The sequence below is a fragment of the Centropristis striata genome, chromosome 18 (genome assembly GCF_030273125.1).
Source record: "Centropristis striata isolate RG_2023a ecotype Rhode Island chromosome 18, C.striata_1.0, whole genome shotgun sequence".
Lineage (NCBI taxonomy): Eukaryota > Metazoa > Chordata > Actinopteri > Perciformes > Serranidae > Centropristis > Centropristis striata.
This window is the reverse complement of record NC_081534.1, coordinates 25,424,918-25,569,096: the sequence shown is the minus strand read 5'-3', so window position 1 is coordinate 25,569,096 and position 144,179 is coordinate 25,424,918. Positions and strand designations below refer to the sequence as shown.

Sequence of the window (144,179 nt, the reverse complement as noted above, 5' to 3'; positions counted from 1 at the left end):
TTTAGAATTGACATGAAAATACTGTAGAAAATAAAGATTTTGTTTTCGCATGAAGTCTGGTAGACTCGGTGCGATTCAGTGGTGAAGTTGCAATATTGTTTGCATCCACAATACAAATGTCAAATCAGTGCTTTTGTATGGTGCAGAAACATGGAAAACAACAGTGGTGCTAGACAGAAAAATTCAAAGTATCATTAATGGATGCCTTAGGAAAATGCTGGACGTATGGTGGCCAAACAAAATCAGTAATGAAGAGCTATGGGAGTGTACAAGCCGACTACCACCAAAGATGGAGACAAGGAAAAGGAACTGGAACTGGATCGGACACATCCTACGCAAGGAATCAACAAACATCACCAGACAAGCACTCAGGTGGAACCGCCAAGGCAAAAGAAAAAGAGGGAGCCCACGTAACACCTGGCGAAGGACCTGGGAGGATGAAATGAAGAAAGGAGGACATAGTTGGCACACCCTTGTTGAAGCAGCACAGAACAGACCCAGATACACTGCAAAAACCAACAAAAAATAAGAAATAAATAACTAGAATTAAGCAAATACAGGCTCGAAATAAGTTAAATTATCTGCCAGTGCAGTAAGTACTTTCTTTATAAGAATTCTTTAAATAAGTCAAAAAAATATCTAGGTACTGGAAAAACCAAAGATGTCTTGAAATAAATCCAGATATACTTATTTTGAGCAATTGAAAAGGCCAACTGTAGTAACATTAAAATAAACCAGCAATACTTGAAATGACATTTTGGTGGATAGAAAATGCTTTTGAAATATCATTCAAACTACATGCAACTAAAACTCTCAATTGGAGCCAATATTTTAGGTAAAAACTCACCATATTCAACAGCTGAATAGCTTGAAAAGCATGAAAAAGCAAACAATGTCAATCCTAAAGAGGTAGGTAAATTATACCCAAAACAATATTATTAAGAAGTCGTTGCAACAACGTGTTTCATCAAGCGCACCAAGCATTGTGGACAAACGTCTATTTTGATCCTGAAACGTTTTATCTAGCTGTTGTGCTAATTAGCAAACAGTAGCATGCTAACACACTAAACCAAAATGGTGAACATGTAAACATTACGCCTGCTAAGCACCGGCATTGTGAGCTCGTTAGCGCGCTGATGTTAGCATGCTGATGCTAGCATTCAGCACAAAGTAGAGGGTTGATCCATCTTTTTGGAAGGCAGACATAAAATAATTTTAAAAAATTTGGTGTAAGTGACATAAATTAACTGTTAAGTTGAAAAACACAGGAACTTACAAAACATATTAAACACTGAAATATTTAACAATTTGAATCAGCTTTATAATAATACTGGAAAATATCTTATGGAGTAGAAAAGGTTGACTTACATTTGTGATAGTAGTCTGGACTGGTAACAAATTGTTTCAGTGTGAACAGTCTGCTTGTGATGATGTAGTTAACAGTTAATTTAATAGACAGTGTGCAGTACATGCCTTTTGAGTATATAGTATGCAATGTTAGTGTACAATTACAACATTTTGCCTCAAACATAGGTTTTCATAACCAATATATTGTGCTGAAACTGTAATAATTTAACTTTTTTTTATTTTCATGGCTTTACAATTTAAAAAAAATGAGTGTTCACCCCAGAACAGCTTCTTGTTAAAGAGGAAATGCCTCTGTAAAAGCATTTACCTTAATGATTCACTAATATGAGCCTCACCATTGAAACCGTGACTAATGAAATTTGTCAGCGTCTCTTTAAGCCCCAATGATTCACCAGAAGACCCTCCATACATTCTGCCTTTACATTGAAAATATATCTACAAAAAAGCCTAAAATTCTAAAAGAAATCTGCAAAATAACAACTATAGATGATGCATTTAGATTTGTTTTAGCTGTGTTTTTGCCCTCTAATATTAGTCCGATATGATAAATGATGGTGCCTCCTGACTACTAACGCCTACCAAAGGGCCTCGGGTGGTGTGTGCCTACCTTGTCCTCCTGTTTGCATACATGTGTGTGAGGCGCAGAGCGAGGAGTGTGTGTGTGCAGGAGGAGAAGGGATTATGAGTGGGAGCGCTGTGGGGGGTTTGCCAGCCTCCAGGGGGGAGGTGAAGTGGATTTCTTCTCTCATCCATTTTTCATGGCTTTTCTCCTTTCAGATCTCCGGTCTCTGTACATACGGCTGACGGGTCGATTCTCTTTTATCTTTAAGCATCTTTTGGGGACTCGGTGTGTGTGCGTCTGGTGGCGTTCGGAGGAAGAAGAGGAGAGGGGGTCGACGGTGGCGGGATGGGTCAAGGTTGAAACATGCTGTTTTTCATCAGGCTCTAATGACGAGCTCAACACACTGGCTGCTGCTCATTTAGGATGTTTTAATTGTGCTCTCTTTCTCTAATGGTAAAGTAAAAAAATACTGAATTTAATAACAGTAAGTGTCGATGATCTGTACGTTTTCTACACTATACATGATCAAGTGCAGATGATCTGTACGTTTTCTACACTTCATATGATCATCTCATAGGAATATATGGCCGGATACATAAACAGCACTGTTCAATGGCAGTTTATTTCCCTTGTGGATTAATTCAAACACATATGTCTTTTAAAAGGGGCGTTGAATAATTAATATCCTCTTTTTGTGACCTCTATAGGTCATTGTGATTGACCAGACTTGTTTCCTGTCCTCCACCCTTCCCCTTGAAGCACAATCCACTTCAACTGGCACCAATAATTACCATCATTTTTATGTTACAGGGGAAGTTATTTCGTGCAAAGCTCCAAAGGAAATATCTGTATTTTTGGCCTTTAGAGGCTTTATCTAGACTGAAAGCTGTATCTTACATTACATTACATTATTACAATTACGAAGAAAAGTGTGGTTGGAAAAGTTCTGGTTTGGTATATACTGCTGGACGATCTCAAGCAATATATTGCCTTTTATGTGGTGAATGCATTGTTTGTTGTACAATACTGATTGATTAGAAATCTGCGGAAATTCCCCTCCATAGTTAGGAGTAAAGAATGGGGAAACTACAGTAAAAACACTGGCAGAGGAATGTAGCTTTTCCAGCAGACTGACAGTCAAAAATCCAAAACATGATAACATGGTTATGTTAATGCTATACTGAGGCTTGAAAGTGTGACAGAAAAAATAAACACATTTAAGTGAATCTTAGAAGATGGAGAATTACAGTTCAGATATGTTTTTTCCTAAACTTAACCAAGTAGTTTTTGTCCCTAAACCTGAACTAATAGTCTCAACCTAACCTAAGTGTTTGCTCCTGAACTGAAGCAAATTGTGACCGTTTGAACGACGTGTCATGTAGCACTGTGAACCTGCAAACAGACCTACTAAAATAATTACAACAATAATACAATTTATATATTCCATATACATATTGAAATAAAATAAAGACATGCCAGGAAAACCCAAAAAACCCTCATGGGGCTTGAATAGTGGGTTTTAGGAACATCACGGCAGTGTTAGCCCCGCGAGCTGGCCGGCTGCTATCTGTCCTAGTGTAGCATGTAGCCTAGCTTGTTAGCCTCGGTAGCGTCCACTAGCTCGGTAGCTTCTAGCTAGGTGGCCGTGTTTCGGCCGCCTCAGCTGCAGCTCTCTGCCCATTTTTGGATTATCCTGGGAGTTGGGCGGAGTCAGCTTTGCAAAGATGGCGACTCTGGGAACGCCCACAAAGCTTAATTTGCGCTCTTCAGAAGCCTATGGGTGACGTTACAGAGACTACGTCCATATTTTATACAGTCTATGGTTTATGCATTTGGGAGAGTGAGATGACAGAAAAGCTCATTGGCATAAAAATAATTATAAATGACTAGTTATGAACCTCATATCTGCTTACAAAGACACTCTAGGGTGTTTTTACACTAATAAATGTTTGCACGCTGCCGGGGAACTTTAATAATATTTGCATGAAATGGTGAAACAATTAACTTCACCTACATTTAAAGCTAAAGCAGCAGAGATCAGACAGTATTCTCTGACTTGAAACGCACAGCACTTTAAATGAATCTGTCAGCAGCCTGTTCAACAAACACTTCCTGATCAGAGATAATAAAGTAATGTAAAGCTGCAGATCTGATCTTGATGGGCATCTTGATTGATGGTTTCCCAGAAATGAAAGCAAGTTTCACATTTAGTCATTTAGAGAGAGAAGAAAAGCTGTTACACTGAGATGTTTTTATCTGAAAAGGTGTGTGTGCATGAGTGTAAGGAAGCAGGAAGAACATTTTTATTTCTTTCAACAACTGAATCAGTAAAACATGTCGTCCAAGCGTGATTATTTCCATATCACTTTCACTTGATATCCTTTCTTTTCTTATCTTCAAATGCCAACACCACACATCTGCTGCACTCTTAAAAGCTCTGGATGCTTGGGAACAAAAAGGCAACAGGTCATGCTTATATACTGCCTCCTCTTTTAGTATCAAACCACTTTCCTCTGGTCATGTCACTGATGCAAAGAAGCACATTATAGACACATCAGACAGGTTTGTATTTCATTTTCATCCATAGCTTTTAGCATCAACACTGAAAGAGAATCCTCTGCTTTCTCGGCTCTGTGGTTAAAATGTGAGTCAGCTGTTGGATTATTACTGAAAATTAGGTTGTTGTTTAGTTAAATGCAGCTCAAAATATCTTCAGTTGTATGTTTACATGATTATTATGGTCTTTTTTCTGACACTGAGCAACATCATTAAGTGTATAGTGATCAAGATGAATGTTTTTGTTATTTTAAGTTTCAAGCCATAAAGTTCAACATTTTGGGAAATTCAAATGGGGACAGCTACTTTTTCCGACACCCCATTGATACGACCCACAGATATATGAGTCCGGCAGCCCAATGGATATCTAGTTTAAATGAAAATTAAGATACAAAGCTAAACACAAGATGGAAAAAAATCACAAATGAATGTTTTCAGCTCAGTTTTCCGTGATCACATCCCTAAACATGTCAAATCAAGCTTATTCCTACAACCTCAATTCCCAAAAAGTTGGGGAAAATGTAATAAAATGTAATAAAAACTGAATGCAATAATTTGCAAATCATTTGCGACCTACATTCAGTTGAATACAGACAAGACAATATATCTAATCCTCAAACTTGCTTTTTTTGCAAGTTTTTCAATGTTTTTTCAGTATGTTTTTTTCACTATCACCCTCCTTCACAGACACAGCTGCTGCCCGCCTTGCACTGTCCCACAATGCCCCTAGCGCTGCCACTTTCATGCAACATATAATGTGCAATACAAATGGAAATGCAATAATAACAGCACTTTAGAAATATCTTTTTACTTGCATGTATCGGTGGAAATCTTTTTACATGCACTGCCAGTTATTGGAAATTTTCCCGGTTTTGCACTATGACCATACTACTCATGTATTACTTTACTCAATTTAATTCTTGTTTAGTTTAATTTCTTGTATTTTCTTTCTTTCTGTCTGTATTTTTCTTTTATCGCTGCTGAACGCTGAGAAGCTACAATGCAAATTTCGTTGTATTTTTTGGTACTATAACAATAAAGCCTCTTAATCTTAATCTTAATGTACACTCATTCTGAATTTTTATTCACATTTTACACAGCATCCCAACCATTTTTGGACTCAGGGTTGTACAGAGACAATGTATATAGGAACCCAAAAATTCTGTAAATTTATCCTCCCGTTGCCGTCCATCTTTAAAAGGGCTGTGGGGATGCATGGGGGCTTAAATTGCGTCCCTGTTGCTTTCATGTTGTAACTGGACACATGGGACGTCTCTGTTCTCCAGAGACCATCTGGATGTGTGTGTGTGTGTGTGTGTCTGTGTGTGTGCATGTGTGAGACAACAGCAGATGGATTACCACCCTTCTCCCTGAATGCAGTCCATTCACAGGTGGGACTAAAACCTGCTCCTTTGAAGGACAGACAAGATCCAGCTCTGCAGTGAGAGGAGACACTGATGTGCACGACACCAGAGTGATTCCAGCACTCGGACACACTCTCCATCTGTATGCTAATGAGATCCTACACACGTGGGAGGATCAGGAGGTGTGCTTTTTAACCTCTCTGCACATATCTGTCTGAACAAGTCTACTGTGTGGCATCAGTAGACTTCTGAAGGGTTCATGTACTGTAGATTTTGTGGATCAAATATCTCCCTTGATGGGACATTTATAGTCCCTGCTGAGGAGGTACGCTGGTTTCTAGTAGTGGAAAGTAATTTAGCACTCTTGCTTAAGTTCTAGTCTTTAGGTACCTGTAATTTACTTTAGCATTCCCATTTCTGATACTTCTAATCCACTACAATGGGACCAATCAACCAACCGACCCAGGACGTTAAATTAGGAGACCACTGTTCGTATCAGAAGTTTTGTCCAGAATTCATGAGGGGCCGTTTGTGCCATAATTCATTCTTCCCTCTCATATACACAAAAAATACCTCTCACATACACAGTTTTATCTCTAACATACACAGTTTTACCTCTCATTTTCACAATTTTACCTCTCACATTCACAGTTTTACCTCTCACATACACAGTTGTACCTCTCACATTCAGTTTTACCTCTCACAGAGACAGTTGTACCTCTCACATACACACTTTTACATCTCACATACACAGTTTTACCTCTCACATTCACAATTTTACCTCTCACATACACAGTTTTACCTCTCACATTCACAATTTTACCTCTCACATACACAGTTTTACCTCTCACATTCAGTTTTACCTCTCACATTCACAATTTTACCTCTTACATACAAAGTTTTACCTCCCACATACACAATTTTACCTCTCACATTCACAAAGAATATCTCTCACAATCACTAAAAGTGTGTGTATGTGAGATGTAAACTGTAAATGTGAGATGGAAGAATGAATTATGGCTCATACGAATTTGTATTTTTTCAAGAGATTCACTGATCCGTAACATTTATTCTGGCGATGGGGTCATGCGACACTATGATGACATCACACAACTTTTGTGGGCATTTGCTGAAACAGCTAACACTCTTTTTTCTTCTTGGACATCCCTTAAAAGTGAAGTTATATCTACTTGCAACCCTTCTAGTCACAGGTTGCCTACAGTATGTTGAAAACAAGTTAAACCAAAGAGTGATTCATAATAAATAACCAAAGATTAGAAGAAAATGTGTAATTGATGCCTTATTACTATTATTAGTAATCTCACATACCTCCAGATTCCTCTTACAGCCCCCTAAACATGAGCATGTATAAGTGAATCTCCTTATCAGATCAAGAAATCCAGTTGATCTACTTTTTCTCCAAACATACACTTGAAATAACTACAACATGTGTTTCTCCTCTGCCCTCAGCTCCTAAACAGTTAGGTCATAACCTTGGATTACCATTTGTGCTTTGAGGAGGGGACTGGTTCAAACTGATAAACAGTCTTTGACAGGAACCAGGTGAATACCCACAACCTGCTTCTGTTATAAAGGGCTCACATCAAGCTGGCCATAAAGGTTTTGCTGCTTTTTCTGCAGCGTTGCCAGACCTTATCAGTGACGTAAATTTACGAGGTCCTCAGCTGAGCGTGCTGGGATGGATCGGAGGGTTTAGAGAAAGTCTTTCCTTAGGGATCTCCATATGTGGACGGAGTCTTATCTGCCATGTTAACACTGACAAGAAAGGAAATGTGAACAACATACCACAAATCTTCTTTAATCAGTGAGTCATAGGAGGAAGCATGACAGGCAGCATTTAGGTAATCTGAGCATCATATCTCATCTCTTTTGGTTTGGTGATAGTGGAGATGAGGAAGCAAAAATAAGTAATCATTTAGGTTTAGAGGGTTTTAGGACGCTTCCTGGAGAGTTTTTAACAACAGAATAGAATCAGTAGATTATTTAGTGTTGCCAGGTCTTCACAGAAAACATATATAACTAGAAAAGTGCAACAAAAGTGCAGCAGGCATAAAAAAAACTGAAAAAAAGCTTTTTAAAAGTTGTTTGCTTGTCGTCTTGTGGGCCGACTTGAGATAACATGAATTCAGACTTTTTACACATTGGCATCATCTTGTAGTTATGTCAGCACACTTTTTATCTGCTTATTGCAATTAAATCACAGCAAAATCAGTTGTTTTGGGTACATAGTGCTGTAGTGGGCAGTAAGCAGAGCACTAAACTTTCTGAACTCCCTTCAGAAAACAAGCATTTTAAAAGTTGACTTCACAGACTTGACAGAGTTTCTAAAAAAAGTTATGAAATTCACTGAGCGTTGTGCACTTTCAATTGATATTAATAATCAAGAGCTGATGATGTTTTGTTTTCAGACATATCTGGGACTTCCACAACAAGTTCAAAGCAGCAGTAGTGGTTAGTTCTGCTATGGTTGATGATTGAAAGTATCCTGTGGTCAAATTCGGAGGGGGAGAAATGAAATGCATGAGATTTTGTGATGCACATGCGTTGTACAGGCCAGAATGTGACCTGCAACAGAAAGGGTGAGGCTTGTTTTTAGCTGAGTCCATTGCCTGAAATGCCTTTATTATGTAACTGAAGCAGTTGTTGATGACTTGTAAGAACTACTGGCTACATTAGTGCAAAGTCAACAGTCAACAACGATATAAAACAATCAATAAAACAGGTTTATCAAAAACCATGACAGGTCTTTGAGCAGATGATTATAAATATGCAAAACAAGTTTTAGGGTCCACGCCAGCACTCATACATGCAGACAAAGGCATGATTGTCTTTAAATCTGGCGAAGATAATAAAAGGGTGTTCTGACTGAGCGACAGTTTATTTTATTGTCAAACGTCTAAAAGGTTAAATGGGGACTGCCTCTGTTACAATCAGTTCCAAAGCGTGAACAGGAAAAGCAAGACGTACAGTTTGTAAATGTCATTAAACTCACCCAACTGGTTAACATTGTAACTGTGGGTTTTTTTTCATTTAAAAAAATGTTTTTGTGGTTTGAGTGCATTGACTTCGTTTCCCTGTTCACCACAGTGTTATTGAAACCCAACTATGCATTTCCAGTTAGTTTGGAAACGTCTGTCACTGCAGCCTCCTCCCTGAACGGCAACATGTCACACAGGCTGGCATGAATGAAACGTGAGCTCTCCACATGAGGAAACACAAATGCATACAGTACTATCAGCCGAGCAGAACATGAGGGCATGATGGAGGTACGGCGGGTTGACTAACGTGTCTCATCTTATCGCAGCGGAAATGCCCTCTCTACACACTCGATAGCTCAGTCAACCGTGAGAACTGCAGGGAAGAAATGGGTTAACTAAAGTCACTGAAACACCAGGAACTCATACATAGAAATAATTGATGCCTTTACTGTAATTTCAGCTGCTGTACCTGACATTTGTAGTTAATTATGCACTAGTATTAGTCGTTTTTGTAGAGTTTTGGTAGAAGGCGGCATGTAAAATTATAACAACTGGTTAAGTATGTGAAAAATGTCATCAGGTATGCAATAGGCTCTGTGTTCAGGTCCTTTGGGTCATGAGAACACTTCGAAGCAATTTCAACATATCCAGGTTATCTTCGTTATCTGGCTTTACTTAATCTAGCAATCACAGCCACGATAATCGGTCACAACCTCACAACCCCAAGTTACCCAGGGTTTCCCAATCTACAAATACACTACCACTCACTTAGAAATGTCCTTATTTTTGAAAGAAAATCATTTTTTTAATATTAAAATAACATTTAATTGACGATGAATACAGTCCTTGACATTGTTAATGTGGTAAATGACTATAAAAGCTAGAAACGGCTGATTTTCTTATAAAATATCTATTATATATTGTCAGCAACCATCACTCCTGTGTTCCAGTGGCACATTGTGTTAATTTACGTTTATAGTGTTTAAAGGCTCATTGATCATTAAAACAGCTGAGCATTATGTTAGCACAGCTGAAAACTGTTCTGTGCTGATTTGAGAAGCAGTTAAATGATCCATCCTCAGGCTGGTTGAGTATCTAGAGGTACAGTTGGAGATTTGTACAGGTTAAAATTATTATTTCTACCCTTGTCAATGTCTTTACTATATTTTTGCTTCATTTTGTAACTCATTTCATGAATAAAACGGTTTGTTTTCATGGAAAACAACACAGATATTTTCTGGGCGAGCCCAAACTTTTGAGCGCTAGTATAAGCATCGTCTCATAAAAGGGGAGGAGTTTGCAGCATATGACCAATCGCAAACATGGACAAGTCTGCTATATATAAAGAATTTAAACACCTAATTCAGGCTAAAAGCAACACAGTTGCAGCTGATAAATGCACAAAGGACATCTTGCAAAATATCAGACTTTCTGTATTAACACATTTATAGGCTAATATATAGGGTTTATTGTAAAAAATAGTTAAAGGAGAGGATGCTGAACAGAAAAACATGTAAAAGGAAAACATCTTTAAAGCTTGACGCTCGAAACGTTACTGTGTGGTTGTAAAGACTAATTTTTAAGTGTAACAGGTAAGTTTGGATTCACTTAAGTCACTAAATACCACAGAAAAACTAAGTGATCATGGAAGCGACAGAGCAGCAACTCTTGTGTTCTGCAGTTAAAAAATTTGCTGATATTGTATGGAGACCTATCCTGGAGCCCTTGAAACTATAGTTAACCCCCCTAAAGTGTACCTTGTCTGACATATTTGACTCACTCAAGTGGACACTCACTTTTGACATTAAATTGTGCCTCTGTTTGTAATTTGTTTTGGTATGTTATGGTATGTGTCGAGATTTTTTTGTTTATTTATTAATCTATATTTTTATTTTATTTATTTATTATTATTATTATCGTGTGTTCTTGAAGAGTACCTATTGTGACATTTGATACATTTAAGTGGAGATTCAATTCTGATGCACTCAAGTGGACATTGGACTTTATATTGTGTTTACTCTGTTTTGACATGTCATAGTTTGTGTCTAGTTTTAATTTATTTGCCTTTTATTATTGTCTTTATTATTATTTGTGTATGTATGTTATTTCTTACTCTTCTTCTTACTGAAAAAAAAAAATTGCTGATTTTGTCAATGAAGTCTGGTGGCTTTGAAGAGAGCATAAAAAACAGCTTCACTTACCCCCCTGTAAACTTAACAGGGCTGTGTGTGACGGCAAGGTAAAGCAGTAAAAACACTTTGATTATAGAGCCACTTATATATATTATATTACACACCTATACTATCATATATTATATAAACTTAAACTGATTCATTTTGATTAATACTGCAACTATTCAGTATTAAAGCACTAACCTTGTTCTGTAGTGATTGGGACATTCTTCTAAAATAAAAAAAGGTAAAACAATAGAATGTAAGTAAATAATAACAGGATAAAAAAAGGTGACATTTCGGGCATCCAACCCATTTTATTTCAACGTAATGCAGTTTAATCCAACACAGTTAGTGCACATGCAAAGTATCATATTTAAATATATACTGTATGTTTGTACCAAGTGTCATGTTTTAAAAGTTTTAATATTTGAACATTTAGGTAATAAATTAACAAAACATTACTGAAAACACTGCCCACAATGATTATACACATTTTTTTATAAAGCAAAAAATACATGATAAATTCGTTAAAACTGCAATGTTCGTGTTTGTACTTTTTTTTTTCTTCCAGAAAATATTTTTTTAAAAACACAAATTCAGTGAAAGAAAGACACCAGAAAGAAAGAAAAGAAAAAAAAATCACAATTGGACAAATTTCTTTATGTCTTTACGATGAAAAAAATCATAATACTTCTTTCACTTAAAGGTATTATGTGTAGGATTTTCACTGAATATTACACTACCTAACAGAATAACATGTGCTACACTTTTTAGTCACAATAAACAGCTTAATAGCAGCAAATCTGATTATCTTCCCCCCTGTTTCTTCTGAATATTCAGCTACCGGTCTGCCAATAAAAGGAGCAAACGTGAGCGACTTCACCTAAAAAATCAAAAGTGCCTTTTTTCCAACAAACAAAAGAATATCGAGCTGATCACCAGAGGTAATGTTTGAACTGTCACATCCATGGTCCGAGTTATAATTTAACAGTAATTAGAGAATACTACACATAGCACCTTTAAAAACATGTTCATGATTGACTGCTGCTCAGCTCATGATCATTGAAAATACAGTAAGAAATTGTCAAACGGTGCACAAACCATTAACAGAAGAAAACAGAAGAAACGATCACAGTTGAAGAAGCAACTACAGCATAGCCATGGGGGTACAACTATAAAAGTCTGGTGCCGATGATTTAAGTATTCTGTCACCGAGGGTTGACATTTCTGACATGTTGCTGAGAATTTGATATGTCAGCGCCTTCGAAGCAAGCAAACGGACACTAAATATTTATGTGCCTGAGTGATGGAGGTAGAAATGTCCAATGCTGGGCTTAATGGTTCATATCCAGCAGAGGCAAGAATGAATAATACAACCATTTACTTACCTCATATATTAGTGTTTTATTCAATAGAAGTGGTTTATGGCTTACCAGCGGCACAGTCTGCAACCTCACTCCGGACTGTCAAAAGTGCATTTGCTTTTGTCGTAGAGGGGACGGTTCGGCTTGTCGCGGTGGGAGACTTAAAGGAATAATTCAATATTTTGGGGAAATATGCTTTTTCCCTTTCTTACTGAGAGTTAGATGACAAGATTGATAGCACTTTCATTGGCTTATTACTGATATACTGATCCATGAAAAGACCATGTGGCTGCAGGTTTTTGTTCAAACCAAACAGGAACAACTGATCAATCAACTGACAGCCCTTTTCGACCAACGGCAACCTAGTTCTGGTGCTGGGCTGGTACTGGTTCGCAAGTTGAACCAACTGTGAACTCAGAACCTGTTAGCTTTTTCACAGGCTAGAGAGTCTGGAAACGTCTCGGCTCGCTGCAAGCATAATAACAACACTAGCAGATGATTGTCTCTCTACAAATGTTGCTCCTGGCTTTGCGAGGCTAAACATTAGCATTCAAATATGACATGTACAACGCATTTGTGCTGCTCCTCTTGATCGATTCACATCGATTATGCTCTAATTAACACTGATTGTTAGATGATAATGTTCGACTTTGTTGTAAGCGAACGCTAACCCATATTGATCATACTGTAATTGAACAAATCGAAAAGTAATGATACATGTTTTAGTTGGTCTTGTTGGTCCTGATAATCCCGCCCCCAGCCCCTGGTGTAAGCGGTTCGTGGTTCTAGCCCAGCAAAGATTTAGCGCCGCTCTGGAACCAGTTTTCCAGGCCGAGAGTCGGTTCTTTCACAAAGAACTAGTTCGGGACTAGCATCGGCTCCAAACAAACCTGCAGCCACACCGAAAAAGGGCAGGAACTTTCAAAAATGACTTGGCAGGTGATAGGATCAGACACCACCATTGTCATTGTTGTTTTGAACGAACGGTCACCTCTGTGCCTCGTTACCCAACTAAACCACACCTAAAGTTTCCAGTAGCTCCTCACAAGACTCCTCACACATTGGGTCGGGACACAAACACGTTATTTAAAGATGGATTTTCTCGTGCTCGTAATCCCGCATTTATCATGTCATCTCTTAATTTCAGTGGAAGAACTAAAGTTCCCCCCCATTGTACATTGTACACGGGCTGCAGATTCTATTTTGTGGTGGTATCAATCTTCTCATCTAACTCTGGAACGAATAAGGGTATTTTCTAAAAGTCTTTTCCTTTAATTCCGCCAAGAAAACAGCTAGTTTAACCAAGCTTTTTCACGACTTCCACTCAATGTGTTGACTTTATTGTAATGGGAGTGCAGACTTTGGCTCAAATTTGAGCATTTCACGCAAAAGAACACAAGTTTCAAACTAATAAAAACATAGTCAGTCACATCTGAATAGCATATAAAACTAATAAAAAAAGTATAAAATAGACAGCAGATCCGATAACAGATCAGCTTGTGAGTTTTGACTCCACAGGTTGAACAAAAATACAATACAGGCCTCACATTAATCTAAATAACCTTCATATATTTAACTGCCTTTATAAAGAAGCTGGCTGCACCGGCTGAACCTGAAGTGCTGTCACGCTTTTGTCAACCGACTTCTCTGCAACAATCAAGCTCAAATCACAACATCTTTAGACGTTGGGACCTGATCCCTCCCGCTGGCAGCTGCTATCTATTTGTGTGGATTCTATGTTTGTCTTGTCATTCATAGAGGCTGCCGTTTGTCCTCAGAGATGTTCACTAAATGAACTTGACTTCCAGATAATAAATGGCCGGAAGGTGTGCAGGAATATGTTCCGGTGTTGGCTCGCTGGCTGATGTATCAAGCCAGGGAAAATGGCAAAGAAAAGCCTTTGTGTTTTTGCTCTAACTTTCCTCAAAAAGAAAAATAATCTGAGCCAAAAGAGAAATCACACTGCAATTATCCACATTTGACAGGCACATAAAGTTACAGACTGGCCTTCAAAGTTTAAATGGCTTTGTTTGTCCCATTTTACATCAAGCCAAATCAGAGAGAGTTTTTTTGTTTGTTTAAAATACACAGAGGATTATATTATTTTGGAATGATTATGGCTAACCCATTTTCAAACGTGGGCGACGATAATTTTCTAATGAGTAATTCCAAGACAAAACGTGATTAGCATCTTCATTATCTTTCATGACGGGTTCATCTCATACTAGACAAGACGACGGGAAACTGTAAGCACCATTGGGAATCTTTCAGTGTTGAGATCGTCTTGGACCTTATTCAGCGAAAAAAAGATCAAATGGAGGAAATAAAGGGGTTAAGGGATCTCATGAGGATAAGGTGCCAAATAAACAACTTTCTGAAAGCTTCAAAGATATCATGGTGGCTGGCTATCATGAAGTATAGTTAAGAAAATATTATCTAAAAGGCCTGTAAGGACCTGATCAGACAGAGAGCTTTTTAGCAGTCTGAGGCGGCTTTTTGTAATAGTTTTCTAAGAGAATGAAGCTTTTTACATTGCTGAGTACCTTGTGTTTTTAGGATCGCCCTGAGAACCTTGAGTTGAACAACACAATGTCATAAAAATGCATTTCTAATTTACAATCATTGCCTTTTTTGTCCCTAGAATAGTTTGTCAAATAAAAGCTTTCTTCAACTTCAAACTCAGAGCAGAGAAAAAGTGTCCAATCTACGGAAAAAAAGGGGTGGATTTATAAGAAAAAAGTGGCATAGATATAATCAGTGATATTCTTGCATCTGTTCATTGCAGTAGTTGTAGTTCCTGATGCAGAAAAGCTCTCACCTCATCCAAATTAGCACTGTGTTTTCTTCTGAATAGGCCCAATTCACAGCAATGTCTCTTCAAAATCCGGATACTTATGATAATATGGTGATTCTGGTTTAAACCACCAGTATTTCCTTATTGCTAAATCCGATTGCAAAGTATAATTTGATTAAGTCACTCACTCAGACATAGAACACAGCATGCCACATCCGTATTTTTATTTTTTTGATACTTGGCCCTAATACGCTGTTGTAGAAAGTCTCCAATGTCATTTACATTTTTATTAATAAAGAGGACAGGCAATTCAATGGTTGCTTTGCAAAGACTTACAATTAACATTTTTTTGTGTATGCTTTTACAACCTGCATAAAGCACTGTGTCTGATCAGGGTTACAGTAAGGGTTGGAAATTAGCACAAGCTAAATACTGGCTGGTGAATTTAAAAAAAGATAATTTCCAACCCTGGTTATGATGTTTATCCTTAACATAGCGCACACAAGTTGTCTGATGGTCATTTCATGGTTTTCCAAAGGTGATTTACACATTTTTCCAAACTTGTTAAAGTAGAAAATTTAGTTTGTATTTGAACCTGATTTAGTTTTGCACATCAGGTTTGGGTGTTAGAGAATATGATTCACTTTAGCAAAATGAGAGTCATCTTTCCTTTTCCAAAGAAAATCAACTAAATAAAAATATATTCAAGCAGTTCCAGCAAACTATACAATCCTACATCAAGGAATGATCTTCTATGGAGAATGGTTGGGGCGTAGGGGAAGATAAATATGGCTTAAGGGTTCTGCATATATTCCTACACAGTCCGGGTGGAAATATTTAACTCAGCGTGTGAAACATATTTAGTTTGGTCGTTTCAAAATCTCTTCACTTCGTTTGTGCAGATAGAAATGTGTTGAGAACTCAAGCGGCACCAGATGACTGAAATTGATGCTCAGTCCTCTTCTAAGAGAACTGCTGTGAGATTCAGTACATACATCTAATAAATCAATGACGAAAAAAATAACCAAAGACACAAGGTGTTATGGGTAAAAGACGACAAATGTTCACATTTGATTGTCAGCTGTCCCTCGGGCTCAAAAAGCCCCGAAGAACAAAATAAATCCTGGACTGATGCTCATATTGTTTTTTTTTTCATTTTCACACCAGAGTTCAGACAATTACATAGACAGTAAGTTGTTTTATGGTGAAGGGGTTTTGTTTAATAAAATAGGTTTATGATTTCACTTATGATTTCACCTCCAATGTGTTCAAAATTAACACTCTTACATACAGCACATTTCCTTTTTTTTCGTAGTCAAAAAAACGCAAAGTTCATTCCAGGCAGGTCTTTAAATAACCTTTAAATTTCACTCACTATATTTTGTCATACAACTTCCTTCTGCAGGTGCTCTCTCGATTTCTAACTAAAGTCATGTCTAAATATTGAGATGTGTCATTTTTAGGTGAGTGGAAATTTTCCAAAAGCAATACTGTCTTTGCTTCAGAACTTGCATATTTTTTGAAGGAAACTACGAGGTGGGGGAATTTCTTCCTTTTTACATATTGATTAATAAATGAAGTACCAGCCCTTGTTGAATAAAGAAAAAACCTAACATATAGTAAGAAGAGTAAGAACTTTGTTGCCTTTAAGCTGCAAGTGATTCTGATATATAATAATAATAATATCTAACATGCTGGTCATCATCACATTCAGAGATCCACCCTGAATATGACCAAAAGTTTGACTATTTGGACCTGAGATTTTGGCAAACTGCTGTTGAGATTTGTGAGATTAGGTTCGCGTGTTAATGAGAATAATACATCTGAGATTTACTACACAGAATGTCTGAAATGAATTATGAGCAGAGGCGATGTTTCAGATGTTTAACTACTTTTGAATATGCTCCTACGCCTGCTTTAATGTGTTCAAAATGTAACCTTTACATGTCTGGTTTAGTGAAGTCTCTAGAAATGACTTTGATTGTAATGAGAAGATAATTTTACCTTAATACAGAGTCTTCCCTACTGTATTTCCAGTCTGTCTTGATCTCAGAAAAGAAAATGCAACAGAGAGTAAAAATCAAAAATCAAACTATTCTCTGACATGTTGCAGGCAAAATATCAGTACTTCCTTGCAGGATTGTGCTTGAGAACACTTAAAACGGAGTTCAGGCCCTCTGTGCAGGGGTTCTATGCATTTTCTGTGATGTTTAACAATACCTGACTTACTTTTCCCATGTTTCTCGTAGAAAATAAGTCTGCTAATATGTCCACTGGTTTGACTTTATGAAGATTTTCTACCAGAGTTGATTGGAGTGATTGTTTATCCCGGGGTGCTGTGATAAGTATTGCTTAAAGGCTGTGGATCAGAGAAATTAATTGAGGCATGCTTGAACAAGTGGTGGTTAAAACACACCTGACACCTCAATCGTCACAAGGCCCCACCATTGACTAGCATAGTTTTTGCATTACTGGATCATGGATTAAAGGAACGCTCCACTGTTTTGTTTCTTTACCTTGTTTTTGTAGCTTTAATGGTTCAAGTAACGACCAGTACAAAAAGGAGCCACTGCTCATATGATGTGTGTTGTTATACTAGGTGCTAAATTCCTTTAGCAGGAGTAGAAATGTTTGCGTGAAATCCGATGCAAAAATTAGCATGCTAACATGTTAGCAACCAAGGCTAACCAGGGGCCACATGGCTAGTTAGCATTTTGCAATGAATGCTGGCTGTTGTAGGAATGCTTCAAACAAGTTGACTGTAACTCAGTCAATATCAGGTCCTTTTAAAACACGTTTCTGCTTCTATAAATGCAGCTAATGTTCACTAAAAGCAGTGGAGCATTCCTTTAATCGAGGGCAGGCAAATGAAATCAGTGATATGCAGCCATTTATATCAGATGGCACAGTAAATAAAATGATTAACAGGCTAGAAAAAAATATCAAGAAAAGAAAAAAAACGTGCCAGTGACAACCAGCTATGGCAAATTTGTTTTTAGGAAAAATATTAAGACCACATGGAACTCAAATAGGACAAACTTAGAGATACCTGTTGGCAACAAGACAAGGGGCCCACCTTTCATCATGTACCAATAAGCAAAAAGGCAATACAGGATGAAGAGCCATGAGGGGAGGTGTGGATGTGCTGGGCCAGTGTTTGACTTAATTTGGAATAAACGGTATAAAGAGGGTTTGTTAATACTAGTTACACATTGGTGGAGATCTTGTACTTGGGAGACATGTTATTATGGAACCAGATGAAACTAAAAATGACACCCATGGTCTTGGGTATACGCTCGTCGTAGGCAAACGTCATGGCCTCGTGCAGCGGGACTTTGACCACCTCGATAAGCTCCCCCTCCCGCGGCTCACCTCCGCCTGCGCTCACACAGTTGTCGTCAGACACCTCGGCGTAGAACATGGTCTGCTTGGCGCCCGTTACCCCTACGCCTGACCTGTGAGGGGAAAAAAATGTTCTGTTATGTACACGTTCTACAATTGTTCCTTAAAAACTCCCTCCAATCACAACTGCTGTGAAATTTAAGCTACTAGAAGAGAGTGGACACTACAAAGGATGATCGAAATATGATCCATGATCCACGACTATAGTCTCTTTGTACTCGTATGCCTGGATGGTTGGTGATGTGTTCTTTCTTGGACTCAAAACAAACAAAACCGGAAGGACATTTGCTTTTATTTCTACTAATGTTGTTATGCTGGTGTATTTACATGTCCACTCCAAATAAAGAAAAATTAAAATTGTTTTTTGTTTTTTTTAAAAGACCCCCTCCAGGTACCTTTTAGAATTTGTAAAAAAACTCTACTATGATTTATTTTAGATTTAACACAGATTCCCAAATAAAAAGTAAAGAAAAACTCTCAAAAGGGGCTGGAAACACATGTCTTCTTCCTTTGTCATTGAGAAATTCTGTATGTGGCATCACCTTACTATCCGTTTAGATCGAAGCAAATTTTGAAGACATTTTTTTTTTAATTTCGCATTAACGAAAATCAGAATTAGGGACATTTCCATCAATTGGTTAGGGTGAATAAACAAAGCGGCTTTGATCGGAAGATGTAATGTTTTGCTGTAGGCTAATCTTTCAGTAAACAGTAGAAGAAGTAGAGAAATAACAACACCAAAAAAGAGGTTGCTAATTGGACAACTTTGGCCACCAACAAGAGAAACTTGATTGAACTGGATTCAATTGGGCAACTTATAACTGTTCATGTCAGCTGGTCTTGACCGTCAGAGCGGAAACAGCTGACGTCAAAACGTATTCAGAGAAAGCATTTCCATCTCCTGTTTGGTGCATTAACTATTTTATCAAAAAAGACAAAAACCACCTCAAGCGAGCGTAAAACTTTTATTTGCACTTCCAAAATTTCATCGAATTTTGGTGTTTCCATCAAGCTTTTCTCATGCAAATCTTCAAAATGTGCAGAGTAACTAATTGATGGAAACAGGACGAATGTCTGTTTTCTCCGTTAACTGGCAGTGGCTAAAAAGAGTTTTAACTGTCTGTAACTGTTTTATTACTCTTAGTTGTTGTTGATGAAACCAACATCACACTGCTGTGCCCAAACTTGATAAGGAGATTTACAAAAACGCTATAAAGTTCTGTCTTTTAATGCTGGTAATAAGCAACAGACATGAACATCAGTATTCTCTGGTAACTTCTTTGCCATTTAAACCAAACTGACCTCAGGCTGCCTGCTATTATCATAGAAATTCACCACTCTATGCACTTCTGTCAAAAGCCCCCTCATAGGGGTCCTGAGGGTTAAGACGATACCCATCTATTTAATGGAAGCAGCCCACACAAAACAATGGCCATAGACAACACCAACAGAGCCGGAGGAGGTGTTCGAGTCAAATCAAAAGCACAGTCCTGAGAGCTGTCAGTCAGAGCTGTCCAGGTGGCTGCTGTTAAATGTGAGACTGTTCATCATGTCATGCCAAGATACAGTGAGCTAATAATATGTTGACACAGATGGATGCTTCTAACGATGCTTCGTGATAGCTCACTTATATAACCTCTACACTTGTAGTTTCTCTTCTTCATGCCACTTCCTCTAAAATTCACTAAGTGCAGGTCACATTTTTTAATCTTGACATGTTTCCAAAAAAGTTATTTTTTTATACTCTTTCTGGGTGTCAACCTTTGTTCACAGAGCTAAAAAAAAAAAAAAGTGGTAGAAACAGCACCAAAGAAACGCAAATAAAGCATGACGTAGCTTGTTTCGTGACTGAATCTGGGGTTTGCTTTCATTTTTGTCGAGCCGGGGAGGAGGTGTGTTTTTAAAGGCGTCTTTAATGATGCCTTGAATTTAATTTTAGAACAGCAAGTCAAACTAAGGAAACAAAGATGAAAATGTGGGTTATTTCTGAGTGAACATAGCTCAAGGAGGTTCAGAAATAATAAATGAAAATGAGACAAAATAGGACAACAGGATATTAATTGTTAAGGGAGAAGAAATCCAGTGGGACTGAAGCAGACATTAAAAAAAGACAATGAAAAGCTTCGTCTTAAAAGGTGTTTGTGTTGGGAATGGAGAGGCCATAAGTTAAAGGCCTCTATCAATCAGCTAACCTGTAAGAAGTAATCCTCTTCAGTTTAGCGGCAGGCACATCGTAGCCACACTCCTCCAGCACCTCCTGCCGGGCGATCTCCTCCAGAGACAGGTTGGGTTTGTCCACCAGCCCGGCGCAGAGCTCGTAGGTGACCCCCGCAGTCGCGGGGGGCTGAGAGGAGCTCTCCCCCTCTGAGGCCGACTGGCCCTCCTGAGACTCAGGAGCGGGGGCCGCCGCTTCGGAGGCGCCCTCCTCAGATTTTTCAGCAGACTGAGGCGGCGCCGTCTTGTTCCTTTCCCACTCACACATGTATACCGCTGGAGGTGGAAGAGACAGAGAATATTATTAAAACTTTTTTTTTTTTGCTTAGGAAAATTGTGATGTGATTTGTGATCGCTATTTTTAGAAATGCTACAAGGTAACATATGTACAATATATACATATTTTCTGCATATGTACTGTATATGACAGACTATATTTACTACTTTTTAATATATTTACATAGGCTGCTAAGTGCATGCAATGAAATTAAAGCATCTTATTAAAAAAATAACTGACAAATTGTTATAGCAGTTGCAGCCCCACAACTGTGAGCATTTACTGCTTTTTTTCCTTTACTAATATTGTAAATTAAATATTTTTGGGTTGCATATTGTTGGTCAAATGACAAAAGCTCATTTAAAGATGATGAAGCTTGAGATCTGAAAATGTTTATGGGCTTTTTTCCACTGTTTTGTGTCATTTTATAGACTATGACAAATCAATTAAATGAAAAGCTCACTGACAAATATAACAGAAAAACAATATTATATTCAGATATAATGATCGAGATATGAAATGAGTACAATATCAAGGTTTTCAGCAGCGTTTATAGTGGAGGCTAAACATTTATTGTGAAATACCAATAAGCCAACCAACACTCCCTGTTAAAAAAACAAATGTTATTCTAGGTTGTAGACAAACTCAGAGATTTCTTTCAGATAAAGGATTTTTTTCCCAACAGCAATACGAGAAAGGAGGAAAAAAGAATATCAATGCCCAGACTTCCTTGAATTTAGCACACTGTGGTGTGGGACAGTCCCTGGCGACTCCTAACAAAGGAGGTTAGGCTGCTTTGTAACGGGGCCTCTTGCGGTCTATTTATGAGTGTACATTGTTAGTGAGATCCAGTAGAATAAACAGGGATTGTAATGTACTGCTTTTTTAGTGAAAGTGCCCATAGGATATACAACAATCAAGATCTAGCTGGGTGACAAGACGTCATGAATTAAGTAAATTGTAGATTACAGTTAATCTCCAGTTTTGAGCGGTAAAAACGTACCTGGACGGAACTGCTTGACGAGGACAAAACAGTGTGAGCTGGTATTGAAGATCAGCACTGATACACTGCAGGAAAAGAGGGAAAAAAAGGTCAAGTTTACATAAAATAAGTCAACTTTTTCTGGCAGTAAATGTCTTTGCATGCATGATATATCAGTGGTCTGGTAATCTCTCCCATCATATAGGAGAATGTGGCTCCAGGACAACAGCCAGTTGGTCCAATTTTTTTTAAATCCACCAGTTATCAAAGAGGAAGGGAGAGGGGGTCAGGGGTTATTGGATTAGTATGAATGTCCCGGAACATCCAGCATTTCCGATGGGTTCACAAGTATTCCAGGAATTTGAAGAAACACAAAAATCACTCCGACAAACAGCAAGAACAAGCCCCTTAAACAAAAATGATAGTGAATTATTAGGATGAATGGACATGCTAATCACCAACTTGCATAGTTCCTACTTGCAAGTTATCTGCACAGCACTAGAGAATGGTTTGGCTGCACCCAGTATTATTCTGAGATAAGAGAAAAAATTATTGTGTTATTTGTATTTCTTTAAAACCAATGACAATCAATTCTAAAACTAGATAGCAGCGATAGTGGAAGGAAAGGAGAATTTCATCTGAAATAATCAGCCAATGGCAGGCTTATCCCAACGGTCTCCATCCAGTGATTCAGGCTTAACACTAACCAACTGATTTCTCATCCAATCAGAATCTTTCTATTGGAGAGTTGCTATTGGACAATAAGTAAAAGGCCAGTTATTGTCCAAAAGCTGCATGCATGGTTTTAAACATACTACATTGGGTTGAGGGGCATACATGGAGGCACTTGGGACCATTGGATGGGGGGCATGGCAGTGTTGATTGCAAGCTCAGAAAAATCCTGCTATTCATACAAGTACTCACGTTCAACGAAAAAAACATGGCAATATGCTATATATGCAATTAAAAAGGAAAACCCATCTCCAGCATGGATTCCTTTCATTTTGTAAAATCAATCTATAACAACATAGGTGTGATGTATGACGCATGTCAAAACACCAATGCCTGTTGTTTTTCATGCTAACCTATACTCCATCCACATCCTGTATCAAGATACACCACTATCCTATTTCCCAGCGACGCTTCACAATAGCAGCAACCATACCGACAGCAGCTGTCTGCGTGGCACTTCCGGTGCACTATGGAAATTAAAACTAAAACTCATTTTGTCAACAAATTCTATGCAGAACTACTGATTACAGTATGTGATGACTAAATTTAATTTTGAAACTAAAACCAAAATGAAAGTAAAAATGATACTGAAACTAAAATCCCTGCAAAACTAAAAAGTCTGAAACAAGAAGATGACAATATTACAGGCTTAAAGGATGATTTCCAAAAAGCAGGATGGAGAGATAAAATAAGAAGGAAGGTCAGAGTGATATGCTCCACCACTGTCACCCACTGAACTGTACACAGGTGGTTCACTGCTGTGCGTGTGTGTCAGTGTGTGAGCGTGACTGTCGCTGCCAGTGGAGACTTGAGTCCTGGGGTTGGTGTTGGGAAAGCGGATGTGTCTGAGGCGGCAGGAAGCCCTGCCCTGTCTTTCCCATGGTGAAAGGGAACCAGGACATTGCTATTACAACTCGTTCCTAGCTGCAGCGCCTGGGTTGATGCTGATTTAATATCCGTTTGCAATACAGATATTTAGAGTCCAATGTCTATTATCAACAAAAGGAGTGTCAGCTGACCTGAGCGCCAAGCATTTTAAAGCTAAAATGATCATGAGCCCAGAGACTCGTCCTCAAACCCTTCAGCAGGTATATACCCAACCAACATCTGAGAAAGAAAAAACCAGTACTGATATATGTGACAGCCTACAGCTGTAAAATAGAGTCGTGTGGGAGGATATCGCCACTGTAGAGAACAAGTATGGATGAGATAATGTGGTAGATTTGGGCTTAAAGTGGGACACACAGGCCTGAGGCATGGAAGCTGTCCCCTGAGGCTGGCCTGGGTCGTGTAGAGCTGTTCCACACCATTACTGCTGTTCCACAGTTTCCCGCAGAAGAAAAATGCTCTAATGGTTAAACCAAGAAGCAGGCTAAACGGACACTCAGGACTTTTCATGCACCGTTAAGCTTTCTCTGCGGGGCTTCTAGCTGGACAGCGGGAAAACTGGGTTATGGCAGACATATGAGAAGCAAGTCTAAGGTGACGAGCAGATGCGATGCAGAGCTTATGGTATCAAGACACTATCACAAGGTCTTTTTCATACAAGGAAAAATCTGGGTTACGAGCTAAATAATCAATTTTCTAGGGCTAGAACTGTGGCAATGGCGGCAACAACTGTGACCAACAACTCTAGAGACAAATGTTCTTTTATTTCTTTAAACGTTTGCTAATTAAGACTTACTCGTACAGTACATTTACACCCATTTAACGACTCAACTGCTTATTTCTTCTTTATCTCCAAATCACCAATGGTGCATCCACCATGTTTCTGTTGGTCAGCCAAACGCTTGAGGAGCTTCCTCAATCTTATAACATGACGATAATCTTCAAGAGCTTCTTGAAATTGGCCCAACAGTCCAAAACATACCAAAAAATATTTGAAAAAAAAAACCAGACCAACGGTTATTTTGATCCCCTCATTTGATTGGATTAAAGGTCCAACTGTTGGGACCAGAAAGTAAGTTAAAGGCGTGGAAGCAATCATTTCTTGCACTGACTGAAAACACTGGCTGTCATTAAAGTAACTTCCAGTAATAAATAAGCAGTAGTATGCAAACACTCCCATAAACATGTAGGTGTCAAAATAACAAAGCACTGGGAGCTTGTTCATCCAGCCTGTATGTGTTTTTGTAGATCTGGAGACAGCTTATGGCCTTCCCTCACTGGACGTTTTCAACGCTTTGCATTCATGGCAGTTAGTGAGGTAATATTTGGTGGTTGGAGACGTCAATATTGTATCTCCCAATGATGCAGTTCTGTTGGCTTCATTAGGTGGAAAACATTGGATTTAAGAAACTAATCTTGATTTAGACATTCACTTAATTGGATATTTTAAAGTTTGTTAACCACATATCTGTCTTTCACATTCTCTGACTAGTGTCCTGCTGAGAAGAAAATGTTATGCACACTTAAACAAAAATGCAAAACAACCCTGGATCCTTTCAATACACGACGAAGGGGGAATAACACTTAAGCAGAATTTGCACCCTGGGGAAAGCTGGATGTTCCCATGGGCTACTTTCTTTAGGAAGTACAGGTTTGAGGTTTACTGCTTTTGTCTCAGTGGGACTATTTTTCACAGGGACCTCTCTTTGGGGTCAGGAGTGGAGGAAAGAGGGCTTAAATGACCTGAGACTTACCTCAGGGCATTATGGTACACTGGGCAGAACGGTGAGTAGGGACCGGGGTTTTGACACAAATGTGTGATATTTCTCTTACAGTGCCCCCTGTGAAGCTCAAGACATTTATAGCTTTTGCCAAGTAGAATAACAGGGCGCCAGTTTCAGAAAAACAAGGTCTGTTTTGGTTCGACTGTTCTCCCAGTATTTGGCATTTTTTAGAGATGCTCGTGAATAAATGTACACAAATACCATGAGTGAAAGGTGCCAATTATGGCTACTAGTGGAAGGGCACAAGCCAAGAAAACAAGCAGAAACTCACACAAATTATGTATTTTACTTTATATACAACTAGAACTGCAAATGATTAGTTGACTTATTGAGTGTTTTGATAATTGACTAGTCATTTCCATGAAAAAATGGCAAGAAATGCTATTTTCTGACTCAAATATGGACACTTCCCTCGTTTCTCTATTTTATATCTCATTAAAATGAGTAACTTTGGGTTTTGGACTGAGAAAACAAGACATTTAAAGACATTACCTTTTCACTATTTTTTGACATTTTATTGACCACAGGATTAATCAAGAAAATAATGGGCAGATCCGTCGATTTGATAACTAAAGTAATCCTTAATCCACCCCCTAAATACAACTTTATCATTTCATTTACAAGCTCAAAAGTCCATGAAAAAGTTAAAGAATTCAGCATGTTTTGAGTCTATTTCTATCGGTTTATTTAGAGAGACACCACTTCTCTTGAAAATTGGAAACGGCTGAATTGGATAAATATCCTGCAAGTAAAATGATGGATGGTATGGGTCAAGATTGGTGCAACTCAAGCTCCTTTGCTCTCAGATCACCAAATTCATCCTTGTTTGCTGATCCCTAAGAGAGAGATCAGATTCAAATACTTTATAAGCTCTCCAGATTGCAAAATGTCTGCTGACATGGACATGAAGCATCTTTTTTTTTTTTTTTTTTACATTTCAAAGCTATCTCATTGGCAGAAATCCATTAGAGGTGAAGTCTTGTCCATGCAAACCAAACGTCACTCAGTTTTAGGCCTATTCTATATCACTTTTTCTAGCCCAGACTGAGTGAGCTGGTTTTATTTGTGAGAATGGTTTGACAGCTCACCAGCAAGCTGTGCCCTCTTTTCATACATGTGTGTTTGTTTATGACAGCATAGACTGCCTCCATCAAACAACAGAGAATAAATGTTTTTTTTTTACCTATCATGGGTTCGCATGAAGTCCCAGGATTTCTTTGTGCCATTCTGTGAAGGAAAAAGACAAAATAAACAACATTACTTAATAGAATAAAAATGAAAAACCAAGACTAATTTAATCATCAAACACTCTGGTTTGACAAGTGAGTTACAATCAGTGAGCACACAGTGTACTTCAACTTCAAACTCCCTTTGGTGTATGTGACTTGTGTGCCAGGATGTCAAATCACCGCTGATTTATTCAATATGATTTACTGTCGAGGCAATCAGCTGCCCGATAACTGATGCTTGCTTGGGCATGTTGAAGTAATATCACAATCCACACCCAACAAAAACATCTGCAGATGCAAATCAAAGGCACTGGGCCCGCACCAAATACAACAATATTCAACTTTATCAACTGTAGTTCAGCAAAAAGTCATAATAATTTATTAAAATTTTAAACAGTAGCCAAAACTTTGCTTAAGATCTAGCATTGTACTGTAAATGGGTCAATGACGTATAAGGATTTTCAACAGGCCAAATTTAAAACACAAAAAAATAGCATATCAATTGCAATTGTTCAAACATTCTGAATGTTGTGCACACAGAAATTAAAATAAAAAATGAAATGAAGCGTTTTTAGTGTTTTTTTCACCTATATGAATCGGCCATGGCCTTAAAAAACGTCATGTGGTGTGACCGCGATTTATCTTAAAATTAGTTATTTTCCATAATGTGCTTAACTTTTTTTTTACAAGTTCTCAGTAATTTAAAGTGTTAAGAAACAAGTATTTAAATTTCTTTTGATATTTTGTCAATAATGATTTCATATTTTTGTTCCATAATGTTACAATCCCGTTCTTCATTGTGCTGACACAACTATATTTCTTCTAAATTTCATTACACTGATTTAAAAAAATAAAATCTACCAGTCACCTAAGTATACTGTATCAGTGATTAATATTCCAGCTACAGAAACTAGATATTAAATTTTGAATTCAATACAGTTACTGCTTTTATTGGTCGCACCACATGATGAGTGGTCGCACCAAATGACATGAAGATATTATATAATAAATATAGGTCAATAAACAGGTCAATAAACAATACTTTTAATACAAAACATAGAATTACATCCAATAATAATGAAATTACAATAATAACAATACAAATAAAACAATTTAATTACATTTTCAGAAACATGAAAAATCTCAAACATAAACGCACTTTGTTTTGAACAAACATTTCATACTTTACAATAAAGATCTGAATGTGCACCACACTGCTTTGGTGTCCTGAAATGTTTTTTTAATAACATTTTTAAAAGTAAAACAATCTCAAACACAAGTGCACAAAAATTGGATGTGTTTTAAACAAAGACTTCATAACCATTTTAATTTTTTTTATAAATCCATCAAACATACAGTAACTGCAGTAACTTGACAAACTAATTAATCAATTATGTTTATCATACTGTTTTCATCAGAACCTTGTATTATAGTAAACCATGTAATCATTCACAAAGCCACAAATGTGTGCTTCTATTAAAACAGTTTGTGATGATGCATAATGATTTCATCACACTTGAAAATCATAACATTACTTCTGGGTATTTTAATGCATATGTCAAAGTGGGGGATATATTGTTAACTGCAGGCAGTTTTTAGCCCCAGGCATTCATTCCTTTCTCTGTAAGCACAAGATGCAGCCCTCCATTTCTCTCTTTGTTTAGTTTTCTCTCTCTCTGTGGCAGATCATCTGACTTTACATGTAGAATCTTTCCCTGTTGTTTTCTTCTCTGATAGCTTTCTTTTCTTCTAGCAAGGTACTCCTGTCTTGCCACTGGGTCAGTTTTTGTTTTACTTGACAGTGGCATCTGGTAATAGATTAAAACAGTAAATAAATGACAAATGACTAATGAAAACATAATTACCACAGTGAAATTGCATGCTCCATCTTTTTTTACATTTTTCTCATGATATTGTACAAAAAACTAAATGTTAAATTTCATTTCTGAAATACTGAGAAAACAATACTCAAATTGTACAAAAAACTGTTAGTCTTAAATTAAATATAAAAGCACAATAACTGCCTATCTAGGACATATATCTATTATCAGAAACACTCTACAATGGTCGCACCACATGATACCTGGTCGCACCAAATGATATTTTCATGTTCAGTCAACATTTACAGGCAAATAATTAGCATCCTTAACAAAACAATCTAGCTTTACACAAAAGGCAAGTTTACATTTTCTAATCAAAATATATATTTTTAGAAATAGTTTAATATTCATAATTTTTTTGAGGTCATACCACATGACATCCAGATATGGCAACTACATACCAACCGTTAAAACCGATATGTTTTATCAAATTTGAGAAAGATTAACAAACCTGCTTGCTGTCTCCAAGGGTTCTTGGCAAACTATTGGATGATGCAACTTCCTGTCTTGGTCTGGATTTCAAAGTTAACGTCCCAAAGTGGTAATTTCTTGATGGTCGCACCACATGATATTTCATAAAATGGACATCCTCGGACAAAGTTTGCTTGTATGTTACAATGGAACTATAACTACAAATGCCTTGAAAATTTGTACAGGACGAAAAAACACTTTGAAAATCATGCCAAATGGGAAAGAAAATATATTTGAACAGATTTAGGGTAATTTTATAGACGTTTTCGAAACAAAAATTAAGGCCGGACAATCGCACCACATGATATTTTGACACTTTAAAGAGCACAAAAATTGCCAACAACTAACTGTTTTTGAAAGGTTAAAGTAGGTTTATATGTGAGAGATATACTGCATACCTGTGGTTTCTTTTTACGAGTTTAAACCTTTTTTTAACTGTAAAAAATACAGTCGGACAAAAAATTTGGGCGTCACGTCATTGACCCAAATACAGTTAATATGACTGTAACTGCCAAATTAAATACAAAACTAAAGCCTGATCAATATGTTGGCCAATAGAGTGAATTTTTAATGAAAGTAGACATCTTTATGTGGATTGTGCACCAATTTTTCACCAATATGACGATGGAAAGGTACTGAAGAGGTTGCTTCGTATACAGATACATTTATTAAAGAACATAATACAACATTATTATACATTGTATTGCATTGTCAACCACTTCTAGAAATAAAAACAGAGAAAATAAAGGATAAATAAATATCTCAATAAACATCAGTATTATAAGTTCAGTATCAGTCATTTGCTGTACATTTATAATAAATACAAACTAAAATGAATTGCTAAGAGCTATCCAAGTCTCCTTATGTGTTTTCTGCAATAAAAAAGCTTTCATATTGGTGCATATGGGACAACATACACCTATATATATATATATATATATATGCTGGTATGTCTGTAATAGGCTAATATGGTCCAAAAGGTTAATTGGTTGGGCTCTATTAACTTACAGCAAACACTGGTAACAGCCATAGACTGTATAAATAAGCTAACAACAGCGTAGGGCAAAATATCATCAACTTCCTGTGAAATAAACTGTGAAAAAGTGTCTTTTTGTCTTGTTGACACCCTTAGATTTATTGATTTATATTAACCGACTCTCAGGAACTACTGTGAGTGATTTCTAGGAGTCTAACGCAGTGATTGTTTCTGTATCCACAATCCACACTGCTGGACTTGGCTGTAGGAAGAGATTCCTGATGACTAACTATTAAAACATGTCCGGTAGTTATTCGACTTATGTGACAGAGGTTGTGGTAGCTAAGTGTTTATATGTCCTGTGGTCACATCAACAGGACGTGCAGCTGAACACTCCAACAGCGCAATTACAATCAAACCGCGAGGCAGGTGTGTGACCAGCACAAAGAGACACAATCACAATCAGCACAAAACACTCTAAATATGTGGTCTGATTGTCGGCTCATTACTTTGCAGAAAGCAGAACGGGACAATGAGGTAACCACACTGGAAGTTCATTTTGAGGTTATTTTCATTCATACCAGGTGAAGAAAATATGAGAAAAGGTGTTAGAAGTTCAGGGTGAAAAACTGTATAAAGTGAAATCCAAATTAAATGGAATTCATCACTTCATTTTAAGTGTGAAGTCAACAAATAGTTGACATCTACTGATGTTCAAGTGCCTGCAGCTGTTGCTCAGTATGCACAAAGGACTGACTTCGGCCCACTGATTTTTAGTTTAAAACATTAGCATATAAATATTATCGGGTCAATCTCGTAAAGCAGAGTTCGAAAACGTGATCATATGAAGAAGTCATCAAGCTAAGTAAGACCTTTAACCCATTTAATAAACTATAATTTGACTTACATTTTTGTAACCATTCACATTAAATCAGCAAAACGTGTGAATTAAGCTGAAAACTTAGCATTCATTTCTCTCCTCACATTGAAGGATGTATAAATATGGTAAAGTCGGCCTACATTTTCTATGCCTGAGGAAATATGGCCTTGTTTCAAATTTAGGCTACACCTCCTCTCCACCCACAAGCTCTTTCAAACGCAGAGATGACAGCTTCACTAGAACAGGCTTATTTCAGCCACAATGGATGTGCCTTCTTGTGTGCGAGCGTGGTGGTGCAGTTTCAGTACCGCCCAAGAAAAGGGAGGAGGTGAGATGGCAAGCTAATTGCACTGATAGAATCAGAAATAATAAAGCGTGTGTTGTGGCAACAGGGTTTGCGTTCAGAGGTACCACTGTGCCAAATGTACTCAAGGTTACAATGTGCAACTTTAAGATTTCTATCAAAAAGAGAATAAACTGCTTTCAAGTGCAACAATGACTGAGTGTGGGGGCTTGTGTCCTTTCTGACAAGACTCAAGACATTTCTAAATATTCTCTGATTAATTCTCATAAAACGATATAAATAGGGCTTGCCAAACATGACTGGAGAAGTTGTGCATTTTGTGATTAACAGCTGTAATATTGTTCAACTTAAGTACAACAAATTGAGAATTTAAGACACTTAGTTTAGGTTTCAAAATTTCAAGTTTATTTATTTAAGGGCTACTGCCTTGTGTAAACTCAAAACTTTGCCCATTTTCAACCGTTTCTATGTCGTTGCAGCGCAGGCAGTACATGCAGATCAATGGCTCTGTTCATCTGCATGTACTGCCCCATTGCAGTGGCAAAACGTCGGTTAGTAAATTTGCAAAATGTCCCTTTAACATCAAATGCATTTGATAAGACAAAATTATGACGATTTCCTTCAATCAAAACCAGGCTAATCTGCACTCCATTCAATTGATTGTTCCATTCGTGGCATTTTCAACTGGATATTATGATTAATATACCCCCATTTAACAGAGATGACGATAGCATAATACTGAATAATGCCCCACAAAGCTGTTACTTTCAGCCCAGCTTCTACCGTGCAATACAGTTTAGGTAATGCTCATAGAAAGTCCTCAAAATCATCTCAACAATCGCTCAAACAGTCGACCGGTACATGACCTCACAGGTCACGGCCACAGGGCCTCAATGTGAAGCCAAGCTAGCATAATGCCATTCATGCATCATTAACTATCAAGTTGTGGTGTGAAATGAGAGCATGAAGCCAGAGTTTGTGTACTGTAGGTTCAGTTATGGTACTGCTATCATATCACCTCTACTGTATCTAATGTCACATATAAGCACATTATAGCACATATTTATCAATGCAGCAAGTTCCACTTTCTGCTACGCACATGCTGCATAACTAATTTCTTGATAGTGAATTAGTATCATTTTAAGAGCTTTAAAAATTCAGTTTTTGAATCTTTTAAAATAGTAAAAAGATTGATTACTGCTCACAGCTGCAATATACCTTTCAATGTGCAACAATAATTAGTTAATCAACAACTTTCTGATGGATCGTAAAACTCAAACCAAAATACAAAATATCAACTAAATTTAACTTTACCAATCTGATGATCTGAGGACGAATCTTTCCTCTGCCATTTATAATAAAAGTTGTATAGCATTTTTAACAAAAAAATAAAAATGTAATCTATCATATTTTGTCTTAAAACAACACTGCAGGTTCATGCTGCAGGAAGTTACACACTGGAAAAAAGACAGAAAGGATGCAGTGACACCAGGCATCTTTCCTCTGGCTGTCAGCCATTAGTAAGGTGTTGACATCATCAAAACTCCTCGCTGTGGAGTCCTGTCATGAAAGATGCTCTGCTTGGCGCTGCAGACAGTCTACTAGAGTAATTACTCTCACAAAAACCTGTCATGTCAACAAAGTGTGCCGAGTGTCTTACACGCCATCATTCCTCCTTGAGGCCAAGCCAGCCGCACCCCTCTCGATTTTCCTCGCTGGAAGCATAACTGGTGTGTAAGCGTGTGTGTGTGTGATAAATCACTTGTCGTGACTGAGGTGGAGACGCACTTCTCGTGGCTTGTTGCTCTGTAAAGCGTGCTTATTGAATAATTTATAAGACTGAGCACTTTTCCTGTCAATGAACCTTTTACAGGTAACTGTGGGGTATTTTCATGTAGATTTTAAACGAAGATGTACACTGGAAATGTCCTGCATACATGTCAAGTGATATTTTTATTTATAACATTATAAAGCTGCAAATCGCACTCTTACTGTTCTTACTACATTATACTTTGCACTGAAGCTAGAATAACTACTTTGGGAACCTATATTAATAATGATTAAATGGGAAACTTTGTTGACATTCTTTAAGTAAGTGTTTTAATCAATCTTTAGCAAACTCAGCACACAGTTCCAATATTTTAAAAAACAAATATATGGTTTGTGGTTATGAGCAATTCAAGACAAACCAATTAGTGAGCAGCTACTGACAACTCCCATAACTCATTGAAAGGCCTATTGAGTCTTGCCTGATCACTATAAATGACTTAATATAATAGATTAAATAATCTGTGGTTTGGAGGCATTTACTGACTGTCAAAAGTTGTCTTAGCTCTGGGTGACACCCAAATGTTCAACTATTTGATACCTTTGGGTAGATCTTAGGTTTCCTATTTTAGTATTCCGATATTTTTTTCAACACTGAAAACCACACAATCCTTACACATTAATGCATGATGACTAACTAGCAGCTCTTCTAACACTATTAGCTGCCCTGTTTAAAAAAATGTTAGGCTGAAATTCAACCATGGCAAATGTCCAAATTAAAGGTTAACTCAGCCCCGGTCTCCCTTCATGCCGCAGCACTTGAGTATTCTAATATTGGCTGTTGATTGGTATTGAAGCTCTGGAGCCCAAAAAATGGTTTCCAGGACAGCCCTACTCTAAACAAAATCATCTTTTTAGCTAAGTGAGTAGGTAAGACAACTGTGACATTCCTGGGAGTTGCATTTCTCCTGTTTTGGTAAAGGATAACTACCTCCCAAAATCTCCAGCCCCAAGCCAAAACATCCAGGACCAGCCAATTAGAACAGAGAAACCAAACAAATGTCAACCTTCCACCCAGTGAGGAAGACAGTGAGGTAGTTGACCCCCAGAAAGTCAAATTAACACAGTTTTACTGGGATTGGTTACTGCCCAACATTGGCTGTAACTTGCTTTTGGATTTTGTGTTTTGACATGTAAAATTAGTTTTAAGCTGAAACAGAAAGTTGACTGGTCTAAACTTTACTTTCACGCAGTCTGCGACAGCTATAGTCAATGGTTTGGTTTCCTTGATGCAGGCAAAACAGAGAAAAACATCAAACTTTGCGACATTTGAGTAGACAAAGTGTGTGATTGCTTGAGTGGGCCGTCCTTTCAGCGTAAATGGGAGCAACATCTTTCAGAGATTTCTGGTAACAGCAGATGGTAAGAGGTGTGAAAAGCTGATGATAAAAAAAATGTCACTTCCAGGAAGGTCAATCTTTGCAAAAAAACAAAAACAATTTCAGTAAATCAATTCAAAGACGAGAAAAGGCTGAACAACCATCCTTATTACGGTCTACTTTGTTTACAGCAATCAGGTCAAAATATCATTAAAAATTTGGAAATGATACAAGACCGCAAAAGATGATTTCTTTCCCTGCCACCACATACTGTACGAGGTACAGCTACTCACATACACACACATGCACACACACAAATTTCCTCTCTAGTATCCTGTCCTGTCACCACTCACAGATGGTGGGGTTCCCCTCATTACTCGGGCCACTTGCTGAGAGAAGGGGGGCGGGGACGGCTTCAATGGCCCAGGGGAGACGGAGAATCATGGCCGACATGGATTACGACAGAGAGATTAGCCCGTGGGGAGAGAGAGAGAGGGACATAGACGGAGACAGAAAGAGAGAGAGGGGAAAGGAAGCAGGAACAGGCTACACAGGACCTTGAAATTAATGTGGTCCCTCTGGCTTTGGGCATCAGAAATGACAGACTCCTGTGTGAATGGCTATTGTAGGGAGGGATGTATGGTCTTTTAGGTGCTTAAAGTCTAATAACCATCACACACACACACAGACACACACACCTCCATACACTATAAAGCCGGCAGCTGCAGCAGAAAGGGGAGGGGGGGGGAAATCAACTACCGTCCTTACATACAATAGCACTCTTTGAATCTCAACATGTGCTCTCCAGTTTTTTTTTCTGGTTTCAGCTTCAGTCTCTTGTCTTCTCGCCAGAACAAAGGCAGCAGGGATATCATACCCACATTACGACCAGTGAACTAATGATTATCAGAGTTTAAAAATGACAAAAAGCATCTGCACCTGCAACGAACTGATCGGTCAGTGATGATGAAGCTACAGCTATGCAGCATTAAAAACAGCCTAGTAAGTGGTTCCTATCCATGAGTGTTAAATCCAAAGTCAAGGGCACACTCCTCAAGTACACACCCATGTGACTGTGTCCTCGAGTGAAATCCACAGAAAGCATGTAGACCTCAAATCACATCAAGTCAGTTTACATGTTAGCGTCCCTCCAATGAAAACTGACTGAGATACTACTCAGAGAAGAAGACAAGAATTGACCACAGCCTATTTGTGGTTTAACCTCGGTTTGCTAAAGTGGTTTGCATGCTTGGCATCCAACATGTTAGGGCTGGAATAGCACTGAAGTAGTAGTAAATTTGTCATCAACAGATAATAGATCAATCATTAAAGTAATTTGTCAAGGAATGAAACTGAGACTCTGGAGCCAAACTAGCAGCTCTGTGAAGCTGATGTGTAGCTGGTAATATGATTACCCAAGCAGCAACCTCAGGACCTGAAGCCAATACGGAAGTGTCTTAAGTCTGCATTCTCTCTAATGACCAGAAGGGTCCTTTTTGCGGGTTGTAAAAAGAAGTCTGACTGTATTGAAGCCAATGAGAAAATTACACTAGTTCTCATTTGATTTATTACATCAGTGAACACTTTCCCAAAGAGTTTATGATCCCAATTACTAATTTCAAGTCTTCTTCAAAACAGCATGATGTTCTTTTTGTAAATAATAGTCTCATTTAGAGTAAAACAGATGATAAAGCTAGGTATGCTTTAGGGTTTGGCTTCCTTGTCATTGAAAAGTTGCTATTGCGGTGTTTGGATGTTGTCCATGTTTCCAGTTCGCGAAAAATAATTGAACATTTTTTGGTCTTGTTGAGTCGGCAGTTGGACTAAAAGACACTGTAAGGAGTTGGCTGTTAACTTTTGCAACTTGCCACCAAAGCTACCTAGCTTAGCTAGACCCTCTCGTCCAAAAATGGTCAATTATGACCTAAAAAAAGCCAAGATGACAATGACCAAAAAACAAGATAGCGACAGCCTAAATGTTAAACTCTAGGCCTCAAAACATTAGTCCTTAAACCAATAAGTAATGCTGTAATGATCGTCTTAGTTTTAGCATGCCAACATTCGCTAATTAGCACTTAACACAAAGTACAGCTGAGGCTGATTGGAATGCTGAACGCAGCTGTTTGGTCATATATGACAGGTATTGGACAAAATCAAAGTTGAACTGATGATAGTGAAAGATCAAAAGTTAAGTGATCATCACAACAACACAGAAGGTGATTCAATTTAATATATCATTTTTAATAAAGTTTTTTTTTGGTCAATTTCATAACAGCGCTATGGGTAAAAACAAGTACTTCAAGAACTAATTTTCTTTAGATATTGACTCACAGGTAATTAATGATCATATTGCCCTAAATCAAGGTTTTAAAACATGCAGACAATCCTCTCTCCACCTACAGACGTACAATAGTCTCAATTTACTGCCACGATTCAAGCTTGGGCCTATAAATAACTATTCATGTGAGAAAATGTGTGTTTTAAGATCATAATGACTCTTATATTCAAGGAGCACCAGGGCCACTGGCTGTAAGCTATACAAGATAAATAATTCCAGATGAATAATTCAAATCATTATAATGAATAAATGGAAGGTAATTATCCTGCTCTAAGTAGCAACCCATGATTCAACGTAAGCACGAGGCAACAGAGATAAGAGGGGTTTCCCAGAGTCAACGAGGGACAATCACCTGCTTTGTAGAGAGAGGCGGGGGAGAGGAGACAAAACACCAGTAAACACTAATGATGAAGAGAGCCTCTCACGCATGACATTATCTACTTTTAGAGTGTGTTTCTGTGTGTGTGAATAGGTTTCGGTTAGTGACCAGTGGCTAAGCTGCAGATGTACCGATGGACATAAAAGGTTTGTGGAAGAGATGCACCCTCTATGTGACTGAAAGGCCTTTGTGGGGAGTCCCTGAACAGGCCCTCCCGAGCCACACAGGAGAGATGACGAGGATGAAAGAGAGGACAGGACGGAGAGGGAGTCCACCATCATCTCTTTTGTTGTCCATCTGCTGTCTTAGCCGTTCCGCCATTCTCTTGACAAGCTTAACCCCCCCTCTGCTGTCACAGGTGTAAACCCCAAATGGGGAAAAAAAAAAACTCCTCACTGAGCTCCCCTCAACATGAGTGCCTTGCTACTTGAGTTTTCTGATTAAATTGAAAGCAAAACTACAAAGGAGCACCTTCAAATTAGTGATAGTTGCAGTTTTCTTTATGTTTAAGAAGCATTTTCTACTCTGGACATTGAGCATTGTTACCAGCAATGAGTGAACAAAATAGCCTTTGTCTTGCATGTAATAATAACATGAATAGTGGTGCAAATCACCGGTTTCATCACAATAGGATATAATCGATTATTTGGACAATGACACACTATTTACTGATATTACAAAGTCAGCCAAGATATGATTTAGATAAGGCATGAGTCATGAGTCTGGAATGGTCATTAAAATGTTTAAAAAATAGAAACATTTACGCGACTCTGGTCTTCACATCTACATTCAGTTAGACTCTTTACAGCAGGAGGACAGTATAGCATTGTTACAGCACTCTGCGAAGGGCGAGATGCTAGAGATGTTAACTGTTAGTCCAATAGAGAAACTACCATGTCTCAGCTGCCATACGGTCAGAAAACAGAGTCTCTGATTGGTCGGCAGACTCAATGCCAGACTAAATTAAGGCATCATGAACATCTAGTGGACTGTTTTAACTCAGAAACATGAATAATCACCACAGAAGAGATGCTGTGTCGGATTATCATTATGGCAGTTTTTTTAGAGTTTCAAAGTCTCCAAAAAAGACGCCGCAGTTCAAGGCTAGATTACAAAACACCATAATACTTCATTCAGAATGGCATTTTGACAATGTTACAGCCTCCTGCTATTTGGATATTGTGCTAATCCATATGACAATTTTAATACAATATGATTAATTGTAGCCCTAAACTTATGCATTGACGCAGATCGACCTAGACATTAACTGTACATCATCAGTGAGACAGGTTAAATAATATCTTCCTATTATCTAAATTGTCAGTAATGCCTTTAAAGAGTTTTACCATATTACATCTTCTGCACCACTGTCAGTACCCTGATTTTAAACAACAGAAGGCAAGTCTATAACCTAGGAACAGAGAAACTGCACAAATATTTTGAAACCTAAAAATAAATTCATCCTGGACTGCAGCCTATGTTTGGGTGACGAAGCATTTCTCACTTTGCTGGAGACCATCACAGTCATCACACTTTTCTTTTAGCAGGAGGACTTCATAAAAACAAGCCAATATTTCTTAATGGTACACCTATAAAACACAGATAAATAAAGCATAATATTACTGACTTAAGAGTCAGGCTTCAGGATGACAGTTTCCTGCCTTTTAATTTCCCATATGCAGTTAACAATATGGAGCATTAACTGCAAACCACTGAGGCAGCTAATATGAAATTTGACAGCTTTTGATCTCCTGAGATAAAAATGTACAGTTAACGAGATTTCGGTCACAGACGATCCACTCAGCCCGCCCTGTTTGCCACCATGACCTGAATAAGCAGCTAAAAATGGATTGATAGATGAATGAATAGATAGATGGAAGGAAAACGACCAGAAGTCATAGACCTACATAGACTGACAATATGTAATGGTATAAATGTGCTAAAGTAGGTCTACAGGACGATTGAATCTATACTAGAAGCATGAAAAATAGCATGCAAGAAGATGTTTTATATAAGAAAGAAATTGATTTCTAATTCACTGTGAATAAATGAATGTAACCAACAACAAAAACACTACATTGTATGACAACAATGAAAAAGAAAAAACATATTTAAAGTTACAATCTCAAAGATCTCCATTTCATTCTCTTTGGTGGCACTGATGGTGACAAGCAGTCACAAGTGTGTTTTGGGATCTGACGTTTACTTTCACTTGTTTTAGAAGTTTCATTGTCTGTAGTCATGTTGTTTTTTCCCTTCACCATAAGAACTGTTTACTCACAATGCTAGAGGAAACCAGAACAGAACAACAAAAACAGTATGCCGCTGTACACATAAATGAGTTGAATAGTGTGTCTGTTGCATTAGGTCATATCTGACACTGATTTTTCTGACTGACTGTAGAGATATTAATATCTATAGACCAGAAAACTGTCTTTTTCCTCAAATTTGAGAATGTACATTTCAACTAATATAACTTCTATAGCCTATAAGCTGTATGTGGGTAATTTCAACATAAAGGAAACATACAGCCGAGGGACAAATCAAAGGAAAAACTTGAAAATAAAGTGGAGAAACGTATTAAATGTAGATGCTTCCATATACCAGGGCTCAGTAATAGTTTGATGAGCATGCAAATGATGTGGATAAAATGCTACGGCCTTTACAGTCACCACATCCCAATCGAGTTGAACACCTACATGTGGACAATTTTAGAACCACCATCATCTCCATCAGAGCAAATTATATAGTATAAGCGTCCATCATATGTATTCAGTGATGTCTGTGATGGCCTCTAATGCACATCCTTTAGTCATGTCTGACTCTGATTGTCTTTCTTTCCATCTGTTGTACTCAGGTCTCTTTTGATGTCAGTGAGTTTAAATAAAGGTTGTATATACAAATTAGTGAATATCTTGTGGAGAAATGAGTTCATGCCTCCTGTGTGGTGGCCTGACTCCAGACTATGACACTTCATGTTGCTTTGTTCCTTTAATTTGTCACCCATCTGTAGAGTGAATATTGCACCTACAAAAACGTAAGGAAACCTTTGACCGCTCTCCTTAATAAAACATATTAAGATAGATTCACTTCCATTTCCCTGGAGTGTTTCATCCTTGACCTGTGCTTTCACTGTAATGTGGCAAAACAGACATTTAGATTAGTTTTACCTAAATAAATGACAACAATTTGAACAGGCGTGTCTCTACAAAGCTCAGCACATAAATGGGTAGTTTATCTCAATGTAAACCTGAGCTGTCAAAACCTCTGACCTGCAGACACAAACACCACACAGGCTGCATTCATGTGGGAGTCAATTTAATATTTGGGATCAACAAGTCTCACCTGACCCGCTGTTCAGAGGCTAAACATGTTTATTTGTCACGTAGCGCTGCTTAACCCTCTGGAGTCCATCTATTTATTGAAAATACACACGTTTTATTTCTTTCTACAATGAAAACTATTACTATTTTTAATTTACATGCAAATAGACTGTTTTGTAGTTTTATTATTTAATATTTTTTCTGCTGTTTTTGTGTGTATAAATGGTAAAAAAAGAAAATAAATAATAAAGGTACATTTCCATAGACACCTGTGTCTTTTGTTTGTATTTTGGGTTCCTGGCATCTTTATACTTTGTTTATTAAAATAAAATGAAAAATCTGACTGATAGCCAACTTTGTGTGGAGAAAAAGGAGCCATGCATGTGATGTAAGGACAGACTGAAAGATGCTAAACAGAGACAGAAATGAATGCTTAGGAAGTTGACAAATTTCAACCAAAATCTCCAAGACTTCAGAGGTTTAACCGTGTAAACTACACCTCCTCATACTAATGTAAAGCATGTGCTAACGTTAACGTGATGCTCAATCTGAAACCCCTAGCTACCGTTAGCATGCTAGCTTGTAGCTGACCTCTTAGCTAACAGATATTAAAACACACACAGTACGTGAAAACAAAGCGAATACGGTTGTTTGGTCGTTTGGGGTAAAATAACGGTAACTGTTGCTGCCAACGCCTGTGTCTAAGGTCAGTTTAGCCTTCATGTTGTGCTAGCATGCTAGCTGCCAAATGAATGGGGGGTTGGGCTAGCCTACAGCATCCAGCAGTCTCTATCAGCCGTTAGCACACTAGAAACTACTCACCTGGTTATAGTGCACCCTGAGCGGCTTCAGGTAGTCGGACTCTGTGCACGGAGTGACTTCAATGTTGTTAATCTCTTCCATAGTTCAGCACTTGGAGCTGGATTGTTGGCTCACCGATGGTTGTCTGACACCGCACACTAACTGACAGTGAAGGAATGTCTACGGAAGCCGGCAGAGGACATTAGAGCGAACCGTGAGGATGGCACGACAGGTGAAAGGACAATATTTGGCAGAGAGGATATTTAATTTATATTTCGGCACCCTGTTAAAATAATCGCCTAACTAATTTTTCCATGTTTTGCAGGAAACACAAAACACTTCACCAAAAGTGTAACATATGACATGTATATAAGTATATCTATCTATCTATCTATCTATCTATCTATCTATCTATCTATCTATCTATCTATCTATGTATTGATCATTTCACTCAAAAAGAATGTAACAAAGGATGGCTATTGGCATAGTAATAACACTGTGTATAAATTATGTATCTTAAGAGAAATAAATGACATAGGATATTTTTTGAACATGCCTTTGTGACTTAAGCAAGACATGGTAACACTTTATTTTGAAGGTGTCTACATAAGAGTCACACAAGCCTGTCAGAAACATGACATGACAACTATCATGAGCATTAATGTTACTTCAAAGTGTCATTAATGTTCATGATACATCCCATGTCATGTTTATGACACGTTCATGTCACTCTTATGTAGACACCTTCAAAATAAAGTGTTACCAATATTAGTGTCAACAATAAAACACTGATAAACTAAACTGATAACTACACAATCTCCCTCTAGCTCTTCTTTGCTGGGTTCTTATCTGATGCCTATGAATGTGGCAAATTGATTAGTGATGGTAAAATCACATGATCTGATCAACTGAGGATATAGGCGATTTTACCATAGGTGGCCGGCGTCATGAGGAGATGATTTAGGCAAAAAAAACAATTTTGACAAAAAAATTACGATTATTTTAACAGTGTGACGATTTAATGGATATTAATTCAGACTTTATATAGAACACTATTACATTTAATGTGTCTTACTAATTCTAATTATTATGATCATCGTCAGCCATTTCTATAAATGATAGCTGAAAAAAAAGAGAAATAAAACAAATACCTAAATAAACATAATTAGTCATTTTCCATCAATTACTGACTTTTTTTTAAAGACCAAGCAACATTTTTTGCATATATTGTGCAAAGTTTTCATAAGGGCACATATCAGACAGCATTTACACGATACTGATATGCCTTATGCCAAAATCAGCCGAAAATATCAGTCAACCAATATATCTGTCGGGGTCTAATTATGTCAAAGTTCAAACAAATAATTTGTATGGCACCTCTCATACATCCAAGTACATCTACTCAAGTCTAATATACATTTTATAGAATATTGATTATTATTATTATTATTATTGTTATTATTATTATACTAGTAGTAGTAGTATTAGTATGAAAACTAATCATTTGTATAGCACATTTCATACATCCAGTCAATGGTGGTATTTAATTTAGTAGATTACCTCAAGTACTGTACTAGTAGTAGCATAATGTTGATGTAGCCTACTACAGTATAGGGCTGAATGATATGGAGAAAATATTACGATACTTTGCACCAAATACCCAAATATCGATACCGTAGGGTTGATAATTGGTGCTTTCACTGAATATTTTATTCATATATCTCAACATCACATATTTGCCTCAAGTCCTTTTAACAAGTAAATCATATTAAACACTGACAACATGGATCATAGAATCCCACATACAGCTGCTTACTACAAAATGTATCAATAATACCCATTAATGACCAATTGAGATAAAATTCCTGGGTGAGATTTATATGATGAAGCTTTCAGGACCAAAACATTGCAAACTCTTTGAGCACAAGTTAGTATTTGTTTATTCACAATCAGACTGTAAATTGGCACAAATCCTGTATTTGAAGTGCAGAAAGTGCCAATTGCAATTCACACCCACATCCACACAGAGACAGTCATTGCAGGTGGATTTGAACCTAGAACTTTCTTGCTGCTAATGCGAACCACAGTAGCAGCACAACAACAACAACAACAACAACAACAACAACAACAACAACAACAACAACAGTCTGTGCATTGTTTTAAAAAAGTATCACCAAAATGTTCCATATGTATGCCTGTTAGCAGACACAGATAACAGCCAAAAACACAAAGAGAAAAGGAACGATGCTGCATCTCACCGTGTTTTGGTGTTTTCAACATCACTGATTGGCTCAGGGGGAACCACCACTCACAGGTCAAATAAAGGTGACGTGACTGTTGCTAATTAGCCCAAAGGAGGAGAGCATTATTCATCAAGGGCAGCATGTTTAGTGTTTTTGTGTGTTATTCTGTGCTAGAACAAGCTGAAATGATATTATTTACTGTAGACAGTATACATTTAAAGACTCAACGTGTAGGTTTTTGACCATTTAAACTGTAAATTGCCACATATTGGATATCATAAAAGTCATTTTAAAGATGAAAAATCTGCATTGTGTGTGTTCCTGTGTAACAAAACAAGAATATATGCCTATTAACTGCTCGATATGAAATATTACAAATATAAGTTAGTTAAACAAAACTTAACCAATTTGCACAAAATCTAAAAAGTCAGCCTCTTAGCCCTCTATGGAGCTTTTAACTGGTCTTCATCAGCAGATTTAAGAGTTTAAAGCTCTAGAGAAAGCTAGTTACAAAGATTGTTTTTGTCACACTACTATAAGTCAAGAAGTCAGAAATGTCAGAAAACATTGAAGGCACCCTACTTACTTTCTTGCCAAGATTTAGATGAGAAACAATTGATATTATATGTTTAATATGAGAAGAAAAGATTTGACTTCGGGAAGTTTTTTGTTGTTTTTTGTTCCTGGCCAAAGAAAATAGAAAATCTGAATTAGCATCCCAATTATCAGTTGATTTGGGACTAACAGCTTTTTCTGATCAAGTGTTTTGAGTGGATTGCTCCTTTAATTCAGCTTCATATTGAGAAGTCCAGCATCCTCACGGTGCTAAGCAATGAATAAGAGATGGGTGTGGGAGCTCTTTCTCACCAACTCTGCCTTGAAGGGTGAGGCTGCATGATGTCACCCCCTCACATTAATAACAGCCTTATAATGGAAAACAATCTGCAGAGCTCCAATCTCGATGGGGCTGACTTCCTCCAACAAATGAGCCCCAGTCCACCGCCCACTACACAAGGACAGGACGTAACACTTTCTGAGAGCTGATTTACATCTAAATAAATACAGGCCTAGACGAAACAATGTGCAGACCCAAAAGAGGAACCGGCGTCTCTCCTCTGGGCACGTCCAATTTATATTGCCCGATCCCACCAAGCTGCAGGGCACGATAAGACGGGGAGGGACCGCACAGTGGAGGCATTGTACGGGAGTCAACCTGCTCTGGTTTGAAGAATGAAATGAGACTTAAAGAAATAAAAAATAAATGAATATTCCAAGTTTCTCACCAATAAGTGGCATGAGTTTGCTGATACATTTGGACTATTCTCAGCCAATTTACTGTGCCAATATTTTTTAAAGTGTGGTTGTTAAGTGTAAATATTGTCATTTCCAGCTCTTGGTTAGTACAGATCCAAACAACATTGCTTTCATTATTTTTTATTTATTTCAGACAATCTGTGGTCAGTTAGATCTACAACTTTTTGCAACTTTCAAGTGATAAATGCATACTTCCATGTCACCGTGACAAAGCAATAACTGGAAACACTTTAGTAGTTTTAATAGAGTTCAGTAGATTCCCAACATCAAAGAGTCACAAGATCTTAGTAAGTTAATGAATGGGAGAGGAAATCATTTAAACAAAGTTTTGACAGACAGTGTTTCTCTTTGATTTTTATAAAATATTAGGGGAAATGTGGAACTACAAAGACATCCCAAGATGACAAGGAGCCTCAACCAAACACACCGGTCACAATAGGTGGATGATTAATCAAATTCATCATCACAAAAACATCACAATGTCATGAAATGAATTGTTTTGTGCAGAATAACACAGTTATAATGACATAAATCTTTTTTTTAATGAAAAACTTGGAATAAAACGGTTGCAGTTGCCCACAAGTGTCATGAATATTGGGGAAAAGGTTGGGTCTCCACATGATATTGAACTATTTGCATTTTTACTACCTACCTCTCCTGTCCTCTCCTCTCTGCTCTGTGTAAACTGTCTGATTTTCAGTGAATATTTGTCACGTGACCTTTCGTCTCAGCAGAATGAATCATGTCTTCACAGTGTCTCTGAGGAGAGACAGAATCCAGTTATTCCAAATGGTATATTGTTGAGGTTTTAAATGAGACATGTATGTAATATCACAATTTCAAGCTTCATTTGGTTACTTTTTCTAGTGGAAACTTTTGTAACTTATGATTTAAGGACTGTCAGAAAGTTCACATTTTGATGATAATGCCAGTTTTTACAGTTTCTTTCAATGGTGAATGGTGTAATTTTGGCAATCTTTTAAAGAAAAAATATGTTTCAAACCCAGGGGTTCAGCCTCTGTACTTCTTTGTGAACTTGAAAATGCATCTGAACTTCAGCCAGCTGAACAGCAGAAATGTTAAATTTAATGTGTTTTTTTCTACATGTTGGACATTCCTGACACAGATTTCCTGTCTTGGGTCTCAATTGAGCGTCACCCACATAAAGGCCTCCAAAAATCTTATCAGCTCGTCCTGAGGCGCCCATCATGTGTTAATCCCATCCTTCCACAAACACACGGACACGGGGTCCTCGCAGTCACGACCAATTACCGTCTGCAGGCGGCTGATGCAGGCCAGACTTCCCCGGGCTTAGCCCAACGCCAAACCTGGAGCCTCCTGCAGCCGCCAAACCCTCTCTTCCTGTCTGTCCTGCTCGGCCTTTCTAACGTCTCACTGTCTCTTTTCATTAAATCATAACTTTTACAGTTATTTTATCACTGTACAATACTGTTAAACTGCTTAGAATAACAGACATACTGCATACTTCCTTTACTTCAAATACTTATTTGTTAGTTATCACATGAGGTACTTTTTGGTTTTAATATCAATAATATCAAACATATTTTCTTCTCTAAACCTTGAATAAAATGAATAAGAAGCACTTAAATTATTATTCATAGAGCAAATCAATACTTATTAATAATAATAATAATAATAATAATAATAATAATAATAATAATAATAATAATAATAATAATAATAATAATAATACATTTTATTTATAGGCGCCTTTCGTATCACTCAAGGTCACCATACAGTGGCAACAACAAAAAGACAAAAAAAGAAACAAAAACAAATAATGAATAACAAATAATAACAATTTAGTAACAGAATGGCGATGTAATATGATATTTTGGTTCAGTATGCCAGTTTAAACAGATGGGTTTTGAGCTGGGTTTTGAACAGTGAAAGAGAGTAAATCTGTGATTTCTAAAGCAACATTTTGATGATATGCATATTTTTGAAATTAATTTTAGTGAAGTTTTGTATTTTTTTGTGTTGTGGAGATACATCTTCTTTGTGTGAATGCTTTCTTTTTATTTAGAATAATATATTTAGGGAGGAAATGGACCAGAAAACCATTAATAAGGAATTAAACATTGACTGACACAATTGAATTTATAAATATATAATGCTAGGTTACCTGGAAAGAAAATATAGCCTATATGTGTTTTATGGCCCACAATATAAACCATAGTAACCCGAAGCAGGGGTGGAATTTTGATTTTCCCTGTTTCCCCCTTGTATATTACGCCCTTGGCACAAATAACCGTTAGTCATTGTGGAAACTTTGTACTAACCCTATATTTTAAAGGGAAACTCTCCAGTGGTCTATCCATAGCATAGTTTATCAGCCGGGGTCAAGCAGGGATTTGGGCCAGGGGCTCGGGGAATGCACTTATCCAAGGTGGCTGCTGTACCTCTGTTAGCGGGCTCAGGGTGTGGGTCAAGACGGCCCGTATCCACCCGACCAGCAGTCTGGACGTTCAGCCGCCACTCGCCTAATCCAGGAGACACTCCCAGTTCCTCCCATGTGAGCTCGCATTTCAAAAATAGCGCCATGTGTCAAAAGGGCGCTCGATAAGACGAATGTTTGTTGTGTGTGAGGAGCTGATGGAGGATTCATGGTGAAGACATGATGGTGACACAAACTGGGTTATCAAATTCCACATAAACTGACCAGGCAGGCTGTGACGCCATTAGACCCTGTGACGTCTCCTCTTTCTAGCCTCCTTGGGGTTGGCTAACTATGCTAGCTAACGTTAACAATTGAGTTTTGTTGTTTTGAAGCCACGTTTACATTTCCCCAAGCCAACACATCAAATAAAGTACATTTATTCCATGCCACAAACAGTAAAGAAGACAGAGGAATAGCTAAAAAATTAGACACGTCGAGCAACAGAGCAGGAGAGTGAAAGGGAGAGCGAGAAGCAGTCGCTAACTGCTAAGCTAAAGGAACTAACAGAACTGAATAGAGTGTAAATAACTGTGAGATTAGAGATAAAGTCGCTAAAAGATGTAGCGGACTATGAGTATTTGAGCAAAAATACTGTGGGTTTACATGTTAAGCAGGATAATAAGCCACTTTTATGAAAAATATGGCAATATTAACTAAGTTGAGCCAACGCTAGAGCAGCAAGAATATGTAACAGTAACACAGAAATGCTTATGGCTTGTAATTTCAGCATCAGTCAAGTGCCTTTTCGACACAAAGTTACAAAAATAGCCGACACAATGCCAAGCAGACAAAAAAGGAGACTGGATCTGGGGTTTGCTTTCACTTGCACACAACAGCCCAAACTTTGAATGTTGATTTTTTTTTTAACAGTAAGTCACAGTTGCTGCACAGTATGCCTTGAAACACGTGCATTAGGTGACTTGGCATCAGCAGTGTGAAACAATATTACAGCTTTGAAGGAAAATAATCAAGTCATATGAGGGTCAGCATGCAGAAAGCTGAAAGACTTTCAATTGACATTTTAGTTTGCTCGTCTAAACCTCAGCTCTGCATACAGTCATGGGGAAAAAAATTAGACCATTGTGTTCTTCAATTTCTTCATTATTTTAATGTCTGGTACAACTATACAGTAGGTACATTTGTTTAGACAAATATAATAATGCCAACAAAAATAGCTCATAAGAGTTTAATTTAAGAGCTGATATCTAGCCATTTTCCATGTTTTTTTTAATATCATAACCAAAGTCATTATAAAGAAAACCATGGAAAATGGCTAGATATCAGTTCTTAAATTAAACTCTTATGAGCTTTTTTTGTTGTTATCATTATAATTCTCCAAACAAATGTACCTTTAGTTGTAGACATTAAAACGAACAAGAAACTGAAGAAAACAAGGGTGGTCTAATATTTTTTTGCCTGACTGTATGATGTGCAATTTTACATCCAGTGCAACGTTATCTTTATTAAAATGTTAGAAATCAACAGAGCAGGACAGCAGCATTAAATCTAGTATATGCAGTTAAACAGGAGCCAGGTGTTGGCACGTGGCTGGACTGGTCAGCTTTATCAGAACATCTCTTCCAGGTAGAACTTAAATAAGTGCAACCCCTCCTCCTTCTCCTCCTCCTCTTTCCCTGTTGAAAATCCAACTCTCAAGGCCATTGTAATGGAAACCCTCCTCTGACAGGCCCTTATATTTTTAGGAAAAGCTATTATTGTTCTGTTCCCTTGTTGCCTTCGTGCCCCAGGATGTGTTCCCCCGAACAAGGTCAGGATTCCTGTTTTGTCATCATTATTCTGCCAGAGAATAGGCAACTCGCCCACAATGCTCTCTGTTCGCTGGGGTTCCTGGTACTTGTTTGTCTTCCATGGATACAAATAGACCCGAAATGGAATTCGGCCGAAGTTAAGCGAAGCTATTGTGGCAGAGAATAGTTTGGATTCAGTCAAACTCAGCTGGAAGTTCAGCTGGAGTCACTTGCTATAGAAGAAAGATATTTAACATTCATTCATTCTTAAAGTCTCTCAAGGCCTGAAGATGCAATCGTGATTATCAACATTATTAATACTATTTTACATGCATTAAGTTCAAGTTTTATTCTTTTAGTCAGGTGTAGGTTAACACAGAGAGCAGGGCAGCTCAGCAATAAAAACACTAGTTGCATGAGAGCTCTATTCATATAAAAGATAAAATAAGATTAAAATGACATTATTAAGATAGAAAGAGCTACTGATTTATGTGAGGTAAAAGTAAAAATCTGAAGAGATCATGGATAGATGCAATAGCTTTAGTTCCCCGGTAAAATGGGGAAAATATTCTGATTATAAAATACACTTAAACCGATACTGATTTTCAGAAAAAACTAACCCTTTAACATAAAGACATAGTATCCACATCTAATTAAATATGTCAGAATAATGCACTTTTTTGTATTAATATCTCTGCACACTGCACATTTTCTTTATACTATATACAGTGAACATTTGCAAATTTTTTGGTCGATATTTTTGCATAATTTAACTTATGTACGGGGGACTTCCGGATGTGCTTTGCCGTGTGAAGACGTGCGTGCGGTGGCTCCGTGTAAAAGTAGTCAAAAAATATTAATATCACCTTACTTCTACCAGTTTGGGGTAGTGAACAAATGCCGCTTTGTTTCGGGAGCTAGCAATTACGATTTCAGTTCATTTTAAGACCGAAAATGACTTCTCGATCGACTAGAACGGGTGGAGAGAAGCAACAGGTGGTTAGCAACATAGCCTCCTCGGCTAGCAAGGCCAATGTTAGCCCATCACAAGCCGATGAGATACCTCAGTGGGCTAAGGAAATGATGTCCGAGATTAAAAAAGCCAACGTTGGGATTGAGAAATACAGAGAGGAGACAAAGACCGAGATCGCGAAGTGTAAGGAAGAAATAGAAAAAGGAAGAAAAGAGACTACGGCCGAGATGGAGAAATGGACCAAAAGTTTGGAAGAGAGCACGATAGCCCAGTTTGAGTTGCTACGTGGGGAGATGAGGCTAATTGGTGACAAAACTAGCAGTCTGGCTGATAGGATGGATGAACGGGAAAAAGAGGTGGATGAAACGTTAAATGATCAGTCCGACACCATAACCAACATGGGGACAAGACTGAAAGAAATGGAGAAGGAGATACTGAAGCTGAGGGAACGGAGTGAAGATCTCGAGGCACGATCACGGCGCAACAACATACGTGTCGTGGGGGTAAGAGAAGGGGCCGAGGCTGGCAAAATGCCGTCGGAGTTTATGGCTGGCTTACTGAAAGAAAAGTTGGATCTAGTGGCGACACCGACGCTGGACCGGGCACACCGGACACTCGGCGCGAGACGAGACAGGAACGGAGCTCCACCGAGAGCATTCGTAGTGAGATGTCATTACTACACAGAGAAAGAGGAGATACTGAAGAAGGCGAGGGAAATGGAGAGAACACCCGAGGGTCGAAGCGGACAGATTCACATCTTCCCGGACTACACACAGGAAGTAAACAGTAAGAGAGCAGCCTTTAGGGAAGCAAGAAGCCTCCTGCGGACCTGCACGGGGGTCAGATACGGGCTGCGTTACCCGGCAACACTGGTGATTACGCCAGAAGGAGGACAAACGAAAATCTTCAATAACCCAAAGGACGCTGTGGGTTACATCAAGAAGGAACTGAGCCCTGGGTGAAGCCTATGGATGGACTTGATCCCGGCTAAGTAGAAATTACACATGTTTACACTGTTGAAGTGGGGGGATTAATATAGGCAGGGTATTGTTGATCAGTCCTGACAATATTGACAGATTATTTGCTGTCAGTGTATATTTAAAGGGAGTGTGTGTGTGTGTGTGTGTGTATATGTATGTATGTATGTATATGTATATATATATATATATATATATGTGTGTGTGTGGGTACGTATGTATGTGTATGTATGTATGTATATATATATATATATGTGTGTATGTGTATATGTATGTGTATATTTATAGTCTTCCATTTCTAGAAGCTATTGTTGTCCTCCCTCATATCACTGTTTTACCCTATTCAAGGTGTAAGGGTTGAATGTTCCCCCCTGACTGCTGTTGCCCACCCTCTATGGTATTGCTTTTTGTTTCTATTCCACTACTTTACCCTATTCAGGATCTCATTGTTCAGAGCTCCCCCTGTTTGCTTTTCCCATTAGGTGAATAAGTCAAAAGGGTGATGTTATATTTTTCAGACTAAGAGGGTGATATACACGGAGCTGCACACGGTAGGCTTGGTGTGCAGGAGATGGTGGACCGGTTGGCCACAAGAGTGCTCGTTAAAGAGCACTGTGTTTGGGTTAGCGTTCATATATGTTATGTGTTAGGTATTGACTGTGTTTGTGTGTGTGATGCCCCCCCTTCCTTCCCAGACCCCCTCCTTTTAACTTTATTTTATTTTATTTTATTTTATTTTTTTGCTTTTGCTGCCAAATCTTCAAGGTGTGATCTGGATAGTGGGTACCATAGGGGCGCAATGGTGACATCAGGCCACGGTCTCCTGACAAGGCACCAATCTTGGATCCGAGCAGTATGGCCACAAAGCTGATGAGCTGGAATGTAAGGGCGATCAATAAGCCAGCTAAACGGAGTAAGGTATTTTCACATCTGAGAGACCAGGGAGTAGAGATAGTTTACTTACAGGAGACACATTTGCTAAACAGGGACATCCCCAAGCTCTGTAGGGGGGGATTTAATCAGGTTTATCACTCAAATTTTAATAGTAAGAGTCGGGGAGTGGCCATCCTCATACACAGGAATGTACAATTTATAGAGACAACTACAATAGAGGATAAACATGGTCGGTATATTATTGTAGTTGGAAAATTATTCAATATGCCAGTGGTGCTGGCAAACATATATGCACCCAATTGGGATAATGTTCAATTTTTTAAGGACCTATTCTCATTATTACCAAATTTGGATACTCATAATCTGATTCTCGGGGGAGACTTGAATTGTGTCCTAGATTCAACTCTGGACCGCTCTAGCTCAACATCTAATGTATTAAGCAAATCAGCACAATGCATTAACTCCTTCTGTAATGTATATGGTATATTTGATCCGTGGAGATATGTAAACCCAACATCCAGGCAGTACTCCTTTTACTCCCCACCACATCGGACATATACTAGGATTGACTATTTCTTATTAGATAATAAACTGACCCCTATAGTAACCGATATAGAATACTCAGGTATAGTAATATCCGATCATAGCCCAGTCATATTGAAACTTCACTTTCCTGAGAACACGCCACCTCAGAGAATGTGGCGCCTTAACAACAGGCTATTGGCAGATGATAATTTTACAAAATTTATAAACTCGCAAATAGTCTTTTTCTTAGAGTTTAATGATACTCCTGACATAAGTAGTGCCATTTTGTGGGAATCCTTAAAAGCTTATATACGAGGACAAATAATTTCATATAATGCTGGTGAAAGGAAAAGAAAGATGAAACGTACCACAGAATTGATAAAGGCCATAAAAGAAGTTGACCTAGCAAATTCTAGGGCTCCCTCTGAGGAGCTACATAAGAAGCGTACTTTGCTCCAAACTGAATATGATATCTTAATAAATCAACGTGAGGAGGATCTATATCTTAGGTCGAGACAGGATCTCTATGAGCATGGTGAGCGCGCAAGTAAGCTCCTCAGCCACCAGCTGAAGCAATCAGCGGCTGCTGGTATGATAGTGGAGATAGGGGATAATTTGGGAAATAAAATTATAGATCAGAAAGGTATTAATAACCAATTTAAGTCTTTCTATAAGGATCTTTATACTTCAGAAGTAAATGACAGGGAGCGAGTGAAGAATTTTTTTGTAAATCTGGAAATGCCATCCTTAGAGAGGGCAGATAGGGATAGATTAGAGGCACCCCTGACTGCAAGGGAGATAGAGAATGCGATTCGAAATATGAAGACAGGTAAGGCGCCGGGCCCTGATGGGTTCCCAAGTGAATTTTATAAAACATTTGCTCCTAAACTAATACCCCTGCTTTGTAGAGTATATAAGGAGATCCTTGATAAAAAATCTTTACCTCAAACAATGTCACAGGCTATGATCTCTGTGCTCCTTAAGAAAAATAAGGATTCACTTAAATGTGAATCATACCGCCCAGTGAGTTTACTTGGATGTGATTATAAGTTATTGACCAAAGCACTGGCAGCTAGGATTGAGCCTGTTATAAGTAAGGTAATACATCCTGACCAGACAGGGTTTGTTGCTGGCAGACAACTTTCCAGTAGTCTTCGTCGCCTTTTTAATGTGATGTACACTGCTGAGGATAACATTGAGCCTGAGATTGTGATATCCCTAGATGCCCACAAAGCCTTTGATAGAATAGAGTATTTCTATCTGTTCACGGCCCTTGAGAGATTTGGATTTGGTCCTAAATTTCGTTCGTGGATTGAGATAATATATGCGAACCCCCAAGCTATGGTAAGGACTAACAATGTAATATCTGAACCTTTTCCTCTGTTTCGGGGAACAAGGCAGGGGTGCCCTTTGTCACCCCTGCTCTTTGATGTGGCAATAGAGCCCCTTGCAATAATGCTGAGGAATGCTGCTGGACTGGGGGGAATACGCAGAGGGATGCAAAACCATAAACTTTCTCTATACGCTGATGACCTCCTCCTTTTCTTGTCGAACCCTGTCACGAGCATCCCGGTGGCTCTTGGTATTATCGAAGACTTTGGGAGGGTTTCAGGTTATAAAATTAACCTAGAAAAAAGTGTTCTTTTCCCAATTAATAAACAGGCGAGGAGACTATCATTCCAGGCCTATCCTTTTACAACACATAAAGATAAATTCACTTATTTGGGTGTTAATGTAACAAGTAAATATAAAGACTTATTTAATCATAACTTTAAAGTAGCATTAGATAAGGCAAAATTAGATATGGAAAGGTGGTCATCTCTCCCACTATCATTAGCAGGGAAGATAAATACTGTTAAAATGACTGTAATGCCACGGTTCCTGTATTTGTTCCAGACAATACCAATTTTCATTCCTAAATCATTTTTTAAAGAACTGAATAAATGTACATCCACCTTTATCTGGAAAAAAACAGTCCCCCGGATAAGAAGAGAGTTCCTTGAGCGACAGAGAGAAGAGGGAGGCCTGGCCCTACCAAATTATATGCATTATTATTGGGCGGCTAATATACATAAGCTGTTGTTTTGGGTCTCACAGTTAGATGATGATGAAACCCCAGTGTGGGTACATATGGAAAGATATGCATCTAGCCCAGTGTTCCTACGCTCCCTGGTCTGCGCTCCTCTGCCCTTAAGCAAGCACCTCTACACAAACAACCCTGTTGTACATGACTCTATCAAAATCTGGGTCCAATTCAGAATACATTTTAAAAGCAGAAACGCTCTCCTATCTGCTCCCGTCTGTGGCAATCATTTGTTTTCCCCGGCCCTTGGGGGAACAGCGTTTAGGGAATGGTCTAGAGCTGGGGTGGAATGTGTTAAAAATCTTTTTAAAGATGGTGTATTTATGTCTGCTGCTCTGCTGGAGAAGGAATATGGAATTCCCTCAAAGAATAACTACCTCAGATACTTTCAGATTCGAGATTTTGTGAAAAAGACATTCTCCTCATCCCTTAAATTACCACAGAGTGGGTGGATAGATGGGCTATTGGACATGAACCCGACTCTTAAAGGAATGGTTTCTATGCTTTATGGGAATATCCAGAAGGTTGCTTCCCCATCCCTTGATTACATAAAAAGGAAATGGGAGGAAGAGTTAGAGTTGGACATATCGGAGGTTGATTGGAGATGGGCAGTGGAACTGATACACTGTTCCTCTATATGTGTTAGACACGGATTGATTCAGTTTAAGGTGCTACACAGACTTCATTTCACAAGGGAGAAACTGGCAAGAATTTACCAGGGAGCAGACCCGACTTGCCCTAGATGTAAACAGGTACCAGCCAACATATGTCACATGTTCTGGTCTTGTCCCAGGCTAAAAGAGTTTTGGACCAACATTTTCAAAACCTTCTCATCCATCTATAACAAAAATATAGAGCCTGGTCCTCTGGCAGCCATTTTTGGTGTGGCACCGGAGGAAACGCAATTAACGATTGCTCAAAGAAAAGCAATAGCATTCTCTTCGTTGTTGGCCAGGAGATTGATCTTACTTAACTGGATAAAGGCAGCACCGCCAACTCACAAACGATGGGTAGAGGAGGTGATGGCACACCTTAAATTAGAACATCTTAGATTTACTTTACAGGGCAACACTAAGAGATACTCTAAGGTCTGGCAGCCTTTTATTTTTTATTTTGAACGTGAGTTTTCATCGGCTCCAACATAATTGGCAGCTTTTGACCCCCCCCCCCCCCCTGTATTTTTTATTTTTATTATTTTTATTTTTATTTTTTTTGATTTCTTTATTATTACTATTATTATTTTACTATTTATTATTATTATTATTATTATTATTATTATTATTATTATTATTATTATTATTATTATTTTGGAATTAATGAATATTATTATTGTTGTTGATGTCATTTTTGTTATTTTTCATTTATCTATTTATTTTAACCCGAGAGTGCCTGGACCACGTGGGTGGTGGGTATGTCTGATGTCTGGTATTAGTAGGATCTGTCTTGTTACTGTTTTGTCTGTAGTTTAGACCTGTATTTGTGATGTATATTTTGAATCCTACTATTTTGTATTGAATTTGATGTTTGAATATGAAAATCAATAAAAACACTTTGATTATTATTATTAACTTATGTACATATCCTTATTGCAAATACACATATGTTTTTTATGTATATATGTTCACATGCAGATTTTTTCATTTTTTTATTTTTTGACATATTTTTAATGTTCTTTTTATGGTACATTCTTCAGTTATGTATTTATGATTCTTGACTTTTGTTGTACTTTTTTTTTCTTTTCCCTACTTTGTTCATTGTAATGCAAAATAACTTGGCAATAAACCATTTTTTAAATTCTAATTAAAGTGTTTTCAACAGGTTTTAAATGCTGAGGCACATTATATAACAGCACAGAGATTGCGGGAACATTAAAATAAAACACAACTTTTGTATTTCCCTGCCAATAAGATGAAATATATCCTCACTAAAATAAGAGACAACCTCTGGACCGGATGGTTTGTGAGGCTGCTTGAGACTGTGGGACAGCTGCTGTGTCCCCCTGCTGAGAGGGAGCCTATTTTAACAAGACAGACCTATTGTCTTTTCCCAAGAATGACCAGAGAATGTGGCAACTCCGTGGGTCACATAGTCTTTATTTGTGTGTGTGTGTGTGTGTGTGTGTGTGTGTGTGTGTGTGTGACTGGGGTGAGGGGTGGTTCGTGGCTGTGTCCCAGTCATTCGCATCACTATGGGAGCACATGCCATCGGAGCTAATTACCTGCCTGGAAGGACCAATTAAGACGCCCTCTAAAAAAGGTAACCTACAGAGGGATTACAGTGCAGCAGGGTGGCTGTGGGTGCAGAGCGGGGAGGGCCCATATACAGTCTATGAGAGGGACTGATGAACAAGACGGTGACGTCTGAAGTCAACTGTGTGGAGACATGTCTCCATATGTCTCTGCTTCAGGATGCCAATGCACAGACAAACAAACATTTCATCTAATTTGGGCAGAATGTCTCTGTACGTGCTATAATTCAAATCAATCAGGTGTATTATCATTTCATTGTGCAAAATAAGATAAAATAAGATAAGACTTTTTTTAATCCCACAGTGGGAAAATCTATTTGTCACAGCAGCTTAAGATACACATCATAGAAGACAGAATAAGAATATAAAAATAAGACATATACATACGTTCTATACACATTATATACATTATGTAGATACATTTCTGCTATTCTGCATTTATTATTAATATATCAATTTTTTGTGTTTGTTTACGTGAAAGTACTTTGCATTTTACAGATACTGCACATTGGAGAAAATATATTTTAGCATGTTAAATAGGTTGTTGCATGTAATAGTATGAACATCAATAAATAAATATATTTAAATATATGCTGCGATATACACAGTATAGTATAAGTGGTATATGACATATATACTGAAGGCCTACAATAGGCCTAATGTGGTCAGATGTAAACAGAGAGTGCAATATATATATATATATTGATTTAATACTTTTTTCATTAAAAAAGTGACTGAATTCAAATCTGTTTATTCAGAATTAGGAGTCACACTTGCATTGATCATGTTCTGTTATAAAAAAAAAATGAAATATTGATATGTTAATAATACACACATGATGATATTCTTTAAATAATAAAGCTTCTTTTCCTACTTTTTGTAGGCTGTTGTACAGTTACAGAATCCCCTTACACTTCAGTGTAACTTGTTTGCCAAAAAAAGACAAAAAAACACACATTCAATAAAGTTAAAGATACATTTGAATGGTCCTTCTTTTCAGAATTTCTGTAGATATCATGATAATATCAATATTGCATATTCTTTTGGCCACTTTTAAACATGTTTTATCTATTTTGCCATGTTAATTTTTTAATTTTATTTGAGTGTCCTGCTGTGGTGTGTGTTTTTTTGCACTTTGTCTTGATGCTTTTTATTTTTTATGTCAAGCACTTTAAATGTTTTTTTTGCATAAATACATAGATTATTAATTGACTAAAAGTTGGTATTGTCAATGTTTATTAAATCAACCTGGGATATTTAGGCTCAACAGGTTGTTCTCCCATTCCAGAAAACTGATTGGCTGCAACATTATCTGCTTAATAATGCCAATAAATTGAAATTCATAAACTATTTTTTCAACCCAAACAAACAGTATAAAACCAGTCAAATCACACAATATGAGCTGGTATATTTTCTCGGCTGATTTGAATAAACAGTAGGCCTCCAGTGTCCCATGGGACTTCACCGCTTCATTCTCCTGTTAGTGAAAGCATTATGTGTTGTGAATGTACAGTAATGCCTTCAGAATAAATCCATTGTGCTTTCTTTCCTCTGGAGCTGCTGTAAAACCCAACACTTTGTTCCAAACTGCGTCGCCTTGATCTTTTTTCTAACTGTATGAGTGAAGCTGTCGCAGCTGGACTCCAGCAGCGCCGCGAGATCATTATGATAAGACACGGCCGACCCGTTCTATGAACAAACATGGCCACCAAGGCCAGAGGAAGGGAGGGACAATGGAGGCGACTGGAGGTGTTGGCAGTCTGTCGTTACAGTCGCAGCGCTGGTTGGTTGTTTCTCTGCAAATGAGCCTCTGTTGACCTCTGACCTCCTTCAAATAGCGGCTGTGAATGAAACTGCTGCTAATGAGCTTCTGCACATTCAAACACTTAATTTCTTCTTCAAATATCTGCTGCAAATATTTTTTTAATTACCCAACTAAAAAACATATTTTGGACTGTGAAGCTTTGATATCCAGTCTTACGTTTCTCTCTGTAGTTTGATGCTGCGGCACCTAATTCAACCGACTGATCTGTTATTTATTTATTTATCGTTTGGATAAAAATGTATATATATTAACATAGATCTAGCCAAGCAATGCAGACACAGTAAGGCCAAAGAATGGAGCCTTATGAGACCCCACGTTGAATTTATATGGAAATATAACGCAGCAACTGAAACAAAAGTATTATTATGGACTTATTAAATATCACAACATTGATATTGATTTGCATTATTACCATTTAATTTTAAAATAAACAACATCATTGCCCTTTTCATAGAAATATGATGATCATAATAATAATAATAATAGTAATAATAGTAATACTAACAATAATGAATTATAAATAAAGCATATAAAACCATATAAACATAAACATATCTATCTATTTTTCAATGTTCTTCCATTTTTTAAAATTTTATCACAATATCAAAAGGCAGAAATTAGGAAATTACTCAAATTTTAAAAGTTTTTTCTGAGGAGCTAGCGTCAAACTCTCTATAATTAATTTATACTGAAGTAAATGTATTTTTTTTTATTTGTATGTAAATGTTTTATTAAAATGAAAATGTATTTTTTATACCAAGAAAATCTATATTCCTGTTGTTATATATATATATATATATATATATCAAGAATATTGTATAAAAAAAAATCTATCTGTACTTATTATAATGATACACATGATTCAGTGTAAAATGCACAATTGAAAATATTACGTTTCTAATTTAATTTAAGAAATATAAATGGAAACTAGATCTTCCAACCAGAATAACGTCCTTTCTTTCTTTCTTTCTTTCTTTCTTTCTTTCTTTCTTTCTTTCTTTCTTTCTTTCTTTCTTTCTTTCTTTCTTTCTTTCTTCTTCCTTTACCGGTGTGTCTGGCAGGTGGTCATGAAGCCCTTTATTTATTCTGCCTCTGTGACGCTCTCCCTCCCTGCTGGTGTCAGTGGACGACACTGATGAGGTTACTCAGGTGAAAAACTGCTCCTGGATCAGTGGATAAACACATCTGAACCAGTTTCCTCGACACCAAATGTTCCACTTTACAGAATTACACATTTGGAGCGTTGCCATCTAATTTCATCTATATCCCAATAAACCTTCATTTGTCACTCAGAAAGGTGTTTCACTGCATGTCCTGTGTCTGATGATGCGTTTAATGTCGAGGGGGAATTATCTTTACAGTGTTGGGCAACACCCCTGTGTTTATTTCATTAACCTGGATGGGTTTGGTTTCTTGTTTTATCACATTCTATCTCTATAAATGTCAAACCATTGCAACCCAGTTCACAATTGGACTTATAATCTGAACCGTGAGAAGAGTGAATTTGTGCACAAGTCCTCCTATCATCTTAAAGAGGTAAACGAGCCATTTTAGACACAAGAGGTTCAATGTTAGAGCATAGGTAGAATTATAAGAACAACATGAAAATTCAGTACTAATACTCAAAAACATGCATCTTGTTTCAAAATTAATTTATCAAATTATCAGAACAAGAAGGCTTGTGATTAAATGAATGCTATTTTTTTAATCAACAATCAATCAAATCGAACAGTCAACAATCAATGTATTAACCCCCTCAGGTCTATTCAAAGTCAAATCTAATTAAATGACCTCACTCATATGATAGCTTGCTTTCTTGTATTGCACTATATGAGAAAATTCAGCAAATATATTTGGTGACCTCCGCCTGGTCCCAATCCATCCATATGCGCTTAAAATTGTGTTTCAATTTGTCAAATTTTCACTTTCACAAGTGCATTAAGATTGAGCGTTAACAAAGCATTTTTAACCTTTTATCAGGCAAAGAACTATATTTGGTAACTTCAGGTAATATTTCGAGAAAAAAATTGCAAATTTACTAGATTAAAGTGGCAAATCTACAAGAAAAAATGTCGCAGATTTAAGAGATTTAAAGTGGCAAATCTGCGTGAAAAAAGTTGCAGATTTACGAGAAAAAAGTGGGGGAAAAAGCAACTTTTTTCTCCCAGATTCATCACTTTAAATCTCATAAATCCGCGCATTTTTTTTCTTGTAGATTTGCCACTTTTATCTCGTAAACTTTTTTCTCAAAATATTATTTTCGTATGTTTTTTTTTTACACATTCTGGCTGTATGTAATATCCTCCAATATTCTCTAGGGTTGAAATTTGGAATTTGCAAGAATTTCAATGAGTGCCCTATTAAGGGTTAAAGACAGAAAAGAAATGACTCAAACTAAAAAAAAACTAAAACCATGCAATTTGCAAAGACAAAAGATAAAGAAAAAGAAACATTACCTTAAATTTACTCCAGTGGAGTACAAAAAACACTCATAGGTATTTATATTGTGTTATTATCTAATGACTGATTCAGTTTCACATTTGTAAATAATGAAAAGTCCTTCAACGGATCGATGGAAATGGAATTGAGTTGACCCCCGGGCCGAGGTCAGGAGGCCCGAATGCCGCCTGGACACCCTGAGTGTCCTCTATCTGGTTTGACAGCAGCCGTTGTTTCTGGGGGAGGGACGGAGGAACTCGTGTCCCCTGACGGCTCACTCGAGGGTGACGGTTTGGAAAGTCCACTTTGACCTTTGACGTGGTGGCTTCAGGAGTGGACAGTCATTGCCCCCCCCTCCCCCACCCTCTCAGAGCCTCGTCTCTGGCTCTTTGACCTCTGGACACTGTCCATGTCAGTCACGTTCTGGCTCCAGCTTTGAACAGCAACCAGATCTGCAGCTAAATACTAACATCAGGTTTATGTTGGTTCAACAGAAGACGGCACAGATGAGTTTTCTTTGTTTGATGCAGCTGATGAGGTGCAGCTGCTCTCTGGTCACTGCAGAAGGATTATTATTTATTTATTTTATTTATTCATTTATTTATTATTCTCTTCGTTCACAAGATCAATTGGTAACGCTTTATATTAAGGTCCTTGTAATAACCATTAATTAACAAGTAATAAGGCCCTTGTAAGTCCTTACAAGATGCTTATTCACATTATTGTGTGTTTATAAGCTTATATAAGTGTTAATAATGGCATTACAAACACCCATTATGTCTTTGCCATGCCTTTATTAATCTTATTTTGTTTGCTTATTGATATTAAAATATACTTTATTGCTCATCTATTATAAGTTAACTATAAGTTAACTATGCTTTTTGCAGCTACCGGATCTAAAGCGAGAACAATGCTTTATTACTTGTTAATTAATGGTTATTAAGGACCTTATTATAAAGCGTTACAGATCAATTGTTGCTTTCTGTCCCTTCTGCTCGTATGGAGTTGGGTAAAAGGGCATTTGTTTACTCTGCACCTTATGCTGGAATATGCTACAGAAAGACTGGAAACTAAATGACTTTGTTTCTTTGAGTACTTTTAAATCCAAACTAAGAATTATTGAGGCCAATTCCACAACATGCACTTGTTTCTCATGACGTGTTTTAAGGTCTGTGTCTTATGTAAATATGTAACTGTATTTTGTGTTTGCTGCCTCTTGGCCAGGGCTCCCTTGAAAAAGAGGTTCTTAATCTCAATGGGGTATTCCCTGGTTAAATAAAGCTAAAAAAAAAAAAAAAAAAAAAAAACCATAAGCCATGATTTTATTTTAGATTTAAAACCAACGAATGTGCTGATGTCTCTGATCTCATTTGGTACTGAGTTCCAATAATTAGTGGCTCTTTTAGAAAAAGCTGATATTGTCTATTATAGCCTTAAAAAGTATGAAACACTGGGTCTCATGCAGGAGGGGGATAATACTAACTAATTAACTCTTATTTTGTTCAGATCTAGGATTTGTTCTTCACACACGTGTGCATATCACATGGATTCAATAATGAGGTCATTGGTCATCATTAAACTTATGTGACAGGTAGTAAATGTGTAGTCATTATGTTTTTCTTATTTTGTTTTTTCCCATTGATTTCTGTGATGTTTTCTTTTTTTTTATCTTAGGTAAGACAACATTTTACAAGTGGTCAAACACACTCTTCCGAAAATAAAATCTTGTTTTCAAGGTCCACAAATTGTTTAATTGTTGTTCATTTATTTACGTATGAGGAACATGAAAATCATTTGATCAAATAATTTAAATTTATATTTTTACATCTATATGTAAAATTAGAATGCATTGTTTTATTTTCCTTTTCTGATGCTCTGGAAAATAAACATCATAAGTAGGCAAATGTAAATTTCTGAAAACTCCTGCAATAAAGTATACTAAAAAAGAAAAACCCCACAAGACGATTAAACAAATTAGGAAATAAAATCTCTATTTTTATTACACAAAATTATGTTTTTTTCTTCAAATTTTGGCGACCTTCCCCCCTATTAAAGTACTTGCTGTTTCAGGTTTTTAAAATCCTTCAATGAAACCATCTGACTCCACACTAAAGCCTTTTTCTGAGAAGAGGGTTTCTACCGGTAAGTAGACTTAGCTTTGTTTTAAGAGGTCACAACCCAGAGTGGGCATTGGAGCACATTATTTATACATTTACAGACCGATAGCGCCCTCTAAAGCCAAACCACAGTACAGCAATTGGCACTGAGGATATACTTGATGCATGATTTTTAAGCAAGGCTCTAAATGGCTGTGTACACGAGACAACCATCACAAAACTCAATTCATTATTTCAAGTTTAATTCTTCTGCAAGTCACACCCAATCTGTTTTTGCTGCAGCACCACAGGAGACAAAATGTATTTTTCTGGTATGGGAACTGTTTTATTTTTAGTAAAGTTCTACATGAAACTGCTCACAGCAAAGTCAGTGGATCATCTTGAGTAACCTGGTCATTATTTCTGTAAAGAGACATTGCTATTGAGTTTTTCAAATTCTTTATTCTGGTGCTTTGAGCTGCACAGTGCCATTTAGTTTTCCTATTTGGGAGATCACCAACATCTTTATAGACGATTTCTCCACCATTCAGCAACTCATACTGAAACAATCTACATTGAAAAATAGCTCTACAGGTAAGACGAAAATATAGGTATTTTTGATTTCGGGGTGAACTGTCCCTTTAAAGTCCATTAGTCTCAGAAAAGACATCATAATTTTGAATTTATTCTGCAAAATGTTTATTATTGAACAGTTCAAGAGCCTAGTGCAGGGGTAGGAAACCTGCGGCTCCAGAGCCACATGTGGCTCTTCAGGCCATCTGCAGTGTGGCTGTGACCAAAACATTTATACGAAATGAAATGGTTATTTGTTTACATTTTAATTCTCATTTAACATTGGTGTAGACCCAAAGCAATTAGTATTCAATTGTATTCAAAAATGCAGCTTATATATGGCATTGAAACATTTTAAAAAAAAGTTTTTGGTTAACTTAAATGTGCATCATAGCTTATGAAAGTCTACTGCGTGGCACCTTAACCTCTACATTTTTTTCCAAATACAAGTCTAGTTTTAAGTTTCCCTAGCTGGGCTAGCTTTCGATTCCAAATCTCCTGAGATATTTGTCAAATGTCAAGCCTCTCATTTGCACATTGGTTCTTACTGCTTTCTGACAAAATCATATTGGTACATGCTCATTATAACCTATTCCTAAAGCTGCCAAGTAGCTAGTTTAGACTTTGTAGGCTGTTTTTTGGCATTGCAAGGTTAAAAATAAGATTTGCGGCTCCATTCTGACATTTTTTCCCTTTTTTCGGCCAACAGTGGCTCTTTTGCCCATAAAGGTTGCCGACCCCTGGCCTAGTGTGTAATTTCTGCATTAAATTTCACAGAAGATACATGTAACCAGGAGAAGAAAGCACATTTCAGCAAACACTGGCACAAAAAACATCATGAACACATTTTTTTAATGCAAACTTTTGAGTACATATAATTTACAATTCTTGCTCTCTAATACAAAAGTATGTTTTTTTTCCTACAAAAATGAAAAGATCAAGTGTGATAATAGCATTATGAACAACATATATTTACATATTTCCAGCACAACAAAACAAGACACATACGTATATACACTAAGAGTAAGCTTGGTCCACATTCACCATCTGGAAGTGAAATCACTGAAATATGATTTTGTTTAAGTAAATGCAAATAACCTATAGCTAGCTGCCATAGCCAACACAACTCCACAATGCTGGAAATTACATAAATTAGCAATGCAGCTGTGAAAAAGTATTTCACTCTAATGTCATTTTTAGAGACGTTCGGGCACCGAAATGTTAATGACTTCAGGCCAAATCTCAGATTAAAGAGAGGTTTTAGTTTAGACTAATTTCCTGATTTTTAGTAATTGAAATTTGTACATTGTCCAGTTCTATGTTTCCAGAGGCTGGAATACCGTGCATTAAATGCTGCTAAGTATATATAACCAAATGCAATGAATTTTTGCAAAATGCAAATTATTAACAGGTGCTGTTGCATCATGAGGACACAGCATGCAGTGAGAATCATTACCTTTTTGCACATTGCAAGAAAATCAGCCTGAGAAACTGTACACTGAATTTATGGATTCATTTTCTTTACTGTACAAAAGAGTCTGATTACAAATGATTGGATCAGATTTTGTGGTCTCAACGGAGCAAATTTTCATGAATTTTTTTGACAATCTTCGTCAGGAGATTCTTGGCTGGACTGAAAGATGCTACAATCTCCTCAATCTGCTGGATTCTGCAAAGACATGAAAATATCATTATTATTCATTGTAATGTCACTTAAATATTCTTAGTCACAATATCATTGTGCTGCCTCGACACGCTGCTGTTTAAGTGCTTTTCCCTCTACCTCAAGTATTTCTAGCCCGGAAAGCATTACCGCATTTCTACCATTAAAAACGGGGGGCGCTGTTGCGTTATTCTACCATTAAAGCCAGGAAAGCGGATACGTCATTTTGTGGTATTTGTAATTTCTCCCACCTATTTTCAGTCTCTTGGCCAATGAAATGCACCAGAATACATATGGGAGTTTCGCAATGCAACATGGGACTTTTACAGAACTTTGAAATCATCACCAAAAAAAAAAAGACAAAAAATGACTTAAAAAAGACACAAAATGAGAATACATGTGGGAGTGTCGCAAAATGACCAAAAAAATACACTAAATGACTAAAAAAAAGAAGAAGACACAAAATGAGGATACATGTGGGAGTGTCGCTATGCAACATGGGACTTTTCCAGAACTTTGAAATCATGGTGGAAGACGACTATAGCGGAGGGAGCTCAGATATAACAGCTATAACCCCTCAAATACTTTTTGAATTTCATTTTTATCTGCTACAGAGGCTGAAAAATCTATTATTTAGTAGGAAGCGTTGACGCTTCTGTTGAATTTCCCCAGAGGTTTTACAGACAATTTTTACAGCCGTTTTAGGCCTAAATGGGTAAACTGTAGTCTGGGTAAAATTGGAGTAAATTGTAGTCAAACTTACGCTGTGTTTCCGATCGTATTTTTGAAGCTCTGCACTTGAAGGGCATAGAGGTGGTTGATCAAACTGACAGAGAAGATCACCTCGAACTTGGAAACTGTCTTGAGAGAGCTGAAGATAATGTGCACTCTAGAAGAAGACGAAGAGGAAAGGATATTATATGATGCAGCTTTGTTTTGGATGCTAAATACTGCCAGAGCTTGCTATATTTTATTGTGCGGAGGAGTTTTTACCGAGTGTCCACACAGCTGATGTTGAGGACATTGAGCCTGAGACCTCCCCACATCTTCAGCAGACGCAGCTCTTCTCCCAGCAGACGACAGCGACTCACCACCAGACTCACATCATGGAGCAGCTACAGCAACAGGAGATGAAACACCTTGGTTGAAACATTCAGTCTAACTGTGCAAAATGTTATTCCAATAAAGCAAAGACACAATTTAAGACAGAATAAGATGGTTCTACTGATCTAACTAAATTAAACCAGATAGGTACAATAAGCAGATGCACGTCTCACTGTCTCAATCAACAGCAAAAAAAAAAAACTTGATTCGCACGTACTGCTGGAACGTGTCTGCTCGTTGGATACTTCTCCACCCAGTCAGTTTCTCCCTCGATGTACTGAGAGAGCAGTTTGTGAACGAGGCAGGCGTGACCCTGTGACTTATCAGCTAGATAGAAGAAAAAAAAAAAGTACATTAATTGTTTTTACCAATAACAACAAATATGCCCCAAGCACAACATGCCCTCAATCTAAAGAGCACACAGCTACAGGAGACAGGTTAGCAGATGAGAGAGGGATATAAATAAACTAGAACATTTCTAAAGAAATTTTGAGTGTGCTTGACTCTGGCCCGTGACTCTCACCCATACGTTATCGGATTACAATTTACTGTTTTCAAAATGGAAAAGAGGAGGAAGTCATGTGAGATAATAAAGTAGGTGTTGGTGTGTGCGTTTGCCTGCAGGTGTCTCTCTGCGTGTCTGTCCATTTGTCTATGTCTGTGTGAAAGTAGTTCGACGTGGTGGCCTATATGTGTGTCCTACGACCAAACTGTAACTCTGACAGCTTTACCAGAGAGTGAGAAGACTAATTTTCCTGTTTTTATGTATAAATTATTTCTGTAGAGTGGCATTTTCGCCCTCGAGCGTAGTTTTCAAATGTATTTTTTGACGATTTTTTCTCTCCCTCTACAGTCTAGTGATGATGTCATCACTCTAGCCTCTAGAAATTGGGGGGATTTTTTGGTGTGTTTTTGCAGAATAATTTGAAAACCGAAAGTCATAGCACACTTGTCATGGCCGAGCTGGTCGATTTGATACCTTATTAGTGCATGTGCAATCAAAACTCTGGGAGAAGTAGTCGACCGAAAAAACACGGAAGAATAAAATCTAGGACTAAGCCCGGTGAATAGTATATTGTGTGCTTTTTCAAGCACACTCAATGAATAAATGAATGAATAAAAACAGCTTGTGTTAATCCAAAGAAATTTGTGTTGGGTTTTTTCTCACCATCAAGTTGAATTTTGAATGTGATGTCTGATATTTTCCTCTCAGACTGATTATCAGCATCATTTCCTTAAAAAACAACAAAAAGGTAAATATTGTTAAATGAAAAATCATAGCAAGGAGCTTCAGTTCTGCTGTAAACATAACACAAATCAGTCTTTGCAAAACCAAAAGTCTGCAAACATTTTCAACCAACATCTGCCCGGTACACAAACACATAAATGTGTCTAAATTCATTTAATATTAAATATGACATCTTTGATATCTATGATATATCTAATATATTTATATGAACCTTGTAGTAAAAGCCTTGCGAGTGTGTTTATTATTAAAGAACAATTCACTACTTATTCACTCTTCAGTATCTGTTGGAGATCACTTACCATTTGATTTTTCATACACCAACTGTAGATGCAAGGTCTCATGGAGGAAGGTGAAGACGGTAAAGTTGTCTCCCTTCTCCCCAAACTTCCATTCACTCAACCTGAGGAAAGAATAAATAGCTTTTACTTAATATCTTAGTGTGTGAAGCGCTATAGGGTTTTATTTATTGTACGTTTTTGGGCCTTCATTTGCTGAAAGAAACAGAGAAACCCCTTAAAAATAGTAAAATAAAAAAGTTCAACATGAGCAGCTTTTTGCCAATAAGGGCCTACGTGTTTTGAAAGCAAGACTTATGAAAAGAAACCCATTAAAATCAGAAACATACATATGCAGCGCGGTGACGTGGCTCTCGAGGTTCCTCGTCTCTGCTTTCAGTCTGTTCAGTTTATTTGAATTCTGCTGCTTCTGCATCTCCAGTTCAGATATTTGTCTGCAGCAGGAACAAAGAAAACAGTTAGAAACAAAGAAGAGACATTTTTATATTTAAAGTATCTGAATATGAAAAAAGTACTTATTATTATTAATATTCTCAACTTACCGGTCATTATCTGCCAAAGCCTCAGTGACTTTCTGCATTTCTGTAATATAAAAAATAAAATAATTAAAAAAAACCCCAACATCAATAAATTCTTCATTTAAGCATATACAAACAAATGCATAAAAAACTAATTCAACATTAATAATTTAATAAAATCAAGCAAATAAAAATGAAATAATAAAAAAGGACAAAACAATTAAATATAAATAAATTAATAAAAATAAAACGAATAAAAATGAATAGATTAAAAAATAACTCAAAATCAATAAATTCTTAAAATCAAGCAAATAAATAAAATAATTTTAAAATAACTCGATATCAACAGCTTATTTATTTCAAGCATAAATAACCAATATTCTAATAAATAAATAAAATCTAAATAAAAAAATTAAATGGTGTTAAAAGTTACCTTCCTGAAGAGATTTCAGACTTGGTTTGTCTTCGGAGCCTTTTTCTTCGACTGCAGCGAGTTCTAAAAGACGGGAAACACAGTTTCACCTTCTGCTGTCTGTTGTTTTTATTAACACATCCACACTATGCACGTCTATTGTGGCTCTTAGTCATTCATCCATTCATCCAGAAAAGGTTGCATATTAAACTGTACAGCCATTTTCACACTGTAGCAAATACCTGTTTCTAATTCACAAATGCAGTCATCCAAACTTTTTAGCATCGCATCTGCTTCTTCGAGCTTTCCTCTCAACTTCTGCTGCTCCTCCTGAAGAGATGACAAATGTCTTTAACCGTTCATGTTCTCAAAAGATGTTAACAATGTTATACATCAGTATTTTTGCGTGAAGGCTCTTACCAGATTCGCCTGCACAAGATTTGAGTACAAAACCTCCTTCATTTCATGTGACTGAACTTTGCTCATCTTTCTGAAGAGGTTATTCCTCTCTTTTAGTTTTGCTCCGAAACACTTGATCTGTGAATTCGAAAACAAACGCAGTGAGAGGGAGAAAAGGGCATCGGCTTAAAAAAAACCCCCAATGAAGTAACAAAGAGTAAAACAACTTAAACACACTGAATTATCTTTTAATACCTCTTGTTCTGAACAATTTATCACTTCCTCCCACAAAGGTCTGTTAACAGTCTTCAGTGGTCTGTCTAGGTCCCGCATTCGCACCTTCAACCTGAGAAAACAAACAAAACAGGCCCGAGTTTGAGCTTCAAACACTTATTGTGAACGATTTATAGCAGTACGCCTAACAAGATAGTGGGAGGTTCCTAATGTTTTATGGTCATTCAGGTTTAATGGAGTAGGTTGTTTTGTTGCCATCATTACGCAAACATTTTACAATAACTTTTCAGCATATTGCAATTAAAAAGGTCCAAGACAAAACATTTTACAATAACTTTTCAGCATATTGCAATTAAAAAGGTCCAAGACAAAATAAGACATCTGCACCTCCTCTTGGCTCTGTTTTTTCTTTTAAAAATGTAATTAGTAGAGGTGGGAATCACCAGAGGCCCCACGATAAGATTTTATCCCGATGCTTTTATTGCGAAACAATATATTGCTATTTATTGCGGTTTTTAACCGTCATTTTGTGTCCACAAAATTCAATTAAATCCAGAATAGTTTTGTCAAATAAGAGAAAATTCTCAGTCTATTCATCTCACTTCTGCTTTATTTCTCTCCACAATGAGAGTCAAACCCACAGACTGGCCAACAAAGTATTCAGTCAAACTGAACTGAACAGATATCAAACATGTATGGATGACAACAACTGCAACATTTTCATTCCCCAACTTTAAGCTTCACTGCTCAGATTTTTTTGGGAATGAAAACATAAAAAAAGCCTAACTTTGCAGCATTATTTCGACAACTTCCAGACACGATATTCTGACACACATGGTGCGTATAGATTCCTTAGATCTTCTAGCTTCATATATATATATATATATATATCTTCAGTATATTTCTGAAAGTGAGTCCGCTATGGCCTCCAGAAAAAAACAAAGACGGCGAATATGCTGATGGCCTGCCGGAAGGCTAAATATCGATACTTGGCTGCCATGAATCAATATAATATTGCCACGCAAATTATCGCGATACTTCGATTTTTCCGCCACCTTTACTTTTTTTTACCTTGTTTTGAGCAGTAAGTCAGGTTACTGCGACTTTAAGAGAAAATGTTTTTTTTTTTAGGGCCACATGCTTTGAAGTAAGTTCCATTAGTTGAGGCTCATGGAAGGACTGAGCTACATGGTTTCCTTACCGCAGGAATAGTTATTGATAGGGAAAATCAACATTGGACACTCTTGTAAGAACAGAACTGTGGAATAAAGATTTTGTTATCGTTTTTACATCAGAGTACTCTGGATGTTTTTCCTCGTCAAGTAACTTAACAAGTGTAAAACCAAGGTCTTCTGGGCTTCAACCACTACAAACTTTGTTATCAACCTCAGTCATAAATGTGCTTTACAATCTTAAGTGTACATACCCCTCCACCTTCTCTGTGAGGTTGAGGACATCCGCCTCGTACACCAACTGTTTAGGACGGTTGATGTGTCTGTCTTTCAGTAAATCCAGCGGTGTTCGATCTTCGTCTGACAAAAACTGCAAAGACAAAATAAAAAGTCACATCAATACATTTGGCTCTTGCTATATTTGAATAAAATGTGTAATATTTATGAAGATTAACATACTCTGCCAGGAAGAACGCTTTGTCGAGGGTTATGGATGACAAAGTCTATGTTGAAGATTTTAAAGAACTCCAACACTGTTACGGTGCCATCATCGAATTTCTGAAATCAAAACATTAAAAGGCAATAAATAAATGGAAACTCATACTTAAGATCTATTTATAATATACACATAAAAATATAAAACTTTACCCTCTGTATATCACTGGCGTAGCCTTCAAGCTGGGATTCCATCAGGCTTTGTTTAAGAGCTGGAAAAAAATAGAACAAAAATGTATTGTCCAAAATATAGGGAAGCATAAGTCAGGAAAACAACACCAGTTAAGGATCTTTATGATACTCATGTAAATCCACAACAACTTACTTGATTCAAATGTCGCCTCACATCTGCTGCCGGCTGTGTGACTGCTGTTGAAGTAATCTTTCGTAGTCATGCCTGGAGCTGTAGGAGTGTTACCGTCACCCTCCACAAAATGAGACTGTAAACATGTGCAACAAATAGAAAACAAAGGAAGGAAAAAAACAAAAGTTCAGTACACTGTTAAATAAGTCATATAATTAAAGTTCAACTGAACAAAATTCTTGATTTAAGGGTAAATGGTATATACATGCTAAATATAGCCTGAACAAATAATTCCTACATTTGCATTTTTTTCAACCAGGATATTCCCGTTACTTTGAAACCCTAACCGCATACATTTGCAAATTTATACTCAGAAGTGAGGTTAAATTCCCATCAATGACACTCCTACGGATGTTTCCAGTTAATCCCAGAAACAGGCTAGATAATGTACTTTGGATCATTGGAAGGCTTTTAATGTGAAACAGGAACAATCACAAAAGGGGCAAAATGGAAACAAACGAGAATAATTAGTGAATAAAACTATATTTCTGTGAGAGAAGTAGATTATGAAAATGAACAGAGCTATGTCCTAATGAAAGTAATGCTTGAGAAATGTACATTATCCTAAAATGAGCTGAACGAGAGGTAAACATGGAGGAAGTTTGTGTTTGCAACAGGAAATGAAAACAGGAACACATCAGGAAACATGGATTTCCAACTAATATCTAATAAAATAAGGAAGATAAAGATTTAAGTCATGTCATTGTGAATAAGGTCAATAAAGCTCCATCAAGCAATCAAATATTATTTGAGAATTTATACTAATTTGACTTACAGTTTCAGCATCAGCAGCCACCTCATTGGAAGTTTTCATTCTCTTCTCTTCCTCCTCATAAACTTCATCTTCTGGCAAAGGTCTTTTTGTTCCATGGACAGCACTAATAAAGTCCTGTTCAAATACATCGTCCTGTAAAAGCTCTTCATCTATGTTGAACTTGTAGGAAGCAGTCACTCTTTCAGTGGCTTTCTGAGGACTCATCATGTCCAGCGTTTCCGACATATCTTCACAGCTACCAAGCTCTTCATCGTAAATATTGCTCATATCCTCTTCATAGTCGCTTAGGTGATTAGTGAAATTGGCGGTGACTGTCCTCGTATGATCTCCCACTGAATTCACCTTCTTTGGATCATCTGGTTTGCTTCTTTGGGGGAGTTTGGCCTGAAAGTTTCCCATTGAAAGTCTTGACAAAAGTTGTTGAGTCTTCAACTTGAAAGGAGTTGTTGAAGTAGAGGGTTGTTGTTCTTCTTGCACAGGACATTCATCTTGTGTGTTTTCTTGAGTGTTTGGCAAACCCATTTCGAGGTCAGGCTCTGTTACAGGAAGGGATTTGGTTTTGTCGTCTGAGTTTTTGTCCGCGTCCTGTTCCAAATGAGGCAAAGATGCTGTGCAGCTGTCCATGGCAGTAGTATCAGGAGCTGCATTGATTACATGGCTCAAACGCCTTAATTTTGTCTGAAGATCAGCTAAAATCATTTGTCTAGACTTCCGTGAAGGTGCAGCATCAACTTCATGGCCAACAACACTGGGTGGACTTTCAATCTTCTGTGATGAAGTGCAAATTTGATTAATTGGTTCGCGTTCCTTCTTGGTGTCAGGTTCATTTGAGTCAAGAGAATCTGGAAGGTTTCCCACTCCGTCACTGATAGGTGATCCCTGTGCTTCAATTCTTTCTTGTAAAGTAACCTCTGTTTTCTTCATATGGTCAGAATTTGGGTACAAGTCCAGAGTGGAAGAAGGGTACTGAAGTGGCTCATCTGTATACGCTCGTCTCAAAATGCAGCCTGTTTGAGCTTCAGTCATGCCGTTGTTTACATTGTTCTCTGGGCCGACGGTCATAGATTTATTTACTGGCTTCTCCACGAAAGCTGAAATAAATCCTGGAGCTTCCTTTTCAGTATCCACATCTGGCCTCTGCGTTTCAGGTTGATGCAGGAAGTCAATTATGCCTTCAGTTTCTTCAGAGGACCATGCAGCAGGAGCCACTACTTCTGTGATCACAGGATTAAGCCCAGAGCCACTCGGCCTGGACAAGGAGTTTTTAAAGCTTGGATCCAAAGTGAGTGCTGATGAAGATTGGTTTCTCTGTGGACGATGTGTCTTCTTTGCAGATAAAGGTAAATCCACATTTTCATGACTGGATAAACTGTCCGCATCTTGGTATGGGAGAAGTGAATCTGGTACTGAATTGCTTGCAATATTGACTGTGAGGCACTTAGTCACATCCATGGTGGCATCAGTTGCAGTGAACCTCTTTGTATTCTCTCCGCATGCTTGTACATAATCCACATTTTGGTGTGACCGGGGTTCGAAATCAGTGGCTATGTTGACAGTGTGACTTTTCGTCACATCCATAGCTGCATCATTTGCAGTGAATCTCTTAGTCTTCTCTCCGCAAGCCGGTAAAAAGTCCACATTTTGGTGTGACCGGGGTTCGAAATCAGTGGCAATGTTGACGGTGTGACTTTTCGTCACATCCATGGTTGCATCAGTGGCAGTGAACCTCAGTGTTTTCTCTCCACAAGCAGGTAAAAAGTCCACATTTTGGTGTGACTGCAGCTGTAAATCAGTGGCTATGTTGACAGTGTGACTTTTCGTCACATCCATAGCTGCGTCATTAGCAGTGAACCTCTTTGTTCTCTCTCTGCAAGCCGGTAAGAAGTCCAGATTTTGGTGTGACCGGGGTTCGAAATCAGTGGCAATGTTGACAGTGTGACTTTTCGTCACATCCATGGCTGCATCAGTTGCAGTGAATCTCATTGTTTTCTCTCCGCTTGCAGGAATAAAGCCCACATTTTGGCAAGACTGTAGCTGTAAATCAGTGGCAATGTTTACAGTGTGACTTTTCGTCACATCCATTGCTGCGTCATTTGCAGTGAACCTCATTGTTTTCTCTCCATATGTAGGTAGAAAGTCCTCATTGTGAAAGCCAGTGGCAATGTTTACAGTGTGACTCCTTGTTGCATCCATACAGGCGTCGACAGCAGTAAACCTCACTGTTTTCTCTCCGCCAGAAGGTAGAAAGTCCACATTTTGGTGCAGCTGCAGTTGTACATCAGTGGCAATGTTTACAGTGTGACTTTTTGTCACATCCATTGCTGCGTCATTTGCAGTGAACCTCATGGTTTTCTCTCCACAAGCAGGTAAAAAGTCCGCATTTCGGTGTGACTGCAGTTGTAAATCAGTGGCGATGTTTACAGTGTGACTTTTCGTCACATCCATACAGGCGTCGTCTGCAGTAAACCTCACTGTTTTGTCTCTGTAGTCGGCTTCAGCATCAAACTTGACCTGAGGAAGACAGTCATGGAAAATGTGTCAACTTTTATAGTGCATTGATTCGGAATTCTAAGTGTGTGACTGTTGGTTCTGGAAATGTACTGAAATGTTTAGACAAGTACAGGATTTAAAGCTGCGTCCGTTGTTTTTTTTTTTTTAAGATTAAAACATCCATCAACAATCATCTTGTAACGTTGTTATGGCAGACAATATTTAGGTCACTATGAGCAAGCCATCACAGTACACACGACTGAATGTATTCAAATGTATTAAGCAAAAGTTTAAGCTCACCTGATGCATCTTCATCTTCAGAGAAGCAGTCAATGAGGTTTCCATACCTAAATGTGGTGTTGGGGAAATAAGTAAGGGAAAGTTAGAAGAATGTTAAACTAAACTGAATTCAAGCACTAAGTGAGTTTTCCTTTTTAAAACTTTTTCACATCTCTATTGTTGGTTGTCTCGTTTGATTTTGATTGAATCTTTTGGTTTTAGCGTGTCCATACCTTTATTGTTGGTTGATCTCCGTGCTTCATTGTGCTGCTGTTGTGAAGTCATCACTGCTGTCTTCAAACTATTGGGGTACTTATCTTGTGTGGGAAAAAGACACTGAAGAGGATTATCTGTATCTGTGGTTCCTAAAATTCTGCCTGTTTGAGCTTCAGTCATGTCCATGCTTATGTCATCTTCTGGACAGATTGTAACTCCACTTAAAGAGTCGTCAATGTTGGAGAATTGTTCAGCTGTAGGCATCGTTCCACTTGGTTTTGAGAGGCTTGTATTAGATTTTGGATCCAAACTGCGTGCTGATGAAGATCTGTTTTGAGGCAGACCACATGCCCCAGCTTGTTTCATTACAGGGAGAACTGAATCAGATACTAAATTACTGTCAATATTCACAGTAAGGCACTGGGTCATATCCATAGCTGCATCGTTTGCATTGAACCTCACTGTTTTCTCTCCGCATGTAGGCAAAAAACCCAAATCCGTGGCGATGTTTACAGTGTGACTTTGTGTGACATCCATACAGGCATCGTTTGCAGAAAACCTCACAGTTCTCTCTCCGCAGTTGTCTTCGGTATCAAATTTGGCCTGAAGAAAAAAAATAAATAAATCACTGTTAGTGTAAGTATCCAGTCATAAAAAAATATCAATTTGATATGACATTTTTAAATCAGCAATGGCACCTAATAAATTACTGAAATAATGAATTATTTAAAGCAATCACTGCACAATTATGTAATTGTTACTATGCAAAAGTTACTGTATATTAATTGCAGAGCATGTGAAAAAAAAAAGTCTTTAAGCTCACCGGATTTCTTTGCACCTTTGTCTTCAAAGATTGCCTGAATGATGTTTCCATACCTAATGTGGAAATAGGGAATTAAAAAAAAAGCAAATTTGCATAAGCAATCAGTTCCTCCATTTACAAATCTCTCTACTAACAGATATTGGAATATGAATGCAGAAACTGTAGGCAACAGGACAAAATGAAGTTGTGAAGATTGATGTTGTATTTTTGTTGCATGTGTCATGTTAGTTACGCCCACTCCAGATTATTTGGTCTACATTTGAGTAATCAAACAAGGAAGATTTGTAGTTTCCGTACCTGCACAGTTGACAGATGACAGTCGTTTTTTGCTGCTCTTCTGTCCTGAAGTAGTCTCTACTTTCTTCAGACTTTCACCATGGCTGTACGTGTCTTGCGTGGGAAAAAGAAACTGGAAAGCATCATCTGAGCCAGCGATACCCAGAATGCGGCCTGTCTGAGCTTCAGTCATGTCCATGCTTACATCATTTTCAGAACAGATTGTTCCTCCATTGAATGACTCTCCAGAGCTCCTGGTTGACTGATTTTCTTTACCAACTATACTCTTAAGCTGGGGCAGGGAGCTGTTTGCGTTGACAGTGTCCTTAGAGGATGCTGCAGTAGAAGGTGCCATTTTTGGTAGTGCAGGTTTACCACTGGAGGCCCCTGGTTTAGAGAGACTTGAAAGGAAGCCAGACAAGTTTTGGTTTGGAGGAGCTAATGAACCACTGGCAATGTTGGCCGTGTGACTCTGAGTCATATCCATAAAGTCCTCATCTGCAGTAAACATTACTGTTTTATCTTGGCGTTCATCTCTTTTATCAAGGTTGACCTAAAGAAGAAAAGACATTGAAACACATGAAAACAACATTAATAACACTACATTATATACACTATAATATTATATCTATAACTATCAACTGTCAAGACGGGAAATTCACTGTAGCTGCAGAGTAAATATAAAACTAATTATAAAACTCACCTTGTGTCTTTGAGAAGAATCATGCAGAGGAGGGTTCTTCAAGGATGTCATATCTAAATTTGGAAATTAGGATGAAATGAGATGTTATTTAAACTATATTCAGTCATAAAATGTAAAATAACAACAACACACACACACACACACAAGATACTGTGTATGAAAAGGAAACATTGGTGTTTTTCAACTAATTTTCCCACGTTTGTGTGCATTTTTAACTATTTGACCTACGGTATATTGATGGTGCTCAATTGCCCAAAAATACAATCCAGTTTGAAAAATATAGAAGTTTCCCTTTAAGTCAGAGCAAGAAATACATTTGGATTTGAAAATGTATTCAATTAATCAGTTACTTCGTTGATATAAAATCCAATACCTTTAGGGTTGGATGATGATGTTGGTGTTTTACTGATCTGCTGTTTGGTCTTCTCTGCAGTCTTTGACACTCTTTTGGAGTACATTTCTTTGCTGGAAAAAAAACCCTGAAAGGGGTCATCATCATCATCATCATCACCCATGTTTACATCATCTTCTGGCCAGAGTGCACTTCCAAAAGATTGATCACCAGTCTTCCTCGATGCGTTTAGTGGCTTCTCCATCACAGCAAAAATTGAAGGCGGAGCCTTGTTTTCTTTATCGACATCAGCTTTATGAGTTTTAACCTGGGGCAGGGAGCCGTTTGATGCCTCTGAGGATGCTCCAGCAGGAGGCCTCATTCTGGTGACCCCAGGATTAACGCTGGGGACACTGGCTTTAGAGAGACTTGCAAGGAAGTCGCTAAATCCAGGATCCAAAGAAGCCACTGATGAGGATATGTTTATCTTCTCTCCACTGAAATCTACGTTTCTGCTAGCGGGTAATGAAACAGACCGGCTCGTCGTATTTGCAGTATGACACAGGGTCGTATCCATGGATCCATCATTGGCAGTGAACATTACGGATTTCTCTCCTCTAGTGGATAAAGTGTCATGGTTGTGGAGGGAAATATCTGCAAATAATTCTGCATCACTAGCAATGTTTATGGTTTGACTTTGGGTCATGTCCATGAAAGCATCGTCTGAAAACATCACCGTTTTTTCCCCAAGGTCCTGCTGCATATCAAAGTTGACCTGGTGAAGATAAGAAGTGTTATGTCAATGAACAATTACTTTTAAAAATATCAAGTTGTACATAAAAACCTCCGGCAAACATGACAAAGTATTAAAAAAATAAAAATAAAAAAATAAATATATATATATATATATATATATAAAACCAAACAATGCAACAATTATTTGACTTCAAGCTCACCATATCCCTTTGTTGAGAAGCATGTAGAGGAGCATTCAATAGGGTTTCCATTCCTAAATTTTAAAACTTGAATTTAGTAAGACTTTTCTTAAACAGCAACAGATAATGTGAGGAAGTAGTAACAGTTGTTTGAAATAAAAAAATGAATATTCATACCCATAATTGGTTGAATCCCATCTTCAGGGACATCCACTTGGACCCTTATGAAAGAAAACACACAATTTGTGTTGTTAACACCAACATTTTCTCTAACTTTTTTTGTCCTCGCTAGTGAGGTCAACGGCTGATCATGTAGAGCTTGAAGGATCAAGACACCTTACCTATTTTGTGAGGCTGCCGCTGCTGTGAAACAACACAAGACAATTATTACACAGCTGCTTACATTTTTTTAAACAAAAAACAAACCCTTTACATACTAAAATTACTTACTTGTTATTATCTCCTGTGAATGACTTTGTGTTGGAGAGGCATTTTTTGCATCCCTGCAAAAGATAAGATAATGATTAGGTTGTACTTTAAGTGTTCATGTAAAAAAAATAAGCCAGACTTATTTGTGTTGGTGTCTCACTTTGAAAACAGAAGAACATCATTGGCAGGGGCAAAACTGACTCTTCTTGAATTCCTCTTGTCCACTGGTTTGACACACTCCACCTTTGTGAAAATAAAAACAATAGATAAAGTAAAGGGAAAGAAAACATAAACAAAGCTATTACCATTGAGTTGTACCTCTTTAGGGCAGTAATTTATAGTTAAAATATTATGATTGAGCACAACTTTACTTTACAACAAAAATACCCAATTGTACATAAAGACTCATTTTTTAAATCAAGCAATCCAGTTACCACATTTTCCTGTTGCTGTGGCTCAGGGAAGCTGACAGATTTCCGTGGTGCTTTTAAAATCTAAAAATGAGAAGTTGCAGAGGTTATGGTTCAGGTTAATGATCTGTTGACAAAGTATGTATACTTTATCCATAAAATTATCTGTAGCACTGACCGAAGAAATGCGCCGCTTGGAGAATCCACTGCCTTTACTGGAATACAGAATATGAAACACAGTATTCAGTGTTTTTATTATTATACACAATATGAATACAATTATACGACAAATTGATGTTAATGGCAGGTCTATAGATGACTTTTAGGTAAAATGTAGCCTGCTTTTTTGAGGATCAGGCACAAAGCATATGACTGCTTTCTCACAATGAGATAATTTGTACTCACTCATTCTTGGCAGGATCCAGAGGCTCCATTTTCAACTGTGAACAATTGAAAACAAAGCATGATACCGGAAAATCTCATATTCTGCAGTATTATTATATTGAAGTTGATAAGACATAGCCTTTTCAGTGATATGTGCGCAACATTTGCCTTACATTTCATCTGTAGCTAAAGCATTACATTAACAACCAAAGATGTACCTTTTTTGAGGAATAACAGGTATATGAGGTGCACGATAATTGTACTCCTCAAAGAACTGTCACTAGCACTTATTGATGCACTAATTATTATTGCACTATACCTTGATTGTTTGCTTTTACTCTTCCTGTAAGTCGCTTTTGATAAAAGCGTCTGCTAAATGACTAAATGTAAATGTAATTGTGGCAGCTTCAACAAAACTGTTCTTCAGATGCCATGATAAGCTTGCTCATTGATTAATGTAAAAAAAAAAAGATACTAGATTACAATGCCACTGAACAGAAACTAACACTTTTTTAAAGATATAGCAAAAACAAAACAAAAAAAGCAAATAAACCAACCACATCATGATTCATTTTGTATTTTTCCTTATTTCCTTTTCCTTATTTAACCTATTTACTTTCTGTCTTTATATTTGTATTTATTTTTATTTTTTTAGGGACAATGGATGCAAACTAGCAGTTTTGCTATCATCCGGCATGTTTACAGAGATGTTTTCGATGTTCATTAATGCGCACTATCCCTATCCAAAAATAAAGCATTAAAGCATTAAAAGCAAACTCCATTCAAAATAGCATACAACCTTGTGTGTGTGTGTGTGTGTGTGTGTGTGTGTGTGTGTGTCGTTAGCAGGATACAGCTTTCCTATTTGTCAACAAAACACATTTCTCTCAAATCTCTAATGAAATCGCAGTTATCTTCATTTATTAGAGAATACAAAGTGGTCATTACTAACCTCGCTAGCAATGGTAAAATCATTAATTTTAGAGTAGCTTTATCTATTTAGCGTTAGCATTAACGTTCGTGTTTGGCTGCCATTTACAATATGAAGAAAAATAACTGAACAACAAAGAAACATTACAGTACGAACCTTGGAGTTGTTGTAAGCCAATTCTTCGCGTTTTACAACAGATACAGTCGAGTTATTACTTCTTAACTACCTTAAAATAGTTTTCATGTCTCTTATTAGTAGCTGGGTCGAAGGGCGAGCAGCAGCAGCAGCTAACGTCAACGAGCCCCGATGCTAACGTCTTCTTCAGTTTTGAATTTAGCCGCCTCCACGCATGCGCAGTGCTACATTTCTATGGGCTTCGTCTACTGACTGGATTTCACTGTTCATTTCGGTTAGCCAATGAAGTAAAGTTAACTTTACAACAACAATGGAATACATTTAACTCTTGCCTCGATTTAACAAATAAGTACAAACCTCTGACGACCAGTAATAGTTCAAATTAGTTAGCTTCATACAGGAAATAGCGTAATCAAACCGGAATTGGGGCGGAGTCAGGAGTAGGAACCCAAAATACAAACAAAAGACACAGGTGTCTATGGAAATGTTCCATTTTTTATAACCATTTATACACACAAAAAACAGCAGAAAAAATAAATAAATAATAAAACTACAAAACAGTCAATTTGCATGTAAATTTAAAAAAATTATAGTTTACATTGTAGAAAGAAAATTCACATTTTAAAAATGGTCTAGAAACATAAATGGCACTCCATATAATAGACAAGCACCCTACAGGGCTTTGCAGTCACTGCAGTGAACCAGAAACAGTCAAACATGTGCTGGTAGAATGTAAGATGTACGAAGTTGAAAGAAAGAGACTTCTAGAGGATGGGAAACAAAGTAACACCCAGGAAAGTCTTCTTGGGAAAAAACCATGCAAAGAAAACAAGCCCCTATTTAATTACCTGAGGGAAACAGGACCTATAGGGAGAATTTAGTTCTGTAATTAATTAGTCATTTATATTTGTATTGTAAAATGCTATTACTTACACTATTGTTTCCCCATTTTCTGGTTAAATCATTCATTTATTTTAATTGCATTATTATTATTATTATTATTATTATTATTATTAATAATAATAATAATAATAATATTTATTTATTTATTTATTTATTTATTTATTTATTTATTTATTTATTTTTATTTTATTATTATTTTTATCAGTATTATTATTTTCTTATTCCTTATTTTCCTGTTAATCTACTGCTCCACCACTCCAGTCCAATAGGTGGCGGTAATGCACGTTGGTCTGCCAACCGCCAATAAAACTCAAAAGAAGAAGAAGAAGAAGAACAAACCGGACTTGGTCATATAGGGCGGGACGTTTTTAAATTCGTGTGGCTCCGTTTTGACTGTTGACAAACTCACATTAAGCGTTATAAAGGTAAGCGCTGATTTATGTTATTAATCTAATTTGGTATAGAACCATATCAAACTTTTCAGTATGTTTTAGTTAAGTTAAACTCTTAACTAGCGTCTAAGGCAAGCTAACTAGTCGCTTATTGTTCGTTGTAGATCGTTTCTCCATATAGGTGCATTTCTCATTGCTGGCTTTGTATTCATTGCACAACAGATAGAGAAATGTCTTCAAAAATTCCAAGGGGTGAGCAGAATTTTATATTTTTTTGCTCTCTGGTGTTGATTGATTTGAAGTGTATCGTGATTTTAAAAAGTCAAACAAAGCTGATGATAGCTTGATAATATTGTGTGTGTTACAGGTTTCCAGGTACCCGCAGAAACTAAGAAAACAGGTCATAAACTTGAACCCAGAGACACAGCAACTGCAATGGCAACAGCAAATGCTGCACACAAATCAGATGCTATCCTTAAACCTCAAAAAGAAAACGTGCAAAGGTAAGACATGGCTTCTCAAGACAGTAAAATACACTGCATGTTAAAAGAATGTGGTAAACTGTGTGATAGACAAAGTTAGACGTAGGGATGCACCAATTGTGATATTTTGGGTTGATACAAATATAGATTTTTAAAATAGGAGTTTGAATGATAGCCTATGCGGCTGATACCAATGTTTTTTGTTATGTTGTGGTTTATTTGATTTTTGTTGCTATTTATTACCCCTTTTGTGCCAGGAAACAAAAGAAATCCTGAGTATTAACCCCCTCCAACGGTTTTAATTGACTTTTTGTCCGAGTCTGACCGCAAATAATTAATGCAACATATTTACTGCCCTACAAAGCGTAACTGCAGTAACTACATTTTTGGTGATAATTGAGTTATAACTAAAAATGAACTCCTTGATGTCTGTTTTATCTTGTGACAAAGTTTTAGATTTCAATTTGCTTTATTTCAGAGAAATAATGACATAAAAACCACAAAATCCAACTCAAAACCAAGCAGTAATTGCACTTACCACAGTCTGCTTTGGATATATATACTAATTTAAACATAACAATCATAGAAATCATAAATTAATTTGAAAGGGAGATTATTATCTAGATAGTGATTAAGTAAAAAAGTGTAATAAAATGATATTAAGACTAAAATATAACATCACTTTATGATATTAAGTCTAAAATACACAAATCTTTGAATAGAGTTGTTAAACACTTTTAAATACGCATAACAAAATCAATTTGAAAATGTCTATTCACTGAGGAATAAAAAAATTAAAGCTGAAAGACGACAACATTATAGTTACTGAACTCTGTTTCTGCATCACTATTACAGCAATGCAGTAACTACATTTTTGGGGTCAAAGGTCAAATAAATCGTCATGATTTTTGAGCATGAAAATTACATCATCAATACATGTAGAAATAAGTGTCATATCACTTTCCTACCTATAACTCATTCGGCTGGCCAGTTAAAATATGTTAAAAAAAACTTTAAAGCAGTATTTCTCAGTTTTACCTTTTGCTTAGTTACAGCAGTTAGAATTTGTAGGGCAGTACAGGTGTCGGCAAATGTTCAGCCATTACATCACTGCATCTCTACTAGACACACTTCTCCACACAACTTTTCTTTTTTGGCCACAGTCAGACAAAATTCAAGGGATTAATGGTGTCAGGGAGTTACAAATCAAAGCATTTTCATCTTGAAGCTTTCACCAGAAGGGCAAGAGGATGAATGGAAGAAATAGAAGTCAAAACCTTGAATTAAATAAATAGGAATGAAAACCAAGAATGTAATACAAAGCCTTAACATCAATATTTTAGTGTCCGATGATTTCTAGGCTCAATATGTTGGTTTCACAGCTATTTCTTTTTTCTTTTTCTTTTCTTTTTTCAGGAAAAATGTTGCTCCTAAAGTTCACAAAGGGTAAGTCGCCCATTATTTTGCATATCCTAAACATGCAGTGGGATTTTTTTTTTTTTCTAAACTTTATATTGCACTTGTCTGCAGGGTCTCCACCAGGTACGGGCAACAGGCGGAGCTCAAGGGGCAAAATCAGCATCTGATGGCCACCAATGAGGAGCTGCAGAGAAACCTCACAGAGTCACAGGTGCAGGAAGCAATATCAATGAAAAACAAACATTACTAAGTGTACATTTACATTTACATTTAGTCATTTAGCAGACGCTTTTATCCAAAGCGACTTACAGGAAGAGTAAAAAGCAAACAATCAAGGTATAGTGCAATAAGAGCTATTAGTGTATTTATAAGTGTATTGTGTATTGTATAAGTGTATTTATACATCTGATGGCAGAAGAATTTCCCTTGTCCGCTGCAATTTCTTTCTTTATTGTATTCCAGCAAAGAGTGGCTGAGTTGGAGCTGCAGTACAGGGAGATTGAAAAGGAGAATGCAGAGGTACAGAAAAACCTGAAAGACTGTCACATACTCCTAGTCGCGGCCAATATAGACCCAGGTGATTATGTGTTTTTTAAAAATATGCTCCTCTCAGCTTAATTTCAGCTGTTGCTTGATGGAAGATAAACATTTTTGGCTTCTTAGTTTTAGGAGAAAGAGTTGGAGAAGCTACACGACAAAATGAAGATCAAAGAAAAGAAGTTATGGTGGGAACTGTTTTATTTCTGTATTATTTAATATAATACACGCAGTCATGTTTTATCATATGCATTTAATCACACTAATACCTACACAAAACACACTTGTTATATGCCACACAACCACACAATTCAGAAAAATACAGGAAACATTTTTTTTTCATCATAATTGTGAGTTATGAGAAAAAGTTACAGCACTTGTTTTCTACACATTAATGATTACAGTCTTATGGCTGTTATAGGCAGTGCCTTCTATTAACCCATTAAAACCGGGAAAGCGGATATGTCGTTTTGTAGTATTGGTATTTTTTTCCACCTATTTTCCATCTCTTGGCCAATGATCAGAATACATGTGGGAGTGTCGCAATGCAACATGGGACTTTTCCTGAACTTTGAAATCATCACCAAAAAAGGCACAAAATGATTTAAAAAAAGACACAAAATGATTTTAAAAAAGACACAAAATGACCAAAAAAAGACACAAAAAGACTAAAAAAGACACAAAATGACTAAAAAGAGACACAAAATGAATGACTTTTTGAATTTCATTTCTATCTGCTACAGAGGCTGAAAAATCTATTATTTAGTAGGAAGCACTGACACTTCTGTTGAATTAACAGAAAAACTTCAGGTTTTAGGGGGTTAACCACACATTTCATCATCTTCATTTCAGAGTGTTTCTGCAGACCTGCTGAATGAGTTAAATCAGTTTGGAGACACTGCATCACAGCAACGTGCTCAGCTAGAGGTGAGACAACTCCTTTGCACTAAACCAATGTAACCAGTAGATCCAAAGGCTTTATGGAGTGTTTTTTTTAATGTTTGTCATTGTGCACACTTGTAGGAAATCCAAACAACAATGACAGAAATGGCTAATACACGGGAGCGTGTGATGCAGGAGAGGGAGAACTTTTCCCTGGAGGCCGCTGAAATGGAAAGAGCTCTGAAGGAAGCAGAAGCTCTCTTGTCGTAAAAGTGTATTATGATGCCTTGATTTCTTAACATTAGCATAAAAAATGAAAGTGTATATTAATGAATAATATGAGTTTAACTGTAAGTGTGAGTGAAGCTAAATAAATGAGTCTTATATCATATATATGTTTCTCAACTCTTCATTTTTCAGCCAAATCAGGCTTTTGCAAACAGAAAGTGGCTTGTTTAAGAGGAAATGGTTTTACTTATATATATTTACAGCTAAAGATATTTCATACATAGATTCAGGTTCCTTTGGGTGCTGGGAAAACTTGAAACTGAATGTGTTTTTAAGATTTGAAAAGTGCTTCAATTTTGAATAAAGTGCTGTTTAATATTACATATGCGTATTAAAAAAAAAAAGTAAAATATTTCAAATTAATAGCAAACATTAACACATTATTTTCTTCAGAACTAAGGCTGCAATATTTAAGGAAAATATATAATTGCAATTATTTTGACTTATATTGAGATATTGTATTATATTTCTAATGAAAAATGTATGTACATATAAATGATAATGGTGTGATTTATTTTTTAAATTGTGCAAATATCTACTCTATTAATAAGGTACTTTGACACAGAATTAGATTATTCAGATTTTCTTAATATTTCTTTACAGGTCTTCAATAAGACAGTAAAAATGTTTTTATAACTGCTCATTATTGTTTTAAAAAGTTCTCAAAGTCATTAATCCTTTTCTCAACCTAACTGAAATTGTGTAAACTGAATTCTAAGTTAAATTAAACAATATAATAAAGTTATGTTCTTATACACTAATGATTATCGGTAAATATGTCAAGGGATATGTCTATTACAGTGTTATATATCAGCAAACTTCCCAGGTTCCGAGTACTTGCTTGTAGTTTCTACTTCAAGCTGACCATCTTCACCTCCTAAGGTTTTTTTACTTTGTCTGGTGGTTCGGAGTAAGGATTCATGTTGGAATGAAGAGTGCTGATGGACGTGGCGTTGGAAGAGTGACTGGCACTGACTATCTCTCCTGAGTGGCTGGTGTTGTAGTAGTAGATGAACAGGAAGAAACCTGCCGGGCAAAGAGAGAAAGTCATTTGAAGAACTAGCTGAGCCGATGAAATTAACGTTACTTTACACTCGATGGTCATGTAGGTGGGTTTTATTTTCAGTCTTCCATTGTTTTAATTCCATTGAATATGCTGCTTCAGCTTGGCTCTCAGGTTTTTTTTAAGATATCGCCAAAAAATATACAGCTTATCATAGAAACAGGGTTCGTACGGGTGCTTGAAATCCTTGAAAATACTTAAATTTTAATGTTGTATTTTTCAAGGTTTAAAAAGTGCTTGGATTTTGGATAAAGTGCTTGAAAATGCTTTAAATTCTAACTGTACTTCTTGCAATCTGACTATAGATTGCACATTGACATGTTCAATGAAAAAAATAATGAATTGAATATTGAGATTAGCAAACTGTACTTTTGGTTGTTAAAAGTGTAAAACCATCGCTGTCGGTATGGTTGAGTGAAATTACCCCTTTTACCATGTAAGTACTCATCTAAAACATGCAACTTACAACCGTTGTAAGGTCCTGGAAAAGCTTGAAAATGGACCTAGAAAGTCCTTGAAAAGTGCTTGAATTTGACCACTCAAAAAGTGTATGAACCTTGTAGAAAGATCGTAAAAACAGACAATTCAAACAATCGTTGAAATCTGAACTTTCTGACAGTCCTCGAATGGAACATAGGTTACAAAAGTTTCCATTAGAAAAATAAAATTCCGGGTTTGAATCAGACTCTGAGCCCTTTGCCGCATGTCTCTCTCACTCTCAATAAAGCCTTGAAAATGGCCCAAAAATATCTTTAAAAAAAAACTGTTAATATATAACTAGATCATGTTAAAAACATTAAATTCTGCTCCTCAGCGACACTGTGAAGCCATTATTGATTTTGCTGAGATGAACGGTCACGTGACAAAAATATTCAATGAAAATCTGTTTACACAGAGCTGAGAGGAGAGGTCGGAAAAATGGAAAAATGTCAACATGTTTATTATGTGGAGACCCTTTTTTCCCCTCCGATATTCATGACACTTGTGGGCACTTGAAAAGCGTTGTAAATATGAATGACATTTTCTTCCAGTGTATCATGTATCTTCCTTTTCTTGTTTAAAAAAATATATATTAGGAAGAAAATCAACTTTTTAAAATCACGTTTTTTTTATTTTTTAATTATGACATTTTAATGAATTATGTCATTATGTCAACTGTGTCATTCTGCACAAAAGACATTTTTTTTATAACCATGATTGTGCTGATCCCATAGCGGTACAGGACTAATATATATTGTGGTGAAATACAAAGCCAAAGATGGCAAAAAAGCGGCTTGCGGTTCGGACAGTGAAAGCAGCTTTATCCTGTGAGCAACATAATAAAATCCCACCCACATGATAAGTGAGTATAAAACAGGATATAATGCTAAAGAGTGATATATTGAAAGATTATTATAATTAGAATTGTGGATACCTTGGAAAGAATTGAGGATTGTGAAAATGTAGTAGGCGGGGATCCGGAGGGGTCCGTAGGCAAAGAAAGCAAAACCCCAAGAGACCCCCAGCATGCAACACAGACCCATGATGGTTACAATATTTTTTCCATTTTTGCCAGATTCTGCGTTGGCCGATTTGGTTCTCTTGAGACAAAAGAGCCAGGTCAGTATGATGATGAAGGTGGTGAAGGTGACAAGGAAGACCACTGCATAGTAGCCGATGTTGACATACATGTGCACATTATTGTCTGTTATCCAGCACCTTGGAACAGAAAGACATGTCAGAAATGAAAATGTGCCTTTATGGTACGTCCTGTGTTTTGAATGTCTAATCCACAGACTCACATGGCCCTGCTGTCTCCACTGTCACTAGTGTTGATTGCTTGTTCACCATACATGTCGAGGCCAAGCAGGGCACTCACAACAACAGCAGGCAGAACTGGAAATAGAGAGAGAAAATGAACCTCTGACTTGGAAACAACTTGGTCAAACAACTACGTGTCAATGGAACCTGAATCAACAACACATCTTTTTTGGTATTGTCATGTTGTCTCTGTCTTTTGGAGGATGTGTACTGCAATGAAGTTGAGTTTTGAATGTGATTTATTTTCTGTTATACTAGGGGATGTTACAGAGACAAGCAGTTATATTATTAATTTAATTATCTTTTTGGGGAAAGATTTATTTTTAAAGGTGTCAATGCAGATTCTTTGAATATTAATCAATTTAGGATGCTTATTAAATGTTTGTTTTTGTTTTTTTGGAAGGTTATATTGCTAATAGGAATGGTGATGTTGGACGTTTTTTGGAAAGGTGGGAAAGGTTTATTGAAGTGGAAGGCTGGCATTTAACTTAACCCCTTATTATTTTCTCTTAGGTTATCAAGTTTACTGATATACTGTATGTTTTATGTGGTAATTATGTTTGATGTTTGTTTGTGTCTTGTTTAGTTTTAATGTGTTAAAGTTCTTATTTATTATTGTAGTTTTATTTATTTATTTAGGTTGGTTTTGTGATTTTGTTGTCGTTCTTTTTTTTGGTTTGTTTTTTTGTTTTTGTTTTACTGTGTTTGTCCATTGGTGATTGATGTTGTGTTTCCTTTAAATTAATAAAAAATGTAATTAAAATTAAAATTAAAAAAAACAACTACGTGCACTCACCCCAACCGATGATGGAGACTTTGAGCAGGTAGTGGCGGATTGTAATACTGCCCCCGACATACAGCTGCAGACAGAGGTGGAAGGCCTGTGCAGCAAACCAAGAGAAAGTGGCCAACATGGAGTAGTGCATGGCAGCCGCCATGATGATACAACCCACAGAGTTCTTCATCTCTGCCACAATGTTGTTGACCAAGAAAGAGAGGTTCAGCAGGGACATGGCTATAACCAGGTGGATGAGAATGTGTGTGGCTATATTGGCCTTGGTCCTCCTGTGAAGAGAGACGAACATGATGTATATTTTTCTTTTGAGTGCCCATAAAGTTCTGCTTCCTAACAGACAGTTCAGCATTTTAGGGAGGAAAGCTGATATATCAGACTGAATAATATTGACATCATGTGCATTACCATTTTTCAACAACACAGACTATATTATGGTCATTATCATGTGCAATATATCCATATCTGTATATTACACTGCACTCTGCCCACTTTACTCCTTTGACACCTTATTTATTTATTTATTTTATATTGTTATATTTATATTATATAATGTTATTCATTCATTCATTAATTCATTCATTATCCTTAACCGCTTATCCACTCTCGGGTCGCGGTTATAATGTTATTGTTACCTATTTTTTCCATTGTTTTTCTCATATTCAGCATTCAGCATTTTAGGGAGGAAAGCATATATATCAGACTGAATAATACTGACATCATGTGCGTTATCATTTTTCAACAACACAGACTATATTATGGTCATTATCATGTGCAATACATCCATATCTGTATATTACACTGCACTCTCCCCACTTTACTCCTTTCACACCTTATTTATTTATTTTATATTGTTATATTTATATTATATAATGTTATTCATTCATTCATTCATTCATTATCCTTAACCGCTTATCCGCTCTTGGGTCGCGGGTATAATGTTATTGTTACCTATTTTTTTCATTGTTTTTCTCATATTATCCTATATTGTGATTGCTTTTGTAGTTGTTTTTGTAACTTTGGAGACTTAGAAAGGCACATAGAAGGCACTTTATCACCCTTTCTTTACTGTTAGGGCACCATAAAGGGCACTGCACCACATTGTCTTCACCACTATACAGAAGGGGAAGTTTATGGGTAAAACAAACACAAGACCTTAAGTCAACAATATTATTTAAAGTTGCCAACACAACTTCGTCACTACAGGTATTCCTGTTGTGCTCACCATGTTGACTTTCTAATAAAGTATTTTTTACAGTGTGGTATTTGCACTTCAGTGACCACCTCTTTATATTTATCATACTCTTGTTATTTTAAAATGTTATTTGACTGCATGAAGGGAAAAGGATGCATACTGGTATTGCACTTATAACAGCACAATGCAAACATAATGCAAACTTTGTTTGAAAGGTCTATTCAAAACCTGGGTCACACAAGTAATACTTATTTCCATATTTTATGATTCTATGTATGGCAATACAGAGGAGTGTTCTGTGATCATACACAGCTAGGACAGGCGGTAAGCTTTATTTTCATAAAGGTTTAATTACGTACATAGCGCAGCTGTTGGTATCAGCCTCATACAATGAAGCTACTATTCAGCTGTCTCATTTTACTAGTGCGGCAGAGTACATAAGAACTGGCTTATTTACATCAACCTTGACAACACGCACTGTGGAACAAAACAGCTCTTCAGCAGAGTTTTTTTCTGTTGCATGGATATTTTAAGCGTCTCTATAGAGGATATATCTCAGTATTTATGGCTACAAACTTATAAGGTGAATCACCTGAAAATTTCTCCAAAACTTCCTCATATTTTGTGGGACTTTGAGGGTTTAACAACCTTCAGCTAAAGATTATTCTATTAATGTTTATCCATTTATAGTTATATGACATATTGTTGTTTGTTTTGTTTTTAACATGTCAGGTGGGAGTAAAGACAAGTATTTATGTTGCAACCTTTATGTAATGCATTTTTATTCTGTATTTTATTTAAATCTATTCCTATTTACAATTTATTTTTATATTCTTTTTTACTCGCCCTTCTGGGGAGATTTAGATAACACTGGAATTCATTTTATTCATCTATTTTTTAAAATCTTCTTTCTCCCTTGTTTTTTAATACTTTGAATTCACATTCTTTTATGTAGTATAGTTTAGGTTGCTGTAGACTTTAAACAATAAAAAAAACATAATTTTAAGAAAATAACATGGTGGGCATGACTATTTTTAGACTAAGTATATTTAAATTTGGCAAAATTGGCTTCAAGGCTGAGTGGCGGCGCCGTATCTAGCTCTATAATATCCAAGGGATTCATTTATCCGTGGCACTTATATGAATTCATTAATTTAACCCTTTATCAGGCAAAGAACTATATTTGGTATTACAAATTTACTAGATTAAAGTGGCAAATCTACAAGAAAAAAAGTTGCAGATTTAAGAGATTTAAAGTGGCAAATCTGTGCGAAAAAAGTCGGCGATTTACGAGAAAAAAGTGGAAAAAACAACAACTTTTGTTTCACCCAGATTCACCACTTTAATGTATGTGTTATTAATGTAAGTGAAATTAGATTTTAATCCGGGATACGGTGCTGTTGAGAGTTGATTTAACTTCACCTTATTTTAATAACTTGTGGCCTTGCTCCACACTAACTGTTTTTATAAATAAAGTTGTGTTATTGTTACCTCATGAGGAAGTGCATGAAGAGGACTACGCAGAGGAAGAACAGGGACAAGCCACAGCCGATCTGGGAGATCATGGTGAGGGTGTTCAGGTCAGAAACGGAGATGGTTTCATTAAGAGGAGTCTGCAAGGAGCAATAGTTTTAAATCAGGATTATTTATGATGAATATCATTACGGATAGATAGATAGATAGATAGATAGATAGATAGATAGATAGATAGATAGATAGATAGATAGATAGATAGATAGATAGATAGATAGATAGATAGATAGATAGATAGATAGATAGATAGATAGATAGATAGATAGATAGATAGATAGATAGATAGATAGATAGATAGATAGATAGATAGATAGATAGATAGATAGATAGATAGATAGATAGATAGATAGATAGATAGATAGATAGATAGATAGATATTTTTCATGGTTTTCTTGATAATAACCAAAATCATTATCAGGAAAACCATGGAAAATGGCTAGATATTAGCTCTTAAATTAAACTCTTATGAGCTACTGTAGTATATTTTATGTTACTTTTAGAGTTCTGCTTTACTAAGAGAAGCCCCGGTCTGACCTTTTGTTCAGAGCAGAACTGTAACAACTGGTTCAAACCAGAATAATTGTAACTGTAAAGATCTGGGATTTGTCAGATAGTAGAGGTGTTGGAATTTTTGAATATAAACAAGTATAGATTGTATCCTTTTAAGGTTAAAAAGTAGCATGCTCTTTCTCACTGCATTGCGTATGGGCTGGAACATTAGAATTAAATGATCTTAAACACAGACAGAAAAGCCAGAGAGAACAAGGGCATCATTGGAGGGACACCTTTTTTCAGAAGCCTTTGAGATTGGACAAAGTTCTCCTCCGCTATACCTAGGCAGTGTATTCTGATGTTTGATAATAAAGAAAACTAAACTGAACTTCGACTTGGTCTTTAATCCACGTTTCTCACTCAGAGAGGTAGTACATTTACAATACACTACTTTTGTTGTTATCATTATATTTGTCCAAACAAATGTACCTTTAGTTGTACCAGGCGTTAAAATGGAAAATAAATTGACTGTATGTATCTACTGAGGAATGAAAATTGAAAAAACAAAGCTAAGTATGTCATGAGAATGTCACAAAAGAAGTAAAACGCACCAGCAAAATAGCAAAAAATGTCAAATGCGAACACTCGCATGTTATGTCGCTTCCATTTGTTTTTGTGACACACCCGCCCTCAGTCCAGTTGGGTCGTTTACCTAAAAGGCAGCAAACAGAGCATGCAAAAAGACTTAAAATCAGAAAATAAATTACAGAGATAGAGAGCACCATCATTTCAAAGTTTAGTGTTACCTTCACCGTTCCACGAATGACAAGATGGATATCCTTCCTGTAAACAAAACAGCATTAAAAATGTGCCTCAAAGAAGTAATACACATTTTAAAAAAACTTTTTTTTTTAAACTTACATATGAAACATTCTGGAAAGAGATGGTCATTTTGTCTGTGAGATTGGCGATTGTGGTTCCCATTTCCACTGCTAAGATCTCATTACCTAAAATGGTGCTGTTGTTCTCATCCTGAAAATGAATGAGAAAAAACAAAACAGTAACATCATTACATATGAATATGAACATCTGTATCATTGAAGGTGAAACGGAGATTTGTTTTCTTACCGAAGTCAGATTGAAGAATCGTAAAATAGCTGCAAACGGTACACTAATGTTCATATCCAAAGCCTTTTGAAAAGCCTCTTTTGATACTGTAACAGATCTTGAAAATTGAGCCAGAGCGCGTTTGTCTTCTATAATCTGCAGAGAAGAGCACAAGTTTGATGTCAAAGTTGTGTACAGTGCTGTTTTGAAAGCCACAAGAATTATGAAACTATACACTTCAACATGCTCTAGTTATATTTCACAAAAAGACCTGTTTTTAAAGATTCATATCTTCCGAGGGAAGGGAAGTTGTTGCACAATCAGAAGCCTGAAAAAAGCTGGAAGGCTACCTGACTGCAGAATGGATGTATAATTAGCTCAATTTCCAGTGACCTTAAACACCATTTGCATGTGTGCAAAAACCAAAGTAAAAGCTGTGTTTTCAAAAATGCCCTCATATGTGTGGACAAGACCTAAAGTCATACAACGGGGCAGCATGGAGAAAAAAAATGCACCCACCTTCATGTCGTCACTTGGCATCGAATAAGCAAAGGATACATCGGCGAAGTCCAGAGGCTCTGCTTCTTTCACTATGACACCGGTGATGCCCTCTCCAAGCGTTATCGCAGCTGAGGAGCCGTTGAAGGACTTCACGTATTTGGGCATCTGGTTCATGACTTCACTGTTGGAAGAATATTCAATGTTAAAAAATACATCTTTACGATGATTACCATGATAAACATATAAAATAGCCCAAAAACATTTTCTCTGTTTTAATTTACATGTGCACAGCGATAGTTTGAACTTTTATAGAGTTGTTACGGAGCTTGAGCAGGGAGGTGATTGGCTCATGTTAAGGCTGGAAGCAGCCTAGCACAGTTAAAAAAAAATCTGCCTCATACAAATCTAAAGTTAGTTATTAATCTTATATGCTTAATTCGTTCTCAAATAGTGGTGTGTGTGGGTTCCAAACATATCCTACGAAACAGTATGGACAATGGGTTTTTTTTTTAGGAAATATGACTTGCTGTTTTAAACATGACGTTATTGTTGTGACACAGAACTACTTCATCACGTTTAGGGGGTAAAAAACAGGATTCAGCTTCATTGTGTATGTAACTACTGGCAGCGATTGCATAGATGACAAATTCACGTGCAGAAATTGACTCAAAATGAGTTTACATTGGTCGAAGTCCTGTGTTTTATTGAACCACCCACCTCTCCTCACACCCACCCTAAAAGGATTTGATCTGTATTTATAGCTTCCACATCTCCTCACAGTTTTGCACACTAACTATTTAGTAGTTCACTTGATGAACAACAGCAGAAATGTGGATATATATTATATGAACTGGATACCGGAGCAAAAGATGCCGCCTATTCAGTCCATTGACAATTGCTCATCTGACCCATGGGCCAACATGGTTTTCTGGCTTCCAGGTTTATCTGCATTATGTGGCTAACTGAATATGCATAGCAGTATTTCTCCCACTGGCCCTGCTGGCAAGTTCCTTCACATCCCAAAGACTTTACATTATCTCATCACTGATTTATAAATCACAAACAAATATAACATCAAAAAAATAATAATTTAACTTGTCTGCAGTTTGAGGTGTCCCGTCTTTTTTTCACTATTGTCTTCTATAGGGGAAAATGCTTATGGAGTTAGGTTTTTTTTGCTGCAACACTTTAGGGTTTTTTGACGGGGAGCCGGTGCCCGGTGGGAGCCCGGCCAGTGCTCTTGTGGTTCACAACTTGCAAACCAGCTCCGAACGTGTTTGGTTTTCCACAGGCTCTAGAGCCACGTCATTGCGTCACTGCTAACGTCTGTTTATAGGGTTGCCAACCTTCCCTTGAAAAACGGAATCGTCCCACTGCAGTCTTTCCCCAGCTGCAGAGCCAGAGGGGATGTTAACCCCTTAGCGTCCAGTCTGCAGATTGCTAATAGGCTAACAGTTAGCTCTGTGGCAGTACAGTGTGTATGTGCTGCTGCTGCAGAAGGTGTTAACTTAGCGATCTCTGTTTGTTTACAACAAGCACCGGACGCTCTGTGCACACACTAAAAACTGTTCCTATTGTTTGTTTAAAAGTAGTGCAATAAAAATACAGATGTTTTCCCTACCATGATGAATAATCGTGATTAATAACCGTGATTACAATATTGATCAAAATAATCGTGATTATCATTTTGGCCATAATCGTGCAGCCCTAGTTAAACATATCAAATAAATGAATGATACATGTTTTTAAATGGTCTCTCTCAACGGCACCGAGTTGGTCTTGGTCTTGCTAGCCCACTAACGCTAGCACGCTATCAATCGCCGGCTAACGTTAGCAGACTATGACCAGCTGCTAATGTTAGCATGCTATCAATCACTTTAGAGTTAAACAAATCGAATAAATGAATGATACACATTTTAGTTGGTCTCTTTCAACGGCTCCGAGTTGGTTTTATTGCTCCGATAGCCCCCGCCCCCAGCCCCATAGCAAAAAGCTATAAAAACTGTAATTCTGTGCTCCAAATTTAACATATTTACTGAATCTGTTTGAGTATGTGATTAATGAATATATATACTATTATTTATTTTTTTTACTGAATTTTTTACATTCTTTATCAATCTTGGCTAAACCAACATAAACCCCTGGCACTGCATATTATTGTAACTTTTCAAAATGTCTGCTCTATGTGTTTTGTATTGTTTGTATAATATAATCTTTACGAATAAAGAAAAAAAAAGTTGGTGCCGCAGTGGAACCTGTTTTCCCGGAACCTGTTTTAAAACAAAGAACCGTTAATAATTGGGCACTGGCCTGATACTGGCTGGAAACCGCCTGCAATGGAAAAACCCTATTTGAGTGGCCACTGGGAAAAATTGGCCGCAGGTTTGAGCCGCAGGGACGTATCCAGTGAGATGAGTACAGCCAGCACGGCGAAGTCTCCTGGAAAATTTATGCCGATTTGTCCACATATCAAACAATCAAGATACAATCAGTGAGTGTTAGAGAGTTGTTCCAAGGAAGATTTTTAACCTTTAGACAGAATCAGGCTGGCTGTTTCCCCCAGCCTTCAAACTTTATGCTAAATTAAAGTAATCTCCCCTGTGCTCAAGCTCCAGTGGTATCAAACTTTCTGTGCGAAAGCTAATAAAAGCATGTTTTCCATAAATGTATAACTATCCCTTTAATTAATTCATGGCGCATGTCTTACGCAGCTTGGGCAGCGTCAATTTCTTCTCCTTTGATGATCTCAATTGTGGTGTTCAGCCGAATATCCGTCTCCGGCTCTTTCACTGGATTATCGCAGTTGCCACAGTTGTTGCTTGTTTTGCTGATGTTGATGAAGTACCTTTCTTTGAACTTTTCACCTGTAACATGAACTTTACTGTAGTTATCAACAGTTTGTGTGTCTTAAAGGCAGTTTCCTCAGCATGTAGTGCATTATATTGACCAAAAAAAGCCTGAAATTAACATTCACATTTATTCTTTGATTATCTAAAAGGAACTCACCCTTCTTCATGCATAATTCTTTAGCATAATGAGACTCTTCACATATGGTCCCTGTATCCACACATCTAATCTGGCAAGGTCCTGTTGATGGAAATATTGCAGTCGAGAAAGAAGTATTCAGATCTCTTACTAGTAATACCAAGCAGTGAAATTACTCCACTATGAGTAAAAGTCCTGCATTCAAAACTTACTTAAATAAAAGAACAAAAGTATCAGCACCAAAATATACTTAAAATAACTCGTCAGAATGGCCCCACTCAGATTGTTTTATATATTATAAATATGATATTACATTATTTGTATTGAGGCATTAATGTAAGCAGCATTTTGATTTTGTAAAGATAGGATTCATTTTAACTACTTAATATACTGTTCTGAGGTTTAATTGAAAATAAATGCTTTTCATGTTGAATCTTTACCTGAAAAGTCACTAAAGCTAAATGCAGTGGAGTAAAAAATTCAATATTTGCCTCAAAGTGCAGCGGAGTAGAAGTATATACATAAAATTTGGAAAAACAAGTAAAGTCCTTCAAATTGCACTTAAGTACAGTACTAAAGTTAATGTACTTAGTTACATTCCACCACTGTAACATTGTCAGAATTAAGTCACATCCACTATTTCAAAGGAAAGTGAAACTTACTATGGTATGTTATGTTACTTTTTTCAGAAAGTAAGCACCTAAAATCAACACCGTCTTTTAAATTAGTCATTTGAGTATATTTAAGAGCAGCTGACGCTGAGGAATACTATAAAAAAAAGTGAGTGATAGACTTTTTAGTAGAAGTTGTTTTTTAAGAGGCTAGATTTGTCTTTGCAAGCTTACAATTTTTACATGACCTGTATCTGTAATTGTATCTATTTAAAAAAAATTTAGCTCTGTTTCTTAGCATTCAAAGTAACATTATGCAACTTAAGTGGCTTTAATTTTTTTCAGACTGAACTGTAAAAATGTTTTGAAATGAAATGTTTTACCTTCACTAGTGTGATTGAAGACACACTCTTTCTTGGAAATTTGACAGAAATCGGTGGTGTCGCAGTTCCCTTTTAGGACATACAGATGAATCTTCCTCTTGGTGTGGATCTTTGAGATGAGCAGTTCATCTCCATCTATTTCAGGCCAAATTTCACTCCTGTTTTCTGTTGGAACAAGAATTATACTGTGAATTATATTAATACAAAAATAATTAACAGAATTATTGATATAAATGTGTTTTTTTTTTCAATCCAGTATTCAGTTGGTTGTACTCACGCTTAGTTGGATTGTTCTGCAGGAAAAAGATCAAACCAAGGTCTGCTAAGAGGTAAGGAACACAGTCAGAGGGAGTTCTTTCATGAAACTCCTACACCTCTTGCGTACTTTTACACATTATGTTACAGCAGTGACCAGAAAACAGAATTACAGACAAACAAAATGTGATATCTACAGATGATGAAATCAGAATCTCCCTACTTTGTTTAGTGGATGCATGAGATATCTGACCTCATCATTTACAAGAATTATTAGTATCAGTAACTGCCATCTCACCTTTTGAGTCAAGTATAATTCACAACTTTGTGCTTTCAACACAACTTTCAACTCACTTAGATGTTTTCAAGTGTACACCTAATACATTATATTCAGTAATTATTAAATAATGATGGATGGAAAGCTGAAATTTATCTTATCGATATGGTTGAACTGACCTGCGGTGCCCGGTGGACATGCATCATTTCCGGCTGTAATTAAATGAAGAAGAATATGCTATATTTTTGCTTTTTAATCAACATTGAAAGGTGAATAGAATATTAGTCTGTTTTGGCCTTGTGGATGAAAGTCTGTAATGCTTTTTGAATTTGACTTTAGATCTTTATTTTACTTGATAGTGAGGTAATAATGCTAATTATGCAAATTTCCCAACATGGAACTCTTAACAACCAAGTTTACATTCATCCACAGGGCCAAACAGGCAGACATAGACTGGAGACATAGACAATACTGTTAATAATAATAATAATAATAATAATAATAATAATAATAATAATAATAATAATAATAATAATAATAATAATATTATAGTATTTTCTATTTCAAAAACATAAATAAAGCTTAACATACAGTCATGGCCCATAAGAGTTTAATTTAAGAGCTGATATTTCGCCATTTTCCATGGTTTTCTTGATAATGATTTTGGTTATTATCAATAAAAACCATGGAAAATGGCTACATATCAGCTCTTAAATTAAACTCTTATGAGCTATTTTTGTTGTTGTCGTTATATTTGTCCAAATAAATGTACCTGCAGTTGTACCAGACATTAAAATGAACAACAAATTGAAGAAAAACATGGTGTAATCATTTTTTCCATGACTATATGTGTAGCTGAAAAGGGACAACCTTCTCCCCATGTATATCATAATGCTTTGTTTCTCAACAGCTACTGGAAATAAAATCTTTATCATAGTTTTGACTTACTTTTATTGTAGTTTGATGCACTGATGACGCCAGTGAAGTTATCAAGAACAACAACATGTGACGTCTCAGGTTTCAGCCAGTCTTTGAAACAGTTGCATTTAGTCGGATTACAACATTTTCTATGTCCAGACGGTTCCCCAGCTGAAATGGGAAAAGCTGAAAAGGGATTGTAAGGAGGAATTGAGAGACTATCAGGAAGAAACTGGCAGATTTACTTTGACTTCTGTGACAACCCTTGTGAATTTACATACACCTGTACATCATATATATGGCTTTATCAAAGTAATACCTTCAGTAATAACTCTGAAAAAGATTAATCAGTGTTACATGTTCTGACGAGCCGTCCGCTTCCTGTTCTCATTATGTTTTTCACTGACTGCACACAAGTTCTTTGATTTCTCATAAAACATTTCCCCTTTTATATCAATAATTCTTTACATTTCATATAAAAATGATTATAATATTCCATAATAATAAATATTGGATAACCAGCGACTTGAAGGACTGTATTGACTATAAAATTGCTTAAATCATTAATGGGAATGCAGGAATGAGATGTGAATTAAGATGTAAAATTGAATAAAGCAAAAACAGAGTAAAAGAATAAAGAAAAAATAAAAGGGAAACATTTTTATTCAGGCAGCGCTAGGAAACCATAGGAAGGTCGAAATCAGATGATGGACACTTTTTGTCATCTTTGCCTATGATTTTAAATACATTTGAGTGATTAGCCAAGCAATGTATTTTCTAATCTAGGTTTTCTATGTTTTTTAATTACATGATTATGATGAAACTGAAGGCAAAATGGACAATAAAGTTGTCATTTTGGTTTATCTTAAGATGAGATATTCCTTTATTAGTCCCACAATGAGGAAATGTTCAGTCTTCTCTACGGGGCTACATCTTTTTCAGGGGCCAAAATACAACACATGTTCAGTAAAAGTAGGGGAGCTATATAAAATGTAAATAAAACAGAAGGCGTCATATTCAGAGTTCAGGGTGTATATTTACAAAACATAAATGTTTATCAGTTTGAACATGAATTATACTGTCTTTGGATATTTTTTGAATCCAATAAATGTAAAAAAAAAGGACATCACATTCTGTTATATCTTAGACAACATCACAATTTTGGGGGGGAACTGCCTCGTACTTGTACTTTAATCAAATCAGATAACATGTTAAAAATGAGGAAAACACATTTTGTAACACAATATCTTGATTAATATCACAATAGCATCAATACCTCAATATTTATAAGATTTTTCTGCTGTTCTGTATTTTCATGCTTTTAAAAATGTCATTCCAAAAGAGAAAAATATGGGCTACTAGACGTAATTATTTATAGGTTGTGTTTACTTACAAGCAAAATAAAACCACAGAAGTCCCACAAACAGAACCCACGACGTCCAGCTCATTTTCCTTTGATGGCATTAGATCTCATCCAGGATATATGATCCACTTGCTGCTACAGGAGATAAATAAAAAGCATTATTCCAAAGTACTTTTCCCTAAAATTATCAGCGTAGAAGTCTTTTAACTCGTACGTTTCTCTGGTTGAAGTAAAAGTCAAGCACTCCAGAGCAGCACTGTAAAAGAAGCACCCAAACCCTCTGATGACATGAATGTGTGTGTGTTGTCACACTGACTTTGCATAGCTGCCCGCTGCAAGAATTTTGTTTTGCAAATGATCAGTTCCTGAGAGAAAGACAGCTTTCCATCTGTATGCAAACTAAAAACAACAACATAAAGCTTGTATGCAAGATGCAATTTGTTCAGCATGTTAGGGACTGAATTTAATAACTCTTAATGTTTAACAAAAACATCATCAAGAATACCTTGCCATCTCAGCTTTTAGAGCCAGTATAATTCACAACTTTGTGCCTTTAACACTACTTTTAACTCATTTAAATGTTTTCAAGTGTAAACTTAATACATCATATTCATAAATTATTAAATAATGATGGATGGAAAGCTGGAATTTTTTAAAATTATTTTTTCCCTTATTTGTATCAAACAGCAATATATTGCACAGTTACAAAGAAGAAGAAATGAGTTACAGAAAAATAAACAATGCGAAAAAAGTATAGAAATAAATATAATAATAATAATAATACAATAGAAGAGTAATTAAATGGAAAAGAATGAAGTAAAAACTAAATAGATGTAAGATTACATGTTAAGACATTAAACGCAGTGCATAAGTGCGTAAAAAAAGTGTGTAATAAGTGTGTAAAAAAAAAAGGATGGGTTAAATGCAGAGGTTGAATTTCCCCATTGTGGGATTAATAAAGTAATCTAAAAATAAATAAATAAATAAAAAAGTTGGTAGTCTTTACAGCTTTTTTTTTTGTGGACAGGAGAGAGTTGAGATATACTGTTCAAACTCTGACTTCATCAAAAATAAAGACATTTTGTTTTTTACTTGAAAATTTGCATTTGTGTATGTGGTATTTGGCAAAAAGAAAAATTTATTTTATAAGAAAATATGCATCATCATCCTTCTTTTTGTGATCAAAACAGCCAAATATGACATCTTTATAATGCAGTAAAACCAGTGAAAATATGTCCTTCCAGAGTTTATATGTGAATTCACAAGACCAAAATAAATGTGAGATAGGGTTCTGATCACAAAAACCACATTCCACCTCAATGTTAACTTTAAATTTATTTAACAACACTTTCATGGGGTAAACTCTATGTAGCCATTGCAATTAGAGTTTTTTAGTTTTATTAGTTAAAATAAACTTTTGGGGTAGGGAGCAGACTTTTTTCCGATCTATGCTTGGGACAAACTTACTACAGCAAAAAAATTGCAGGGGGAGTAGAGATGAGTTTGTCTTGAACAAAAAAGGATCTAATTTAGAGTCTAAGCCTCTATAAGTGGAAAAACAAATGTAGTGGCAATTTTGTCCGAAAAAACAAACAAAATTAAACTTAAAACAAACTTAATCAAAATGCCACTGATGCATCATGGGCCTGTGGTGTACACAGGCAAAGAAGCTGAAGTCCATGCATGATTGTTAGTTCCAAAAGGTTTATTTTATCCATTGCGAGCAAGCAAACAAAGAGAACAAAGAAACATGGTTCCTGCTACTCATCTTCGCACTGGTAAAAAATAAATTCCATAAAACACAAAAATAATATGTAAACTAAATATGCAAAACAATAATGATTATTACACTAAACAATTAACTAGAAAAACAAAATATGGTAACGCTTTATAATAAGGTCATTAATAACCATTCATTAACAAGTAATAAGGCATTGTTCTCGCTTTAGATCCGGTAGTTGCAAAAAGCATAGTTAACTTATTGTTAACTTATAATAGATGAGCAATAAAGTATATTTTAATATCAATAAGCAAACAAAATAAGATTAATAAAGGCATGGCAAAGACATAATGGGTGGGTCATGGGTGTTTGTAATGCCATTATTAACACTTATATAAGCTTATAAACACACAATAATGTTAATACGCATCTTGTAAGGACTTACAAGGGCTTTATTACTTGTTGATTAATGGTTATTACAAGGACCTTAATATAAAGCGTTACCCAAAATATTATCAAAATAAACAAACGTCTAGAATAATCAAACAATACTCATTGTTATTAATAAACTAAACAGACAACTAAATACTAACAAGAACTAAATAGCTCCAACAACAAACTTTGCCCAAAGGTTAATTCATTTGGGTGAACTGACCCTTTAATGGAGTGATGTCGAGTCCTGTTTTGTCCGCTGGAGGGCAGCATCGCTGCTTCTATGCTGCATCTTTTCTTACTGACAGTAAATGAAGAAGAACATGGCGGAAGAAGGTACAGCAGCAGTCACCTAGAGCATGAATAAACGACATTGATAAACAGTGAGTAGAAACAACAACAGATTATACATTTTGGTGCATTATTTACTGGCAACATTCGCGTGTCTCTGTCTATTTTCGCCATGTGTGCGTGCATTAATGTGTTTAGCCCACAATCTTGCTTAACATGTGCTTTACGAACCATATCGTCACCCTGTTGAATAATCGCCCAACTAATTCTTTTTTTGCAGGAAACACAAAAAACGTCACCAAAAGTGTAACATATGACATTTATTGATCATTTCACTCAAAAAGGATGTAACATAGGATGGCTATTGGCATAGTAATAACACTGTGTGTAAATTATGTAACATGCCTTTAACATGCCTTTGTGACTTAAGCAAGATATGGTAACACTTTATTTTGAAGGTGTCTACATAAGAGTCACACAAGCCTGTCAGAAACATGACATGACAAGTATCATGAGCATTAATGTTACTTCAAAGTGTCATTAATGTTCATGACACATCCCATGTCATGTTTATGACACACTCATGTCACTCTTATGTAGACACCTTCAAAATAAAGGGTTACCAATATTAGTGTCAACAATAAAACACTGATAAACTAAACTGATAACTAAACAATCTCCCTCTCCCTCTTCTTTGCTGGGTTCTTATCTGATGACTATGAATGTGGCAAATTGTCAAAGAAGTAATGATCTAAAAGGGGTAAAATCACATGATCTGATCAACTGAGGATGATTTTACCATAGGTGGCTGGCGTCATGAGGAGATGATTTAGGCAAAAAAACAAAACAATTTTGACAAAAAATGACTTAGGCGATTATTTTAACAGTGTGACGATTTGGTACATCTAGTACAAAAACCGGGGGAACTGACTGTTGATGCATTGTGTTTATTATGATGCATAGATACAATTTCACTTGATTTCCACTGATTTCTCTGTGTGATTTCATGTCCATTATTGATATTGATTTATTTAATTATTTGAGTATTTCCATTTTATGCAACTTTAAACTTCTACTCCACAACATTTTGAGGAAAATATTGTACTTTTTGCTCGTTAGTTACTTCTTTAGCCTGCTTTGCTTTAGTTACTTTTCAGGTCGAGAATTAACGTAAAAAACATGATAGATTTAAATTGATTTGACATGTCTTTAATTAAACCTCATAACAGTATATTTAGTGGATAAAATTAGTCCTATCTTTACAAAATTAAAACACTGCTTACATAAATGCATCAACACAAATAATAATATAAATATAAATAATAAATGATATATTTAGAATATATTTAACAATCTGAGTGGGTCCATTCTGCATAACGAAGACTTTTACTTTTGATACATTAAGTGCATTTTGATGCTGTTACTTTTGTATTTTTACTTAAGTTTTGAATGCAGGACTTTTACTTGTAGTGGAGTAATTTTGCAGTGTGGTATTAATTTTCTTCAATCCTATCCAATCCACTTTATTTTTATAGCATATTTAAACAACAAAAACGTCTCTAAAGTGCTGTACATAGAATCAACAATAAAACAAACATTTCCATATAACAATCGGCAACAAATAATAAGCGTATAAATCTAAAATTATGCTATAAATAAAAGAATACAATCAAACAGATAAACATAGTAAAACAAATAATAGACGTAGTTAAAAGTAGTAAAATAGATAAAAGACACGCTTACTTAAGTAAGGGATCTGAATACTTCTTCCACCACTGGTCGGATGTCTATTATGTAAATATGAACAGTAATCTGCATTAATCTGTTATTTCCAGCAGACACCTTCAGAAAAAAATAACTCTAAGATTGTGATAAAATAGAGGTAAGATATAAAATGCAATGTGCTACACATCTGGCAGCTTAATTTTTTTGTTTTTTCTCTCTTTGATTTCAAACCTAGGGTATGTCTGCATGTTGTGTGAGGTGGATGCTGAGAGCTGCGTGTAGCGGTAGCCGTGGCTACTGGACACCAGCATCAAGATCTACAGTTTGTGTTGAAAGATCAAGCGTCGTTGCCTCCTCCTGGAGATGGTCTCCATTTTGCACCTCTGCAGACAACACAGAACAGACTCCTGCACCAAAGAAAAAAAAGGCCGCCTTCCAAGGACAAGCCTTAGCCAGCGCTATTGCCCGTAAGATCCCGCATCCTATGATACAGGTGATCAGTAACTCAGACGAGGACCTGGGCACCATGCGGCGCGGTGAGGCGTTCCACCTCATGCACGAGCTGGATCTCAAACTGGTGCTGCTCAATGATCGTAAAGATCCTCCCGTCTACAAGCTGATGAACGGAAAACAGGCCCACGAAGAAAAGATGAAACAGCGGGAGAAAGAGAAAGCAAAAGGTATGTGGCGTCCTGGATCTAAGGGATCCAAATCACACCTTTAATCTAATGCTGTGGTTCAAAATGTTGGACTTTTTCTGTCCAACAAACCAGATCTGAATCGTAGTTAGTCCCAGGTAAAGTAGCTTTTTTAAACAGAAAATAAGGTAAATAATTAAAAAGAAAATTTTAAAAAAGTAGATATTTACAACACCAGTTGTTAACATTGATTTCTGATAGTTAATAGGTAGGAGGAGGGTTATTGTGTGGCCATACATATATGCTGATAAGCAAATCAGCAGACAGACAGACAGACAGACAGACAGACAGACAGACAGACCAATGGGGGAATTTTATGTAAATGCTACAGATGCGTATGTGTGTGTGAGTGTGTGTGTACTTTGTATTTATAAGTGCTTGTATATATGTGTGGATATTTCAGGGGGGAAAAAAGGGTGTGTTGCAAAGTTCTGTGGAATTGGGATCAGGCATTTGTAGAGGTGAATTTTTTAATAAATGTAGACCAAGTTTTGTTGAATCGGGGTATATTGTGATTAATTGACGCTGACATTTTTTCCATTGAGATTTGGTCTATTCTAACAGATTCTTCCAGTGTGTGATGTTCAGTTTTTTCTTGTTTTCCAGTTTAGGAGGATTGTTTTCTTGGTGGTAAAGTAGCTTTTAGTGATGGCCAGATGAAGCCTTGAAGCTTTCCATCCAATTGGTTAAAAAAAAAGGGTTAATTTCTCGAGGCTTCATGTGCTCACAAACCCCCCTGCTGGTCAAAACCTTTTTTGTCATTTCAACTATTTGTGATAGCCTCTTGTCTGTCCTGCAACAGTGTCAGCGTGGAATAGAACATAATCCGTGTATCATTCGTTCTTTCCAGTTTCAGTTGGCAATCAAAAATCAAATAATGAACAATTGACAGGTTATTTTGTTTATTGTATCCTTCATGTCAGCTCACTTGGAGCAGTTTCAATGAATTCACCGTAAATATCACAATACGTGTCACTACATTATATATTATTATTATTATTATTATTATATAGGGACGGCTGGTTTGACTACAGAATAGAGAATGACGGCTCACTTGATGCAGTCAAACTTCCGGGTCACATAAACCCGACCAATTAAATATTAAAATCAAATTCAGTCCTGGTGCCCGTTTTTCTATTACGTATTTTTGATCTGAGCCTAATATTAAAATATGAAAAAAACAACATTTGTTTCGTTTTTTGTGTATAATAAAAAACAAATAACAAAATAACCAGTTAATTTTTCATTATTTGATTTTTGATTGCCAATTGAAAATGGAAAGAATGAATGATACATGGCTTGAACATGCCAAGAACAATTTAATTTTACTTTGTGTGGTTCATTCATTCATTCATAATGTATGTAAATAATGTGTGGCTAATGGTGAGAGTCTATTAATGTCGAAAAAAACTGTCAGTATGATGCAATCCAATAGGAAATGAGATGTTTATGTTAAAACTGTTGCAGTGTTTTCAATAGATTAGACAGTAATTGTGCTGATGAATACTCAGGTGATGATGATGACTTTATTCATTTTTTATAAAAAAACAATACCAAGCCTCGATACGCGCTTCATAAAAGACTTCTTGGATTTCTTGACAAGAAGCCTCGGCACGGTCCATCCCATCATTAGAAGCTTTATTGAACAGAATTCATGAGGATCCTTAAAAAGTTTTAAACAGCATTTAATTCATTAAAAAAATAAATGTAAATGTCTTAAATAATTTGTAACATTTATTTTGTTTAAATGATTTAACTGAAACCCGTAAAGCATTGCATATAAGCTTGGTGTATATTAAGTTTTTCAAAGCTCCCTAACCAAAAAAAAAGGTATTTCCCAGTTCACGTTTGATGTTAAAATAAATATTTGCGCAAGTTTTTCCCTTACATTAAGTAAATGATGTTGGTTCATGTTTTTTTCTTCAGTTTTGGTTACTGTAAATTGTAAAATTGGACTTAAATTTCATCCCAAGAGGCATTAAAAAAGTTGTTAAAAAATCTTAAATCTGAGCTGGAGAAACCCAGTTGAAACCTTGTAAATTGAGGGTGTGTTTGTGTACCTCACCTCCATTATGTTGAGTTTCCAGGTAATTATTTTCCTCCAGCTCTTGGACGTATAACCTGATTCATTCCAGGGGGTTAAACACTAGGGTTGGGTAGGGTAAATTTAACACAAATATTTTTATTAACAAGAAAAATGCAACATGTAAAAATTAACAGAACCACAGGTTAAATATTTATAATAAAAAACAGTTGTGCAAAAAGAAACTGCAACTATGATAACAAGCTTCAGGTCTGAGGTAGTGCAATAAATAAATAAATACAAAATAATAACAATTAGAACAATATTTTCGGCTGTGTGTTGCTGTTTGGTTGCAGGTTGACTTTTGGATCGATACTTGAAATGAGTATCGTATCCGGATAAAACGTTTTAGTATCGATACTTTTTTGAGTATCGATACTTTTGACAACCCTATTAAACACAGTGTCACACATCATGAAAATCAGTACTGACTGTTTTCTCTCCACAGCCACTGTGCAGGAGAAAGGGCTCTCCTTTACGTCCAACATCTCGGCTCATGATTTCTCCACCAAGATGAAACAAGTGGAGGGCTGGCTGGAGAAGAAGAACCATGTTAGAATTACTCTGCGAGCAGCACGCGGGACAACTGTAGAAAACATGGTGAGGAAACAAAGACCCTTAAACGCCACCGTGATCATTCAAGCTGCAACTCTTTTGTCTCCTCTCATTCTCTTGGGGACATTTTCCTAAACTGCAACGCTGACTTTTACCTTAACCCTTCATAGGGCACTCATTGAAATACTTGCAAATTCCAAATTTCAACCCTAGAGAATATTGGAGGATATTACATACTGCCAGAATGTGTAAAAAAACATACGAAAATAATATTTTGAGCAAAAAGTTTACGAGATTAAAGCGGCAAATCTACGACAAAAAAAATGCGCAGATTAATGAGAGTTAAAGTGTTGAATCTGAGAGAAAAGTTGCTTTTTTCCCACTTTTTTCTCGTAGATCTGTGACTTTTTTCGCATAGATTTCCCACTTTAAATCTCTTAAATCTGCGACTTTTTTTCTTGTAGATTTGCCACTTTAATCTAATGAATTTGCAACTTTTTTCTCGAAGTATTACCTGAAGTTACCAAATATAGTTATTTGCCTGATAAAGGGTTAACGGCAAAGAGGGTGAAAGACAACTGTAAAAATGTTATTTCATGGAGACACATTGGGCATTTACGACCAAAAGAGTCTTCACACACATATTGAACAAAATTACATCTGTTTCACCATTAAGGATTGTACCATAAAATGTAGTATTTTTGATGTGATGTTCATTGTCACATGATTTGATGCGGCTAAGTCAGCTTTAAATCACATATTTAAATGTATTTAGTAAATAATTACTTTTTGAAACTTTCTAATTGGTTCAAAAGAACAAATATTGTTTGTGTCAATTGTTAAAACTACATAAAAATAGTTATTTTATCCCTCATTTATCTGTTAAAGTGCTCTCTGCCTTTGTACGGCACACACTCCTTTAAGGCCCTGTTTAGATGGAGATGCTCTGGACAGAAAATGCAAAAGTGACATTGCGTTCTCACTTTTTATTCCATGTTTAGACGAGCGTCTTTAGGGGCAAATCTGCATGCATATGGTGACGCAAAAGTCTGAAATTCAATGTAGCATGCACTCTAGGTTGCTAGGTGGTGCTGTGAAGCACCGCCACACAACACCACCAAGATTATTATTATTAGTTATTATTAGTTTATTTAAAAGGGGACAGTGCAATTTCATAAAACACATGATTACACATGGTTAAAAAGCCAGAGTTAGCCAGAAGGCTAGTTTTCATCTGTAGTCCCCTGGCCATGATGTAAAAAAAGCAGAGAATTACGAAACAAAAAACAAAAAAAAAACGCGTACAATATACAAAATACATATACAGAGCTCTCCTATTTCTCTTCCTAGTAGCGCAAAATAGCCTTTAATTAATGCCTTTAATTTATGTGCCTTCTCTGATCTGTTATATTATCTGTGATCATTCTGCTTATCTGCTGAAATGACTCCTGGATAGTTCTCAGAGCTGCTCGGGCAACTTCAATGTCTGACTGATGGAAACAGTCCGACATGTTTGTTGTCGTTTGCTTGGACTGCACATGGATGTTACTTAAATGTGTACGCAACAAGAGCCAGCGTGAGCTGATCAGAGACACTTTTGCATTTTCAACCCTTTAGACCAGGGATGGGCAACTTAAATGCTGGAGGGGGCCACAATTTTTCATGGACACTACCACAGGGCCACATATAGGACCATACACTTAACCAGATATGATGAAACTGCAATTTTAAATATGTTTACAGTGCAGTAACTAACTTATTTAATGCTCAAATGCATGTATAACAGTATAAATAGGAATATTAAAGGTTTGAAGCAAATAAGAAATAAAAGTGCAGTGTAAAAATGCACAAAATTACTTAAGATTTCATGCTCAAATGCATGTAGTTGTACTGAGGGCCACTTCAAGTGAGGGTGCCTCCAGTTGCCCATCCCGGCTTTAGACAGAAACACAACGGTGGAACACATCTGATAAAATCGTGTAAACAGGCTCTAAGTCTCTTCTTAAAACAAACTTTTCTCAGAAGGTCTTTTCTGATTTTACCTAAACTTTAAGAATGATTTCATTTTCTACCATTACATTACAAATATCTATTGTTTTTTGTTCGTTTTTAACTCGTCTTTGTAACATTTGTTTTGAAAAGTGCTCTATAAATAAAGATTATTATTGTTATTATTATATACACAGAAAATCTTAAACAGTTGTGTGTTTTATTTAAATTTCCAACAGGACGTGGTTCTGGAGCAGATGGTGCAACAAAGTGAGCTGATGGTGGGATTTGCTGCAAAGCCAAGCGTCCAACAAGAAGGTAAAAGAGCCTTCTGCATCGTCCGGCCGCCTTCAGCAAAGGAACTGGCACAAATACGGAAGAGTAAAGACGCAGCTTCGCCTTCGTCTGACCGCTCAAGTTCGAAAGCCGCCAAGACCGAAACATCTCCTGTAAGCAACACGGACACAACAGAAGGGTCGACGCAGCAGTAATCAACATCTATCTTAGTCCGGTGACGTCCTTTCTCCAGCTCTGGATCTAAAAGACTAGACTTTGTACCTAAGATGTGATTAATATATGACTGTTTTTGTTTGTTTTTCACCCACAAATACAATTAATGACTCTAGCAGTCTACTATGAACTCTGACAGCACAGGTGAAGTGGATTTTATTGGTTTTTGTCCTTCTATTTGTGCCCTTTAGACCAGATAAAGGATGATGAGAATCTGGTAATAAAAGCACTTGAACATAATCCATTAACAGCCTGATGATGATTTTCACAATAAAATGTCAGAATTAATGGAGGAATGCAGTGTTTCCTCTAGGATTTTTTTTCAGCAGCAGGGGTAAAGGGTTATTTGTTGCCTGGATGGCGTGTAAATGTCAATCAGCAATTTAGAAAGCAATATATAAACAATGACACTCTACTTTGGGCAGGGTGGTATATCGGTATTAAGAATTATGCCGATATATTTTAGAAAGAGATATGTAGTTGAGACAATACTGCCATACCGATATATAATATCTTTTGATGTTGGTTTGTCTTTTTGACAATTTGGAGGCATTTTGGATTGCAGATAAAGAGCAACACATCGTTGTTTCCAAAACATGCTGCAAGCAAATTGCTTCAAAAGATGGAACGTTTTGAATTTAATAAAGTCAGTAACGCTTTATATTAAGGTCCTTGTAATAACCATTAATTAACAAGTAATAAGCCCCTTGTAAGTCCTTACAAGATGCTTATTAACATTATTGTGTGTTTATAAGCTTATGTGAGTGTTAATAATGGCATTACAAACACCCATGACCCACCCATTATGTCTTTGCCATGCCTTTATTAATCTTATTTTGTTTGCTTATTGATATTAAAATATACTTTATTGCTCATCTATTATAAGTTAACTATAAGTTAACTATGTTTTTTGCAACTACCGGATCTAAAGCGAGAACAATGCCTTATTACTTGTTAATTAATGGTTATTAAGGACCTTATTCTAAAGCGTTACCATAAAGTCTTTAAATAAAACAGGTTGATGATTACTAGTGATGTTGAGTTTAAACTAAACACTTAATACCTATATATCATATAAAGCTATTCGGCCTAAAAATAACGGGATATGAGTTTTGGTCCATACTGCCCAGCCCTAACTCGACTGCAAAGCAAGCGTTAGAACTAGTGTTTCCCACAGGATTTTGTGAGACTATGATGGTGGGACTGAAGAAAGTAGGGGGGTCTGGGGGCTAGCTTCCCCGTATACATTTTTTGCCATAAAAGCCTAAATCTGGTGCCTCTCGCACATTCTAATGCCACTATTCCATCTTAATCATTGCACATTTTAATAAATTATTGTAAAGGAGAATAAGGGTTGTTCTATGTTTTATTTAAGGCGTCTTATTTTCACAGTCATCTTGTAAATTCTGTCGTGGACTCGTGCCAACACATCCATGTGCTCTTATTTTGAAAGTTGCATGTTTGCTTTTATTTTGAAGGCGGGTTTAAACACGTTCTTACCGTAATGCTTAGTGCAGGTGCATCTCAATACATGAGAATTTGTTGGAAAAGTCCATTTCCAGTAGTTCAAGTCAAATAGCCCCAACCAAGTATTGAGTCATATAGATGGACATGCTTTTCAGAGGCCAACATTTCCATATTAAACATAGTTTTTTAAAATTGGTCTTTTGTAATATTACATTTTTTTGAGACACTGAATTTTAGGTCTTCAATAAATGAAAGCCATAATCATTATAATTAGAAGAGATTAATTAAATTAAGACATGAAATGTTTCATTCTGTGTATAATGGATCTATATAATGTGTTATTTCCACTTTTGGAATTGAATTACTGACATAAATAAACTTTTCGATTATATTCTAATTTATTGAGATGCACCTGTAAATACAAAGGCCGCCGCTGCTAAATGAACATAGCGGAAACCCAGGAATGTTTTAAGATGGGGTGAAGATATCAAACAAACGCCAACTCATTTCTTTCTCTGCTTTATTTCGAGATTCATCTTTATGTTTTTTGGTAAAAAATAAAAATAAAAAGCAAATTTTGGCGTACAGATACATTCACTGGTCACAGATAAATGTGTTTGCTTGACTGATGTGTCAGCTCCACACTTTTATCAACACCTTTCTGTATAACAGCAGAGATATACTGAACTTTTTTTTTTAAACTAGAGTCATACTTTTTTTCCTATACATAAAAAAGAAACCAAAAAGAGAGAGAGAGAGAACATAAAGTCACCTTAAGGCCCAAAAAATAAAATCTTTCCTAGATTGTGTTAGAAAAAAAACGCGAATAAAAGCAGCTTAACTAGCCTGCAGGAACAGCATTTGTCAATAAGCCTCGAGTACTTTGTAGGAGGAGAAAGGTTTGACAAAGTGATAGTCCAGGTTGCCGCAGTGAGGGCACTGCTGGACGTTGCTGTACTCGGAGAAATACTGCATCCCGACTCGAACGTCCACCACCGGCTTCCCGCAGTGCTTACAGTTGAGACGAGCCTGAGGACACACAGGGAGGAGAATTTAACCTCTGCAAGACTTGATGGCGGAGTTTTTAAATTGCATCTCACCAGTGGTAGGAAACAGCTTTAGTTACTTTTCAGGTCAAGATTTAAGATGAAAAAAATCATCAATGAGGTAATTTTTAACATTTCTTTTCAATTAAAGCTCAGAACAGTATATTAAGGAGTTTAAATAAAAGTACAGTTTTGAGGAATTTGTACTTAAATTTCGTATTTTATTTTATGTAACTTTATGCTTCTACTTTACTACATTTTGAGGCAAATATTGTACTTTTTGATGGACTTTACCCTGTCTTGTCACTCTGTGTTTCATGGAGTGCTGCCATTGCAATGTGTACATTGTCCTTAAAAAACCCCAATATAAAATAGAAAAATAAATGACATATTTTTAAAAAATGATTAAAAATAAATAAATGAATAAATAAATAAATAAATAAATAAAGTTACTTCTCAGGTCAAGATTTAACATAAAAAAACATGATCAATTTAAAGAAATTAGACTTTTCTTTTTAAATTTAACCTCATAACAGTATATTAAGTAGTTAAAATGAGCCTGGCTTTGAGAAAATGTAAACGCTTCTTACATGACTGCATCAATAATAATCTAATAAAAACAATCTGTGTGGACCGACAATGTACACATTGCAATGGCAGCACTCCATGAAATACAGAGTGCCAAGACAGGGTAAACTCCATCAAAAAGTACAATATTTGCCTCAAAATGTAGTGAAGTCGAAGGATAAAGTTACAGAGAATAGAAATACGAAAGTAAAGTACAAGTTCCTCAAAACTGTACTTTTATTTTAACTACTTGATATACTGTTCTGAGCTTTAATTGAAAAGAAATGTCTTTAAAATCACATCATGTTTTTCATGTTCAATCTCAGCCTGTCAGCTAAATGGAGTTAAAAGTACAATATTTGCCTCAAAATGTCGTGAAGTAGAAGTATGACGGTACAGAAATTGAAAATACTGAAGTAAAGTAAAAACACTTTGTTGATAAAACATACAGATTAGTGTGACTTTAATGAGCAACAGAGCGACAAAAACACAGGTTCGGCTCTGTTTGGTTTGGCTGCTCATTGACAGGAGGACATGTGTAACAACAGTCTGTTCCTACCTGGCAGCAGGGTGAAGCAGCCAGTATATCGTAGGTGTACATGGTGCCCAGTTGGTGCCAGCTCCCGTCCCAGCGTGACTTGCACTTGATGCAGACGATCTTGTGGACGCCTTCTAAACAGTCCACACAGATGGCGTAGAGGTGCATTAACCTGCCTGTTGGAAATTAAGAAAGTTGGGTATTACATTTACTAAATAACAAGATAGTCAATTTGTCTGTTAACCCTTAATAGGGCACTCATTGAAATACTTGCAAATTCCAAATTTCAACCCTAGAGAATATTGGAGGATATTTCATACAGCCAGAATGTGGACTGTGAAATGTGTAGAGGGGGGTAATATTTTGAGAAAAAAGTTTACGAGATTAAAGTGGCAAATCTACGAGAAAAAAATGCCCAGATTTGTGAGATTTAAAGTGGTGAATCTGCGAGAAAAAATTTGCTTTTTTCCCCATTTTTTTTCTCGTGCATCTGTGACTTTTTTTCACGCAGATTTTCCACTTTAAATCTCTTAAATGTGGAACTTTTTTTTTTGTAGATTTGCCACTTTAATCTAGTAAATTTGCAACTTTTCTTTTGAAATATTACCATTTTGGATATCCACTGAAGTTACCAAATACGGTTCTTCACCCGATAAAGGGTTAATCAGCCAGGAAAATCAACAAAATAACTCCTGATTGCACACTTGGGTCCTTATTCCCCCTTTTATGTTTACTCAAGTACTTTACTTAATAGAGGTTTGAATCCCCAGAGGCCCCACGATACGATTTTATCCCAAAACTTGAGTCACGATTCGATATTATAGCAATTTTTAGTATTTCGTGATATAGTGAGTATTGCGATACAATATATATTGCGATTTAACTGTTTAAATGCATTTGCTGTCCACAAAATTAAATTCAATCAAGAACTGTTTTGCCAAATAAGAGAAAATTCTCAGTCTATTCATCTCACTTCAGTCTTTTTATTTCTCCACAATGAGAGTCAAACCCACAGACTGACCAACAAAGTATTCAGTCAAACCGAACTGAACTGATATCAAACAGGCGACAAGATTCACAGTCCGTCTAAAATCTCAGTCTGAGACTAAAAACACTTGTCTTTAGATGTGAGCGGCTGTGAGCTGATAGTTTTCCAGGAATCTTTTCCAAATCTTTTCAAAGTCTTCTGATGTATAGGTAGCATAAAGCTGATTAGCATGATGTGATTTCATTTAATACTAAATTGAAGATTTTCCAGCTCTGTACAACTTGTGTGTGAAGGCTAATAAAAGGCATACTTGAAAAAAAAAAATGGAAATAGAGTGCAGCTCACATTCAAATCACACTGTTAGTATGAAAGCATTCACAGTGAAGAGTGTTGAGTCTGTTTTCTGTGAACTTTCAATGAACTCTGTTTTCAAAGTTGAAAAAAAGGTCTCACTAAAAATAACACATACATATCCATTTCCATTTCCTCCAAACTTCACGCTCTTGCAGGAAAAAAAACTCCCTTCACTTTTAACATCCGCTAAATAAACAAAATTATTTCAATCAAACGTTGCTTTTATTTAATTTAATTTAATTTTTTTACAGCCCGATTCAAATGTTTCTCTTTCACCAACATTTATATTCAGCGTGACACACAAAAGCATGAAGAAGCTGCATGAATAAACCTTTCATACTGATGCATATCAAGCGCCATACATATCAAAGCTTCTGGGTCAGCACTTCAAAGAAGCTGCCGCGCTAATTCACATTCATGTTGGACGGTGCAGCAGCCAGCAGAAAACCTTTTATGTGTGTACACAGTATGGACTGAGCCTATCCATGCACCAAAAAGTCATAATTTGTCTTTATGCAAAGGAAAGCTTGGACATTTTAAACAGAAAGTGAATATATAATTCAGCAAAATGACATTGTAATGGTTTCAGTTCATGTAAATATGTATATTTTGTTGTGATTAGAAGCATCTGATGTCCTGCAGATATGGAGCGTTTTTCATGTGTTTCTGTTTTCAGATTAACCTCTGTAACCATGATACAAACTGAACATTGTGCATGTTTTCTATAATTTACAAATGGTCATTTTGGTTTTCTGTGAGGCTGCACAGGTCTAATGCTAACGTCAGAGTGCTAACATGCTCAAAATAATGTAAATAAAAGGTACATTTTGCAGATATTTCGTTGTAAAATTAAACATTTGACCTCATGTTGGAACTACATGGAGAGAAAATGGATCACTGAACAATTCGTCCTGAGGGGAACATGAATGTGTGCACAGATTTTATTGCAGTTCATCTAAAATGTTGTTGAGGATTTTTACAAAATGTTAAAATATGAACCTCATGGTGGTGCTGGAGGGAAAGTCAGAGGATCATAAAAATCAGTGAATTCGTCCTCTGGGAACCAGTCAGTGTTGGAAGAAGTATTCAGATCTCTTGCTTCAGTAAAAATACTAATACCACACTGCAGTGTTGAAGTAAAAGTAAAAAAGTATCAGCATAAAAATGTACTTAAAGTATCAAAAGTAAAAGTACTCGTTATGCAGCATGGACCCACTCAGATTGTTTTAAATATTCAAAATATATTATTGTATTGTTGTTATGATACATTTATATAAGCAGCGTTTTAGTTTTTGTAAACTTACATTACTTTTATATGAATTAAATTTCATCATCATTTTAAATTGATCTTTTTTTTTTTTGCTAAATCTTGACCTGAAAAGTAACTTAAGCTGTAAGTTAAATGTAGAGTAAAGAGTACAATATTTGCCTCAAATGTAGTGAAGTAGAAGTAAAAAGTTATATATATATATATATATATATATATATATATATATGAAAATATTTAAGGAAAAAACAAGTACCTCACTATTGTACTTAAGCACAATACTTGAGTTAATGTACTTAGTTAAATTAAACCACTGAAACCAGTAATGTCTGAACCAAATTTTGGCAATCCATGAACTTGTTGAGATGTTTCAGTCTGGACCAAGAAGTGGAATCTTGGTTTTTTGGAACCAGAAGTAAGCACTTTACAAAAGGTTGGAGCTGAGTGAGAACCTGAGGACACTTCACACTCCAACTTACACTTGACTACACCATTTTCGCCCCTAGGATGGCAAGGGCATGACCAGCCTTACTCTGCCTCTGATTGGCTAAACCTGACATCCTTACCCTCAACCTAACTAGTGCCACTCCTCATGCCTAATCATAACCAACACAACCAACTAAAGCAACGAGTACTAAACCAGTAGAGTCAGAGTAGGGCAGCTCACAATCTTAGCCTTCACAATCCTAGTAAAAACATTTGTCTCCTGTCTACACTGTATGAAGTCGCTGCCAACAATTTGGCTTTTATAATTCTAGGGAAACTAAAAACAAGTTCATGGCTATTTAAATGTACACAATGGCACGGATACACATTGCTACGCCTCTATCCTGATCGAAAGGATGTTGTAGTTGTGACTTGTCAATCACAATATAGTCACGTCCTAAACATGCTCTGCTTTTTTTTCTATTTTACTCTAAATGGGTCCATAATTTACAGAATGAACATTATGCTGTATTGAAGAACACTTGAAACTAGCGGTTGAGGCCATAAACTCATCAGGAAAATGTTTACTGAGGTTATAAATTAAGTGAGAAGTAAGGTAATTTTCTCATAGACATCTATACAATTCACTTCCCATGTAACCAGCGGGGTCGCCCCTTGCTGGCCATTAGAAAGAATGCAGTTTTAAGGGACTGTGGCTTCACTTTTCATAGCTAATAAATGAATTAATAATAATGAATGTCTTAACTTGTAAGAGAAGATTTAAAAAAATAAATGTTTGTCCTATCAGTTATTTCATACGGAAGCCCTGAACCGCAAGTGAAGAAATTTTTTTTTTAGATGTTATCTTGTTATTTCGAGATCATATCTCGTTATTTCAAGATAATATCTCATTATTTCGAGATAATACACATATGTAAAAAAAAAAAAAGAATTAAAAAAAAAAATCTTCCAAAATTTTTTTTTTCTTCAGATATTATCTCATTATTTCGAGATAATATCTCGTTATTTCGAGATAACACACCTATGTAAAAAAAATAATTTTTTAAATTATTATTTTTTTTACGTAGGTGTGTTATCTCGAAATAACGAGATATTATCTCGAAATAACAAGATATTATCTCGTAATTACGAGATATTATCTCGAAATAATGAGATAATATCTGAAGAAAAAAAAAAATTTGGAAGATTTTTTTTTTTTAATTCTTTTTTTTTTTTTTTTTACATATGTGTATTATCTCGAAATAATGAGATATTATCTTGAAATAACGAGATATGATCTCGAAATATAACATCTCAAAAAAAAATGTCTTCACTTGCGGTTCAGGGCTTCCGTAATTTCAGTTACTTGCTCTTACTCTCTATAATTCCCCTCCTTTTCACAGCATAATAGTGTGACAAAATAAGAGGTTTGTATTTACATACTACTGACAAGTCTACCTTTACCACATTTGCTTTTCATCAAAATGTAGAAAATATTTGCCCTTTTTTAAAATCTACATTAAACTCCAGTCTCTGTCTTACCTTGAAGGTGGCAGGGGACGTCGTACTCGATCTCGTCGTGACGTGACGGGCTGAGGAACAGAGTCCCGTCCACCAGAGGGAACTGTTCGAACACGGGCAGCGCTCTGTGGCACAGTGCACAGTTCACCACGTTCCTCTGGCTCGCACTGAGGGCCGACAGGATGAACCTGCAGGGGAACACGGACACAAACAACATTAACCCTTAATAGGGCTCTCATTGAAATACATGCAAGTTCCAAATTTCAACCCTAGAGAATATTTGATATTACATACTGCCAGAATGTGTAAAAAAACATACGAAAATAATATTTTGCGAAAAAAGTTTACAAGATTAAAGTGGCAAAAAATGTGTAGATTTATGAGAGTGGAGAGTGGTGAATCTGCAAGAAAAAAGTTGCTTTTTTCCCACTTTTTTCTTGTAAATCTGCTACTTTTTTTGCGCAGATTTGCCACTTTAAATCTCTTAAATCTGTGACTTTTTTTCTTGTAGATTTGCCACTTTAATCTAGTAAATTTGCAACTTTTTTCTCGAAATATTACCTGAAGTTTCCAAATATAGTTCTTTGCCTGATAAAGCACTGAGAGGAGTTACGTGACATGCTCTGGTTTTTATCAGAGATGAAGTTAATCTGAAGAATCAATCCTGTGAGTAACTTTTGAGGCTGATCATGAGCAATAGTGTACATCTACATTCATCCATATAACCATAGCAACAGATGTATATTCATTCTTCTATTCACTGGACATGTATTTGTTGGACTCTACATATGTTCAACTGTTTCATTGATCCGGTGCAGACCGGAGCAGACCTCGGGGGCTCAGCATCTATTTATATTTATTATTTATCGTTTTAGTTAGCTTATATATCAGTTTTTATTTAGGCTTTGTTATAATTCTTGTTTTTATTCTGATTTACCTATGATAATATGGGTAATATACAGTAAATATCTGTATTAATATATATATATGTATATGTATATATATATATATATATATATATAATGTTCTTTTTTTTACTTTAATAGGACAGTAAGTGTTTCCTGACATTTTATCATTTTTATTGCAATGAAATTAAACTTTTAAGACCATTAAGCAATTGAATGATGTTGTAAAAAATATATATATTGTCCCATTATATTAATTTACAGATTTCAACACCCATTTAGGGTATGATTTGTAATACAACAAGTTTATGGCATGTACTTAATGTAGAAAAAACCCCCACTAAAAACCATGCAGGAAATTTCTGGACAGAATCAATCCTGTGAGTAACTTTTGAGGCTGATCATGAGCAATAGTGTACATCTATATTCATCCATCTAACCATAGCAGCAGATGTATATTAGCTCTTATATTCACTGGACATTATTTTTATATTTGTTGGACTCTACATATGTTTAACTGTTTCATTGATCCGGTGCAGACACCTCGGGGGCTCAGCATCTATTTATATTACTATTTATCGTTTTAGTTAGCTGATATCTCAGTATGTATTTAAGCTTTGTTATAATTCTTGTTTTTATTCTGATTTACATGTATGTCCCTGACTCTGACTCCATTTCTGTGTTTCACTTTACTTCTGTTTCACCTGAATCGTGTCTTGTCTTATCTTATCTAACGTACACAGATTTCAACATCCATTTAGGGTATAATTTGTAAAATAACAAGTTTATGGCATTTGCACTTAATGTAGAAAAACAAACATGAAAAACCCTGCAAAACCATGCAGTAAATTTCTGGAAAATAGGACACTCCAGGGGGAAATGTCCTTGCAAAAAAGAAAAGAAAAGTGGACACAGAGTATCGGGTTTTCCAAGAAGAAAAAGAGAAATAAATGGAAGTAAAATGCTGCTTTTTCCACCCTGACCAGAATACAGTTCTCTGAAAAACATACATATTTAAAGATATTGAACCTTGTGCAAAATAAATCAGCAGCTTCAGTATAAAAGCATTTGTATATCAGACCGCTACTGATGGAAGCTTGTTGCTGAGGCAATGCCAAAACTTTTTGATTTGAAAATAGTTTGTACAGCAGGGGGTAACTTCACCTGCTTCCTCCATAACTTCAACCTTAGTCAGTCCATGTGGTGAGTTGATGCAGGAGTGGGAATGCGTGGAAACATTTTCAACATTTTTCATTAACTCTGGAGTCAATAAAAATGGGTGCATTTTGCACCAAATCTGTGTAAGAAATGGTACCACCACAAAAATGCCTCAACTACTTATGAGACATAATTGAGCATGTGAATTGTCTTCATATACTCTTTTGTCTTTTACAATTTTAATAGAAGGAGAGGGGGGATTTGGTACCCTTAAACTCGCATCTGACCCTAACCTGGCCCCCCTATTTGACACCTTTTCCAAAGAGTACCGAAATGCCCCTAATTTGAATATGAGCCGTCCTGAGCAGTCGTTAGACCAGACTTTTTTGTTTTTCTCCCCTGAAAAAAGCTAAGCAGCATGTGACGTAGTACTCGACGCCACAACAACACGCACCTTTCTAAAAGCCGGTGAAGTAGTGAGTAGTCACAAGCGACAAGAAGCATAAGACCCTTTCATAGTGTGGACCCGCAAACCCCTACTATATTGCTGGAAAGATCTGTGCCGGCTTTTCACCTTAGGGCGTTCATAGTGATCCTGCAATGGCGTGATTTTCTGTCCTTCCCTAGAGCAGTCCGGCATCGCAGAACGAGGTGCACAGTAGCTCAGTGCTAACAGGCTAACAGTTAGCTCTGTAGCAGTACAGTGTGTATGTGCCAGGTGTTCACTTAGCGACCTCTGTTTGTTAACAACAAGCACCGGACCCTCACACAGTTAGCGATGCCGGTTAATTCACGACCAGCGGCAGACACTTTGTGTACAGTTAGCATGCTGGTTTGTTTATGATCAGCGGCTACGCTGTGCATAATTAGTGTGAAGGGAATTTGGTGTTTCCTGTCATGGTGGGACATGAAGTAGGCAGCAACCTACTTGATATTCAAGACGCAAGGCCTTGTGGGAACTCAAACTGTGGCTAACTCTGATAACACCATGTGAGAGGGGAAGGTGTAAAGAAGTGAGGTCTGTCCTAATGTGATGTAGGCCTATAGGCAGAAGGTTAGGGCCACATCGCCTCTTGTTGAAGAGCCAATGCTGGAAAGTGCAACAACCACAAGTCGAGCGGTGTACGCGACTTTGTTGCTTTGTTAAATAACCATCCGGGGGGACTGAGCGGTGTACTGGAGTACGGATGTGTTAATAAAACCTGGAGAAGTGACTATTGTGTGCTTCTTGTTTGGCCAGCTCACCCATTAACTTTGCAATTGTCAAAACTGCCACAACATTAGCCATGCTGGTGTGTTTTTGGTCAGCGGCAGACATTGTGCATTATTAGCCATGCTGGTTTGTTTATGATCAGCGGCGGACATTGTGCACAGTTAGCAATGGCGGCCACAGTTGCGTCTCCCGTGTTTAATCCATCGTGTCTGTGACGTCACGGTTGAAACTGTTGCTAAGCGATTACGCGATGATCCAAAACCATAGGTCACCTCCAGAGTCTCATAAATCCTTCTGGGGGCCTTTTTTTTTATGGAAACACATCGAGTGAGCATCCATTTGAGAGGGCGTGGCCTGAGACTTTCCCAGCGGCCACTCTTCCCCCTAAAGGACACACAACTTATGATTACCTTACACCCCCTGAATGTTCTAGGTCTCTAGTTTGTGGTTATAAAGTTTCATGGGGCTGTGATTATCCTCGAGGTCACAGCAGGTCGTTTTATACAGCGAGGTCAAGTTTCAAGAAATGCTCTCACTACAATGAAATGGCTACTACAGGGACTAACATCAGCACACATGAATAACATCGGGCTCATTGAATCCACAAGAGTCTCAGCTTTCCAGTGATATCTAATTCAGTCCATTAAAAGCCTGTTTAGGGACCTCAGTATGCAGGAAATAACATATTTATACTGCATGAGAAAAACTGGCCCCAAACTGCATGGGATTAGTTTAAAGTGGAGTAAAGTCTGGAAAGACGGCACTTGTGGGTGCTCATAGAACCCATTTTTATTCAGGTATCTTGAGGTCAGAGGTCAGGGGAACCCTTTGAAAATGGCAATGTCAGTTTCTCCCTTGCAAAAATGTTCATCCCCTTGAGAAAATATCATAGATTCCTTAGATATTCTAGTTTGATATGATATCAAAAGAGTCTGCTCCGAAAGAAAAAACAACAACAACAACCACATCACCAGGCACCATCACATCTATATGACAGTCACTGAAAACAGGAACAGCAAGTATGTTATTAAGAATTTAAGTACATTTTGAAGCAGCGGGGGGCGGAAGACAGCAGCAGAGCAGGAATCAAAACACACGCCTTCATTCTTACAGGTTATAGCAGCTTATTATTTATAACTGCTGCTGTCACAAAGCCTGCCTGTCGTCTACAAGGACAGCAAAAACAACAACACAAAAAAAACCCACTGCAGAAAGAAGCCAAAACTTGGAGTTATTTCAACCACTTCCTGACAAAATATCATGACATGGTTGGTATCAATAAATTCCTTAGATCTTCTAGTTTCATATGATTGTCGTGTTAAGACTGAGCCCACTACAGACTCTGAAACAGGTGGGGGAAAGAATCGATACAGCATAGTATCGCGATATTTTGCATTGCAATATTATATCGATTCAAAAGTATCGATTTTAAGCATTTTTAGGAATATAATGGAGATACTGGTTTCATATGAAACTAGAAGATCTGAGGAATCTATAGGCACCATGTGCATCAGGATATCATGTTGGGAATTTGTTGCTGCAAAGTTAGGCCTTTTTATGTTTCATACAAAAAAATTCAAATCAGTGAAGCTTAAAGTTGAGGAAAGTTTGATAAAAAATGCTGCAGTTGTTGTCGTCCATACATGTTTGAAATCAGTTCAGTTCTGTTTGACTGAATACTGTGTTGGTCAGTCTGTGGGTTTGACTTTTTAACTGTGGAGAAATAAAACGACTGAAGTGAGATGAATAGACTGAGAATTTTTGCTTATTTGACAAAACTATTCCTGATTAAATTTAATTTTGTGGACACAAAATGCAATTAGAGTTAAATCAATAAAATCAATACATTTTAAATTGAGTTTTTATTACTATTTTATTGTTTAAGTATTATTTTATTATTTTCATTGTTTTATTTATTACTGTATTTGTGTATGATTTTATTGTTTTTTAATAACTGTGCAGCACTTTGGTCAACTGAGGTTGTTTTTAAATGTGCTCTATAAATAAACTTTGACTTGACTTAAATCGCAATATAATGTATCTCAATACTCACCATATTGCAAAATGCTTGAAATCCCAATAATATTGCATCGTGACTCAAGTGCTATTGGAGTAAGTATCGTGGGGCCTCTGCTGACTCACACCTCTAATAGTTAAGGAGGTCGGAGGGGGTCCAGGCCTAATATTAGAGGGACATTGTCCTCCACCTTTCCCCAACTAGGAACTGCCATTGCATCTGACTCGAACACACAGTTTGCTACAGATATAAGACTAGAAAAATTTAACACAAAAATAAAATTAATCCTTAGGTTTCCATCTTTCAGATGATGCACAACACTTCTATGTGGCATCTACAGGTGCATCTCAATATAATAGAATATGGTGGAAAAGTCCATTTCCACTAGTTCAAGTCAAATAGCCCCAACCAAGAATTGAGTCATATAGATGGAAATACTTTTCAGAGGCCAACATTTCCATATTAAACATATTTTTTTTAATTAGTCTTTTATAATGTTAAAAAATTTTGAGACACTGAATGTTAGGTCTTCATTAAATTTAAGCTATAATCATTATTATTAGAAGAAATTAAATAAATTAAGATATGAAATGTTTCATTCTGTGTTAGGGTTGTCAAAAGTATCGATACTCAAAAAAATATCAATACTAAAACGTTGTATCCGGATACAATACTCATTTCAAAAGTATCGAGTATCTGAAGCTTGTTATCATAGTTGCAGTTTCTTATTGCACAACTGTTTTTTATTGTAAATATTTTACCTGTGATTCTGTTCATTTTTACATGTTGCATTTTTCTTGTTAATAAAAATATTTCTGTAAAATTTTGGGGTCTTTGTTTTTATCCTTGTGGTATCGAAAATGGTATCGAGTATTGAATATTTTAGTATCGTGACAACCCTATTCTGTATGTAATGGATCTATATAATGAGTTATTTCCACTTGTTGAATTGAATTACTGACATAAATAAACTTTTTATGATATTCTAATTTATTGAGATGCAGCTGTACTGTTGACCTGCTATCCCCCCCTAAACCCCCCCTGTCCCCAGCTAATAAAGGACAGGTGTCCCGGTGTACCTGCGCAGCTCTTCTCCCTGGCCTGCCTGGGCGTCGTCCTCCATGCGGACGTGGTAGGTGTTGAGTTTATGTCGAGGGACGTGGGTGAGGAGCTCCGAGAGGTCCAGCCTCCTCAGGAACTGCACTGGGTGAGAGTGGGAGCCGTCGCCCACGCCGCCGGAGGTGAGTCGGTGGTGGAGCGGGAGGGCGAAGGACAGCGGCAGGGGGATCATGGAGCCGGGGTCGAGGTGAGCTCCGCCGCCGGACGCTCCCATGGAGCAGCCGCCGCCCCGGCCCAGAGCGCCCCCGACCAGCAGGTGTTTCCTCTGCGGGTCCATGTGGACGGCTGATTTGAGGAACTCTCCCAGCTGACGGGAGCCTCGCAGTCCTGCTCCTGCAGCTCCCGCTCCGAGGATAGCGGTGGGGGAGAAAGGGAAACCGGTCGGAGGAGACTGTCCCGGGGAGCCACATGGAGACTTCTGAGGAGGCCCCAGAGAAAAGGCTCCTCCTGCAGGGAGTCCTCCTGCTGCTCCTCTTTCTATAGAGTTCTGACGGTCCACTGATTGTCTGCGAGGTAGCTCCTGACTCGAGGCTCTGTGCGGTACTTTACCTCCTCCTGCTGCTCCTGGTGGCTTGCTCCTCTTAGGCTCGTCAAAAAGCCCGTCCGGGGGCCCTGCGGCCCCTCCGCCGGACCCGTTCCTGCCCGAACTCCTCTCCGACGGCTTCTTCTTGCGGTCGTCCTGCATGCGTTTCACCTGATACCAGTCGGTGTCTTTCTTTAGGTGTCCCTGGCCGCAGCGGCAGGAGCAGAACCTGAAGGCCAGGTCGTAGCCCTTCTTGGTCCACATGTTCTGCCGGCACTGCTTCTCGTTCCAGGAGCGCGCGCGGCCGATGCAGTTGAACTGGACCAGGATGGAGCTCTCCCACTCGTAGAAACACTGCAGGTGCATCCAGTTGCCGTACGGGCAGAGCTCGCTGTTGCAGAGCACCCGCTGGTAGTCGTCCTTCTCCAGGTCGATGGGACGAGCCAAGCTGCAGCCCAGAGGCGTCGCACACTGGGCCTCTGGACGGAGAAAGAGAGCGAGGATTATTTTAGAAGAAGAAGATTACTTTATTAATCAAATAAATTCAACCTCTGCATTTAACCCATCCTTTTTTACACACAAGTGAACACACCATGCAAGGAGCAGTGGGCAGCACATTACTGGGGAGCTGTGCAGGGGGGTTAGGTGCCTTGCTCAAGGGCACTTCAGTGCCTCCTAGACCTGTCGGTACCGGGATTCCAACCGCCGACTCTCCAGTTACAAGCCTGATTCCTAACCTCTAGGCCACGGACTGCCCCAGTCATTTTGTTACATTAACATCAAAATCTTCCACAAAATGCCACATTTATTCACTTCATGTGTGTAATATTCCACTGAGTGTAAGGCTGCACTGCCAGTATTGACCCCTCAAAGATGTATTGATATGGGTATGAATGTCCAATATGCATCAAAAGGAAAACTTTTTTTTACAAAATGCATTGCAGGGAAAGATGCTTGGGTAATTAACATATGGTGTCATTACTAACTAACAACAAACTATTCTTTCTATTGTTGGTTAATCTGCAGATTATTTAATTTTTTTCTGCATTAAGTGCAGTCAGAGGCATTCATTTAAATCCAGTGACAGACTTGACTTCAAATCAAATCAAATCAAAGTTAATTTATTTATCCCAGAGGGGAAATTCAGTTAGTCTGGTAACTCTGGAAGAATGAGATAGCCTGATGGCTGTCTCTCTGTTTGGACAAACTTCACTATGAAGTGTCCAGATCATGTGGGAGAAGAGATGAGAAGTTTTATTTTGAAACAAAAGTTTGAACAGAGCCATTTTTGTTTTGAAAAAGGTGACTCTTCAGAATGAAGCAGATCACTTTGATCGAATTTGATCGATTGCTTGTTTTAAAAAATGTCAGAAAATTGTGAAAAAATGTCCAAGTTGATGTCTTTAAATGTCTTATTTTGTTAGTCCAAGACCCAAAGATATTCAGTTTAATATCATATAAAACAAAAGAGCAGGGTATCTCTTTATTTCAGGGTCTGAAAACAGCATTTTCTGCCATTGTTGCATTAAAAAAAGCAGTTTAATTAATCAATTAGCAAAATAGTCAGTGTTTATTTTTCTGTCGATTAACTCATCAGTTAGTCGACTAATTGCTCCAATTACTTTTTGTGTAATTCTGTTCATCAGTTCATCTATAAAATGCAAGAAAATAGTGAAAAGAAACATATAATTTCCCAGAAACTCAGGTGACGTCTTATTCAGTTTAATTACGCTACCTGTTTAATGGTTTTGTAACAATATATTTATTACTCATGAATTGTCACATTCAAGAAGCATGAATCCTGCAAATATTTGGCTTTCTGTTGCATAAAAAATGACTAAAACTGTTATTCCTCTTATCAAAAGCAGTCTCTCCGCCGTAAGTTACATGGTATCAAAAACACAACACGAGGTGAGAATGTTAAAAGAAAGATTTCCGTGTCCTTGCTGCCTCATCGCCATCGATTTATGAGATTCATCTAGGCCACCCGAGCCTGTGAGCGGCTCTATTCAAGCTCTGCCAACTGTCAAGTCTGGATGTGAATCAACTAAATGTGGGCACACAGTCTCTACAAGAAGTAGCTCATGATAATACACTGTGGGTGTGTGTGGGGGGGGCAGTTTCCTCCTTCCTTTTCCGCTACAGTCAGTGTCAGCACTTTTACTTTTTCTCCCTCTAAAGTTATCACAATGGAGAACAATATACCTAGCACTGCATATTAACCATTATGCATCATTTTAGTGAATAAAAAATAAGCAAAAAATGGCTCCATAGAAAAAATGCAAGGTTTTTTATTCACATTTCTTCATAAATTTTTTCCATCTGTAGTCCCTGACCAAGATGTTGCAAAAGGCGACCTGAAATACAACAAATGTAGGTATAAGAACTTCATATTTAAAGTTTTTTTTTACTTAGCAGAGCATATTTAGCACTGTGCCTCATTTAGTGAATAAAAGTAATAAAGTTTGACCTTATTTATACAGTCTATGAGTGTGACACTGAGTTCAAACAATAGCTCCATAGAGATGTTTATAAGCTGACTTTATTTATTTTTTAATCATTTTATTTTACTGTCCTTTACCTGCAGATTTTTTTCGCGATTAATCGCTTCGTATTTGGTCAATATAATATAAGAGAATAGTAAAAAAAATGCAAGGTGTCATGTTCATATTTCTTTATATTTATTATTTCATTTTTCATCTGTAGTCCCTGACCAAGATGTTGCAGAGGGCTGCCTAAAATACAACAAATGTAGGTATAAGAACTTCATATTTAAAGTTGTTGTTTTTTTAACTTAGCAGTGTATATTTAGCACTGTGCATAATTTAGTGAATAAAAGTAATAAAGTGTGACACTGAGTTCAAATAATAGCTCCACAGAGATGTTTATAAGTTGACTTCATTTATTTTACTGTCCTTTAGCTGCTGATTATTTCCGTGATTAATCACTTTGCATTTGATCAATATAAGAAAATTGTAAAAAAATAAAATAAAAAAAGCAAGGTGTCATGTTCATATTTCATTAAATGTATTACTTCATTTTTCATCTGTAGTCCCTGACCAATATGTTGCAGAGGGCTGCCTAAAATACAACAAATGTAGGTATAACAACTTCATATTTGAAGATTTTCTTTTTTTAAACAACGTCATAAAATTACAACTAATGTCTAACGTGGAATAATGTTCTGAGGTGCTGCTTGTACACATACACACGTGTTTAAAACCACATTTAAAAGTGCTGAGTGACTTTCTTCTCACTGTTGTAAGTCCTGAATGGGATGAAAGTTGAACTTTAGTGCGCAGACAAGCGGTGAGGTGACAGTATTACCCTTGAGGAAGGCCACACAGCATAAACTGTGTGGACAAGGTGCGCTTCAGGAAAACACAGCTGAGGCCTGCTGAGTAGCCTACACACCAAATGTTAACAGCCACTGATTATTAACGTGGGTGTAATGGCATTTAAATAAGCGCTGCATTGTGTTGCTAAGACTCTCTGGGGGTGCGTTTGACAACAACGCGTGCTACTTTGCCAGGTGATAATGCCTTTTTTTCCCAAGGGGAGCTCGAAGCGCCAAATCCCATTCACAAATCTGACAATTTAAACATATCTAGCTTATCGGGTACTACTAAAACGTGTTGAAACAAAACCAAGGGCTGATTACGAAAATACAACAAGCTCTCTCAAATTCTGCTAACATGCAACTCACCCACTAACACCTGTTTTAACAATATTTCAACTTGTTTTCATGCACTTCCCACTCTCTTCTTGCACCAAAACACATGTTAAAAATCAGTATAAACCAGTGACACGAAACGAGATTTGAGCGCAGCTGAGCACGAGCTTCTTGCTAGTTCACTAATACAACAGCGAGGAGAAAAATCCACAAGGCCTCAAGTCGTGATCGACCATTATAGCCTATATGTGACGACAATCAAAGGTGTTAAATTCGTATGTTTTTAAATAGAAGTTTGGCGCGGTGCCCCCCTCCCCTTCCTCCAGAGTGGAAAGAAGTGGAGGTGGGTAGAGGCATTTGCAACGTCGCAGTGCATGCATGTCACAGTCGCACAGACAAGACAGAGCAGAGCTTCCTCCTGCAGCATCACCAAACTTCTACATCTGTGTCCGTCTCCTCTCTTACCACTTGAGCGCTCGTGTCTGGGTGCAGCAGCCGCCGCGGCCGCGCCTCCTGTTGCGGCCGCACAGGCTCCATTTTCCTGCTCATCTCCGCTACTGTTGGTGCGTTTGCTTTTCTTTCCCTTGCTGTTCTTCTGGTTGGGCATTGTACAGGATTCGGATGTCAGTGTTATTTTCGACCTCTATCATCAGCGGCTGCTGTCAACGCTGTCTGACATTTCTGTAGACTCCATTTCTGCAGCGGTGCTTTCTCTTTCTCTCTGTTTTTTTTTTTTTTTTGGTTGTTTTTTTTTTTGCAGCGTTTTGTCTTTGTGTTGTTTGTTGTTTTTGCTGTCCTCGTGGACGGCAGGCAGGCTTTGTGACAGCGCTGGCAGCAGCAGTTATAAAGAATAAGCTGCTATAACCTTTAAGAATGAAGGCGTGTCCGTCTCTTGTTTTGATTCCTGCTCTGCTGTTTTCTTCCACCCCCTGACGTCACGGGGCTCCGCCCCCCGCATTGGCCGTCAACGACTTCTGCTGCGTTCATGTTCTGTGGGAAAGCTCGGATTTATTTTATATCCTTTATTTAACCAGGTAAAAGTCTCGTTGAGATTAAAAAAAATCTCTTTTCCAAGAGAGACCTGGCCAAGAAATCAGCATAAAAAGTGACAAGTTACAACATTCAAACACAGTTAACATAAACAATCAAATACAATTAAATACATAATATATATATTTCAATGTATTTTTTTTAATATTTCCATTATTTAAGCCATTTTAGGTTATAATTCATGCAATAAAGGCCTGAATATAAAATATATTCTTCATTCTTAAAAATAAATAAATAAGGAAAAGCATTTAAAATATATAAATAAAAATATAAAAGTATGAATGAACAAATACACGTGGAAACAAATGAAAATGCTTATAATTATTCTTTATATTTCCACATTCAATCCCTATTTTGGGATTTATGGGGATATAAAACATAGTGTAAGGTATAATCAAATAAAATCAATCAAAATGTACTAATATATTATATACAAAGTATTGTACAGCAATATTGCATGTACGTATATCAAATATAACATTCTATTGTATGAATATAGTATAATTATAACTAATTAAAAAAATCTAACAAAACATACAAATCAGTCCAACAAGCTGTCTGATCCAAATTACATTTACATTTACAGTAATAATATCTGCAAAAACAGTGATGGATGAAGTACTCAGATTTAGTTAATTTAAAGCAGTGATAAGTTGAAACTATATCTACAATGTAGGCTAGTGGAGTAAACGTGTACAGTACTATGCCTAAATCATTTTGTACCTAAATGACTTAAGTATAGTACTCTTTTCATCACAACACAATGCAAAAATATCTGCAACGTTTGTTTGAGATTTTCCCACAGTACTTGAATGCATCAGCAGACTCAGCATTGTGACATAAAAAGTTACCACATACCTGTGGGGAGACATAACTGTCTTATTTAGCAGTTACGCCAGCTCATAAGTAATCAGGCTGGGTGATGATATAACAAAAAGTCCCTGTGAAATAACTGGAGCTTTGCAGCAAATCAGTATTAACCCAGTGGTACATAAATCAAAATTCCTTTGTGATATTATAATCATATTTCAATTCAACCAAATACTTAAACACCAGAGTAAATTCAGAATAGCACAAGAGAAAATAACTTTTCCCCAGAGATTGAGGCACCAAACTATTCATAAATCTTATAATTTAAAGATTTATTGTTTAACAAGTACTATTTAAGACTGTTAAAACATAAAAAAGAGGGTTTACAAAACAACAGAAGCTTCACTGTAATTCAGCTTACATAAAAGACAACAAGGTGTGTTATTTCATCTTATTTTGCCTGCTGATACCATGATCTTCTGGGACCAAAACACACGGTAGTGGCTGTTAAAAATCAGTGTACATGATGTTTGATAACCAAAAATGTTAATCAGAATGACTGAAAAGTTAAAAGTTACAGCTACATTGTATCAAGTTGTGTAAGATTAAACCTCTGGAGTCTCCAAAAGCTCCAAATCATGACTTCTTCATCACATCCAGACTAGAAAACAAAGCAGCGTGGAGCCCTACTGTAAATGTACCTCTAAAGTTCTGGCTGTAAACTCCATGAGGCCAGTTTCAGTTTGATGATGATATACCAAGTAAAACTGGAGACACGGTCAAATATATTTTGTATAAAATGATAGGACTGGATGGAACCCTCTTATATGTTATATTTGCAACCTTTGTTTACATTTGCAATAATTCAAATTCTTAGTTGAGCATGATAGTGTTTTGAAAGTAAAAAAAGATTCAAAATCACATTTTATGTTGGACTAAAGGACTAAAAAAGACACAAAATGACCAAAAAAAGACACAAAATGACTAAAAAAAAGACACAAAATGACCAGAAAAACACAAAATGACCAAAAAAAAGACACAAAATGACCCAAATTGTTACGCTTAACAAGACACAAATAAAATAGAGTCACACTAGAGTAAAAACCAGAGTTGGATGACAGGATCACACACAATCACAAGATCACATTTATGTTGGTTTTTTTTTTTTGTTTCTTTTTGGTTCAAAATGTTGATCCAGTAAGTCAGAATAAAAAATCAATTATTATTGGGTCATATAGGTGAGGTTGTGCTGAAAAAAATATACCAACATGGCATTTAAACATGTTTTAAGTGGATGCAGGCAGGATGAAAAGGATTTAAACATGGACCAAATAGCCCAAGACTCCATAGAGTTAAGAGTCTTTAGAAAAAATACACACATGGCAAAGAAGTTTCAAGGCTTCAAGTGTAAAGATTTTATTCTCCTCAGAGTAGTATTTCCACAGTAACAGAAACCTTAGTTCTTATAGGAATGTGTTATTGCCAATACAAAAAGACAGTAATGACGCACATGAACACATCATGCAGGTATCCCACTAGTACACAGAAATGTCTCGAGGTATTGGCACCGCTCCGATGTAACTTTCTAGCTAAGTGTTTACTTGTGCTGTAATTTGCATTTATGTTCAGCTCACTCCAGTGAAACACACAGCAGGATAATTAAAATATGACAGTGATGCAAGCAGCATGTTCTCTTCCTCACTCTTGCTTTTTTTCCTCCATTATTTCCCAAAACTTAGCCTGTTGTTTTGTATTCTGTTTTCTCAGCTTAATTTCAGCTTCATTCATAATTGAAATATGCTTAAAAGCTCGTCCTGTTCTCCTGATTTTGACAGATTTTTGACTCATCTATGCACAATCTTCTATACTGTTCAGAAAGAAAGATAAAAAAAAAGACATAATTCAAGTCAAACTGAAGCAAAACAGCAAACACCTGGATGATTTGACAGCAGTGAATGTGAAATGAGTCTCATAAAACTTGCAGATGAGGCGTGGTTGTGTGATTTATATTGATATGCTCAACATTTGCCAAGGAGGAGATGTTACATTCAGGCAAACATTTAAAGTGTGGTGTTTCTTCTGGTGTTTATCCAGGACAAATATTTATTCTAACATCCAAAAAGCTGCAGCCAGTTGCCAAAATCTACGGAGGCCCAAAGTGGTCAAAATTAAATAAATACACAAAAAATAAATAACATCGATAAAATAGTTAAACAAAAGTGAGTTTTTTAAATTTTAAATTGTTAAATAATCCAATAAATTTTTAAAAATTGATTTATAAAATGTTAATTAATCCTGCTTCTTTTTTTTTGTATTACAGGCTCGCTATTATTTTTTTTACATTTTATTTAATTTTTATTTCAAAATGCCTATTAATAATCTCTTTTTACTTAAAACATTTTAAGTTGAACTGTCATTCTAAAAACAGGCTTAGAAAAGGACATTTTGAAATAAAAATGACTTGAATTAAATAAAAAAAGACCTAAAATGTTATTGGGGGAAAAAAATCAGGATGAAACAAAATGTTATAACATTAATCAGTTTCTATTGGAATATTTTACAATTTCTTGTTTTTCTACATACTTTGTCTTTACTTTTTTATTTTATTATTCATTTCATAATGTTATTTATACTAAATGTTTTACCATTTTGGGCCTCCGTACAGGCTGCTTCAGTGATATTTTTCCAAAATAAAACAAAAAAGGAACATTTCCCTAAAACAGACTGAGTTTTGATGTTGGGAAACAATCACACCTGATCTGCAAGTATCATTTGACCTACAGTACAGACTAAAGACTGGTAAAATAAAAAATAAAAAACTAATAAAACTATAAATGCACATGTTGTGTCACAAGTGAGACACCTAATTTAAGCTACAGGACAATCACTAAACATATTTTGGTTGTGTCGATTTTGGTCCTGAGAAACCTCACAAATTCAACTTTTTGCATTTGGCACCAATCACCCTGCGATTATTACACACGGATAAAAATTGCACGAGAAATACATTCGCCATTTGTGTCATCATCCTCTTACGAAAAGGCAAGTTTTGGAGTTTGTTTAGCAGAGAGAAAAATTCATTATTGACCACTCGTGTAAAAAGATGGAATAAAAACTACTCTAGCAGATTGCAACGAGTACAAAAAGGTGCAAAAGTCTTTTCTTGCAATGCACTTGTCTTTGCAGTTTCTATGAAGGAATTGTTCTTGTTTTCCAAAAGCACTGGTCTAAATAACGTCTTTACAAAGTCCACAAGAGGTAGTAGAAATGGCTCATGTAAACAATGAATGGAACTGCCATTTGGTGACACTGTTGGTGGACACACACTCGCCGTGTGGTTGTCTTAAAGCTGCACTACAATTAACGTGAAAACACACTTTTAGGTTAGGTTTTAACTCCCATTGCCACTAAGGGAGAATTGACCAAGTGCAGCTTTAAAAACAAGCTTCCATTACAAATAATTTATCCAGATCAGAGTGCTCTAATTAAAAATAGGAAGATAAAGGTGATAAATCTAGCCACGATCTTGTTCTGTGTGTCATTCATCTCCGACGCTGATATCATAAAGAGAGGCGTTTGGTTGTGATAGTTAACTCATACTGTGATTTCTCAAACAAAATGAACAGAATAATACCTAAATGAATGCATTACACAAATGACTAGATTCCTGATTTGTGCGTTTATAGTCTTAAAAGTGTATCAAAATGACATTTCAGTTCAGACCCGTGGGTTGATAAAGCAGCAGCGCCTGAGAAAGAGAAAAACTGTGTTTTTTTTCTCGTCAGTTTAAACTATGAATGTGGCCGTCATTCAGCCCCTGGAAAAAAAATATTCTCAAATCTGTGATACTGTTTTGGCACAGTGAAATCAAAAGAAATCATATGCAGACATGCCAGCTGGGTCCGTTAAGTGTACTGTTTGGTCATAATTCAAATACTGAAAGCCATCTGGTGCAAACGCTGGCCTCAGTCCTTCAGCAGGACGATGTCAACGTTATCGTGGACGCCCTGCAGGAGCAGCTCGCCGTCGAAACTGATGAACTTCTTCCTCTTGGCGGCCCTCAGGGTGCCCACCAAGGCCTCAAAGATGTTGGCACACTCATCATCGTTAAACAAGACCCCGAACTTCACGCTGGTTTGACCCTCAGCATCTGAAACAAGAGTAGAGCAGAGCAGAGCAGAAAAATATTAAATTAAGAGTCTTTATGCAAGATGATTCCCCCAGTTTTTGCTTTAATGCTTTATCGGGCAAAGAACTATATTTGGTTACTTCAGGTAATATTTCGAGAAAAAAGTTGCAAATTTACTAGATTAAAGTGGCAAATCTACAAGAAAAAGAGTCGCAAATTTAAGAGATTTAAAGTGGCAAATCTGTGCGAAAAAAGTCGCAGATTTACGTGAAAAAAGTGGGGAAAAAGCAACTTTTTTCTCCCAGATTCACCACTTTAAATCTCATAAATCTGCGCATTTTTTTCTCGTAGATTTGCCACTATAATCTCGTAAACTTTTTTCTCAAAATATTATTTTCGTATTTTTTTTTATTTTTTTACACATTCTGGCAGTATGTAATATCCTCCAATATTCTCTAGGGTTGACATTTGGAATTTGCAAGTATTTCAATGAGTGTCCTATTAAGGGTTAAAGTCCCACCACTTTTGTAGCAGTCCGATAAAAAGCTCTCTGTAACTGAACACCACTCAACCTATCCTCACTTTTAAACCAATTTAAAAGTCAACAGGTGTTATAAAATAAAAACATATAAATAAAAGAGCTCCTTTGAATTAATCCACTTAAGAGATTAAATTGCAATTATAATTTATTATTATTGGTTATTTTGGATTTTATTATGATGTCGCAGCTACTAGTGGTGGCTTTATGGCTTTTTCTTATTAATCTATAATAGCTGATTATTTTCTTTGATTAACTGATTGACAGTTAGACTACAAAATGTCAGAAAACGTTGAAAAAGGCTTATAACAATTTCTCAGAGTCTGTGGATAATGTTTCCAAATTACTTGTTTTGTCTGACCAACTGTCAAGAACACAAAATATGTAATTTACAATAATAAAACACTCGAAAACCATCACATTAGGGCTGCAACTAATGATAATTTTCATTATCGATTAATCTGTAGATTATTTAAACGATTAATCGATGAGTTGTTTGGTCAATAAAATGTTGAAAAATATCAATCAGTGTTTCCCAAACCACAAGATGACGTCATCAAGTCTCTTGTTTTGTCCACAAACCAAAGAGATATTCAGTTTATTGTCATAAAGGAACAAAGAAACCAGAAATATTCACATTGAAGAGGCTGAAATCAGAGAATTTGGACTTATTGTCTTTAAAAAACTGCTCAAACCAATTATCCAATTATCAAAATAGTTGATGATTAACTTAATAATCGATTAATCGAATAATTGTTGCAGCTCTACATCACATCTTGACATTTTATAAGATGGAAACAGCACATTTAAGTAATTTTATCATTAGAAGCAGTGAGTTAGAATGACTGATCAACATCACATCACATGACTGCATGTTTATGGCTCATTAGAGTGGTTACAGAACTGTTCATCCGTGCCAAAGTGCTTGATGATGAAACACACCGTCCCGCATTACAGAATTATAACACAAACTCACTTTTACTGCCAAGTCGCTGAATCTCCCTCACCAGCAAGCTGATTTCATGCTCGACATTCATTGTTGCTAGAAGGAAAAAAAAAACAAGGGACAAATATATTAACAGACATAGACTTATTCAATGCCACTCTTTTGCAGGGAAAACCCCACAAGCCAAACTCTGTCCAAAATTGTGTCATTTTCATGTTCTGTTGCCTCTAGGAAAAAGTAAACACCTTCTTGAGTGTATGATATTTCAAATAATGGCCTATCCTTCAATTCGGCATACGTTTGAACCACCAATCATCTTCTAATTCAATTTTTTTTATTAATAATTTTTTTTAAAAACCTGCATGTGCACCTTACACTAAGGATAACAATGTGATGTAGTCATTTAAAAAAGTGCCATTTGGCAAATGATTGTATGCCGAATTTTAAACAAAGGTATGGTTATTCATAAAAATATATTTTCTTTGCTTTTCCCCAAGATTATATCTGATTATAAGCGCAACAAATCCAAATTTCCCAGATTTGTAAACGGAGTTTGGAGCTAGGATTCTCTTACTGCAAGAAAACGCCTGTTATGACCATTAAATCAGCACAAATGCTATTTTTATTGATCAAATATACTCAAAAAACACATACATAATTAATTAATTTGATAAGTAAAGTGACTGCAGCACTGAGATTAACGAACAAGCTGCAACATGATCAGGGCGGACTATCACTAATGCGGAAATGCATGAATTAGCACTCCCGGCTATCCATCATAGAGCACAAATTCATGTTGTAAATCGATCATTTTTAGAGGTATAAAGGCATTTTTACGTGCGGGTTAGAATGCACAATTTAGACATGGCTTACATAACTTCAGGTACAACGGAGAGAAGTTAAAAGAGCCGTAAAAGGAGCTCGCCGGTAGCTTCTTAGGTTCAACAAATGATCTGCTGAGGGAGCACGGAGGAGTTTCAGACCGGAAAAGGGATATAATATGTGGTGCTAAAACGATGTAATATGACGCAAAACCAGTGAAAATGTAACATTTACATGCGCATATTTACCTTTTAATTGTTCTTTACTCTAATAAGATGATGGACGACTTTCTGATCAGTGTGCTCCGGTGGATAGTGGTGAGGCGTTCAGTGTCAGCTCGGAAACGTCCACTATGCGAGAATCAGATTTGTTTTATTGTGGGCAGAGCGGAGGGGCTGGTTTATATTAGTGGTGGAAAGTACTCGTACTCGTAAGTACTTATTTTAAAATTGAATGTAATGTACTATAAAAAAGTACATATCATCTGTTACTCTTAATATAAATCCTACATGCTGTAAACTATACACTCATCTATTCCATGTAAATGTATAGTATTTTATTTTTGCTTGATTTATAAAGTCTACTACTTACATAACATTTGATATGTATGAAGATGTTTTATACAGTCTACAACTTACAGAACATTTGATTTGCATAACGACGTTTTTTCTTTTAATTACATTATTATTTTTGGTCTGTGCTTTTTTTAAAATATGGGCTATATTTATATTAATACCTATTGTTTTCTCATACTTGCTTACAATATGTTATGTCTATTTCTGTGCAAGTTGTTTACATTATTGGTTTATAAAGGTGGTTCTGATTGTGATACTTGTATCTTGTGGTTTTCCCCTTATCGTTAATACTTTTGATTTGCACTGGGACAAGGAAACACACTTTTGTTCCTCTGTGTACTTTACCACACTGTCAATAAATGGATAACAATGAAGTCTGTCTTATCTTATCCCATGGGTTCTTTCATATGCACTCAAATTTCCCATAACCCCTGAATGTACCATTAAAGCTCATCTGACTTCATCGTGACACAATGCGATACTTTCACGGGCACTGCTCCATATATGGCATGGTAAGAGGGATGCCTGCCTCTGCAAACAAGGTACCTTTTCTATTCTTCAAGTAATGACTGGGGAGAGAGCCCACATGCAACTCCAAAATAAAGATTTTATTTTCTGTTATCAGGCCTTTGGAACAAAAGTCTTCAGAAATAGGAGAAAAATGAGAGACTTCCCCTTTACATTAGAACATTTTATTCCATCACAACTGGGGCAACTCAAGCTCAGAACAATGACCTTTTTATCCTGATAATTTCTCATTACTAATAGCTTACTTATACTTAATAGCTCATTACTGTGATCCTCATTCATTCTATTATTATATAAATTTCTCCTCTCCTACATCTCTTTCTCTGCATCTTAATTTTCCCTCCTCTTCTCGTCTTCACCACCTACTCCACCTGTGTGACATTCCTGGTTTAATTTTCTCTCCAGCCTGCTTTACACACTCATTGACATTTACACAAACAAGGTATTCACCGCCTCATCACAATATTATAAAGTTTTGTTCGCTGTGCAGTGAAAAGAGCCAAGCAACCAACAGCAGGAGTTCTGAAATCTCCAGGATTAATGTTTGTGACCTGATTTGAGTTGGCTTGTTTAAAGGCTTGTTTTGGCATGCACCACTAAAGCATTAAGTGGCATAAGGAACTTAAGATGGTTACAGCTATACTTGATCTTAGGGCTTTGTCTTGATGAAGATCTCTGTTTCATAATGTAGTTTTAAGGCATTCTTTATTTTACTTTTGTGCCTATATCTTCATTAAGCTGCAAAATCACTGCAAAATTGCCAGGTTTCTGAATCAATGAATTAAATATCTCAGAATTCTGTTCAGATAATTATCTAATTAATACAGAAAAAACAAGAGCAGAAGTTTTTGCCTGAAAATCCTGCTGTGTTTTTCTGTATTAAAGAGATATTTATCATATAAATAAAGAAAAATAAACACAGCAGGAATCATTCCCATCAAATTCATTAATGTCTCAAGTACATGCATATTGTTATTATTTATTACACTATTATGCTATTATTAAATTGCCCTGTCTCTATTTACCTAACAGTCATGGGATCAGTGCTGCTTTTATTTTGAAACAATTCATCCGGGTCCCTGCAGGCCATGCAAGCTCGCGCTGACTCGGACCGACCGTAGCCCAGTGACGTCGCGACATGTCAAGCTAGCCGTTAGAAACCTGGGATAGGACCGGAAGCTTGTTCCCTTTTCTTCAGAACAAAAGCATAACTTTTTTTTCCTCTGAAAACTTTGTTTATTGGAAAAATGCCAAAAGATGAAAGTGTTCCTCTACTCTCTCTGTTAAGTGATGTATTTAAAATCTACCTTTATATTGATAAATTATGTCTATCGTCACGTTTATTTATATATTTAGCAAGTTATTTACTGTCATATATGTATTATTAATATTCAATATTAGTACAATTAATTGTTTGGACTCAATTAAAGTTGACTATTTTGGGGGACATGGGTGATTATTTGAATTACATGGGTTTTTACTGTTGTTGGTTTTTTTTCCTTTTCATTCATTACAACATATTCAATACACTCTCGCCTGAAGGAAGAAGACATAAGAACTACTCTAATGTTGGTATATAGACATGACTCATGAATGCTGGATTATTTAGCCAGGCACCCTAGAGCAAAAAGAAGCTGCAAGGACTCCACCACCCTAATTTTATTTCCGTCCTCTGTGTAATGTAAATAGCTTTTTCAATGCCGGAATCCTACTTGGCCTCAGGTTTGACAAATGACAACTTGAAACAGAGATAGATTTAGTCATGTGCAATATTATATGATGGAATGTGCCTAGAAATGGCAAATAAACATGATGAAGTCCCATCTAAGAAGCCCTTGGTTGGTAAAGTGGTCGTATATTGATCGCAAGGTTGGTGGTTCGATCCCTGACCATGGCAGCCCACATGTCGAAGTATCCTTGAGCAAGATACTGAACCCCAAATTGCTCCAGATGCTGCGTTCATGTGTGTGTGAATGAACTCTCAATGGTGGCAGGTGGCATCAATGTGCCCTGGTAGCCTCGGCCACTAGTATGAATGTGTGTGTGAACGCGTGAATGGGCGTAGTGTGTAGTGTAAAGCGCTTTGGATAAAAGCTATATAAGTGCACTCCAAAATGTTCTGCACATTGGTGCCCCTTTACTTTTTTGCCGCCGCCATTTAGACAACTTAAATCCATCACTAATTTGAAGACATATTTGGCCCAACTGTGAACACAACTCAAAAGAAGAAGAAAAAGAAGAAGATGAAGAAGAAGAAGAAGAAGAAGAAGAAGAAGAAGAAGAAGACGAAATATTTGGTCAAAAAGGCTGATTTTCTAATTCTGAAGTGCACATCAAGTTGGCGTTTTAATTTGAAAAAACCCACCGGAAGTGCTGCTTTAACTCTGAGTGGCTTGACACTGGTGGCAGGAATGGCGGCTAAGATTACTAGAGGAAGGAGCCCAAAGACCATGAAACTTTACTTCTAACGGCCCCGCTGAGGAATCTGTCTCCAGCGAAACGCAGAAACACCGCCCCGTAACGGATTACCGGGAGAAGAAGTGCTCTAAGGAGAGATTGAGGCGGTAGATGTCCGGGCTGAGCTAGTTAGCTTTAGTGCCACTGACTTTGATTCAAGGAGCCGCTAGCTCGTCGCTCTGCTAGCCAGCTGTTGGCTACTTGGCTTGGCTGGACAACAAGTTCACTAAGTAATTAACTGTATGAAAACATTCCTTATTTGAATCTTTAAGTGGTGATCATCTGTCTTTGTCACCAGATAGTATTAGGGTTTCTACGGAGAGTTGAATCAAGTCGCCACAGCGCGGTGAGAACATTATTCCTGCTAACCAGCTAGTTAGGATCCTGAAGTCTCGCCCATTTGTTGGATCCTGCCCCAGCCATTGGCTAAAGGGCTCATCAACAGCCAAGTAGTCTGGTTTTCAGGGCTCCATTGGTACTAAGATGGAAAGTCTAACGCTGACTGATGTCGAGCAGAAATATTACTCGGATCTGTTCGTTTACTGCGACACGGACAACACCAAGAAAGTGGCTTCAAACGGGAGAGTTCTTGACCTTTTCCGGGCGGCCCAGCTGCCCAGCGAGGTGGTCCTGCAGGTAAGCTAGCGCCAAGTGTGATCAGCCACACTGTAAGAGTGGCCTCGATATGTTGCACTGCTTATGGATATTTTTACAAACTCCCCTGGCTGTCAAAGCTGACCTGTCATCCAGTTAACTCTAGTTAGCCTCGGTGGTTAGCAACGCTGCGCAGCACAAGAGACACACCTTCTTCTGGCTAATGTTAGCCGCAGCCACACAGAGTGGGCAGCCAAGTCATATTGAACATTTCTGCCTCAAAATTGACAAATTAAATTAAAAATGCAACAGACGCTTGCACGTTTCTCTTCAAGTGTATGTCTGTGCACATGTCGTCACGCTGTTAAAATAATCGCCTAAGTCAATTTTTTCTCAAAATTGTAATTTTTTTTTGCCTAAATCATCTCCTCATGACGCCGGCCACCTATGGTAAAATCACCTACATCCTCAGATGATCAGATCATGTGATTTTACCCCTTTAAGATAATGGCCTATCGCAATAATGACACTTTGAAGTAACATTAATGCTCATGATACTTGTCATGTCATGTTTCTCACAGGCTTGTGTGACTCTTATGTAGACACCTTCAAAATAAAGTGTTACCATGTCTTGCTTAAGTCACGAAGGAATGTTCAAAAAAATGCCTCAAAAGTCATTTATTTCTCTTTAGTTACATAATTTACACTCAGTGTTATTACTATGCCAACAGCCATCCTTTGTTACATCCTTTTTGAGTGAAATGATCAATAAATGTCATATGTTACACTTTTGGTGAAGTTTTTTGTGTTTCCTGCAAAACTTGAAAAAATGAGTTAGGCGATTATTTTAACAGGGTGACGATATTGAACATGTCTACCTCAAAATTGACATATTAAAAATGCAACAGACGCTTGCTCTTCAAGTGTCTCTCTGTGGACATGTGTTGAACAGCGCCCAATATCCATAACGGTGTAGCAAATGATGTCCTCATCAGCCCTTTGCTTCCCACTCTTTCCTGTCTCCTAACTCCATTATAATCTGTTATTTTGCTGGCTTGAGCTGCTGGAAGTGCAGACCCAATGTCAGAGTCCACTTGTAAACAAGTTGATATCTACTTTAACCTACACTGTCTCAAAAATACATGACTTAGGGATGGTGTATCAACCCACCAGCCGTCACACACACACCCTAAATCTGTACAAACCCATAGATTAATTTGCTTCTTGTCAGTATTCATGCTGGTCATGATATCGTCCGCACTGTCCCTGCTCTGTCTGTTAACTATGAGTAATGAGCAGCCAGTTCAACTGCAGCAGCTCCATTTTTTTGTGCGACTCCCAGGTCTCTCAGCAGGCCAATATTTGCAGTTTGTGAGTCAGAATCCTTTTTCAAGGTCAACAAGGGGAGCTGCTGTGTGGTGGAAGAATTAGGCAGTGTTGTAATCCTCTACTTTCAAAATGTACACAGTGGTGGCCCAATGAGACATGCACATACAGCTTCAGTGTCATGTTGTAACAGGCGGAGAAAAGTGACTGGTGCTGTTGTGTCCACACATACCCAGAATAAGACCTTTGTCAGCAAGAAGGGGATCAGTCAGCTGTGGCGGGCTGTCTGTGTTGTGGCTCTCAGCAGTGGAGGACTCATCCTAATGTTATGAAGTTTAACCCACCCCCCAGGGTGTTAATCACCCTCGGGTTTCTAGTGTCCACACATTAATCATGTTACCACACGATGCATTAGAGCCAGGCCGATGTATCGGTTGACCGATATTATCGACATATATTGGCCATTTCAGTCAAGTCAAGTCAAAGTTTATTTATAGAGCACATTTAAAAACAACCTCAGTTGACCAAAGTGCTGTACAGTTATTAAAATAGAATAAATCATACACAAATAGGTATAAATAAAAACAATGAAAACAATAAAATACTAAAAACAGTAAAACAATAAAATTGTAATAAAAACTCAATCCAAAACAGAGTTGGAGATAAAAAAGACAAATAAAAGGGTAAAAAAGTAAAAAGAAAGCCAAGGATTCTTGCCTAGCTGGGACTGAACGCCAAGGAGAATAAATAGGTGCATTCAATAGTGCCGTATATCTCTAATATACAATTTATTTACACAGTATGTAATGACGAAAAACGATGCTTGGGCTT

The 144,179-nt window shown here is 36.8% G+C and overlaps 8 protein-coding genes across 11 annotated transcripts in view; 3 read left to right on the top strand and 5 right to left on the bottom strand.

Annotated features, from left to right (window-relative positions):
* Window positions 1–11,323: 11,323 nt before the first annotated feature.
* nudt14 (nudix (nucleoside diphosphate linked moiety X)-type motif 14) lies at window positions 11,324–41,354 on the bottom strand. Its single transcript, XM_059356206.1, has 5 exons — window positions 41,209–41,354; window positions 26,644–26,687; window positions 22,078–22,142; window positions 20,776–21,073; window positions 11,324–18,636 (listed from the first exon to the last, which is right to left on the bottom strand). The coding sequence occupies exons 1-5, from the start codon at window positions 41,287–41,289 to the stop codon at window positions 18,387–18,389; spliced, it is 738 nt and encodes a 245-aa protein (XP_059212189.1). The 5' UTR covers window positions 41,290–41,354; the 3' UTR covers window positions 11,324–18,386.
* Window positions 41,355–64,431: 23,077 nt separating this feature from the next.
* Window positions 64,432–81,035, bottom strand: knl1 (kinetochore scaffold 1). The gene is made up of 32 exons (XM_059356469.1): window positions 80,631–81,035; window positions 79,565–79,599; window positions 79,338–79,374; window positions 79,184–79,243; window positions 78,910–78,992; window positions 78,771–78,823; window positions 78,662–78,683; window positions 78,498–78,541; window positions 78,342–78,394; window positions 77,428–78,160; window positions 77,055–77,107; window positions 76,373–76,904; window positions 76,076–76,128; window positions 75,270–75,855; window positions 75,058–75,104; window positions 72,268–74,778; window positions 71,454–71,568; window positions 71,282–71,340; window positions 71,093–71,191; window positions 70,888–71,003; window positions 69,483–69,573; window positions 69,249–69,365; window positions 69,071–69,158; window positions 68,850–68,912; window positions 68,441–68,480; window positions 68,228–68,332; window positions 67,902–68,002; window positions 67,522–67,587; window positions 66,571–66,680; window positions 66,243–66,364; window positions 66,013–66,138; window positions 64,432–65,255 (listed from the first exon to the last, which is right to left on the bottom strand). The coding sequence occupies exons 2-32, from the start codon at window positions 79,591–79,593 to the stop codon at window positions 65,159–65,161; spliced, it is 6,411 nt and encodes a 2,136-aa protein (XP_059212452.1). The 5' UTR covers window positions 79,594–79,599; window positions 80,631–81,035; the 3' UTR covers window positions 64,432–65,158.
* A 760-nt stretch (window positions 81,036–81,795) lies between these two features.
* knstrn (kinetochore localized astrin (SPAG5) binding protein) lies at window positions 81,796–85,615 on the top strand. 2 transcript variants are annotated; one of them, XM_059356470.1, is made up of 9 exons: window positions 81,796–81,937; window positions 82,069–82,156; window positions 82,272–82,407; window positions 83,803–83,832; window positions 83,917–84,016; window positions 84,268–84,382; window positions 84,469–84,530; window positions 85,195–85,269; window positions 85,366–85,615. In XM_059356470.1, exons 2-9 carry the CDS (start codon window positions 82,135–82,137, stop codon window positions 85,492–85,494), a joined length of 669 nt encoding a protein of 222 aa, XP_059212453.1. In that variant the 5' UTR covers window positions 81,796–81,937; window positions 82,069–82,134; the 3' UTR covers window positions 85,495–85,615. The 2 variants fall into 2 exon arrangements, with proteins under 2 accessions (XP_059212453.1, XP_059212454.1); XM_059356471.1 differs by having other exon boundaries at window positions 81,822–81,937; window positions 82,127–82,156.
* A 774-nt stretch (window positions 85,616–86,389) lies between these two features.
* Window positions 86,390–101,104, bottom strand: LOC131990718 (adhesion G-protein coupled receptor G2-like). The gene is made up of 17 exons (XM_059355833.1): window positions 100,819–101,104; window positions 99,456–99,611; window positions 98,687–98,719; window positions 98,253–98,294; window positions 97,976–98,140; window positions 97,003–97,083; window positions 96,704–96,860; window positions 94,015–94,177; window positions 93,517–93,651; window positions 93,310–93,420; window positions 93,195–93,231; window positions 93,000–93,100; window positions 91,855–91,976; window positions 89,172–89,440; window positions 88,357–88,450; window positions 87,990–88,273; window positions 86,390–86,538 (listed from the first exon to the last, which is right to left on the bottom strand). The coding sequence occupies exons 1-17, from the start codon at window positions 100,871–100,873 to the stop codon at window positions 86,390–86,392; spliced, it is 2,154 nt and encodes a 717-aa protein (XP_059211816.1). The 5' UTR covers window positions 100,874–101,104.
* A 2,135-nt stretch (window positions 101,105–103,239) lies between these two features.
* On the top strand, window positions 103,240–111,031 carry mtif3 (mitochondrial translational initiation factor 3). Of its 2 annotated transcripts, none has more exons than XM_059356759.1 (4): window positions 103,240–103,323; window positions 105,192–105,636; window positions 108,186–108,337; window positions 110,521–111,031. In XM_059356759.1, exons 2-4 carry the CDS (start codon window positions 105,195–105,197, stop codon window positions 110,770–110,772), a joined length of 846 nt encoding a protein of 281 aa, XP_059212742.1. In that variant the 5' UTR covers window positions 103,240–103,323; window positions 105,192–105,194; the 3' UTR covers window positions 110,773–111,031. The 2 variants fall into 2 exon arrangements, with proteins under 2 accessions (XP_059212742.1, XP_059212741.1); XM_059356758.1 differs by having other exon boundaries at window positions 108,183–108,337.
* A 1,741-nt stretch (window positions 111,032–112,772) lies between these two features.
* heca (hdc homolog, cell cycle regulator) lies at window positions 112,773–130,498 on the bottom strand. Its single transcript, XM_059356757.1, has 5 exons — window positions 130,039–130,498; window positions 125,338–126,379; window positions 118,987–119,153; window positions 114,431–114,585; window positions 112,773–113,287 (listed from the first exon to the last, which is right to left on the bottom strand). The coding sequence occupies exons 1-5, from the start codon at window positions 130,178–130,180 to the stop codon at window positions 113,123–113,125; spliced, it is 1,671 nt and encodes a 556-aa protein (XP_059212740.1). The 5' UTR covers window positions 130,181–130,498; the 3' UTR covers window positions 112,773–113,122.
* A 2,326-nt stretch (window positions 130,499–132,824) lies between these two features.
* Window positions 132,825–138,236, bottom strand: abracl (ABRA C-terminal like). Its single transcript, XM_059356994.1, has 3 exons — window positions 138,117–138,236; window positions 137,077–137,142; window positions 132,825–135,583 (listed from the first exon to the last, which is right to left on the bottom strand). The coding sequence occupies exons 2-3, from the start codon at window positions 137,135–137,137 to the stop codon at window positions 135,399–135,401; spliced, it is 246 nt and encodes an 81-aa protein (XP_059212977.1). The 5' UTR covers window positions 137,138–137,142; window positions 138,117–138,236; the 3' UTR covers window positions 132,825–135,398.
* Window positions 138,237–141,376: 3,140 nt separating this feature from the next.
* reps1 (RALBP1 associated Eps domain containing 1) overlaps window positions 141,377–144,179 on the top strand; it is a 30,154-nt gene continuing 27,351 nt past the window's right edge. For both annotated transcript variants that reach the window (XM_059356285.1, XM_059356284.1), the window contains exon 1: window positions 141,377–142,064. In XM_059356285.1, the coding sequence (XP_059212268.1) occupies window positions 141,912–142,064 (153 nt within the window). In that variant the 5' untranslated portion in view covers window positions 141,377–141,911. The remainder of the gene's footprint in view (window positions 142,065–144,179) is intronic.

Bases quoted from the DNA above. Each gene is read 5' to 3' on its own strand.
- nudt14 (XM_059356206.1), bottom strand. From the start codon at position 41,289: ATGGAAGAGATTAACAACATTGAAGTCACTCCGTGCACAGAGTCCGAC. The intron at 26,688-41,208 runs GTGAGTAGTTTC...TTTCCTTCACAG, and splicing joins TCAGGGTGCACTATAACCAG to AATGGCACAAAGAAATCCTG. The intron at 21,074-22,077 runs GTACGTTTTTAC...TTCCACCTCCAG, and splicing joins CGTCAAGCAGTTCCGTCCAG to CGGTATACATGTGTGAGTGG.
- knl1 (XM_059356469.1), bottom strand. From the start codon at position 79,593: ATGGAGCCTCTGGATCCTGCCAAGAATGA. The intron at 69,574-70,887 runs GTATGTACACTT...TTGTTTTCTCAG, and splicing joins CTCACAGAGAAGGTGGAGGG to GTTGAAGGTGCGAATGCGGG. The intron at 69,159-69,248 runs GTAAGAGCCTTC...TCATCTCTTCAG, and splicing joins ATCTTGTGCAGGCGAATCTG to GAGGAGCAGCAGAAGTTGAG.
- knstrn (XM_059356470.1), top strand. From the start codon at position 82,135: ATGTCTTCAAAAATTCCAAGGG. The intron at 82,408-83,802 runs GTAAGACATGGC...TTCTTTTTTCAG, and splicing joins CAAAAAGAAAACGTGCAAAG to GAAAAATGTTGCTCCTAAAG. The intron at 84,531-85,194 runs GTGGGAACTGTT...TCTTCATTTCAG, and splicing joins ATCAAAGAAAAGAAGTTATG to AGTGTTTCTGCAGACCTGCT.
- LOC131990718 (XM_059355833.1), bottom strand. From the start codon at position 100,873: ATGAGCTGGACGTCGTGGGTTCTGTTTGTGGGACTTCTGTGGTTTTAT. The intron at 98,295-98,686 runs GTCAGTTCAACC...ACCTCTTAGCAG, and splicing joins ATGTCCACCGGGCACCGCAG to ACCTTGGTTTGATCTTTTTC. The intron at 91,977-92,999 runs GTGCGTTTTACT...TGCTCCTTGCAG, and splicing joins CATTTTTTGCTATTTTGCTG to ACTCCTCTTAATGAAACCAT.
- mtif3 (XM_059356758.1), top strand. From the start codon at position 105,195: ATGTCTGCATGTTGTGTGAGGTGGATGCTGAGAGCTGCGTGTAGCGGT. The intron at 105,637-108,182 runs GTATGTGGCGTC...GTTTTCTCTCCA, and splicing joins GGAGAAAGAGAAAGCAAAAG to CAGCCACTGTGCAGGAGAAA. The intron at 108,338-110,520 runs GTGAGGAAACAA...AATTTCCAACAG, and splicing joins GGACAACTGTAGAAAACATG to GACGTGGTTCTGGAGCAGAT.
- heca (XM_059356757.1), bottom strand. From the start codon at position 130,180: ATGCCCAACCAGAAGAACAGCAAGGGAAAGAAAAGCAAACGCACCAAC. The intron at 119,154-125,337 runs GTACACCGGGAC...GTTCCCCTGCAG, and splicing joins CAGGGAGAAGAGCTGCGCAG to GTTCATCCTGTCGGCCCTCA. The intron at 114,586-118,986 runs GTAAGACAGAGA...AATTTCCAACAG, and splicing joins CGTCCCCTGCCACCTTCAAG to GCAGGTTAATGCACCTCTAC.
- abracl (XM_059356994.1), bottom strand. From the start codon at position 137,137: ATGAATGTCGAGCATGAAATCAGCTTGCTGGTGAGGGAGATTCAGCGA. The intron at 135,584-137,076 runs GTGAGTTTGTGT...CTCTTGTTTCAG, and splicing joins TCAGCGACTTGGCAGTAAAA to ATGCTGAGGGTCAAACCAGC.